This window comes from Oryza brachyantha, chromosome 6 (assembly GCF_000231095.2).
Source record: "Oryza brachyantha chromosome 6, ObraRS2, whole genome shotgun sequence".
NCBI classification, from domain to species: Eukaryota; Viridiplantae; Streptophyta; class Magnoliopsida; order Poales; family Poaceae; genus Oryza; species Oryza brachyantha.
Window position 1 is genome coordinate 8,741,588 of NC_023168.2, and position 144,179 is coordinate 8,885,766.

At 44.4% G+C, this 144,179-nt stretch overlaps 5 protein-coding genes, 1 long non-coding RNA gene and 2 other non-coding genes across 16 annotated transcripts; 2 read left to right on the top strand and 6 right to left on the bottom strand.

The window, feature by feature from the left end:
* The first annotated feature begins 17,399 nt into the window (after positions 1–17,399).
* LOC121054830 lies at positions 17,400–17,538 on the top strand. Its single transcript, XR_005812114.1, has one exon. It is a non-coding gene; the product is annotated as a small nucleolar RNA Z247 (small nucleolar RNA).
* An 8,626-nt stretch (positions 17,539–26,164) lies between these two features.
* LOC121054690 (protein MIZU-KUSSEI 1-like) lies at positions 26,165–27,463 on the bottom strand. Its single transcript, XM_040524942.1, has 2 exons — positions 26,881–27,463; positions 26,165–26,766 (listed from the first exon to the last, which is right to left on the bottom strand). The coding sequence occupies exons 1-2, from the start codon at positions 27,461–27,463 to the stop codon at positions 26,456–26,458; spliced, it is 894 nt and encodes a 297-aa protein (XP_040380876.1). The 3' UTR covers positions 26,165–26,455.
* Positions 27,464–31,648: 4,185 nt separating this feature from the next.
* Positions 31,649–61,431, bottom strand: LOC102710709 (zinc finger CCHC domain-containing protein 8 homolog). 4 transcript variants are annotated; one of them, XM_040524902.1, is made up of 9 exons: positions 61,395–61,431; positions 57,689–58,246; positions 57,401–57,476; positions 57,159–57,234; positions 56,398–56,481; positions 35,785–35,906; positions 33,531–33,771; positions 32,873–32,936; positions 31,649–32,691 (listed from the first exon to the last, which is right to left on the bottom strand). In XM_040524902.1, the coding sequence occupies exons 2-9, from the start codon at positions 58,155–58,157 to the stop codon at positions 32,183–32,185; spliced, it is 1,641 nt and encodes a 546-aa protein (XP_040380836.1). In that variant the 5' UTR covers positions 58,158–58,246; positions 61,395–61,431; the 3' UTR covers positions 31,649–32,182. The 4 variants fall into 4 exon arrangements, with proteins under 4 accessions (XP_040380836.1, XP_040380833.1, XP_040380834.1 ...); XM_040524899.1 differs by having other exon boundaries at positions 31,650–32,691; positions 33,531–33,774; XM_040524900.1 differs by lacking the exon at positions 61,395–61,431 and adding an exon at positions 60,699–60,749 and having other exon boundaries at positions 32,183–32,691; positions 33,531–33,774.
* Positions 61,432–72,219: 10,788 nt separating this feature from the next.
* Positions 72,220–76,874, bottom strand: LOC102703501. Of its 3 annotated transcripts, XR_005812054.1 has the most exons (5): positions 76,420–76,874; positions 75,285–75,387; positions 75,099–75,190; positions 73,880–74,436; positions 72,220–73,195 (listed from the first exon to the last, which is right to left on the bottom strand). It is a non-coding gene; the product is annotated as an uncharacterized LOC102703501 (long non-coding RNA). The 3 variants fall into 3 exon arrangements; XR_005812053.1 differs by having other exon boundaries at positions 75,285–76,874; XR_005812055.1 differs by having other exon boundaries at positions 73,880–73,964; positions 75,285–76,859.
* Positions 76,875–80,671: 3,797 nt separating this feature from the next.
* LOC102702667 lies at positions 80,672–84,691 on the bottom strand. 4 transcript variants are annotated; one of them, XM_006656045.3, is made up of 7 exons: positions 84,555–84,691; positions 82,214–83,051; positions 82,031–82,132; positions 81,645–81,704; positions 81,503–81,586; positions 81,076–81,123; positions 80,672–80,978 (listed from the first exon to the last, which is right to left on the bottom strand). In XM_006656045.3, the coding sequence occupies exons 2-7, from the start codon at positions 82,959–82,961 to the stop codon at positions 80,938–80,940; spliced, it is 1,083 nt and encodes a 360-aa protein (XP_006656108.1). In that variant the 5' UTR covers positions 82,962–83,051; positions 84,555–84,691; the 3' UTR covers positions 80,672–80,937. The 4 variants fall into 4 exon arrangements, with proteins under 4 accessions (XP_006656108.1, XP_006656107.1, XP_006656106.1 ...); XM_006656044.3 differs by having other exon boundaries at positions 81,503–81,577; positions 82,031–83,051; XM_006656043.3 differs by having other exon boundaries at positions 82,031–83,051.
* Positions 84,692–87,497: 2,806 nt separating this feature from the next.
* Positions 87,498–97,091, bottom strand: LOC102710417 (protein DETOXIFICATION 16-like). Its single transcript, XM_006656922.3, has 8 exons — positions 96,807–97,091; positions 90,134–90,678; positions 89,895–89,981; positions 89,739–89,795; positions 89,421–89,659; positions 88,199–88,317; positions 87,990–88,076; positions 87,498–87,886 (listed from the first exon to the last, which is right to left on the bottom strand). Exons 1-8 carry the CDS (start codon positions 97,080–97,082, stop codon positions 87,827–87,829), a joined length of 1,470 nt encoding a protein of 489 aa, XP_006656985.3. The 5' UTR covers positions 97,083–97,091; the 3' UTR covers positions 87,498–87,826.
* Positions 97,092–97,418: 327 nt separating this feature from the next.
* Positions 97,419–109,297, bottom strand: LOC121054691 (protein DETOXIFICATION 16-like). Its single transcript, XM_040524943.1, has 3 exons — positions 108,973–109,297; positions 98,385–98,486; positions 97,419–97,430 (listed from the first exon to the last, which is right to left on the bottom strand). Exons 1-3 carry the CDS (start codon positions 109,225–109,227, stop codon positions 97,419–97,421), a joined length of 369 nt encoding a protein of 122 aa, XP_040380877.1. The 5' UTR covers positions 109,228–109,297.
* Positions 109,298–130,481: 21,184 nt separating this feature from the next.
* TRNAC-GCA lies at positions 130,482–130,552 on the top strand. The gene has a single exon. It is a non-coding gene; the product is annotated as a tRNA-Cys (tRNA).
* Positions 130,553–144,179: the final 13,627 nt, after the last annotated feature.

Sequence of the window (144,179 nt, forward strand, 5' to 3'; positions counted from 1 at the left end):
GGTTATGTAATCAACATTGTCTTTTTGTGTACCCTGGCTGGTCCTGGACAGGGATTCAATACACAATTAAGTTCAGAAATTCGTGTGAGTAATTTCTGGGCGTGACAAGTTGGTATCAGAGCCTCCTTTGACCGTAGGATCAGCCCAATGGAAACCCTAAGAGCCCTCTGCTTTTCATGTTTGTGCATAGTTTGCGAAAGTGGGAGTGTTTGGAAAATGGGTTAGTGCTTTTCAAAAGCGTGAGTGATTTAAAAAGACAAAACCCCTTTTGTTGAAAAGCGTGAGTAAATCGATTTACGGGTAAAACTTTATTTACTTTTTTTTTCTTTTATGATTTATTTATCTTGAAATAAAATTTTGCATCTATTGATTCCAAATCCTTGTGCTCTTTAGATGGCTGACCACCCCTCGTACCATCGTGGAAACGGAATGGCTGGATTCGTGGCAGAGTTGGCAAGAGTCTCATTCACCGCAGGATACCCCTATGAGCCGGAGTACACCACGATCCATCCTCTTGAAGGCGAGTTTCCCCACCGAGTAAGATTGGAGCTACATGGAATCCCCGGTTTCCTCCCTAACTTGGAAGCAGAAGGAGCTGGAGGTTCGCATGAGCATGCCTGCCAGGAAGCTGCCTACAGTCTGATGACAACGCTCAGGGCCAGGCATGACCTGACGTTTCGGCATTCGGCTTATCGGTATCACCCTGGTCGTGGATCCAATTCCATGGTCAGTAGGTTTCGGTCTGCCCGAAGTGAGCAAGACCCTACCTTCGGTAGGATGTGCACGGTGCTGCAGGGCCTCGACCAGATGCATCACGACCTCCACGAAGCGTCCAAGGCTCTAAACGACGCCAAGCTCACTCAGATCGCTCGTCTGCAAGATGAGGTCGACCGCTTGAAGAAGGAGAATGCCAGGCTCAAAGGACTCCCAGAGCCCGAAGGTGCAAGGTGTCGCACGACGGCAAGGAAGCGAACCCGTGGACCGCCCAGAGTTCAGTCCTACCCCGGTGCCCCGGATGGATCAGGACCCCTGATGCAGATAGTGCCAACCTCTCCGACCCCAGTGCCCGAGGAAGGTGTCTCCCCGTTCAACGCAACAAGGAACCGCAACAGGGTCGTCACGGTCTCGAGCAGCAGCGAGTCCGCTTCTGGTGAAGATGAAGATGGCCTCCCCAGCAACTCAAGAAGCCGCTCTGAAGACGAGGAAGAAGATCCGTCCCCTGTCGTCGATCGTCGCTCTCCTTCCGTGCCCTAGACGCCGCCCTTAGCTTCGTTTTAGTCGTTGTGTGCTAGTTTTGGTGTGTTAGGTTTGCTTCGCTTGGGGCTAGTGGTGAACCATAGCAGTAGTGGGGTTATGGTTGTGCCGCCAGGAGTTGTGTGGTTTTTAAGTGTGTTTCTTAAGCAAGACAATTACAGTTCACTAATTAAATAAAGCCCCTGTTTGCTTAGTCGTTTCTTTTTCTTCTTTCTCTTTCTGTCCTCCCGCCCCGCAGATGGTGAACACCCGCCACGGCAACCGCGACACCGACCAGTCCAGCACCGGAGGACCGCCCCCGCCGCCCCCGCCGCCCCCACCAGAGAACCCGTCGCTTGCCCAGGTTCTTGCTAACCAGACGCAGATGCTCTCTTGGATGATGCAGCAGATGCAACAGCAACAGCAGCAACACCAACAACTGCTACAACAGCTTCTAAATCAAAGTCAGAATAACCAGCAACAGCAGGGACCACCCCCAGTGCAGTCCAAGTTGCCGGAGTTCCTCCGCGTCCGTCCCCCAACTTTCTCAAGCACCACCAACCCCATGGAGGCAAGTGATTGGCTCCATGCTATCGAGAAGAAGCTCAACTTATTGCAGTGCACTGACCAAGAGAAGGTTTCCTTCGCCGCACATCAACTGATGGGTCCCGCCTCCGCTTGGTGGGATAATTTCCTGGCTACCCGCACTGCTACCACAGAAGTGACTTGGGCGGAGTTCTGTCTTAACTTCCGCAAGGCCCATATCCCTGACGGGATAGTCACCCAGAAGAAGCGTGAGTTCCGCGCTCTGCAGCAAGGTACCAAGACAGTGACAGAGTACCTTCATGAGTTCAATCGCCTAGCGCGATACGCTCCCGAGGATGTCCGCACCGACGCCGAAAGGCAAGAAAAGTTCCTCGGAGGCTTGGATGATGAACTGAAGAAGCAGTTGCTTTCGGGCGACTATGCTGATTTTGAGAAACTAGTGGACAAGGCCATCCGTCAAGAGGACCAGCACCTCCAGATGGACAAGAAGAGGAAGGCTTCGCAGTTCAGGTCTAACCAGCCGCCTCCTCAGAAGCCCCGATTCCACACCGGTCCCTATCCTCAGAATCAACAACACGGGCAATCAACCTTCATTGTCCGCCAACATCGTCCTTACAACCCCAACAACTTCTCCAGTGCTTCGTCCCAGCGTGCTCCACCTCAACGCGCTCTTCCTGCCCTAGCTCCCCGGCAACAGAATGCTCCTCCACCGACAGCTCAACCTCCTCCAGCCAGGAAGGATGCGGGTGCAAAGCCTGGGGTGTGCTACAACTGTGGCGACCCAGGTCACTTTGCTGACAAGTGCCCGAAGCCGAAGCGCAGTGGGCAAAGGTTTGTGCAAGCTCGCGTGAATCACGTCACCGCCGAAGAAGCACAGGCTGCGCCAGAAGTAATACTGGGTACGTTTCCTGTCAACTCCGTACCTGCTACAATACTTTTTGATTCTGGTGCTACACACTCTTTTATTTCAAGGAAGTTTGTGGGAATGCTTGGGTTAAAAAGGGAAAAGTTAAGAGATCCGATGCGGGTTAACACTCCAGGGCATAGTATGTTTTCGGACCTTTATAGCCCTGTTGTGCCCATAGAAATCCAAGGGACACCCTTTCTAGCCAATCTCATCCTTCTCGAATCTAAAGACCTAGATGTCATTTTGGGAATGGACTGGCTTACCAAGCATCAAGGAGTGATTGATTGTGCCAAGCGTACAGTCACCTTGACCAGTGAAGAAGGTAAAGTGGTGACTTATCAGTCGCTGGAGTCAGTGTCAACCAGGACTTGTTTGAATCAGATGGAAGCCGAAGAGCAGCCCTCGGAAAAAGACAAAGACCCAAAGAAGTTGGAAGACATACCAGTGGTTTGTGAGTATCCGGAGGTGTTTCCAGATGATCTCACAACGATGCCGCCAGAAAGAGAGATCGAGTTCCGTATCGACTTGGTACCCGGAACCGCACCGATCTATAAGAGACCCTACAGGATGGCCGCCAATGAGATGGCAGAAGTGAAGAAGCAAGTGGATGAACAGCTTCAGAAAGGTTACATCCGCCCGAGTACCTCGCCTTGGGGTGCCCCGGTTATTTTTGTTGAGAAGAAGGACAAAACTAAGAGAATGTGTGTGGACTATCGTGCTTTGAACGATGTCACTATCAAGAATAAGTATCCTCTGCCAAGGATTGATGACCTATTTGATCAGTTGAAGGGAGCCAGAGTTTTCTCCAAGATCGATTTGAGATCAGGGTATCACCAGTTGAGAATTCGGGAAGAAGATATCCCTAAGACGGCATTCATTACTCGCTATGGCTTGTATGAGTGTACGGTAATGTCGTTTGGACTTACCAATGCCCCGGCATTCTTCATGAATCTCATGAATAAGGTGTTCATGGAATACCTGGATAAGTTTGTGGTTGTCTTCATCGACGACATTCTTGTCTACTCCAAGTCAGAAGAAGAGCACGAGCAACATTTGCGGATTGTGCTAGAAAAGCTAAGGGAACACCAGTTGTACGCCAAGTTCAGCAAGTGTGATTTTTGGCTGCATGAAGTGAAGTTCCTTGGCCATGTGATCAATGCCCAAGGTGTAGCCGTAGACCCCAGTAATGTGGAGTCAGTGATCAAGTGGACCCCGCCTAAGACGGTTTCCCAAATCAGGAGTTTCTTAGGACTTGCGGGCTATTACCGCCGGTTCATTGAGAATTTCTCAAAGATAGCCAAGCCAATGACACAGTTGTTGAAAAAGGAAGAGAAGTTCAAGTGGTCAAGAGAGTGCGATAGGAGTTTTGAAGAGCTCAAGCAAAGGTTGGTTTCGGCACCCGTGTTGGTTTTGCCGGATCAAACGAAGGACTTCCAGGTTTACTGTGACGCATCCAGATCAGGACTGGGATGTGTGCTAATGCAAGAAGGAAAGGTGGTTGCTTACGCCTCTCGTCAGTTGAGACCACATGAGGGTAACTACCCGACTCACGACTTGGAATTAGCAGCTGTGGTGCATGCCCTAAAGATTTGGCGACACTACTTGATCGGTAACAAGTGTGAAGTGTATACGGATCATAAGAGTTTAAAGTATATCTTTACACAACCGGATTTGAATCTCCGTCAGCGAAGATGGTTGGAATTGATCAAGGATTATGATCTAAGTATCCACTACCATCCAGGCAAAGCGAATGTAGTTGCAGATGCCTTGAGCCGGAAGAATTACTGCAACGCTGCGATGTCAACAGAAGTTTGTGAGCAGTTGCAACAGGAGTTTGAACGACTAAATTTGGGTTTAGTCGACGAAGGTTTTGTGGCAGCCCTAGAAGCGCAGCCCACTTTGGTGGATCAAGTACGCCAATCCCAAGCAAATGATCCGGAGATAGCCGAACTAAAGAAAAATATGCGAGTTGGTAAGGCTCGAGATTTTTCAGAAGATGAACATGGAACAATCTGGATGGGAAACAGGTTGTGCGTACCAGATAACAAGGAGTTGAAGGAGTTGATACTCCAAGAAGCTCATCAAACCCAGTACTCTATTCACCCCGGGAGTACTAAGATGTATCAGGACCTCAAAGAAAAGTTTTGGTGGGTTAGTATGAAGAGAGAGATTGCAGAATACGTCGCCTTGTGCGATGTTTGTCAACGAGTCAAAGCAGAACACCAAAGGCCAGCAGGACTATTGCAACCTCTCCAGATTCCAGAATGGAAATGGGAAGAAATCGGGATGGATTTCATCACTGGTTTACCAAGGACTGCTGCTGGTCATGACTCGATTTGGGTAATTGTTGATCGATTGACAAAGGTCGCTCATTTCATACCAGTTCACACTACCTACTCAGGGAAAAGATTAGCCGAGATTTACTTGGCTAGGATCATGTGTCTACATGGAGTACCGAAGAAGATCGTTTCTGACCGTGGGAGTCAGTTTACTTCAAAGTTTTGGCAGAAGCTACAGGAAGAATTGGGAACCCGACTGAACTTCAGTACGGCTTATCATCCCCAGACAGATGGTCAGACAGAGAGGGTAAATCAGATTCTTGAAGATATGCTCAGAGCTTGCGCTCTCGACTTTGGTGGAACTTGGGATAAGAATCTACCGTATGCAGAGTTCTCATACAACAACAGTTATCAAGCCAGTCTGCAGATGGCACCTTTTGAAGCATTGTATGGGCGAAAGTGTCGTACACCCCTCTTCTGGGATCAAACAGGAGAACGTCAAGTTTTTGGGACTGAAGTTTTAAGCCAAGCGGAAGAAAAGGTCAGAATAATCCGTGAAAGGTTGAAAACGGCCCAAACCAGACAGAAGAGTTATGCGGATAATCGTCGAAGGGACTTAGCCTTCGAAGCAGGAGACTATGTGTACCTCCGCGTCACACCTTTGCGAGGAGCGCACCGGTTTCAGACCAAAGGAAAATTGGCACCACGTTTCGTGGGACCATACCGGATAGTGGAACGCAGGGGAGAGGTTGCGTATCAGTTGGAACTCCCCGCTAACATGGCCGGAATCCATGACGTGTTCCATGTGTCGCAGCTCAAGAAGTGTCTCCGTGTGCCTGAGGAACAGGCCAACTCCGAGCACATCGATCTGCAGGAAGATCTAACTTATGTGGAGAAGCCAGCACGGATTCTAGAAACCAGTGAAAGGAAAACTCGGAACCGTGTGATCAGATTCTGCAGGGTTCAGTGGAGTCACCACTCAGAAGAAGAAGCAACATGGGAAAGAGAAGATGAGCTCAAGGCCGCCCATCCGCACCTCTTCGCCAGTGCCTCCGAATCTCGGGGTCGAGATTCCGTTTAAGGGGGGTAGGTTTGTCACACCCGGAGTTTCGTCCTAAGCCTAAGTCGTAAAAAGAAATCCGTAAATAACAATTGGCTTAATTAACTCAGGAAAAATCCCTCTAAAAGGATTAATTCACTTAAATCGAGGCTCGCAAATCGACTAACAGGATTTAAATTCAAATTGCAGAAGTATAAAATTTGGCCAAACAAATTAATTTAAAACTCGGCAAAAGTGGGGTTTTCCTTTTTCCCTCCTTTTTCCTTTCTTTTTCCCTTCCTTCTCAAATTGGGCGGAAGTCCAATTTTCCTCCCTCTCTCTTTTTCCTTTTTCTTTCTCTTTTTCTTTTCCTTCCCGGGCCGGCCCAGCCGAGCCGGCCCATCCTCCTCCTCGGCCGGCCCAGCCGACCGGCCTCCCTCCGCCCGCCACCGCGCGCTCCGCCTGGGCCGCCGCTCGGCCCAGCTAGCCGCTCGCCCGCGCCGCGAGTCCGCGTCGCCTCCCTCCTCTCTCCCGCGCCACTGACAGGTGGGGCCCACCCGTCAGTGACTGTTCCGCGCCCGCGCCCGCGACGCGCCGCGTCCGAGCCGAACTCCGCCGCCGCGCCGCAACCACCGCCGCCGCATCTGCCGCCGCCGGGACCGCGTCGTCGCCGACTCGGTCTCCAACCTCCGCCCGCCCTAGCCGGTCGCCGCCACCCTATAAATCCCGAGTCGCCGCGCGCCGTCGCTCGCTTTCCATCGTCGCTCGAGTCGCCGCCGCGCTGCCGCCGTTCGTCGCCACCGCGCAATCTCGTCGCCCGTCGCCGGTCGTCGCCGCTCTGTTGCGTCACCACCTCCGTCCCTCTGTCGTCGACTTGTTGCCGCTCTCGCCGTCACCAGGGAGCCTCCTCGGCGCCGCGCGTTCCCTCGTCGCCCGGCCGCCGCCGCGTCTCGCCCGTCGCTGCCGCCGATCGATCTCCACCGCCACCACCGATCTCCCGCACCCGCCCGCGTCGCCACCTTCGCCTCGGTCTCGCCGACCCGTCCGCGCCCTCGCCGTCGCCGGTGAGCCACCGCACCCTCCTCCCCTCTTTCTCCCCCTTTCCGGCCGACCGCCGCCGAGTCGCGTGCCGTCGCCGGACGAGGCCGAAGCCCGCCGCTCCCGTCGGTCACCGTGGTCGTCGTCGCCTCCGCGTCGCCGACGTCTGGCCGCCGTCTCTTGCGCCCGCGCGTGCCGCGCTGCCGCCGCTCGCCAGCCGCCGTCTCTTGCGCCCGTGCGTCGCCGCCCCGGCCGTCGTTGCCGTCGCGCCGTCACCGCTCGCCGGTCGTCGCCGTCGCCGTCGCCGTGCGCCGCCGCCGCCGCGTCGCCCGCCGCTCCCGCCGGTCGCCGCCGTCCGCCGAGCCGCGCGTTCGGTCCCCAGCTCTCTGTTCCCTCTCGCTGACGAGTGGGTCCCACTCGTCAGTCACTCCCCGCGCCCGCTCTCTCTCTCTCCTCCCGGGTCCCGCATGTCAGTCTCTCCCTTCCCCCTCTCTCTCACCGACAGGTGGTCCCCACCTGTCAGCCGTCAGCTTCCTCTCTCCTCGCTGACGTCAGCAGCCCCATTAATTGCGCAATAATTGATTTAGGACTTTTCTGTTTAGTTAAAAAACCGAGAAAACTTCTAAAATTCATAAGTAATTCATCTAGTCTCCGTTTAGGTCCATTCAAATTTCATTAAATTCATAAAATTATCAAGAATCCATTAAAAATAGTTTCTTTTGCTGTTTCAGTAGAGTTTGTGCCTGTTTTATTTATTTTTGTGCTTTGTCGCTTAGATTCGGACCCCGCCGAAGAGCCGGTTTACTTCGAGATCGTCGCCGAAGTTGCCCAAGGGCCAGAGCAAGGCAAGTGACACTCATCCTTGAACATATTGAACCCATTATTGCAAATTCCCCGCTTTATTATTTCAAATATGCATTGTTTTAATTAAAGTACTTACTTTATGCTATTTTCGGGTAAACCTTATTATTATGCCGTTGTTTATCCAACTTTGTTCATTGCTGGACCAGGGGTAACTTGATTAGAGTCAGGCCTAGGTTAATGCTTAGCCATGCTTAGAACAAGTAGCTCATGGGATCACATTTAATTGTGCTTAGTTCTGAATAGCCGAGATAATGATTCACTACCCGGTTCGGGTTAATGTCAACTAAAATATTGATAATGGTGGGCTGTGGGTGCATGGTTTTGAGAGTCGCACCCATGGCGATTAAGGACCGGTTCACGGGAAACCCTGGAAGTCGATAAGTGCTAACCACATGCCGAAATGGGTAAGGTGGGATTTGGAGCATGACTTCGAACTATTTGACGTACCCAGGCAAGGGTAGGCGTGATGGAGTATGGACGGGCAATCGTGGTGTAACGAAAGCTTCTCCTGCTTCCGGATCTACCGAGGCGCAAGAGGGGACTGCCCGACTTGGTGTAAAGGAGGGGGTGAAACCTGAAGTGTGGTACGATTAAATAGGGAGGGTTGTGTAACGGGTCCTATCACGGTCTCCTTTCCGGTATGCCGTGGTGGTATGTCGGCGCACGTTCAAGTGTAGTGGAGTCGTGTCTTGTGGGTACAGTAGTACACCTCTGATCAGAGTATAAACTATTCGAATAGCCGTGCCCACGGTTACGGGCGAACTCCCAGCTTCACTGTGATTAGTGAACCCTAATAACTTGAGTAAAATCTGTTGTCACTTGGGACTACTGCAGCGTGGGGTAACGTTGAGTAGTGGTTGGGCCTGTTGCAACGTGGTGTAACGTTGGACAGTGTTGTGGTATTTTACAACTGCTTATTTTATTTATGCTTTACTGTATTTTAATTACCTTTATTTCTTTCAGTCTCTGTTATTTATTTAAATTGCTGCTTTGTCGCAACTAACCCGAGCCTGTCCTTGTTAATCCCATTGCATCATTTGTTTCCCCCTTGTCCGTGTTACTTGTTGAGTACGGTGGTTTGTACTCAGCCTTGCTTACCTTTCCCAACCCAGAGCTAGAAGCAGAGTCCGATGGAGGTGCCTCTCAGGAGTGAGCTGTTCCGCCGTCGAAGTGTTGCCTGTGGACTAGAGCCGTACCCGCTGGAGCTAGTCTGCCCCTTTGTTTTTCTTTCCGCTGCATTTCCGCTAGAATAAGTGTTTTTTTTTCAGTTGTTTATAAGAACGATGGTTATGTAATCAACATTGTCTTTTTGTGTACCCTGGCTGGTCCTGGACAGGGATTCAATACACAATTAAGTTCAGAAATTCGTGTGAGTAATTTCTGGGCGTGACAATTCTAAAAGATGGCATGAAGTGTTATCTGAAGCATTATGGGCTCATCGAATATCGAAGCATGTTGCTACAAAGGTAACGCCTTATGAATTAGTATATGGGCAAGAGGCCATTTTGCCTGTTGAGGTGAATCTGGACGCTCTTAGATTGGCCAAGTAAAATAATTTGTCTGCCGTAGACTATCATAACTTAATGATGGATAGAATAGATGAGGTCAGTGATGAAAGACTAAAAGCTCTACATGAGATTGAGAAAGATAAAGTGAGAGTAGCTAAAGCTTACAATAAGAGGGTGAAAGAAAAATCATTCCAAATTGGAAACCTAGTATGGAAAACAATTTTGCCTATTGGGTCAAAGGACAATAAATTTGGGAAATGGTCTCCAAATTGGGAGGGGCCATATAGAATTACAGAGGTTGTCCCTGGGAATTCTTATTTTGTGCAAAATTTATAGGGACATAGGCTACCTAGAGCCCTTAATGGGAGGTACTTGAAAAGGTACTATCCAAGTGTTTGGCAAGATGCTTGAGAGAATTGTACTATGGCTGATGCTTGATTCTTATCACCTTAAAGAATTATAGTTTGGCCGGTGTTCATTTGTCATCATCCTAACAAGTTTGTCATTTATGGTTGGTGTAATGATCATAGTTGTTCTGGGCAAGAGTATATTTTTCAGACGATAAATTTTACTGAAAAACAGGGGGGCATGTGTTGACATCAAAAATTGACAGCCGATGATTTTAATTCGGTTATTTAATTTAGACAGAGCCTAGTTGAATATTAAATTGATAGCCAATGATTTTAATTCGGTTATTTGATTTGGACAAAGCCTAACTACATATTTTTGTCTTGTATTTAATTAAATTCAGTTCGTGGGTGGCTAACCATGGTATCTATGAGTTTATCTAAGATTAATATTTATGCAAAAGGATATATGGTCACATATACTAGATGAGGTGCAGAGTTCGGAGTTTGAAAGGTGAATCTCCTCCAATATTTTTTATAAAGAAGAAGCTCAAGAACAAGTGCACATGGTGATGTTGGAGTGGAAGGAGACCCTCGCATGCCACGTTTTATTTTTCCTATTTAACTTTTTTTGCGTAGATCAATAATGTATAATTCTTAATATAATCAATGATGTATAATTTTTAATATAATTAATATGAGACCAAGCCAAAGACCAGGCACTCTATATATATGGGTTGAGACCGATTGGAAAGACAATCACAATCAATCGATGCATAATTTCATCGTGTTTCCTTTTATTGTTGCATTTTCCTTCTCTTCGTTTTTCTCGTTGTTATCTGCTACCGGCGGCGGCAGCGCCAGCATTGTTCTGGCTGGCTAGTGCAGCGCTGCAGAGCAAGCTGCGTCGTGAGCGTGTGACTGCATCGCGTGCGCGTGGCCGCATGACACAGGCAAGCAGCGGTTGTGCCTGGCGTCATCAGGAACACAAAAAACATTTGTTGGTTTGCTGTCCGTGGTTGCTGTGCTGTGCGATCACAAAGAAATGATCTGTGTCCCTAGGATAAATTTTGTTGGCAACACCTTCCTCCAAAGAAACAGTTCTTAGCACATCCATGTACTTGCATGCCATCTAAATAATCATAAACAAATATAAAAAAATGGACAAGATAGATTAATATGAGTCATATCACTCCATAAACATGCAAGTTTTAATTCAACTTTACAAGTTGTAGAAAAAAACAAATAAAACTGAAACTAACTATATGTATATTCATAATTGGTTTTGTTATTTTTGCTACAACTTGTAGAAGATGAATTTAAACTTGCATGTTGGTGGAGTGATATAACTCAGATTAAACTATCTTGTTAAATTTTTTCCATATTTTTTAATTACTATTTAGATGGCATACAAGCAACAAGTGTATATACACCCGTATGCTAAAAAACTGTTTTCCCTCTCTCCCTAAATGTTTGATGCCACTGATTTTTTTATACACGTTTGACTATTCATGTTATTCAAATTTTTTTGTCAAATATATAAAACTATATATATATGCATAAAAGTATACTTAATAGTAAATAAAATGATATAAAAAATTAATATTTGTATAATTTTTTTAATAAGATGAATAGTCAAATGTGTACAAAACAGTCAACAGTAGTTTTTAAGTAGGTAAAGATTAAATATAGATTTATCCATATATTTTGGAATAAAACACGAAGTATTATCTTGTTTATAAGGCACAGTAAGACCACTTTATTTGCGATTTCCCGCTAAATGCAAATTTCTTCTCACAATAAGCTTATATGCATCCCACCCCCAACGCCCATGATCGTAAATGCATTCAGGTGAGTTAGTAAATGCATCTTTCCATTCTAAACCAGACCAATGTGACAATATAAATACATTATCTGAAGTAGTAAATATATCCCGGCACGACCCTAATTGTAGCAATAACCATGGTAGAGCTCTAGGAACTAATCATCATAAATTCATAATCTACATATCTGAGTTTGAATTTCAGCTTCAGCTTATATAAGAATTTTATCCACATAGATATATCAAGTAAACACGCAGCCAAACCAGAGCAGTAAATCACTACTCTATCACCTTCAAAATTTTCTTTTTTTTTTTTTTGAGGCAGAGCTTAGATGGCATGAAACAGAGCCCACATGTCATAATGGGCCAAGAGCCCATTATTGTAGGAATGAGCCGACGGCTATTGTCCCAGAATCCCAGTTTCAAGACGGTCCACAAGAAGTAGGTCAAGAGTGTGAATGTAGGATCAAATTAATTCGGCAGTGAACGAAGGCCAAAAGGATTTGGAAATTAATTTGCTTATATTTTGGCTTATTATAAAAATAAACGAAATGACATATTTATAAATAAAAATTAATTTATAAATAAAACTTTTATATACATGTTATTAGCGATCTAAAAGCTAAGGCTAAGAAATAAACTACAATAAATAAACCCTAAAATTAACTCTAAATTTAAGGTTAAAAATTTAAATTTTAGCTTATAAATTATAAGCATAAGAAAATAGGCGAGGAGAAATTTCAGCTCGATCTAGCACGTCTTTTTTCTAGAATACGTACGTACGTACGTACGTGTATGAGGGTATGACCGGGCATCGAGTCCAAATTTCGCCAGGTAGAATAATAACGGTGCTAACATGCATGATCAGTTGATCCCCGAGATGTTAGCTAGTAGAATATCTTTGGCTAAAAACAACAGAACTAATAATGTTCTCATAAAAACAGGAGAAGAATAACAGAGCTGGTGAATCCTCTACTTTTTTATATTTAAAGTAATTGACTTTTGAGTACTGTTCATCTTATTCGAAATGCAGCGGTCACTAGTTCCGGACCGTCCGGACTCAGGGGCCAGACCGTCCGGTCAGGGCTCTCGGATTGGGCTAAGACCTCTGGCCGAACCGTCTGGCTATGAACACTGAACCATCCGGTTAGAAAAATAAGAGACTTTTAAGTCTTTCTTTCTTGGTGAAGTTCCTGTGAACGTGCAGTATGGGTGAGAGAAAGATGAACTCAAGAAGATAACACAAACAACAGGAACCAAGAAACACACAAAGATGGACACGAGAAATTTTTACCCGAAATTCGGATGTTTCGGTCCTACTCTCCGTTGAGGCGCTCCACAGAGCGGGATCCCTCTCGATCTTTTTTCTCTCTTGGCTTCCTCCCACAAGAACAACTCGGGTCTCCGGATTCACCCCTAGGTGCTAGCTAGCCCCTGATCGAACACCAAGGTCAAGATCAAGGTGCCTCGCCTAGCCCTAGGTTGCAATCCGCTCTACCCAACAGCCTTCTATGAAGAAGCACAAGAATCAACTAAAAAACTTACCTATTTTTCTTGCAGAGGTTAGGCACCAACCTTCACAAACTTAATCCCGTGTTATCCACAAAGCTTGGATGCTCACGGACGACGTCTATCCATCCAAGAGCATGAACTCCTAGAGCAATAGGTCTCCATGTCTTCACATGCATCCATTGTTCGCTCAAGATCACTCAACAAATCTCATGATCACTCCAGAACACTCATGATCACTTACTAATCCCTATTCTCACAACCTATAATTAATCCTTGCCTTAATCCTTCTAGGAAGTGTTAGGATTAGTGGGAGAGGCTTGGTAGGGACTAGAACACACCTAGGAACCCTAGAGTTTAAACTGGAAGCCTCACCAACGGCTAGAATCCCGAGGTGACTTATATAGGATTGTCAAACGTCAGCTAGTCATTAGATAAAGTTATATGGGCCGGACTGTCCAGGCCCAGGAGCTAGACTGTCTGGCCAACACTTGCACTCTGGCTGCAGCCTGGGGCTGGACTGTCTGGTCTAGGCTCTTTGGAAAAATACTCAAATAAGCCTCTACTACTCATCAGTCATCACTCACTCCTGGATGCATCACTCTTGGATGCGTGTAGTGACTTGGTGACCTTCTCTTAATAGTACGGATTGTCCTACGACTCAAAACGAAAAACAAAAAACGCCTTCGATCGTCTTGATTCTGTTCGCTTTTCGCCTTTTGGATTACTTCTCGCTTTAATCAAATTTGCACATTCCGTGCATGAGTCAAACTTGTCTAACTTCGGATGGTATGTCTACTAAATAGTATGTACTATTTCTCAAAAAATCCGATGGTGTTTCAGAAAATATTCCATTATTTATTAAAAAGTGTTTCAACTATAAAAATAATGGAACACAATTTAATCATATTTTAAAAAAAATCGCTGCATATTATAAATCATTGAGTTTTAGCCCTTGAAACGTTTTTAATAGATTTTATCCATCAAAGACAAAGTAAGAAACATCATCAAAATAGTCACTGCAACATTTTGATTTGACACAATATAATTAAACGTCAAAATATATTGATTGAAGTATCAAAAAAAATAAAGAAATCATTCTAGGTCTGCTCCCTCCTTTCCAATTGCTTCGAAACAACATCAATACTCAGTGGAACATCCCAATCCAATCTAAAATAACATCAAACCACATAGGCCGAAACATCGAAATAACTCATGGGACTTCACTTAGTGTGTTCACGTTAAGTAGGCACGGTGCCATCGATGGCAGTGCCGTGCCAGGCAATTAGATAAATACAACGGCACGATTAGATCGTAAATCGAACAATTGATTTATTAGGAGAACAAATGTCCTAAACTTTGTAATGTAGTAGAGAGAAGATATAGTAGCCAGTAGGCAGCCATTGCATGTAAGAGAGAGGGATGGGTCCATGTACGAGAGAGGGAGATGGAATAGGGGTGGCAACGGGGTAGGTCAGGGCCAAGTTGGCCAAAAACGGCCCCGTCCCCGTCCCCGACTTCCTCCCTGGCCGTGGCCGCGAAAGTCGGAATCGGGGCTAAATCACCCCCATCACCAACCCCGGCGGGGACCCAACCACGAATGGGGCCCCATGAGAAGATGGTGGCGGCAACCGGCTGATGGCGAGGAGGCGTGTGGCCGACGCGGCGACCGGGCGGAGTCGACGACGAGGGCAGCCGGGCGGCGAGACGATGAGGCCGGCCAGGGCGAAGTCGATGAGGCCGGTCGGGCGTCGCGACGATGAGGCCAGCCGGGCGGCGCGACGGCGGTGACCGGCGGAGACGAGGACGGTCAGCCGGTGTGGTGGTGCTATGTGGGAGGTGGGGGCAGTCGGTGGCCGTGGGGGGTGGGGGGACAGGTAATTAGCCAGTTAGGGAGTTAGGGTTTGCCTTTTATAATCCCATGTGAGTGGGCCTGTTGGGCTTTTTTTTTTGCCACGGACTGATTTTTGAAGGACCTAATAAACACTTCAGGTCCCCGCGGGTTCCCCTCGTGTGAACTCTGATCCATGTCCCCGCTGATGTTAATTACCGGGGGCCGTCCCCGCTCCTCCGCAGGGGGAAAATCCTCCCCGACCCCAGTCGCGCGGGGAAATTGCCACGCCTAAGGCCTTTTTCGGTTAGTTGGGATCTAATCCCCAATAGGAATCTATCCCGGGGGGATTGGGTGAACCCTTCCCGTGTCACTCAATCTCTGTGGAGTTTGTATCCCTAACTTTCCCATAATCTCTTCCATAAAAACATCTGTTTATTTTGGCAGAGATTTATAGAAAAGTAGCAGGTTAGGATTTTACACATTATCACACAAGATGACGAGATTTTTTCCACACCACCGATGGAGACGATTAATTCCTCGGTCAAGACAATGGAAAAATCTCGGGATGGACCGGGCTAGATCTCCGACTAGTCTTAACCGAACAACGATTTTTTTTTAGCCGGGATTTATTCCACGGGGGAGAAATCCATGGGGTTATGGCCCAATCCCTCCTAATCCCCCTCTAACCGAACAAGGTATAAGGTCTAAGAGGGAGTAGGATGCGCATGTGCATGAGCATGAAAAGCACAATGCCTAGCTACTATACAGTGGAAGCAGGAGCAAGGAGCAAGGACAAAGTTTGGGATACTATATATCTCACGGACGTTAAGCTGCCTCTAAAACCCTAATTGCCACTCTGTCCATTAGGGACGCCGGAAGGGACTCCCAGACGGTTTCGACGTCATTTCAGGACAAAGTTTGTTTAAAGGAAAGCCGATGTTGCACCATCAATCACGTAATAGCGGTGACAGTCATCATCAAGCTAGTGGGGTCGTCTCATGGTGTGAGATAGCTATCTACCACATCATCGACAAGGCAACAAGTTAATTAATTAGAGGGCATGTATACTCATCTGATCTAGGACGGTGCGTGCTAACGGCTACATCTTATTCATCCGGTCAGTGATCATCAAACTAAAGTTCACATTAGATTGAATTAAGGTGATCATGTATGTATTGGGGTAAGACCGGGAAATGATTTTAATCCATCGAGTGGGATATCCTCCTGTTTTTTATATCATTTAAAGAGTTATACAAATTTAATTGGAAGGATAGATTAATATATGATACTCCCTCCGTTTCATAATATAGGACGTTTTAGCCATACTTAGATTCATCTCTTAGTCCATGTACAGTGTTTGTATACGTATCTACATTCATCGGTATCTATATGAATTTCCTGAAGTCTTACATTATAAAACAAAGGTAGTATATCACTATCACTGCACAAACATAAATATCCAAATTAACTTCTATATGTAATAAAAAGAAATTAAAATTTAATTACTATACGCATACGCAAAATTATATTTGTATGTGTGTTTTGCAACTCGTAGAAGTTAATTTATATGTTTGTTTAGCGATATAGGAGTGTCATACATTAATTTGTCTTATTAAAAATTTACCTTTATAGCTATTTAGATAGCACTTGAGAAATTAATGAGCGGAGGTATCCTTCGATGATTTAAAAGAATTCCCCCCGATATAATTGTTAGATAATCAAGGCCCATTGGGCTGTATATGTGTATACGGTAGTATACGGTTAGCTGGCTAAGGTTAAGCTTCTGTTCTTCTTGATTAGGTGCTTATCTTAGTAAACAACCATGTAACAACTAAAGAGTTTTTAGCTTGTATTTGTTTTATCTGTACGCCACGCCGGTGGGCTTTTCCCGGCTCTATATAAACACGTAAGCGTGCACGAGCCAAAGTGCTACGTTTCCTTTCATGGTATCAGAGCTTGCTTCCTCCACAAAAATTTCTCTAGCCAGATGGCATCTGCTTCCTCCTCGGCTGCGCCTAGCCTCAATGGGCAGCCGGTCTCAGAGAAGCTCACAAAATCCAATTATGTTCTGTGGAAGGCGCAGGTGCTAGCTGCACTCCGCGGCGCTCAGATGGCTGGCTTCCTCGACGGAACAACGCCTGCACCAAGCTCCGTGATCACCATCACGAAGGATGATGGCAAGACGACGGAAAAGGTGCCGAACCCGGTGCTTTCTCAATGGACTGCGCAGGAGCAGCAGGTACTCAGCTACCTGCAGTCGTCGCTGTCTCGGGAGATCCTCACTCAAGTGGCGACCCTCCCTTCCGCGGCGGAGGTCTGGACAGCAATCGAAGAACTCTTCGCTGGACAGTCACGCGCGCGCGTGATCAACACCAGAATGGCGCTGTCATCCACCGTCAAGGGCAGTCAAACGGTGGCCCAATACTTTGGTAAGATGAAATCACTTGCCGACGAGATGGCATCTGCAGGCAAGCCCCTGGACGACGAGGACCTGGTATCATATGTGCTGGCAGGTCTCGACTTCGACTACAATCCGGTAGTCTCTTCTGTGGCCGGGCGCTCCGATCCAATCACTCCGAGTGAGATGTACGCCTTGCTGGTTGGCTTTGAGAATCGCCTCGAGCTCCTTCAGAACACGTCGCAATCTTCAGCCAATACCATGTCACGTGGTGGAGGACGTGGCGGTGGTAACAGCAACCGCGATGGACGGGGGCGTGGCAACGTCAATAGACGTGGAGGGCGTGGCGGTCGCGACGACGGCAAGCCAAAGCCCACATGCCAACTGTGTGGCAAGCTAGGTCACGTTGTGGCCAAATGCTGGAAGAGGTTTGATACCTCGTTTACAGGCGAGGAAAAGATCGTCAACTCTGCATCAACAAACTCCTAGGCATCGACACCAACTGCTATATCGATACTGGTGCCACTGATCACATCACCGGCGAACTGGAGAAGCTGACAATCAAGGACAAGTACAACGGCAATGATCAAGTCCACACCGCCAGTGGAGCAGGTATGGACATTAGTCATGTTGGTCATGCTGCAATACGTACCCCTGATCGTCATCTTTTATTGAAAAATATTCTCCATGTTCCTAAATCTTGCAAAAGTCTTGTCTCGGCTCATCGTTTTAATAGAGATAATCGGACTTTCATGAAACTTCACCCTTGGTTCTTTTTGATTAAGGATCAGGTCACGAAGACACCTCTGTTGCGCGGTAGGTGTAAGCAAGGGCTCTATTCCTTGCCCACAGATGCTCCATCCCCGTCGCACAAGCAAGCTTTCAGTGCCACCAAGCCCTCTTTGTCCCGGTGGCATAGTCATTTAGGACACCCGTCTTTTTCTATTGTTAATCGAGTTCTTAGTCAAAATAAATTGCCTGTAACTAGAGATGTCAGTCCTGAATCTGTTTGTGATGCCTGTCAGATGGGAAAAAGTCACCAATTACCATATCCCAAATCTGTTAGTGTATCCTCTGCACCTCTAGATCTTATTTTTTCAGATGTTTGGAGGCCTGCCTCTAGCTCTGTTGGCAATAAATTCTATTATGTTAGCTTTATTGATGACTACAGTAAGCATACTTGGGTATACTTGCTCAAACACAAATCCGAAGTTTTTCAAAAATTTTGTGATTTTCAGAATCTTGTTGAGCGATTGCTAAATTCCAAGATAAAAGCTATGCAAACCGACTAGGAGGTGAATATCAACGCCTTAATTCCTTTTTTCAACGCATTGGTATCGAACATCATGTTGCTTGTCCCTATGCCCACCAACAAAATGGTTCTGCGGAACAAAAATATCACCACATTGTTGAAGTTGGTCTTTCTCTTCTTGCACATGCGTCCATGCCACTCAAGTTTTGGGACAAGGCATTTACAACTGCAGCATATCTTATTAATCGAACTCCTAGCAAAGTTATTTCCTTTGAGACTCCTTTGCTACGATTATTTAATTTGCCTCCTGATTACTCCTTGCTTCGCACTTTTGGTTGTGCCTGTTGGCCCAACCTCCGGCCTTATAATCTTCGTAAACTTGAGTTTCGTTCAAAACAATGTGTTTTTCTAGGCTATAGCACATTTCACAGAGGGTTCAAATGCGTGGATGTCTCAGCCGGGCGTGTTTACATCTCACGAGATGTAGTTTTCAATGAATCTGTTTTTCCCTTCGCACATCTCCATGCCAACGCCGGTGCTCGCCGCCGCAATGAAGTGCTCCTGCTGCCATCTCATCTTCTTCCATCATCGTTCGAGTCAGGGGGAGAAATTGCTAATGATCAACCGCTGATTAATGCTCCTAACCACACTAACGCATCTGATGAGGTTGCAGGACCAGATTGTTCCAGGGACACCACCGAGCACCATCAATTTGTATCAGCTGACGCGTGGGCTAACAGGAGGGAGCCGCCCGGCGAACAGCGCATGCAGCAACAGCAGACCGACGACGACGTGTCGCATCATGATGGTGCGCCTAGTGGCGGCCCCGGTCGCATGCAACAGCAAACAAATGACGTGCATGTTGATGCATCCGAATGCAACATGCATGGGAACAGCCCATCCTCCGAAACGGACGTGCATGGTGGTGGGTCCAGCTCTGAAGCTCCTGAATCCATTCTGCATGGCGGTGAGCCCGGCTCTCATGAGTCTACCTCTGCATCACCCATACCCAGCGAAGACAATTCGACCTCTTCTGCGCAAGCCGAAGCTGAGGTTCCTGGACCAGTCACATGCGCACGGCGAGGAATCCATCTCCCCAAGAAATACACCGATGGAATAATCAGGTATGCATGTCTCACGGAAACAGGAAAGCCAGAAAATCTCCAAGAAGCACTAAGTCATACTAGTTGGAAAGTAGCCATGGATAAAGAATTTGATGCTTTAATATCTAATAAGACTTGGCATCTAGTTCCACTGGTTAAAGGGAAAAATGTGATTAACTGTAAATGGGTATATAAAATTAAAAAAAAGGCGGATGACACAATTGATAGATATAAAGCCAGGCTAGTGGCTAAAGGGTTTAAACAACGTTATGGCATTGATTATGAAGATACCTTTAGCCCTGTAGTCAAGGCAGCCACTATCAGACTTGTTTTGTCTTTAGCTGTGTCACAGGGATGGTCGTTGAGGCAGCTGGATGTGCAGAACGCCTTCTTATATGGATATCTTGAAGAAGAGGTCTATATGAAACAGCCACTTGGATATGAACAAAAAGGGAAGACAGAATATCTATGTAAGTTGGACAAAGCCTTATATGGTTTAAAATAGACACCTAGAGCCCGGTATGCTAGGCTAAGTAAAAAGTTAATGGAGCTTGGATTTATGTCCTCGAAAGCTGACACTTCCCTGTTTTGCTATAACAAGAATGGTGTAACAATGTTCCTACTAGTTTATGTTGATGATATTATTATGGCTAGTTCCTCTTCTCAAGCAGTATCAATTTTACTGAAAGGGCTAGAGAAAGATTTTGCCTTGAAAGATCTTGGTGATCTTCATTACTTTCTTGGCATAGAAGTCAAGAGAATAGGAGATGGATTGTTGCTCTCTCAACAAAGGTATGCCAGTGAAATATTGAAGCGTGTGGGTATGAGTATGTGTAAGACTGTAAGTACACCTCTCTCTATAAATGAAAAATTGTCAGCCAATGAAGGAGAAGCCCTTGGAATGAATGATTCAACTCAATATAGAAGTACAGTAGGAGCACTAGTATCTAACACTGACTCGTCCTGATATATCTTTCTCTATTAACAAAGTATGTCAATATTTGCACACTCCTACTATAGCTCACTGGTCAGCAGTGAAACGTATATTGAGATATATAAAGGGCAGTATTAGTTTGGGGCTGACAATTAGAAAGTCATCTAGTAACACTGTGAGTGCCTTTTCTGATGCAGATTGGGCAGGTTGGGGTTTTGCTATGTTCTTTGGCTCTAATCTTATATCTTGGAGTGCCAGAAAACAAGCTACTGTCTCTAGATCCAGCACAGAAGCTAAGTACAAGTCAGTAGCGAATGCAACAGCTGAGGTTATGTGGGTAAGAAAGTTGCTAGAGGAACTGAAGATACCACATCCTCAACCATCAGTACTGTGGTGTGATAATATTGGAGCTACTTATTTTCAGTTAATCCTGTCTTTCATGCTAGGACTAAACACATTGAAGTAGACTATCATTTTGTTAGAGAACATGTAGCAGCTAAACAACTGGAAATTCGCTTCATATCCTCACAGGATCAGGTGGCAGATGGATTTACGAAACCTTTGCCGGTCAGACAATTGATTATGTTTCGGCACAATCTCAATCTTGGAGACTTGAGATTGAGGGGGTGTTAGATAATCAAGGCCCATTGGGCTGTATATGTGTATACGGTAGTATACGGTTAGCTGGCTAAGGTTAAGCTTCTGTTCTTCTTGATTAGGTGCTTATCTTAGTAAACAACCATGTAACAACTAAAGAGTTTTTAGCTTGTATTTGTTTTATCTGTACGCCACGCCGGTGGGTTTTTCCCGGCTCTATATAAACACGTAAGCGTGCCCGAGCCAAAGTGTTACGTTTCCTTTCAAATCAGACCCTCACAGATATTAGGTCGAACTCTAATTATCTACAGTAGATTCGATGCAACTTAAGCTATGTGTAATTGTGCTTTGTCGGTTTATGCTTACGTATCGTACGTATTATTGCGTCTTGTGCTTAATAGCTGGAACTTCGAAGAAATGGCGTTGAGGTTGAACGTATATTCCTTCCGCATCCAGTGTGTACTGCAAAGTACTAATCTTTTGACCGTTCTCACTAAGTACTCTCTATACTACTACCCATAATCTTTTGGAGATAGTAGAATTATTGTTTTTTTTTTCCAAACAGGAGGACTTTGGGCACATGACTGACAAAGACTGAAAAGGGCTGTACGTGCAGCCCTGCTGATAGAGTCTGCTACGTCTTTCATCTTTCTGACAATTGCCTTTAACCATAAGTCCATGTATGCAAAAAAAAAAAACCAATTACTGATTTGCTTGACTTAATTACCTTAACCAAGATTTTGTCTCTCAGTGGCCCAACAACCTCAGAATTGCCCATGACTTGCATGAGAATATGCATGTGGGCCATGTAGACCCTCCCCAAGCACACCAACTACCCCTTCAAGACTTGGTATCCTCTAGGTGTAGCTTTGGTCCACTTGCTGCTTGCTTTGGCCCAACTAACAAGAGAATAAAGACTGAAGTGGCCAGAAAAAAAAAGTTTGGAAAAAGAGTGGGGGAAAGTCTAACTTTGATTCTTATAAAAACCCTAATGATGGAGAATAAATATATTGGTTAGGGTTATTAAGATGTTGAGATGATCACCTTTCTGATGTGCACAATATTTACAAAAGGGGAGCAATAATTAATTCAGGGCAGCATACACTTATAACTTTATAATAAGAATTGTAATAACCAAAGAAAGAGATTATACTATTACGCAGAAAATGAATTGTATACACCCTTAGTTTAGTGTTTCCTGCAAATAAATTCTGATTGGCATAGTTATGTATATAGTTAAGGCTAGGAAAAATCGCCAGCTCAAAATTTGTAAACAAAGATAATAAGTCAATCCATAAAACATGAAAAATCCATAAGTAAAACAACTTAAATTCCGCACAAAAGATTGGCGTTTAGCATCATGAAACAAGGGAAATTTAATTGAACCATCGACGTTAACTGTACGAGTTGGACTTCCTGATATATATATATATATATATATATATATATATATACAGAATGAGTATATTCCACATGAGTAAAATACCACACACTTGCTAAAAGATGTCTAGATTTTCATGGCATCTATCTATCTATCTATCTATCTATCTATATATATATATATATATATATATACACCACAGATTTGACGTAATAATATGAAATTTAATTAAGATGTCACACAAGAAATCTTACTTGCAATCCAAAATCAATAGGGTCATGCATCTTTTGGGTTTTCAAAAGAGAAGGGCAAATGAAATAATTTATGAATAAATCTTTTATATATGTGACATATCAATCTAAAAGCCAAAGCTAAAAAATAAACTACAATAAAAAGAACCTCAAAATAAACTCTAAATTTAAGGTTGAAAGTTCAAGATTTGGCTTATAAGCATAAACTAAATCCAAAATATGGAGGTGAATATACATTCTTATATACCTCCAGTTTGCATTTTTTGCGCAATTTTGATAACAATAATTTGATGTATATTGGAAGAGAAAAGATGTTCTTAAAACAAAACGCACAATGTTTTCATGTTAATCATGACCAATTTAGAAATGAGAATTGAATAGTTAATGTAAAAGTGGTTTGCCTTAGGTTATCAGTACAGCAGTCATGAATATTGTTTCAGATCAGGAGGATTTGCATTATTCAGTGTACCGACGAACAACATCCTGATATGCCTAGCTATTAAAAGGTGAAACATATCGATGTGCCTATCTAAGTAGCTTTATTATCAGAATTAAGTACTAGCAACATAAAGAGTAAAGAGAAATGATTAGTTAGCTTTAATTAAAAGTGAATAGTATATGTGTGAAGGAACCTCAAAGGCAAACTTAAAAATCCTGAATTTCAATACTCCTTTTGTAGTTCATATCCCTCTTTTTTTTTCTATAGAAACATCGAATAGCCAACTAATGCATATATACATAATCAAAGTAAAGCATATAGGGATATTTTCTAAAAATACACTCCTATATATCTCGTGAAAACATGAAAACTATTTCAGTTTGTTGAAAACAATGAATAACATGAAATTAAACAATGAATTAAAATTCAGCACAATTAAACCTTCATTTTCACGGGCACTATTCAGTGTTACGATAGGACATCCTCTCGTAGGGTGCAGCAACAAAATATGACTGTAGGTATAAATCTACCATTGCTTGATCTTCAACAGCACCTTTTTTTGAAAGTAAAACAGTATTTTTAAATCAGGTTTGGTGCAATTAATATTTCAAGAGAATGCACTGCAACTTGTCCCATGCCGTCATACGTTACCTCTGGGAGGAAGGGGTGATTGTTTGACTTTTTTTAGAGAAAACCAAATGATATATTTGCAGGTAAAAATAATTTATAAATAAAAATTTTTATATGTGTGTTTTTAGCGATCTACAAACTCATTGAGAAAAATTAACTATGATAAAAAAACCAAAATATACTCCAAATTTAAGTTTGAAAAAACAAATTTTGGCTTATAAGCATAAATAAAAAAATTGAGACTGGAGATTTGAAATTCAGCATCCTCTTTGTCAACGGATGGATGCATGGTAGTGATGATCCAATTTACATCATCGGTAAATGTGTGTGTTCTTTTAATCTGTTAAGCGTACGTGACCTTATTATATGCATATACTTCAAATAATATTAAGAAAATTCTACAAAAGATTTTAAGAAGATATTTAGTATCATCGAAATTGACCTATATATATATTGAGGAGAAAAATTAACAAATCTGAAGACTACAAAAGGTACAGATATAATAAAAAATACATTGGATTTGTCATGTTTTCTCCATTTATAGATTAAATTAGAAATTAATTACATGGTTTTGAAGTGATACGTAACATAATAATTAATAGGAAGTGTTTATATTGTAGGCGCCTGAAATTTGTAAATTTTGAGTCAATTTTCTTATTCATCCGATGAAAATCCAATTAATTGTTAATATAATTTCCCTATTACCCATTTAAGTAAATTAGTCCCTTCTTTCTTAGACAAAATTAAGGTTGCACACTAAATTAGTCTAATGTAAACATGAAATAAACTTTGAATTCATTAAAAGTTACAAAATTTACATGCAAAAATATTTAAACTTAGATAAACATAATAAAACATAGATAAAAAAGTAAAACTATATATAACAAAAAATATATTTAAAATGAACTAAAATTAAACCTTAATCGGTCTACAATTTTAGGCTTTGCAAAGTGCAATTTTAGGTGAAAAAAATTATAAATCATGATCCTGAGATCTAGCAAATACTCATTTAGTAATATACAACACAATTGACTTTTTGGCACTATTTAATCATTTGTATTATTCAATTTTTATGTAAATTTGCATAAACGTAAGTTATAATCAAAATACATTTAATAAAAATTCCAATAACAACAAAATAAATTATAATTGTGTATATTTTCAATAACATGAATGATCAAAGGCTAACCAAAAAATGTCTTCTATTAAAATACGGAGGGAGTACATAATTTATAGCGTCATCTGTTTTTACATTCATCTAGGTATATTACACTTCACTATAATAATGTGCTGCATTTAGAATAGTAGAAATGTATATCCAATAGTGATGAGAAGAATGGGACCCATGTATCGGTGGCCGTAACCAACCCTACCATTATGGAAGATTAGAAGATGAACCATGTGGACATGGTCCGATTAGTAGATGTGGACTAGTGATAAGGAGTTACTCCTAACTTAGTACTTCCTCCGTCCCAAAATAAACCAATTTTTCATATTTTACCTATAATGTTTAACTCTTCGTCTTATTTGAATTTTTTACGATTAATATTTTTGTTTTTTATTAGATGATAAATTGGGAATAGTACTTTACGTGCATCTAATTTATTTTTAAAAAAAATTAATTTTTTTTCAAATAAGATGGATAGTCAAACGCTGGACATGCAAACCTAAAGTTTGCCTACGTGCGTCTAATTTTTTTAAAAAAAAATTTTATTTTTTTCAAATAAGATGGATAGTCAAACGCTGAACATGCAAATCTAAAGTTTGCCTTATTCTGGAATGGAGTGAGTAGGATAGCATAGGATTAGTATTGTTCTTCTAGAGCTATGATTTGTATCGTTTGACTTAAGAAGTCATATACAACTTAAGGAACATCTATCCATGTAACTCAGAGAGGCACATGTACGAAAATTCTAAGAGAACAGTCTCCTTGTTGGAATATTTGACAATTACATAATTTGTCCTTATCAGAGTATAGTTTATCGTTTGAGCAGAGCATATTTTAGTGTATACCTTACTAACGTTCAATATAGCCCTTAAGTTATTTTAGAAGCCATTTAATATGAATCCTTATGGGCTGGAGTAACCCTATTCGATTGGAAGTAGGCTTGCTAGCTTCCTACTTTTAATTTTTGTCTCGAGCTAGTTGTGTCTTACATATGCGGATTCTTACATATATATGCCAATATATTAGTAAAGTGAGAGTAAAAATGTAATCAAGAACAGTAGCTAGTTTATAGCTACATTTGCATCACACAATCAAGCCACCGGCCGGCTATATATTTCACCACATAATTAACGAAATAAAAGACCAAATTAACTTGAACAACGTATATAATTATAAACCCATGCAGATATATATAGGACCACGCATGCATGCATAAACATAGCAACGTACAGATTCCTATATATAGCTATGGCACGTTTTCTAGCTAGCTTCGTACCAACGTGCTGACATCACACACACTTCACGCTTGCGTCACCGTCGTCATCTTCCTCTAGCCCTAGACGCCATGGATGGATGGATGGATGGATGGATGGATGTCAAACTCTGAGGAGGTAGATGCTGAGCTCGGGGCCGGCGTTGCCGTCGGGGCTGACCATGTAGAACGCCTCCGAGTCCCTCGACCCCACCACCCGCTCGAACCTGGCCCTCATGTACATCATGTCCCCCTCGCCGCCGACGCCGCCGCCGTCCGGGAGCACGCCAGCGCCGACGGAGACCGGCTCGACGGCGCGCAGCACGCGCCACTCCTCGGCGCCGCAGTCCCCCCGCACCGCGTACCCGCACTTGCGCCCGTTGCAGTAGGCCCGCCACGTCGTCTCCTCCAGTAGCGCCGCCCGCCGCTTCTCGCCTGCACGCGAGCCGCCGCCATGGCCGGCCGGGGTGGTGGCTGTGGTGAGTGGATGGATGCAGAGACGGGAGGATCGATGTGAGGGAACACGAAAGCAGACAAGCGTAGACGAACCTGGGTGCGGCGGCGCCTTCTCGCACTCGAGCGCGAGGCGGACGAGGCCGGAGGCCATCTCCCTGACGAGGGCGCCGGTGGAGTAGCCGGCGAGCTCGAGCATCATCGCCGGCGTGGCGCGCGGGTCGGTCTGCAGAGCGAGGTGCACGCGGCCCCGGAGCCTGCCGAAGATGGTGCCGGTGAGCACCCGCGCCGACCCGGCAGCACCCCCGCGCCCGCGCCGCGCGCGCGCCAGCACGGACAGGACCGCCGCCCTCAGCCGCGCCAGCGCCTCCCCTCTCTTCCTAGGCGACGGGCCCACGGACGGCGTCGACAGGTACGGCGTCGACACGAAGAAGAAGTCCTCCTCGCCCTCCATCTCCTCCCCGTCGACGACGTCGCCGCCGTAGTCAGCTCCCATCTGCGCCGCCGCCGCCGCCGCGAGCGGCTGTCGGCCGTGCCGCGCTCTGCTGTTCCAGCCCCGCTTCCCGAATAGCCACTGGAGGCCACCTCCTCCGCGCGCGGCGGCGGCGGCGTTAACGGGGCTCTTGGCGGAGGAGGGGAGAGGCGAGGGCGAGGGCGAGGGAGAGAAGTGCCTTGCCATGGCGGCGTCGCTCATGCATGCATGGGAGTCCACGATTATATGCAAGTGAAGGTGAAGCAGCGGCTGGCTTAGCTGGGTAGGTAGCAGCTTTGGCACAACAATCTCGCTTAAGCTTTAGCTAGTTATAGCTGGGTGCTTTTGGCAGGCAGAGTTTGGGACGCCGGCCGGCTTGCATAAATACTAATGTCTCCGTCCCAATATGTCATTTCTACAGCGCAATGGTTTGTAGCCCAGTGGTTACAAGGGTCTTAGTAGTATCTGAGTTCTTGTATTTGACTTCTTGTTATTGCGAATATTCCAGAATTCTAACGGCTTTGTGTGCTTTTAGGGGTCGACGCCGCATGAATGCATTCTTAGAGAAAAGCGTGCGTTGTGAGCGTCTGATTTATACTATGTTCTAAAAAAATATCATTTCTAAATAGTTTAGTAGGGATTAAAGTTAAAAAGAAAATATTTCGATGTTTTATAGTGTGTTCTTAAAAAAATGTTATTTCTAAATTGTTTAGTAGGGATTAAAGTTAAAAAGAAAATATTTTGATGCATTATACTGTGTTCTCAAAAAAAATTGTCATTTCTAAATTATTTAGCAGGGATTAAAGTTAAAAAGAAAATATTTCAATGCTCGTTGTTAAATGAGAAATAGATAGAGGTGGAGCGTACCTAGGATAAAATGTAGGTACAAAATGAACGAATTTTAATAGAAAACGATTGATGAAATAAGCAATCCAAATATTATAAGCGTTTATATTTTAAAACGGATCAAGTACTCTCTTAGTCCATGCTCCAATAAAAAACTAAAAAAATGTTTTAGAGCTCAAAACAGAAGCTATGAAAACTGGTGGAATCTAATCGTTGAAGAAAAGAAATTAGATGAAAAAAATTGATGGTAGAAGCTTACGATTGGTTAGACAGATGATATATATGTTTAAGTTATTATATTTTTAACACAAACTTAAATGATACAAGTTATTCACCCTCATTTTTCGCTTTTTTCCTTAAAAGCCAAATTTTAAATCTTTAATTTAGAGTTGATTTTGAGTTTTTCTATCATAGTTTAATTTTTTAGCCTTCGTTTTTATATCGCTAAGACCATCTTATATAAAATTTTTATCTATAAAATATTTTTTATTTATAAATATGCTCGAAAAAACTAAAAATCATACTATTGTATTCCCATTATATTTGATATGAAGAGAGGCAGGAGAAAGAATATGCAGGCACAGAGCAGAGGGGAGGTGAGAGAGAGATGATGGTGATGGGTGGTGGTGGGCGGAGCAGGCAGACCAACATCTACCAAATGGACCAAATTAATCAGAAATTATTCCTTCTAGCAAGAATGGGTGCAAGCAAAAGGCAAAACATAATTAAGGCGGGGTGTTGACGATACAAGCCAAAATGATTATCTGACCTTGTTTGTTTTCTAACTGTTTTTCGAGAGAAGAGGAGGAGACAGGGCATTGGCATTGGCATTAGGAGGAGAGACGAGTGACGTGCGTGCGACACTGACAGTGTTTTTACTGCTCCTCTTTAAAACGTAAGATGTTTAATTTTTTTTTAATATTTGATCATTTGTTTTATTTAAAAATATGGAAATATTATTTATTTTGCTTATGACTTCTTTTATTATTAAAATAACTTACGACTTGTCATTTTTTATATTTGTACTAAATTTTTGAATAAAACGAATAGTCAATCGTTGTAACCGAAAAAGTTAAACATCTTATATTATGAAACGGAGGTAGTATATCAAATGCAAGCACAGATTCGTGTCACGCGCGCGTAGACGTTTGTTCGCAATGGCGGGACCAATATCTCAAAAAAGGAAAATCGTAGATAGAGAATACATTTGTGTTATTAAGCTTTTTTAAAATTATAATAATTTTAGTGTAAATTTAAAGCCATTTAGAAGCAAAGCCACTACTCGGCTCCTCCAAGACACTAGCGGATACAGGATCCGAAAGCCGGAGCATAGGGCTGGCTACCTTCTTGTTTTTCTAGCTCATCTCTTCTTCCTTCTCTCTCCCTCTCCTCTATTTTTTATGAGAGGATCCAACATATAGGGGGCTTTCAATCACATATTTTTCAAATACTATAAACAACCAGTGTAATGGTAAAACTGGCTTTCATGTAATAAGTCCTTATCGGTGGAGTACGGGTCCTATGTCAAAGCAAAATGTACTCGGTCGACGTTATATCCTCTGAACTGTGTACACGTGTAAATTAATTAATTAACCACGTAAGTAAACATCCCATCACAACGAAGGGTCGATGCTGCTGCATGCTGAAAGCGATAAGAGTTAATATCATGATAACAATAATAAGGTTTCGTCAATATCGTGTCCCAGAAGATGCACGCAGAGTGGAATTCCGTTCTGTTCTACGTGTTTAATTTTTTTTTAATGTCGTCAATAGTGTGGCGCCAATGGATTATGGATCCATTTCTGAGATCATCCAGAAATGAGATTAGCAGATGACCATGGCTGGATGCCACCTAATGTATGAGCGATGCTGCAACGTATTTTAAAATTAGAGTACTAGTCATGATTAATCACCCATGGCATTATATATATTTAGACAGCATTGCATGAGTATATATGGATCAATAATTATTGTCTCATCATGCATGAAAAGTACGCATGATTGCTACATATCAGCATCATTTATTTTATTTTTGTTCCCCCTTTTTTTTAGTAAAGTCATATCTCGCAGTCTCACATTGCAGAACCAGCCGGCTGTAGGAAGAAACTTTGCTGTACCAATACCTTATATCAACTAAATTAAAACTAGTAGATGCAAAGGATAGTCAATAAATAAGTACAGTAGAATATGTCACTATAAAGAGTGGTATTATACCAGTAGTTGTATTAGAATAATTAATGGCACTCTCATTAATATATACCCTTTACCATACTGCTTACTATGAGGATCTTCAAAATTGAATTAGATAACTGTTGCAACTAAGCTGCCAACATATGCATGTTATTAAGATTAGTGGAAGGCAAAGGAATGGCCGCATAATATATATACAAGTTGATGCTTCAGTTTGATTTTAACACAGAGAAATGGTCAGAGAAAACCCCAAGAAAAAAAAAACTCGAAGTTCATCCCAACTTGCAACATCTTATATCGATTGTTCTTGGTCTAATCCATGATGCAAGCTTAGTAAGACAAAGAGAGAATCACCACTTTATAGTACGTAGTTGATTCCAATCGTAGCACATTATCAGCTCCATCTTGTTTCTGCTTATATTTGTAAACTAAATTTTGAGTTTTTAATTTAAATTTAGAGTAGACTTTGAAAAAAATTTCATCATAGTTTATTTTACAACTTTGATTTTTAGATCACTAAAAATTTATATATAAAAGTTTTATTTATAAATTAATTTTTATTTATAAATATATCGTTTGTTTTTTCCTAAATAAGCCAAACCATCAACCCCATATATACTTCAAGTATCTTTCTGTCTATGTTGCCAAAGAACACAGCAACGTGGTCCTATTGTGTATTTTAGCAATAAAGTCATTGTTGCCTCTAGTCATCAAGATCAAGAAAGACCAAGATGTTTGGACCTTTGGCTTTGGGTGTATACATAGTTTCCTTGCCATCTTAGCTATTGTATTGAAGTAGAAAAATACAGAGTACACCATTGGTGAGTTAAACTTTTCATTGATTTGATTTGAAAGTATTCCTCTTGGATTCCACACGGTTTCTTTTTTTTTCCCCTATATATACAACAAGATGATCAAAGCATCTCGAATTCTCCACGGTTTCTATGGTTTGATGTGGATTTCAAGTTTGCCACAGGTTCTACGCAGTGGTTTTGCGTGGTTTGCAAAATGATATATATTTTTTCTACAAACAGTAGCACATATTATAATAGAAGCATATCCTAGTTTGTGTTCACTAAATTAGGTCACATGGAAGGCACAGCACAAACAACTCCAGCAACCCGGACCATGGAAAACCAATGCCAACTTTTAACCCTCTGCAGAATGTGCCACTGGAGATAACACCATCACGCATCAAAAGACAAAATTCCGGCCATACGCCGCAGGTTTTACAGTCTGTCGTGGTTGCCATCATCATCATCATATATGCATGGCCTGCAAAAGAAGCAAAGCTGGGGGAAAAAAAAGGCAGAGCAAAACAGAGGAAAGAGGAGGCAGGACAAAAGCCTAGCTTCTCAGTGTAGCAGCAGCATGCATATAGGCACATAGGCAGGGCATGAATGAACATGCCTGATCCAAGGAAAGGAAAGCATGCAGCAGACATCAAGCAAAAGGCAGGCTGTTGGCAGGTTTTGGCTCCAGAATTTGCCGTGCTTTGTGCCTTTCATTTCATATGGACGGACAGCTTGCATTTCGGGCGAAAGATAAAGGAGATCTAGAGAACAGTCGCCATCTTCCCATCTGTCCCCCCTAGACCCTCGAGTCACTCCTTTACTTTCGTAGCTTTCTTTGGAAACAATAGTTTTACAATATTACACATTTGTTATGCACAAATGAAGTAATAAGTCTGTCTCAGAAAAGAAGTATGCTACCATGAGGTAAAAATGTTTGTATTCTACAGTTTCATCAGCAATAAGGGGCTACAGAGCACAGAGAAGCAGAAGAGATGTAGAGTAGTCATCTGAAGCCATGAGGCGGCAGCTTCCAAACAGCTGGCAGATATCAGATTGTTCAGCAGTTGATATGGTACAGATCAGCTACATGTTTTGCTCACCTCCTGTGGTGGTGGTGCCTATCATACCTGTCCCTGGAGTGTTGCGATGACGTCTCCGAGCTTGGGCTGTAGTGGCTTGAGTATTGTCGGCTTGAATATGCAGTCGGCGTCCAGGCACCATCATCAGTTGGCAAATTTTCATATCCCGAAGAGCTTCTCCGTCCTCTATCTGGGTAAGACCTTCCATGACTGGGGCTTGCTGGTCCATAGTCATAGGAGTGATATCTCGATGAATACCGATCAGCACCAGGAGGGTCTCTATCACGTTTTCTCAAATCTGAGGAATGAAGACGCCCTGAGTACTGAGGGGGTGTGCTGTCCCAGAGCCAATGGTCACCATTCTCTGGAACAGGGCCATTTATTCCAGGGAATTCCACCGTCTCCCTTTTCCGAGGCGAGAATGCTTCGCCTTGATCTGGAAGCTCTCCCTCCTCATATTCTTCTGTTATGTCCTCATCTCCAAATATGGTGATACCAGAGGGTTTGTCCTCTTCATCAACCACTTCTAAAAATCACAATGACAGAAAAAACACTCAGAAAACCAAGATATTAAGGGGGCAGAGGGACAGAGGAAGCCACGTATAAGCATAGACAGCATCAAGTTTCTTAAACATACACAAAGAAAAACTGTAAGAATGAGTTCTCTGCTGGGATGCTTGGGCAAAAAATTGTCAAGTTGACCTTACCAAGGTAACCTGGAGGATAACCCAGTTCACGCATTCTGTGCAGCCACGGAGGTGGATCATTTTCCTGCAAGATTTATGAAAACCAGAGAAAATTTTAGGAAGCTAAATAATAAAAGCACAGGCGTCATTTGTTTGGAGAACCTTCAGCATTCAAAATGACAGGCTAACATATCGAATTCTAAAGAACCATCCTGTCTATGTAATCACTTTTTTGCAGGCTAATATAATCACTTAACCCTCAGTAAAAATGTCATTGCACAACTGGTACACCAATGGCGGCTGAGTTAAATATTACCATTTTTCCCAGCAGCTTACTACAGAACAACTTGCAGCTTAAGAATGGTCATAGAATAACTGTATCGAACATGGAAATTCATAGCAGAAGAATTTAACTTTCAAAAATGATCAACAGAACCACTAGATATGAAACTTGGATTGACACATATTGCTATTTAATGAACTAATGGTTTTCAGTTCATGAATATCCTTTATTATATCATTAACTTAAACAAGCACAAAGCCAAATTGTTAGGCCTTTAAACTCATTTGTCTCAACTTATCTGAAGATTGATATGCTGGAAAACAATATAACAAACTAGAAGGCCATCCAAAACCAATAAAATCCAAGCATTAACTGTTATAAGAAATCATAAATTACCCTGATACCCAAGCATTCTCTCGTCTCAGGTCCAAGAACTCCTGGTCTCAGATCATCAAATTTCCCAGGAGTTTTCACATAGTAACGATTTTGTCCACGATTAACATTAGATATGTTCCTTTTCAAATTGTGTTGCTTGCGTGCATTGTTAATTGCAGCATTGTCACGAGGCTTAGGGCATTCCTTCAGAGCATGACTATAAGACCCACAGTTGAAACAGCGAGAATCATCTTTATCTGCTCTGCTGTTAAAAAAAAAGAACTTCAAGTGAGAATCCATGTCAAACTATTATTGTGACACAAGGATAGATCACCGCAAGGTGAGTGCCAAATGTGAAGTAACTATGAGTCTGAGCAATGCTCACAAGGAAAAAAAATGCTAGACAGAGTTCATGTCCTGACAAAGAAAAAAGTGAAGTAAAAACACATTATAATGATGGATAAAAACTATTGATAAAAAAATACATGCAGGGAGACAAGATTTCAACTCCCAACTCATTTCATTTTCCAGATAGTAGAGCATGAATAATTTATTTGCATGAAAGCCCATATTATCCGTGAACATTTGTGCAACGTTAGTTTTGCTTCATAAGCATCAGGTCCGCCAACTGAAGAATGTCGTAGAGTCTGTCCATCGTCTACAGAGCACCCTCAAGCTATCAGTAATACTGGTCATATCATCTAAGGGTGCCTATGGGCAGAAATGAGGAAGTTGGTAGGAAAGCATGTTAGAAATGGAGCCTCTGACAGAGAGCTCATTGCATAGGGAGGAGTTCAAACAGGAATTCATGCCAGGCTGCTCGCACCGAACGAAGTCACAACATCTGTAATTTGAGCAATGGCATTTGAAGATTCAAAGCCAAAAGACAAATGATGCTGATACAAAAAATCAAGAATACCAAAGCTCATAGCCAACATATCCTCAGGGCCCTGCCAATGCGAGAGTGCGAAACAGGTGCAACTTCTATGGCCATATCCATCACAGTGCAGATGGGCAGCAACATCATCAAATGCAAGCACAGATTGGTAGCAGAGCAATGGTGGTGAAGAAAGGAGGGAAGAGCAACGGTGGTGAAGAAAGGAGGGAAATGGGATGCCAGGTGGGTCCATCTAATACAAGAAAATTGCTATTCACGTGTCCATGGTTAGACAACAGTACATTAAATCTGAACTCGAATAGCCAAACAAAAACCATAGATTTTAATAAAGCAAAATATCTTCCTTAAAACATGCATTCATCAGAATATACCAACACAAGGATTATATTGATGATTGACATGCTGTAGCATATATAAAGAAATCAATTCCTGATCATACAAATAAAAAATAAAATAATTTGTACCACAGAAGGAAATATTCAAAACCATAAAAGAATTTTTGACATGATTAGACAGACAGGTATTGGAAGACCATTTTTCTTTATGATCATTAATTCTATCAGGTAAGTATAGACAAGTATCTATACCACTTTAAAAGACAATGGCGATGACAGTAAATTTGCCACCACCAACCCCATCAATGACCTACGGGCCCTCATATGTACTCAAAAGTAGGAGTTCAAGGAGAGTAGTAGCAGCAGCATCACATGTCAAACTGTAAGATTTAATTTAGGATAAATTTAAGAGTTTTTGTTGTCAACTTCAATTTTCCAACCTTTTTTCATGATTATTAAGAAGATAAGTGAAAAAAATATAAATACAGTTAATTATTAAAAATCAAAGTTCAAAACTGCTGTATTGATGCAGTGATATTAATTCTGTCCACGTAAACATGTAATAAAATATGATCTCTTTTTAACCCCATAACAAAGTAAAGGCGTTCTGCTAGTGTCAGGAACAGTGAACAAGGATAATAGAGGAAAATTTACTGACCAACTGCAGTTCACATAAAGATCTTTCAGATGCGGGTTCACAAACTGTACAACTGTACAATTCTACAGGTCATGAAACAGTAAGAACCAACATGGCAGCATTTAGACACCATTTAAGAACAAATTATCAAATTACTCACATTTACTACTAGTACAATTGTAAGAGCTAACAGGATCAAATATATTATTAAACCATCCGGTAATGCTGTACTCATTTTGGATTCTAGTGAGCTGGATATTTACAATTTTAGTACTATTTCACCATTACAACTCCAAAGGGATTCTTTCAACTAAATGAACTTAGCAATTGTTGAAATAAATAAGTGTTGTAATCGTAAACATCGCCTAACAGAACTATAGATAAAGCAGTTAGAATAACTTCTACCTTTTAGTATTTGATGGATCACCCAAAGGAGTTGAGCCCAATGTGAACTCTCGATCATATAGTGGGACCGAATCATCATCCAGAGGAACACTTTCTTTTGCTTGGTTATCCACCCAAAATGACTTCTCACAACAAGGGAAACAAAGCAAATTGTTGAATTATTCAATTTCACTTAAGAAACACTAGCATAAAAATATATGTAAATTACACAATCCATTATTTAACCATGTTATCTCAGTACTAAACAATGAAAAACATCTTAGCCTAAAGTAATATGCAGAAATACTCCTCTGCCTGGTATTGAGGTTGAGAGATGCAAATTAAACCACATGAAGAGTTGACGGGAGAAATCTAGATTTTTTTTTCTTTACTTTCAAAAACAAAAGGACAAAGCCATACTCGAACCGAGATAGTTATTCCATAGCATGTGCAGATCTAAAATGACCAGAGATTGTGATAACCGAATATGGTAAATATTCACATATATGCAGATCCCTTCTCATGCCTTCAGCGTTTACAATAAATTATTGAATTTTAGTGTCAACCAGGTTAGGCAAAGTTTATAACTACAACAACATACATGAATAACATACTAGTCTACATGTGTAGCTTAGGAGAGATACGCTGAGACATGGAACTGACAATAAAAAAGCAATACATAAAAGGGTAATTACCACCTACATTTGAATGAAACAAGGAGAGTATCAGATAGATCAAGACCGTATAGACCTATGAAATTAACAAATATGATCACCAGAAGCAAACTAGAGTGTTTGATTGTTTGTGTAACAGATAACTAGATAAGTACGCATCTTATATTATAGATTATTGTTAAGTTATTTGAACTTCGTATGGAATTAAGATGAATTGCACCATCTGATTTACAATAAACAAGTCTTATATCAACAAGTGAATCTGGTAAGGAACTGAGGATTATAATTTAGCAAGCACATTTTAATGAACACTTAAAAATTGTGTATTATATCAACCATTAGTGTACAAAAGATTGCTTGCACTGAGATTTAACATTGCTAGATTTGCATTAAAAATAAATTCACAATACTCTTTTCACAATGTAGAGCTATTTTCTTGAGATTTTCATTTCACAATTCAAGTAAATTGGTGAAATCAAGTGTAGTTGCAATATTTTCATCCCCTACTACCCCTGCTTCAATGTGCACAAGAGGTTGACTAACGGAAACATTTAATTGGGATATATACTCTCCAAATTTGTTTTTTAGATTTGATGACACAGCATTCCTGGGCTTATATTGCAACATGCAAATGGTGGGAGTAAATCACTTGAATGCTACAATAAAATTTAAGAGTCATTGAGTAAATTTCTGAGAACTCCAGGTTTTGGCGCATCAGTAACACAAAATCCAAGTTATTGTGGTTTGTTTCAAGGACCACTATGTTTTGGGGCGAGATCAGTGTTGTCAAGCGTACGACTAATCGCAACTAGTTGTATGATTAATTGTAAGTCGGTCAGGGGCATGACCGACCAGAGAAGCAAGCCATTCGACTTTGTTGACCAGATCAAGACTCGCATCGACTAGGTGGCACTGAACCTGCCCTAGTCAAACAACCTGTTGCACAGTGGAGGTGTGGGCCTTGGAGCACTAATCACATGACATGGGACACCCATTAGGGAGGAATACTATACCAGCAGAGAGGAGCAACCCGAGACAGCTGCCAGGAGCAAAGCAGCCGTAACTGTAGTCAGGACTTGGAAGGCAGGACATCTGCCAGTCAGCAGCCTATGTCCTCGACTCCTCATTCCCGACACCGGTGCTCTTCCCTCCTCTTCTCTTTCCCCTCTTTCTCTCCACAGATCACCATAGGCAGTTGCCGAGGCTGAACCCATCAGCAACCTCCCATCCCTTGGCAGTAGCAGGAGACAGGTTGAGCAGAAGCATAATAAAGAGTTGGCAGGGTTGCCAATGGCCTTCTTTCCGCATCTTGTCATGTGGGGCCGCCATTATAGGCGCCGATCAGGGGCCCAAGATAGGGCGTGAGTTTAGGAAAGCTAGATTCAGGGAGTTGGTTTCCTTAGTTAGTTAGTTTATTTCCTTAGATATTCAGGGAGTTTGTTTCCTTAGTTAGTTAGTCTATTTCCTTAGTTATTTGGGCTGCATGCCTATATATAAGATGTAATCGATACTCTTGAGGATTAAGCAAGAAATAATACTTTTACTCCCTCCCCTTTCATCATCGGGCAGCCGGGCAAAAACCCCGACGCTGCTACCGGCCGAGGCCACAAGTTACGTAGCCGAGGTCCCACCGTCTTGGGCATCGACGCCCTTGACAACTTGGTATCACGTTCCAGCCGATCCGCTTCAACTCCACCGCCGCCGCCCACTACGTGCCACCGCCTCCGCCCACTACGCCGTCGCCGCCTCCGCCCACTACGCCGCCGCCGCCGCCCACTGCGCCGCCGTCGCCCACTTTTCCCCTATCCTCTCCATCGCCGTCCGTCTCATCACCACTGGCGGACCCGACGTCGGCTGACCTCGCGGACCTCATCACCAAGTTAACCGCGACCGTCGAGAACCTACATGCCAAGATCACGATGCTCGAGCAACGCACCACCGACTCTTCATCATCCGCTCCACGAGGACAGCACTCGGGCGAACACCATCATGACCAGCCACCGCGTTTCCAGAAGATGGACTTTCCCAAGTTTGATGGCAAATCCGATCCCCTAGCGTTCATCAATCGGTGTGAATCCTACTTCCACCAACAACGCATTGCCGAGGAGGAAAAGGTATGGATGGCTTCCTACAACCTCGAGGCAGGCGCCCAGCTATGGTACATGCAGATCCAGCGAGACGAAGGCACACCGTCGTGGCGGTTCTTCACCGAACTCCTCAACACCCGCTTCGGGCCACCTCTATGCTCCAACCCGCTTGGTGAACTTGTAGCATGCCGGCGCACGGGTTCAATCATCGAGTACCAAGACTGGTTTGAAGCTCTGCTGCCCCGCGCCGGTACACACAGAAGCCCAGAAAGTACAGCTCTTCACCGCCGGTCTGCAGCCGCTCCTCAGCCTCGACGTCGAGATCCACAACCCGCAGACCCTCGCCCTCGCCATGAGTCTCGCTCGCAAGTTGGAACTGCACGATCAGTGCACGAGGGCCTCCGCGTCCCAGCCTCGCCACCAGCACAAGGGCCTCCTACCGACGCCCCCGCCACGCCCGCCTTACCTGCGCCCACTCCACCGGTCGCGTCCCAGCATGCCCAGCAACGCTCGAGGGGCGTCAAGTCCGGCGCCTCTCCCAGGCCGAGATGGAGGAACGCCGCCGCCTGGGCCTCTACTTCAACTGCAACGAAAAATTCGGCCGCGGACACAATCGTGTTTGCCAACGCATCTTCCTCCTTGACTTGGCATGCGAGGATGACGAGGAGGATCCCGTGGCAGACGCACCCACTACTGACGAACCGCACATCTCGGTCCATGCCATCACCGGCATCCGCACCAGTGAGACGATGCAGGTCTCCATCAACTTAGAAGGTGTCTCCCTCCTCGCCCTCCTGGACTCCGGCTCCACCCACAACTTTGTAGCGGAGGAGGCGGCCACCCGCACCTCGCTGCAGCTCCGGTCCGAGAAGCCCCTGCAGGTTACGGTGGCCAATGGCGACCACGTCCCATGCCCGGGCATGTACTACGACGCGCCGTTCAACATCAACAGCGAGTCGTTCACCGCGGACTTCTTCGCCTTGCCACTCGCTGGCTATGATGTGGTCCTAGGCACGCAGTGGCTTGCGTCCCTAGGGCCCATCCTCTGGGACTTCGGTGCCCTCACCATGTCTTTCTGGCGCGAGGACCACCAGGTGTGCTGGCACGGCCAGGCCGGCCTGCCCAGTCCAGCCATCCGGGCATGCACCGGCTCCGACCTTCTACCGGCTCTCCTGGACGAGTTCGCCTCGGACTTTGCTGAGCCCAAGGGCATGCCACCTCCGCGCTCCCGCGACCACGGCATCACGCTTCTCCCAGGGTCAACACCGGTGGCGGTCCGCCCCTACCATTACCCCGCCGCGCACAAGGACGAGCTGGAACGACAGTGGGCCGCGATGCTAGAACACAACATTATTCGTTGGAGCTCCTCGGCCTTCTCCTCACCCGTACTGCTCGTGCGGAAGGCAGATGGCAGCTGGCGCTTTTGTGTGGACTATCGCGCATTGAACGCCCTCAGTCAAGGACTCGTACCGAATTCCCGTGGTTGACGAGCTCCACAGCGCCCGCTTCTTCACCAAGCTAGATCTTCGCCCGGGCTATCATCAAGTCCGGATGCGACCCGAAGATGTTCACAAGACTGCTTTCCGCACACACGACGGCCTCCACGAGTTCCTGGTGATGCCGTTCGGTTTGTGCAACGCCCCGGCAACATTCTAGGCGCTCATGAACGACATCCTACGGCCGTTCCTCCAGCGGTTCGTCCTCATCTTCTTCGACGACATCCTAATCTACAGCACCACGTGGACTGATCACCTACGTCACGTCTGCGCCGTCCTCGACGTTCTACACCAGCACCGCCTCTTCGTCAAGCGATCCAACTGCGAGTTCGGTGCCAACTCCGTTTCCTACCTCGGCCACATCATCTCCGCGTCGGCCGTCGCCATGGACCCGACCAAGGTACAGGCCAGTCGCGGACTGGCCGGTCCCGCGGTCGGCACGCGGTGGCGGCTTCCTCGGCCTCGCCGGCTACTACCGCAAGTTCGTTAAGGAGTTCGGCTCGATAGCCGCGCCCCTCACCGCCCTTCTGCGCAAGGAGGGTTTCTCCTAGTCCGACGAGGCCGCGGCGGCATTCATGGCACTCAAGACCGCCGTCACTACGGCGCCCGTTCTCGCGCTACCCGACTTTGCCCAGCCCTTCGTTGTGGAGTGTGATGCTTCTACACATGGGTTCGGCGTCGTTCTCTTGCAAGGGCAACAACCGATGGCCTTCTTCAGCCGACCGGTCGCACCACGCCACAGATCGTTGGCGGCCTACGAGCGCGAACATATTGGCCTCGTTCTCGCTGTCCGTCATTGGAGACCATACCTATGGGGCCGTCGTTTCCTGGTACGCACTGATCATTTCAGTCTCAAATTTTTGCTCGACCAGCACCTGGCTACCATTCCGCAGCACCACTGGGTGGGCAAACTTCTCGGGTTCGACTTCTCGGTCGAGTATAAGGCGAGCGCCACCAACACTATGGCCGACGCCCTGTCCCGCCGTGACACCGAGGGGCCTGTCGTCCTCGCCATCTTCGGGCCACGCTGACTTCATCGACCGGCTACGCTACGCCAACTCCACCGACCCGACCTTGGTGGCGCTCGGTGAATCGATCGCAACAGGTCAACGCGCCGCACCATGGTCCATCATCGATGTCACACCCGGAGTTTCGTCCTAAGCCTAAGTCGTAAAAAGAAATCCGTAAATAACAATTGGCTTAATTAACTCAGGAAAAATCCCTCTAAAAGGATTAATTCACTTAAATCGAGGCTCGCAAATCGACTAACAGGATTTAAATTCAAATTGCAGAAGTATAAAATTTGGCCAAACAAATTAATTTAAAACTCGGCAAAAGTGGGGTTTTCCTTTTTCCCTCCTTTTTCCTTTCTTTTTCCCTTCCTTCTCAAATTGGGCGGAAGTCCAATTTTCCTCCCTCTCTCTTTTTCCTTTTTCTTTCTCTTTTTCTTTTCCTTCCCGGGCCGGCCCAGCCGAGCCGGCCCATCCTCCTCCTCGGCCGGCCCAGCCGACCGGCCTCCCTCCGCCCGCCACCGCGCGCTCCGCCTGGGCCGCCGCTCGGCCCAGCTAGCCGCTCGCCCGCGCCGCGAGTCCGCGTCGCCTCCCTCCTCTCTCCCGCGCCACTGACAGGTGGGGCCCACCCGTCAGTGACTGTTCCGCGCCCGCGCCCGCGACGCGCCGCGTCCGAGCCGAACTCCGCCGCCGCGCCGCAACCACCGCCGCCGCATCTGCCGCCGCCGGGACCGCGTCGTCGCCGACTCGGTCTCCAACCTCCGCCCGCCCTAGCCGGTCGCCGCCACCCTATAAATCCCGAGTCGCCGCGCGCCGTCGCTCGCTTTCCATCGTCGCTCGAGTCGCCGCCGCGCTGCCGCCGTTCGTCGCCACCGCGCAATCTCGTCGCCCGTCGCCGGTCGTCGCCGCTCTGTTGCGTCACCACCTCCGTCCCTCTGTCGTCGACTTGTTGCCGCTCTCGCCGTCACCAGGGAGCCTCCTCGGCGCCGCGCGTTCCCTCGTCGCCCGGCCGCCGCCGCGTCTCGCCCGTCGCTGCCGCCGATCGATCTCCACCGCCACCACCGATCTCCCGCACCCGCCCGCGTCGCCACCTTCGCCTCGGTCTCGCCGACCCGTCCGCGCCCTCGCCGTCGCCGGTGAGCCACCGCACCCTCCTCCCCTCTTTCTCCCCCTTTCCGGCCGACCGCCGCCGAGTCGCGTGCCGTCGCCGGACGAGGCCGAAGCCCGCCGCTCCCGTCGGTCACCGTGGTCGTCGTCGCCTCCGCGTCGCCGACGTCTGGCCGCCGTCTCTTGCGCCCGCGCGTGCCGCGCTGCCGCCGCTCGCCAGCCGCCGTCTCTTGCGCCCGTGCGTCGCCGCCCCGGCCGTCGTTGCCGTCGCGCCGTCACCGCTCGCCGGTCGTCGCCGTCGCCGTCGCCGTGCGCCGCCGCCGCCGCGTCGCCCGCCGCTCCCGCCGGTCGCCGCCGTCCGCCGAGCCGCGCGTTCGGTCCCCAGCTCTCTGTTCCCTCTCGCTGACGAGTGGGTCCCACTCGTCAGTCACTCCCCGCGCCCGCTCTCTCTCTCTCCTCCCGGGTCCCGCATGTCAGTCTCTCCCTTCCCCCTCTCTCTCACCGACAGGTGGTCCCCACCTGTCAGCCGTCAGCTTCCTCTCTCCTCGCTGACGTCAGCAGCCCCATTAATTGCGCAATAATTGATTTAGGACTTTTCTGTTTAGTTAAAAAACCGAGAAAACTTCTAAAATTCATAAGTAATTCATCTAGTCTCCGTTTAGGTCCATTCAAATTTCATTAAATTCATAAAATTATCAAGAATCCATTAAAAATAGTTTCTTTTGCTGTTTCAGTAGAGTTTGTGCCTGTTTTATTTATTTTTGTGCTTTGTCGCTTAGATTCGGACCCCGCCGAAGAGCCGGTTTACTTCGAGATCGTCGCCGAAGTTGCCCAAGGGCCAGAGCAAGGCAAGTGACACTCATCCTTGAACATATTGAACCCATTATTGCAAATTCCCCGCTTTATTATTTCAAATATGCATTGTTTTAATTAAAGTACTTACTTTATGCTATTTTCGGGTAAACCTTATTATTATGCCGTTGTTTATCCAACTTTGTTCATTGCTGGACCAGGGGTAACTTGATTAGAGTCAGGCCTAGGTTAATGCTTAGCCATGCTTAGAACAAGTAGCTCATGGGATCACATTTAATTGTGCTTAGTTCTGAATAGCCGAGATAATGATTCACTACCCGGTTCGGGTTAATGTCAACTAAAATATTGATAATGGTGGGCTGTGGGTGCATGGTTTTGAGAGTCGCACCCATGGCGATTAAGGACCGGTTCACGGGAAACCCTGGAAGTCGATAAGTGCTAACCACATGCCGAAATGGGTAAGGTGGGATTTGGAGCATGACTTCGAACTATTTGACGTACCCAGGCAAGGGTAGGCGTGATGGAGTATGGACGGGCAATCGTGGTGTAACGAAAGCTTCTCCTGCTTCCGGATCTACCGAGGCGCAAGAGGGGACTGCCCGACTTGGTGTAAAGGAGGGGGTGAAACCTGAAGTGTGGTACGATTAAATAGGGAGGGTTGTGTAACGGGTCCTATCACGGTCTCCTTTCCGGTATGCCGTGGTGGTATGTCGGCGCACGTTCAAGTGTAGTGGAGTCGTGTCTTGTGGGTACAGTAGTACACCTCTGATCAGAGTATAAACTATTCGAATAGCCGTGCCCACGGTTACGGGCGAACTCCCAGCTTCACTGTGATTAGTGAACCCTAATAACTTGAGTAAAATCTGTTGTCACTTGGGACTACTGCAGCGTGGGGTAACGTTGAGTAGTGGTTGGGCCTGTTGCAACGTGGTGTAACGTTGGACAGTGTTGTGGTATTTTACAACTGCTTATTTTATTTATGCTTTACTGTATTTTAATTACCTTTATTTCTTTCAGTCTCTGTTATTTATTTAAATTGCTGCTTTGTCGCAACTAACCCGAGCCTGTCCTTGTTAATCCCATTGCATCATTTGTTTCCCCCTTGTCCGTGTTACTTGTTGAGTACGGTGGTTTGTACTCAGCCTTGCTTACCTTTCCCAACCCAGAGCTAGAAGCAGAGTCCGATGGAGGTGCCTCTCAGGAGTGAGCTGTTCCGCCGTCGAAGTGTTGCCTGTGGACTAGAGCCGTACCCGCTGGAGCTAGTCTGCCCCTTTGTTTTTCTTTCCGCTGCATTTCCGCTAGAATAAGTGTATTTTTTCAGTTGTTTATAAGAACGATGGTTATGTAATCAACATTGTCTTTTTGTGTACCCTGGCTGGTCCTGGACAGGGATTCAATACACAATTAAGTTCAGAAATTCGTGTGAGTAATTTCTGGGCGTGACAAGTTGGTATCAGAGCCGACCCTCGCGGTTTCACGGGCGCGTGTGGGCGCAGGGGCGCGGGCATGTTGCGCATGGCGCGTGGGCCCTGCGGGGACACGGCATGGCACATGGGCCGGACCTGGACACACGGACGTGGCCAAGAGGGGAACGTTCCTGGTTGTTTGCCCAAGTGTGGGTATGTTGGACCGACGGGGACGTCGGGTCCTTTGAGGGTGGGTGTATGTAACATCCCAGCCCAAGGCTTAATAGGATTTGATAGATACTCATACCAACAAGTTGCAACTTCTTTTCCGGAAGCTTATCTCGAGAGAACTTCAAGGTTAAGTGTGCTTGGCCTGGAGCAATCTTGTGATGGGTGACCGACCGGGAAGTCATTTCTCGGGTGCGCATGAGTGAGGACAAAGTGCGCAGAAAAGACATGTGTGTTGGTTGTGTGAGGGAAGTCTTGATGTCCTAGAGCACAGGCCCGACCTAGGGGGGTTCCTAGGGTTGGGGCGTGATAGAATGGTATCAGAGCCTCCTTTGACCGTAGGATCAGCCCAATGGAAACCCTAAGAGCCCTCTGCTTTTCATGTTTGTGCATAGTTTGCGAAAGTGGGAGTGTTTTTCAAAAGCGTGAGTGATTTAAAAAGACAAAACCCCTTTTGTTGAAAAGCGTGAGTAAATCGATTTACGGGTAAAACTTTATTTACTTTTTTTTTCTTTTATGATTTATTTATCTTGAAATAAAATTTTGCATCTATTGATTCCAAATCCTTGTGCTCTTTAGATGGCTGACCACCCCTTGTACCATCGTGGAAACGGAATGGCTGGATTCGTGGCAGAGTTGGCAAGAGTCTCATTCACCGCAGGATACCCCTATGAGCCGGAGTACACCACGATCCATCCTCTTGAAGGCGAGTTTCCCCACCGAGTAAGATTGGAGCTACATGGAATCCCCGGTTTCCTCCCTAACTTGGAAGCAGAAGGAGCTGGAGGTTCGCATGAGCATGCCTGCCAGGAAGCTGCCTACAGTCTGATGACAACGCTCAGGGCCAGGCATGACCTGACGTTTCGGCATTCGGCTTATCGGTATCACCCTGGTCGTGGATCCAATTCCATGGTCAGTAGGTTTCGGTCTGCCCGAAGTGAGCAAGACCCTACCTTCGGTAGGATGTGCACGGTGCTGCAGGGCCTCGACCAGATGCATCACGACCTCCACGAAGCGTCCAAGGCTCTAAACGACGCCAAGCTCACTCAGATCGCTCGTCTGCAAGATGAGGTCGACCGCTTGAAGAAGGAGAATGCCAGGCTCAAAGGACTCCCAGAGCCCGAAGGTGCAAGGTGTCGCACGACGGCAAGGAAGCGAACCCGTGGACCGCCCAGAGTTCAGTCCTACCCCGGTGCCCCGGATGGATCAGGACCCCTGATGCAGATAGTGCCAACCTCTCCGACCCCAGTGCCCGAGGAAGGTGTCTCCCCGTTCAACGCAACAAGGAACCGCAACAGGGTCGTCACGGTCTCGAGCAGCAGCGAGTCCGCTTCTGGTGAAGATGAAGATGGCCTCCCCAGCAACTCAAGAAGCCGCTCTGAAGACGAGGAAGAAGATCCGTCCCCTGTCGTCGATCGTCGCTCTCCTTCCGTGCCCTAGACGCCGCCCTTAGCTTCGTTTTAGTCGTTGTGTGCTAGTTTTGGTGTGTTAGGTTTGCTTCGCTTGGGGCTAGTGGTGAACCATAGCAGTAGTGGGGTTATGGTTGTGCCGCCAGGAGTTGTGTGGTTTTTAAGTGTGTTTCTTAAGCAAGACAATTACAGTTCACTAATTAAATAAAGCCCCTGTTTGCTTAGTCGTTTCTTTTTCTTCTTTCTCTTTCTGTCCTCCCGCCCCGCAGATGGTGAACACCCGCCACGGCAACCGCGACACCGACCAGTCCAGCACCGGAGGACCGCCCCCGCCGCCCCCGCCGCCCCCACCAGAGAACCCGTCGCTTGCCCAGGTTCTTGCTAACCAGACGCAGATGCTCTCTTGGATGATGCAGCAGATGCAACAGCAACAGCAGCAACACCAACAACTGCTACAACAGCTTCTAAATCAAAGTCAGAATAACCAGCAACAGCAGGGACCACCCCCAGTGCAGTCCAAGTTGCCGGAGTTCCTCCGCGTCCGTCCCCCAACTTTCTCAAGCACCACCAACCCCATGGAGGCAAGTGATTGGCTCCATGCTATCGAGAAGAAGCTCAACTTATTGCAGTGCACTGACCAAGAGAAGGTTTCCTTCGCCGCACATCAACTGATGGGTCCCGCCTCCGCTTGGTGGGATAATTTCCTGGCTACCCGCACTGCTACCACAGAAGTGACTTGGGCGGAGTTCTGTCTTAACTTCCGCAAGGCCCATATCCCTGACGGGATAGTCACCCAGAAGAAGCGTGAGTTCCGCGCTCTGCAGCAAGGTACCAAGACAGTGACAGAGTACCTTCATGAGTTCAATCGCCTAGCGCGATACGCTCCCGAGGATGTCCGCACCGACGCCGAAAGGCAAGAAAAGTTCCTCGGAGGCTTGGATGATGAACTGAAGAAGCAGTTGCTTTCGGGCGACTATGCTGATTTTGAGAAACTAGTGGACAAGGCCATCCGTCAAGAGGACCAGCACCTCCAGATGGACAAGAAGAGGAAGGCTTCGCAGTTCAGGTCTAACCAGCCGCCTCCTCAGAAGCCCCGATTCCACACCGGTCCCTATCCTCAGAATCAACAACACGGGCAATCAACCTTCATTGTCCGCCAACATCGTCCTTACAACCCCAACAACTTCTCCAGTGCTTCGTCCCAGCGTGCTCCACCTCAACGCGCTCTTCCTGCCCTAGCTCCCCGGCAACAGAATGCTCCTCCACCGACAGCTCAACCTCCTCCAGCCAGGAAGGATGCGGGTGCAAAGCCTGGGGTGTGCTACAACTGTGGCGACCCAGGTCACTTTGCTGACAAGTGCCCGAAGCCGAAGCGCAGTGGGCAAAGGTTTGTGCAAGCTCGCGTGAATCACGTCACCGCCGAAGAAGCACAGGCTGCGCCAGAAGTAATACTGGGTACGTTTCCTGTCAACTCCGTACCTGCTACAATACTTTTTGATTCTGGTGCTACACACTCTTTTATTTCAAGGAAGTTTGTGGGAATGCTTGGGTTAAAAAGGGAAAAGTTAAGAGATCCGATGCGGGTTAACACTCCAGGGCATAGTATGTTTTCGGACCTTTATAGCCCTGTTGTGCCCATAGAAATCCAAGGGACACCCTTTCTAGCCAATCTCATCCTTCTCGAATCTAAAGACCTAGATGTCATTTTGGGAATGGACTGGCTTACCAAGCATCAAGGAGTGATTGATTGTGCCAAGCGTACAGTCACCTTGACCAGTGAAGAAGGTAAAGTGGTGACTTATCAGTCGCTGGAGTCAGTGTCAACCAGGACTTGTTTGAATCAGATGGAAGCCGAAGAGCAGCCCTCGGAAAAAGACAAAGACCCAAAGAAGTTGGAAGACATACCAGTGGTTTGTGAGTATCCGGAGGTGTTTCCAGATGATCTCACAACGATGCCGCCAGAAAGAGAGATCGAGTTCCGTATCGACTTGGTACCCGGAACCGCACCGATCTATAAGAGACCCTACAGGATGGCCGCCAATGAGATGGCAGAAGTGAAGAAGCAAGTGGATGAACAGCTTCAGAAAGGTTACATCCGCCCGAGTACCTCGCCTTGGGGTGCCCCGGTTATTTTTGTTGAGAAGAAGGACAAAACTAAGAGAATGTGTGTGGACTATCGTGCTTTGAACGATGTCACTATCAAGAATAAGTATCCTCTGCCAAGGATTGATGACCTATTTGATCAGTTGAAGGGAGCCAGAGTTTTCTCCAAGATCGATTTGAGATCAGGGTATCACCAGTTGAGAATTCGGGAAGAAGATATCCCTAAGACGGCATTCATTACTCGCTATGGCTTGTATGAGTGTACGGTAATGTCGTTTGGACTTACCAATGCCCCGGCATTCTTCATGAATCTCATGAATAAGGTGTTCATGGAATACCTGGATAAGTTTGTGGTTGTCTTCATCGACGACATTCTTGTCTACTCCAAGTCAGAAGAAGAGCACGAGCAACATTTGCGGATTGTGCTAGAAAAGCTAAGGGAACACCAGTTGTACGCCAAGTTCAGCAAGTGTGATTTTTGGCTGCATGAAGTGAAGTTCCTTGGCCATGTGATCAATGCCCAAGGTGTAGCCGTAGACCCCAGTAATGTGGAGTCAGTGATCAAGTGGACCCCGCCTAAGACGGTTTCCCAAATCAGGAGTTTCTTAGGACTTGCGGGCTATTACCGCCGGTTCATTGAGAATTTCTCAAAGATAGCCAAGCCAATGACACAGTTGTTGAAAAAGGAAGAGAAGTTCAAGTGGTCAAGAGAGTGCGATAGGAGTTTTGAAGAGCTCAAGCAAAGGTTGGTTTCGGCACCCGTGTTGGTTTTGCCGGATCAAACGAAGGACTTCCAGGTTTACTGTGACGCATCCAGATCAGGACTGGGATGTGTGCTAATGCAAGAAGGAAAGGTGGTTGCTTACGCCTCTCGTCAGTTGAGACCACATGAGGGTAACTACCCGACTCACGACTTGGAATTAGCAGCTGTGGTGCATGCCCTAAAGATTTGGCGACACTACTTGATCGGTAACAAGTGTGAAGTGTATACGGATCATAAGAGTTTAAAGTATATCTTTACACAACCGGATTTGAATCTCCGTCAGCGAAGATGGTTGGAATTGATCAAGGATTATGATCTAAGTATCCACTACCATCCAGGCAAAGCGAATGTAGTTGCAGATGCCTTGAGCCGGAAGAATTACTGCAACGCTGCGATGTCAACAGAAGTTTGTGAGCAGTTGCAACAGGAGTTTGAACGACTAAATTTGGGTTTAGTCGACGAAGGTTTTGTGGCAGCCCTAGAAGCGCAGCCCACTTTGGTGGATCAAGTACGCCAATCCCAAGCAAATGATCCGGAGATAGCCGAACTAAAGAAAAATATGCGAGTTGGTAAGGCTCGAGATTTTTCAGAAGATGAACATGGAACAATCTGGATGGGAAACAGGTTGTGCGTACCAGATAACAAGGAGTTGAAGGAGTTGATACTCCAAGAAGCTCATCAAACCCAGTACTCTATTCACCCCGGGAGTACTAAGATGTATCAGGACCTCAAAGAAAAGTTTTGGTGGGTTAGTATGAAGAGAGAGATTGCAGAATACGTCGCCTTGTGCGATGTTTGTCAACGAGTCAAAGCAGAACACCAAAGGCCAGCAGGACTATTGCAACCTCTCCAGATTCCAGAATGGAAATGGGAAGAAATCGGGATGGATTTCATCACTGGTTTACCAAGGACTGCTGCTGGTCATGACTCGATTTGGGTAATTGTTGATCGATTGACAAAGGTCGCTCATTTCATACCAGTTCACACTACCTACTCAGGGAAAAGATTAGCCGAGATTTACTTGGCTAGGATCATGTGTCTACATGGAGTACCGAAGAAGATCGTTTCTGACCGTGGGAGTCAGTTTACTTCAAAGTTTTGGCAGAAGCTACAGGAAGAATTGGGAACCCGACTGAACTTCAGTACGGCTTATCATCCCCAGACAGATGGTCAGACAGAGAGGGTAAATCAGATTCTTGAAGATATGCTCAGAGCTTGCGCTCTCGACTTTGGTGGAACTTGGGATAAGAATCTACCGTATGCAGAGTTCTCATACAACAACAGTTATCAAGCCAGTCTGCAGATGGCACCTTTTGAAGCATTGTATGGGCGAAAGTGTCGTACACCCCTCTTCTGGGATCAAACAGGAGAACGTCAAGTTTTTGGGACTGAAGTTTTAAGCCAAGCGGAAGAAAAGGTCAGAATAATCCGTGAAAGGTTGAAAACGGCCCAAACCAGACAGAAGAGTTATGCGGATAATCGTCGAAGGGACTTAGCCTTCGAAGCAGGAGACTATGTGTACCTCCGCGTCACACCTTTGCGAGGAGCGCACCGGTTTCAGACCAAAGGAAAATTGGCACCACGTTTCGTGGGACCATACCGGATAGTGGAACGCAGGGGAGAGGTTGCGTATCAGTTGGAACTCCCCGCTAACATGGCCGGAATCCATGACGTGTTCCATGTGTCGCAGCTCAAGAAGTGTCTCCGTGTGCCTGAGGAACAGGCCAACTCCGAGCACATCGATCTGCAGGAAGATCTAACTTATGTGGAGAAGCCAGCACGGATTCTAGAAACCAGTGAAAGGAAAACTCGGAACCGTGTGATCAGATTCTGCAGGGTTCAGTGGAGTCACCACTCAGAAGAAGAAGCAACATGGGAAAGAGAAGATGAGCTCAAGGCCGCCCATCCGCACCTCTTCGCCAGTGCCTCCGAATCTCGGGGTCGAGATTCCGTTTAAGGGGGGTAGGTTTGTCACACCCGGAGTTTCGTCCTAAGCCTAAGTCGTAAAAAGAAATCCGTAAATAACAATTGGCTTAATTAACTCAGGAAAAATCCCTCTAAAAGGATTAATTCACTTAAATCGAGGCTCGCAAATCGACTAACAGGATTTAAATTCAAATTGCAGAAGTATAAAATTTGGCCAAACAAATTAATTTAAAACTCGGCAAAAGTGGGGTTTTCCTTTTTCCCTCCTTTTTCCTTTCTTTTTCCCTTCCTTCTCAAATTGGGCGGAAGTCCAATTTTCCTCCCTCTCTCTTTTTCCTTTTTCTTTCTCTTTTTCTTTTCCTTCCCGGGCCGGCCCAGCCGAGCCGGCCCATCCTCCTCCTCGGCCGGCCCAGCCGACCGGCCTCCCTCCGCCCGCCACCGCGCGCTCCGCCTGGGCCGCCGCTCGGCCCAGCTAGCCGCTCGCCCGCGCCGCGAGTCCGCGTCGCCTCCCTCCTCTCTCCCGCGCCACTGACAGGTGGGGCCCACCCGTCAGTGACTGTTCCGCGCCCGCGCCCGCGACGCGCCGCGTCCGAGCCGAACTCCGCCGCCGCGCCGCAACCACCGCCGCCGCATCTGCCGCCGCCGGGACCGCGTCGTCGCCGACTCGGTCTCCAACCTCCGCCCGCCCTAGCCGGTCGCCGCCACCCTATAAATCCCGAGTCGCCGCGCGCCGTCGCTCGCTTTCCATCGTCGCTCGAGTCGCCGCCGCGCTGCCGCCGTTCGTCGCCACCGCGCAATCTCGTCGCCCGTCGCCGGTCGTCGCCGCTCTGTTGCGTCACCACCTCCGTCCCTCTGTCGTCGACTTGTTGCCGCTCTCGCCGTCACCAGGGAGCCTCCTCGGCGCCGCGCGTTCCCTCGTCGCCCGGCCGCCGCCGCGTCTCGCCCGTCGCTGCCGCCGATCGATCTCCACCGCCACCACCGATCTCCCGCACCCGCCCGCGTCGCCACCTTCGCCTCGGTCTCGCCGACCCGTCCGCGCCCTCGCCGTCGCCGGTGAGCCACCGCACCCTCCTCCCCTCTTTCTCCCCCTTTCCGGCCGACCGCCGCCGAGTCGCGTGCCGTCGCCGGACGAGGCCGAAGCCCGCCGCTCCCGTCGGTCACCGTGGTCGTCGTCGCCTCCGCGTCGCCGACGTCTGGCCGCCGTCTCTTGCGCCCGCGCGTGCCGCGCTGCCGCCGCTCGCCAGCCGCCGTCTCTTGCGCCCGTGCGTCGCCGCCCCGGCCGTCGTTGCCGTCGCGCCGTCACCGCTCGCCGGTCGTCGCCGTCGCCGTCGCCGTGCGCCGCCGCCGCCGCGTCGCCCGCCGCTCCCGCCGGTCGCCGCCGTCCGCCGAGCCGCGCGTTCGGTCCCCAGCTCTCTGTTCCCTCTCGCTGACGAGTGGGTCCCACTCGTCAGTCACTCCCCGCGCCCGCTCTCTCTCTCTCCTCCCGGGTCCCGCATGTCAGTCTCTCCCTTCCCCCTCTCTCTCACCGACAGGTGGTCCCCACCTGTCAGCCGTCAGCTTCCTCTCTCCTCGCTGACGTCAGCAGCCCCATTAATTGCGCAATAATTGATTTAGGACTTTTCTGTTTAGTTAAAAAACCGAGAAAACTTCTAAAATTCATAAGTAATTCATCTAGTCTCCGTTTAGGTCCATTCAAATTTCATTAAATTCATAAAATTATCAAGAATCCATTAAAAATAGTTTCTTTTGCTGTTTCAGTAGAGTTTGTGCCTGTTTTATTTATTTTTGTGCTTTGTCGCTTAGATTCGGACCCCGCCGAAGAGCCGGTTTACTTCGAGATCGTCGCCGAAGTTGCCCAAGGGCCAGAGCAAGGCAAGTGACACTCATCCTTGAACATATTGAACCCATTATTGCAAATTCCCCGCTTTATTATTTCAAATATGCATTGTTTTAATTAAAGTACTTACTTTATGCTATTTTCGGGTAAACCTTATTATTATGCCGTTGTTTATCCAACTTTGTTCATTGCTGGACCAGGGGTAACTTGATTAGAGTCAGGCCTAGGTTAATGCTTAGCCATGCTTAGAACAAGTAGCTCATGGGATCACATTTAATTGTGCTTAGTTCTGAATAGCCGAGATAATGATTCACTACCCGGTTCGGGTTAATGTCAACTAAAATATTGATAATGGTGGGCTGTGGGTGCATGGTTTTGAGAGTCGCACCCATGGCGATTAAGGACCGGTTCACGGGAAACCCTGGAAGTCGATAAGTGCTAACCACATGCCGAAATGGGTAAGGTGGGATTTGGAGCATGACTTCGAACTATTTGACGTACCCAGGCAAGGGTAGGCGTGATGGAGTATGGACGGGCAATCGTGGTGTAACGAAAGCTTCTCCTGCTTCCGGATCTACCGAGGCGCAAGAGGGGACTGCCCGACTTGGTGTAAAGGAGGGGGTGAAACCTGAAGTGTGGTACGATTAAATAGGGAGGGTTGTGTAACGGGTCCTATCACGGTCTCCTTTCCGGTATGCCGTGGTGGTATGTCGGCGCACGTTCAAGTGTAGTGGAGTCGTGTCTTGTGGGTACAGTAGTACACCTCTGATCAGAGTATAAACTATTCGAATAGCCGTGCCCACGGTTACGGGCGAACTCCCAGCTTCACTGTGATTAGTGAACCCTAATAACTTGAGTAAAATCTGTTGTCACTTGGGACTACTGCAGCGTGGGGTAACGTTGAGTAGTGGTTGGGCCTGTTGCAACGTGGTGTAACGTTGGACAGTGTTGTGGTATTTTACAACTGCTTATTTTATTTATGCTTTACTGTATTTTAATTACCTTTATTTCTTTCAGTCTCTGTTATTTATTTAAATTGCTGCTTTGTCGCAACTAACCCGAGCCTGTCCTTGTTAATCCCATTGCATCATTTGTTTCCCCCTTGTCCGTGTTACTTGTTGAGTACGGTGGTTTGTACTCAGCCTTGCTTACCTTTCCCAACCCAGAGCTAGAAGCAGAGTCCGATGGAGGTGCCTCTCAGGAGTGAGCTGTTCCGCCGTCGAAGTGTTGCCTGTGGACTAGAGCCGTACCCGCTGGAGCTAGTCTGCCCCTTTGTTTTTCTTTCCGCTGCATTTCCGCTAGAATAAGTGTATTTTTTCAGTTGTTTATAAGAACGATGGTTATGTAATCAACATTGTCTTTTTGTGTACCCTGGCTGGTCCTGGACAGGGATTCAATACACAATTAAGTTCAGAAATTCGTGTGAGTAATTTCTGGGCGTGACAATCGACGGCCTCGTGGCGTTCGCTGGCCGCCTGTACGTCCCTGCGGCGTCGCCCCTCCTTCACGAGCTAATCACCGCCGTCCATGAGGATGGTCACAAGGGTGTGCAACGCACTCTACACAGGGTGCGTCGTGATTTCCATTTGCCCCAACTCCGCCGGGCTGTCCAGGACTTCATTCGCGCCTGCGCCACCTGTTAACAGTACAAGTCTGAGCACTTGCACCCGACCAGACTACTGCTGCCTCTTCCAGTTCCCTCGGTGGTTTGGGCGGACGTCGAGCTAGATTTCATCGAGGCACTTCCACGCATTGGTGGCAAATCCATCATCCTTACGGTGGTGGATCGCTTCAGTAAATATTGTCACTTCATTCCCCTCGCACACCCGTACACGGCAGAGTCCATGGCCCAGGCATTCTTCGCTGAGATCGTGCGCCTCCATGGCGTGCCCCAGTCCATGGTCTTGGACCGGGACCCAACCTTCACCTCCATCTTCTGGCAGGAGCTCATGCGGCTCACGGGCACCAAACTGCACATGACGACCACGTTCCATCCCCAGTCAGATGGACATACGGAGGCGGCCAACAAGGTGATCGTCATGTACCTCCGCTGCCTCACTGGTGATCGCCCTCGACAATGGCTGCGCTGGCTACCTTGGGCGGAGTACGTCTACAACACGGCATTCCAGACTACCCTGCACACTCCATTCCGAATCGTCTACGGTCGTGACCCGCCTTCCATTCGCTCCTATGAACCTGGCGAAACGAGGGTTGCGGCGGTCGCCAAGAACATGGAGGAGCGGGATGAATTCCTTGCCGATATTCATTATCGCCTGGAGCAGGCCTAGTCTGTGTACAAGCGCCACTAGATAAGAACCACAGGGAACTTCGCTTCGCCGTTGGTGATTAGGTGTAGCTCCGCCTTCGACAACGCGCCGCGGCTTCCCTTCAGGCTCCAACCTCGGGCAAACTCAAGCCCCGCTTCTACGGACCGTACCGCATCGCTGCTGTCGTCAACGACGTCGCCTACCGCCTCGAGTTGCCACCCCGGGCCCGGCTACATGACGTCTTCCACGTCGTCGGCCTTCTGAAGCGGTTCATCGGCACACCGCCAGACGCACCCCCGGCGCTTCCACCGATCCACCACGGTGCTGCTGTTCCAGAGCCAGAGCATGTCACTCGTTCGCACTTGGCCCGTGGTGTCCGCCAACTTCTGGTCCACTGGAAAGGTGAACCGGCTGCCTCTGCTACATGGGAAGACGCTGAAAGCTTCATGGATCGATATCCACACTTCCAGCTCGAGGACGAGCTGCTCGTCGAGGGGGGAGAGATGTCATGTGGGGCCGCCATTATAGGCGCCGATCAGGGGCCCAAGATAGGGCGTGAGTTTAGGAAAGCTAGATTCAGGGAGTTGGTTTCCTTAGTTAGTTAGTTTATTTCCTTAGATATTCAGGGAGTTTGTTTCCTTAGTTAGTTAGTCTATTTCCTTAGTTATTTGGGCTGTGTGCCTATATATAAGATGCAATCGGTACTCTTGAGGATTAAGCAAGAAATAATACTTTTACTCCCTCCCCTTTCATCATCGGGCAGCCGGGCAAAAACCCCGACGCCGCTACCGACTGAGGCCACGAGTTACGTAGCCGAGGTCCCGCCGTCTTGGGCATCGACGCCCTTGACACATCTGCTCCCTCGTTTTTCATGATCTCCTCACTTCTAGACTAGTCAGCTCTTCGACTAGTCGTGACTAGTCCACAAGTTGGTGTGGGTGGGAGGGGGTTGACTTGACTTGACTTTACAACTTAACCATGGGGGAAATGTTTTAGAAAACCAATATTTTTGTAGAATACTTCCATCATTATATGTGTTATTTTGGTATATATTTATATTAATAGTCTTGAAATACTCATCCCTACAATTTATTCTACCTCTTTCTTCTATCTCCCATTGTACAATTGTAAAAACACAATGTAAAAGCCCACTAGCAACATGTCAACTGTTTACGTAGGTGCAAAAATGCCCATACTAGCCAAATGAAGATGTATGCTTCTACCTGAGTTCTTTTGAAACATTTTGCACCAAAATATGGGATTCATTAAAAAGAATCACAATACCTGGGGTACTGCGTTAAGGATGCTCAAAACCCCAGAATTTTGTAAAATTTACTCATAGTAATAAGATGTACAAGACTGAAAATGTGCAAAAACATATCTTTTTTTTCATCACTGAGGGTGATAAAATAAAGACAGAAACAGAGAATGAATCAGTGAAGTAAGTCTTCAAATGAATGATACCTATGCATTGGTTGGTTTAGTTTAACTAAAAGTTGAACACTTACCACAGCACAGGATTTCTCTGAACCAACATGTAATGCTGGATAATAAGTCTCTTCACCATATTCCAAATCCTCTTCCCCAAATTTCTGCATTTCCATGAGAAAAAGAAAAGATAAATATAAAGAAAGGAATACGTTTAGCTTAATAATTTTCAGTTTTCAGTCATAACTGCCTTTTAATACATATAAATTAAAATATATGCTCCATAAGTACTCCCTCCATTTCATATTATAAGTCACTTTGGGTTTGCCTAAAGTCAAACCTCTTCATGTTTGACCAAGTTTATAGAAAAATATAGAAATATTTCCAATATAAAATAAATATGCTATAAAATAATAGTAGATTTAATGAAACAAATTTGGTGTTGTGGATGATAGTATATTTTTCAATAAATTTGGTCAAACTTGAAGATATTTGACTTAGGACAAAGCTAAAGTGATTTATAACATGAAACGGAGGGAGTAATAATCTCCTTACATTTGCTATCAGAAGAAAAACAAATTATAGCATAACAAAGCATTCAGAAAAAGCAAAAGAAACCTCAAACAGAAGAGTTCTCAATTGATATAACAAGAAAGATGCAAATATATTTAGGAACTGAACTAATTATGTTTACATTCCTTCCCTTCTCTAAAAAAAAATTAATTCCTTTTTGTTAATCTCAACTCAATTTCTCAGTAGCATTGACAGATATGCTGGCACAAAAACAAAATTAATAGGAAGCAACCATACATCAGGAAGTCATAATTCTGTAGAATAGTACCATCAATGTATTTTGCTTTCTGGTTTGCCATTCAGACCATTGTTGCATTAATTCCATAAGCTTTCTTTTGCTCTCCCTGGAATATTGAGAAAATTCACATTAACAGTTAAATTAGCCTCCTAACAAAAATTAAAGTAGCTAAGCAGATGCAAAAGGATTTCATAAGGATAAAAAATGAGAGCTATAAAATACAATTTTAATTCCTGCAAATTATTGAGAAAAAAAATCAGTTTGAGTTTAACCTTGTCAAGTTGCTGTAAATCACACGAACTGAAGGCTCAGTTGATTCAATTCGGGCTCTTTTAACTCCTCTAATGGCTAGACACACCATGTCAAGGAATAAACAGATTGAAACAACCTGATTGGTAGCAACAATGTTTTTGTCTTGGCAGTAACAAGACTACTTAGCTCTTCTGATGTTAAGTACAATTCAGAAGATTCATGGAAGAATGGACATCCAGATAACACAAGCTTGCTTGAGGGAGTACATTATAAGATAGAAATGAGAAAGAATTCATATAAGAGGATACGGCTTTCATCGACCAAGATATTTTTCGATGCATGACTGCCATTCTCAAGCCCATTAGCTTTATCTAGTTCAACTGAAACACCATGTAGACCCTGTACATCTGCTAGACTGGTCCCAGACTGGATAGAAGCATTTAAATGCTGATGTTTTACGACAACTATATCATCATCTGACAGGTCCATGTCTTCCACTTGACCTTCTTCAAGATCTATAATCACATCTGAAGCCTTGGTACTACCCATAGTAATAGGGTTCCCATCCACTTGATCTCGTTCTTCTTCAAGATCTATGATCCTCTCCGAAGCCTTGGTGTTATCCAAGGTGCTAGGCTCCCCTTCTAGTTGACATTCTGATACCGATGGGACACCTCCATTCACATTGAGGGGCATATTCTGAAGGCTGGTCCCTTCTTCATCTTTCGTATCAGTCTCACAAGGTTCCCCAAGACTGATGAATTCTTCTGAAGCCATCGTTTCTAGGAACAATTACACTCAGTATTCAAATACGACATCCAGGCATCAACAGATACATCCCTTTCCTTCAATTATGATATCGCAATCTGCCAAGAAGAAGAAGAATCAAGCCTCAGAAAATGAGACTTCTCCACATACATACAAAATCAGGTAAGAGAAGAACATGTAGAAAAGTAAAAGAAGGCATCAACTTCACTTCCAACTAAACTATGTCACAGAAGACAGAACAAATATCAAGCTAACAAGCAAATCCAGTAAAATAAGCTGATGTGAAGAAAAAGTCTCATCAAATCCTCATCTAACTGAATGGCTTGAAGTATCAGGGAGTACTAAAATCAAAAGTTCAAAACACAGTTGGAACAATGCAAGAGCCGATTCACAATTCCATGCCAACAGAAGAATTAGCCTGAATGAAACTCCTGTCTACCCCCAATGTCAACCCAGTTGAGGGTAGGGGAGGCGAGTTCCTTATCACAGCATCAGTAGGATGACCTGGGTGCTCCCCAGCAGCACATGTGAACAGAGGTCTCAATGGTGACACCAGAGTCATCTAGAAAAGGGACAGGGTATGTGCAAATGTGGGTCAGAACTAGCAAGGAGAGCCTCCTCGTGTTGATTTTCTTCCCTCCATTATTTTCAATTTTCATCTTCTGTTCAACATAAATCATGATGAATTATTAGAAGAGCACCAGCTATGTTGTAGTTTTGTACTTCAATATATTTCAGTTTTTATATGCAATGCACATGATTACTTGGAAATAAAATGTCAACCAAAATAGAACTGAACACAGAGTACTCTACTGGACAGTGAAAACTTAGTTCAATATTTTGGAGCTTCAGATGGACCTTAAAAGGAACTCAACTAAATCTTAGCTTTCAACAACTCCGCCAAATTGTGAATTTTCAAATTATAGTGACAAAAAACACCAATGAAAACAGAAGAAGCCTATTTATTCAAAATACAACCTTGAACTATAAAAATTCTTCTTTCGTTGCAGTGTGTAGTGGGTAATGATCCATAAATCTCTTATTCACATGCATTAACAATAGTTTTTTTTTACTAGAATATCCTGTCTAGATCTCACCAGATGCTTCTACCCAGACTAGATTGGGGTCATGAAAGCTCTTGGAGTAGGCTTCATTATTCAATTCCACCTGCTAAGGGGAATGGCCACGGACGCAAGTGTGGTGTGGTAGTGTGACTACATGTGGTCTAACTCCCATTATCCAGTGTTACCGGGACTCGGACTCAGGAGTCAGAGTCCGACTTGGACTCGGGTGTCCAACTCAGCAAACTCCAAAAAATAGGATTCAGGGACTCATCTAATCTATGTAATCTTTATTGATTAAAAAATAAGAAAAACTGGCATTGATCTAATACTGGATGAGGATCATCAAGGGCTGGACTAATATGAAAGAAATTAATTAAATGAAGAACTTTTTGTAAAGTCCAAGGACTAAACTGAAAGATGACTGCAGATATTTATCTGCCTTCCTCATCAGCCATCCCCATAACCACCGCATCCAGCCCATCCTAAATTGCATCAATGTCGTCACTCATTCCTCTGTTGCCTGCTCCACTATGATGAGTCACTAGTTCCTCCACCTCTGCTCCATGCCAACGGCGAACCCCCTGCCCCTGGCCACCACCTTCATCCCTTCAGCTCCTCCCTCTTCCCCTGCTGCTGCAAGTCCTGCCACTTCTCATCCTCCGACGGTGCTGACCATCGGGATGGTGGATCCAGCAGCACTCCTCCAGTGGCACTGGTTCCCTTCCCTGCTGCCGCCCCCTCCCTCTTTCACCCTCGCTCTGCTTTGGACTCACACCAGTGGTGCCAGATGCACTTCATCCCATGTCTGCCCCGCGTTGATGCACGTCGACACACCAAAAAATATGGGACTCGTGAGTCCCAGTAACACTGCCATTATCAAACAGTCAGCAGCCAACATTCCCATTGGAATATGGGGAATACTAACAATGAGTTTCCAACTAGCACATATAGATAAGCAATGCCATCATGGGTACACACAACACATTGTAATTTTCAAAAGATGTCAGTTGCAAAACACTTTTGAATGCACCACCTTTTTTCAGCTTTTAGTTGGTGACATGCAAAGTAAGTTTGCTACTCATATAAGGTCAAAACACAATACATCTCTGTTTGCTACAGCTACCACACCATAATATGCAGCCCCAACTCCCTCCAGTTTCAAGGTTGGCACTGCTCCACATTGAAGTTGGAGCTGGCTGGGGAGATTTGACAAAAAGTTGGCTCCAACCATGGTTTTCTGAGGATTGAAGAGTGAAATAAAAATTTAAAATAGCATGATGGATATTGGTACTGTTACTAATTATTCAAGTAAAAATTAAATCCTACAGGGTAATATCTTGTGTTTTTTCTCCTTGTAATTTTTTTAAGTCCGGAAAATTTCACAAATAAGATGTGTACAGTTTGACTTATTTTGTGCCAACCTTTTATCTCCATGTGTGTAACATAAGATTCTTGCTAATGTTTTTTTTTTCCAAAATATACATACCATGGCACAAACCATCCAAGATTGATGAGGCCTGAGTAAGCTGAAACTCCATGTAACAAAGATTTATGGTCACAAGTGTTGTCCCATCTCGCATATGCAAGCAATTACACATTAATTCAATAGCAATAGCGGGAAAATAAACATTGATTAATGGCAACATCACCCAAAATTGGTACATTGACCTAGTACATGCATACATGAACCAGAATTATATGCCCGGATTTGCATATAAATATCAAATATGGCCAAATAGAGCGTATTGGCATGTGTTCAAATCATACTGGGCCCGAAATTGCAAAACAAGTTAGCCAATCTTCAATGCTCAAATTTGTTTAGATATGGGTGAGCCAAGATCATGTTAATAGCGCAGAAACCCTTGCTGAGCTCATATCGCAACAGTATACAAAAGTATGGTAAAAATCAAGCAAACCGTCAGCCAGAGCAACAAAGAACACTAAGGAAGGGGGTATCACTATCAGCAGCGGATCTAACCGTGGGGGCATCGGGTTTCAAACTTAAAAGCTTTTTTGGGGAACAAAAATACTGGTATTGGTATTAAGATCAACGCAAATTAAGAGAGGAAGTTCCACATCTGGAGGAGAACCCTATCTAGGGTTCACGGCGCAAATTCCAGAAGAGCCGCAAAAGAAAGGCGCGTGGATAGAGAGAGATGAGAAAGAGGATGTGGAGGCTCACCGGCGAGGACAGGACGACGGCAGGCGGCGCGAGGCGGCGCGAGGCGAGGCGAGGCGAGGAGGAGGAGACGAGCCGGGAAGCGAGACCGAGGAGAGCAACGCCGACGCCGAGGGGGAGGAGACAACGGGAGCGAGAGGCAGCAAGCTCAGGTAAGCAAGCGAGGGGGAAGGGGGTGTTGGCTCCCTTGGCTCGCTCACGTGCGAAGTGGGCCCGGCCTATGCGTGGTTTGGCCTATTTATTTATTTTGAGAAAATTTTATGTATGTCACTAAAATTATATTTATTTTTTTCTTTTTTACGTGTCACTATGGTTAATTTTTTCATCCAACAACTTATTTTGCTTACGCTCCTTTTATGCCACTACATACCAAATGATCCGAAATATAAAATTGAAAATTGATATTTTCAAATAAAATTTGAAATTAAGATAGAAAAATTGAAAATTGATATTCAAACGTTTAATACTTCAAATGTGTGACCGTATGTCACACTCAGAGTTTTACCCCAGCTAAAACTCAATAAAATAACGCATTAAAAATAATTTATTTAATTAAAGTTCAAGAGAAAACCCAGTGTAAATTTAATTTAACTAATTGGAAGCTTTTTTGATATTCGAAAATGTCCCGAAAGCATTTTAAATGATTAACAGGACTTAAATTTAAATTTCAAGGAATAAAATTTGCTCAAATAAACATAATAAAAATCGGCAAAGTTGGAGGCAATTTTCTTTTTCTTCTCCTTCCTTTTTCTTTTCTTTTTCCCTCCTTTCTTTCTTTTTCTTCCTTTTTCATTTTATCTTTTGGCTGATTTCCCCTCTGCCTCTCCCGTACGATCTCCTCCTCTCCCCCATGTGCATGCGTCCCTCCCTCTCCAAGCCGTGCAGCACCAACTCCCTCCCCACGGCCAAACAACCAGCCCCGTCTCTATCTCCAACTAAAAAATCAATTCCAATAAATTAGGACTCTAATTTTTATCCCTTTCAAATATTATCTATTTCAGAGATGGATAACAAGATTTATCTCTAGCTCTCCCCTATAAATACCCCCTACACCCTTGCCTCTTTTCCCCGTCTCCCTCTCCCGTGCACCTCCTGTCCAGCAGCAGTGCAGCCGTCCGCCGGTTTCCTTCCCTCGATCTTCAGGTTCGCATATATTTTATTCTCGCGAATCAATCTAAATTCATCTGCTGTTTAATTGTTTAGGTTTTCTAGCCGAACAGCGAGTAACAGCAGCAATTCGTCGCTAATCTCTCCACCAAATCCCAGGTTCGTATATGTTTTACTCATGCGAATCAATCTATCTTTGATCTACCTTGTAATTGCTTAGAATTTCTAATCTAATTAGCTAGCTTGAGATTGATCTACAGTATGAAATTCAATTTCGTACATAGATTGGTCCTACGTTAAAGTTGTTTAGTTTCCGGTTTAGCGAGTCGTTAAATCTTAATTTAATGGGTCGTTAAATCCCACCGTGGTTCCGCTAACAGCGCACATGTTCACGTTTTGGGTCTGATTCGTCGTACGAATATATGATTCGTGCACGTTTCGATTCTGCCGTGCGTATGCGCGTTCTGTTCGCAATTTCCCGAGCCGCGGCCCAACCCGCGCTCGAAGTCCCCATCGCCTCTCTCGGCCCACTCCTCCTTTTCCCTCTCCTCTCGGCCAGCAGGCCACCGACCCAGCCAGCCGGCCCGCTCCCTCCCCGCCGGCCTGCCTCCTTCCCTCCCCCCGTTTTCTCTCTCCCTCCCGCGCTGGGCCGGCCCAACCGACGCCCAATCGGCCTCCTCTCTCACCCTGGAGTCCATCCTGCCTCCCTCCTCCCTCCTCGGGACACCGACAGGTGGGCCCCACCTGTCGGGGTCATCCCCAAGCTTCAGCCGGCGCCCGCGCCTAGCTACGCACCGGCATCCGCGGACGCCGCCACTCTCCTCTGTTGCGCAGTGCTGCCGCTGCCTTGTTGCATGCGCACGCACCCGCCTCACTGTCACGACCGTGCGCCGTTGTGTCCTAGGAGCTCTCCCGCTTACCTCTCGCCGTGCAATGCCGTCGGGCACCGCCCGTGCCATTGCGCCGCACTTGCGCCGTTGTCGCGCCTCGCCTCCCACGCTCGTGCCGCAAAGCCACGCCTGTGTCACCGACGCGTCCGCCGGTCGCACCATCGCCGTGCGCCGCCGCTCCGATCGCGCCCGCCGCTTGGCCGCCAAGCTACGTCGCCGCTTCGCCAGGGCCGCCGCCTTGTGCACCGTCGCTCTGCACCGCGCGCCTGCCTCGCTGTCGTGCCAGCGTCGCTGTGCGCTTGCCGAGCTGCCTCGTCGCCTCTGTCTCCGCCGTGCCGGCGTAACCACCCCCTTTCCCACACGTCGTGCCGCCTTGCCCACTGCACCCACATGCTCACCACGCGTGCCGGCGTCCTCGCCTCCGCATCCGCCCACTGCTTGGCCTTGCGGCTGGATGCTTATTGTGCGCCCGCGCCATCGCTCTGCCAGTTTGCGCCGTGTCGGTCACCCTCCACCCGCTGCCCCGGACGTGTTCCGCCACGCTCGCGCCATCAGCCTCGATGCCGCAGCAGCCATGATCCGCTGCCACTTGCCTCCTCCCCGTCGACACCTCGCCGAGTTGCGCCGTCGCCTCGCCTCTTTGCACCCGCGGCTGATCCGCGCCAGCGCCTCTGCGTTGTGCCGCGCCGTCGCGCCCGTCGCACCGCGTCACCGACTTACCTCGCCACGCTGCCACATTACCCAGTCGAGCTGCGCCACTGCCCGTCGTGTGCCGCGTTCACCTTTGCGCTGCCGCACCACTTGCCGGCCAGAACCACCACTGCTTCCCCGTGTTGGCCCAACGGCCGTGCCGCTTCTCCCGCCGCATGCAACCGCCCACGCCGATTTTCCTAGCCCTGCCGCCAACAACCTCCCCGCCCTACGCGCCCGTCGCCACCTCTCCGTTCCCTTGTAAAAATCCTCTCCTCAGCCTCCGCTGCTCCCCTTTGCCCGCTCAAGCCGTTGCCACCCGATTCCGCCGCACGCCGCCACACCGAGCCGCGCAACCCCGACGCCACCTCTGCCTCCTCCACGTCGACCCGCTGCCGCCGTTCTCGTCGCCGGTGAGTCCTCTCCCCTTCCTCCTCCCTCTCTCCCTCGACGCTCGCCGTCGCATCGTGCCGAGCCACCCGACATCGTGTCATCATGCCGCCACACCTAGCCGCCGCGCCACTACCCTCTGTCGCCGCTGCCTTGCGCCGCCATCCCGCCATCGGCATCGCCTTGCCACGCCGTCGCGTGTCGTTGTCTCCTCCACTGGTAAGCTCCCCTTCCCGTCCCCTCCTCAGCCACGCGCCGCCGCCTAGGCCGCCGCCCGCGCACCGCCGTCCAGGCTGCCGCCTCTCCTTTGCTTTGCCGCTGTCGGTCCGCGCGCCGCGCACGCGCGTGTCATCAGCCTCGCCACCGTCGGGCCCACGCCTCGCTTTGCCGCATCGCCCGCGTCGTTGCGTCATCGCGCCGCTGCCGCGCGCGCACGCACGTGTAGCCGCCGCTGTTTGCCTCCGCCGCCACCTAGTATCGACGTCTCGCGCCGTCATGCCACCGCCGCCGCGGCCAAGCGTCTCCGCTCACCGCCGTGTGTTGCCCGCCGGTGCTGCTTGCCACTTGGCGCCATCGGCCGTCGGTCGCCGACCGCCACCGCTCGCCGGAGCTCGCTGGCGCCGGCGCTCGTCGTCGCCGATGCCGGCTGCCGCTCACCGTCGCCCGCTCCCCTATGTTCGCCCGGGCGACCCCCTCCCTCCTCTGCTCTCTTTCAATGACCGGTGGGGGCCCACTCGTCGGTCACCACCTCTCTTGGGACCGTGGGCCCCACCTGTCTGTCCCTGGCTTCACCGACATGTGGGCCCCGCCTGACATTCCTTCCTCTCCGTTCTCTCTCTGTCACCGCCAAGGGGGCTCGGACCGTTAGCCGCCTCTCTCTCCTCACTGACGTCATTCCTCCAATTATTGTGCAATAAATGCATTAAGGTTTTCTGTTTAATTTAAAAACACAGTTAATCTTATAAAATTCATAACTAATTCATGTAGTCCCCATTTAGGCTCATTCAAGTCTCATTAAATCCAGAAAAATATTAAGAATCTATTAAAAAATTTTCTTTCTCTGTTTCTGTAGTTTTATAGCCTGTTTTGCTTGTTTTACCTTGTTTGTCGTAGGTTTTGACCCCGTTGAAGCGCCGTTCGTTCTCAAAGTCGTCGCCGAAGTTCCTCGTGGGTCAGAGCAAGACAAGTGGCACCCTTCTTTGATCATATTGAACCTATGATTATAAAATCCCTCGCTTTTACATTCAAACATGCATTGTTTTATGCAAATTTAATTTACTTTATTTATTTATTGGGCTTTTACCTTTATTTATACCCGTTGATTCCCAAATATTATTATTGTCATCCCAGGGTTAATTTAACTAGAAATAGGCTTAGTTAATGCTTAGCCCTGCTTAGTTCAACTAGCCTACCAATTATCATTTAATTACTGCTAAACTTGATAGACCCTTAATGGTTGTGATCATTATTAATCTCCTGATGTGGATTAAATTCAACTAAAATATTGCTTATGGTGGGCTGGGAGTGCATGGTTTTGAGAGTCGCACCCATGGCAATTAAGAACCGGTTCTCAGGAAACCCTGGAAGTCTTACCCGTACTAACCACAAGCCGAAATGGGTAAGGTGGGATTTGAAGCATGGCTTCGAACTATTTGACGTACCAAGGCAAGGGTAGGCGTGATGGAGTATGGACATGGAATCGTGGTGTAACGAAAGCCTCTGCTGCTTCCGGATCTACTAAGGCACAAAAGGGGACTGCCCGACGGTGTAAAGGAGGGGGTGAAACCTGAAGTACGGTGCGATTAAATAGGGAGGGTTATATGACGGGTACTATCACAGTTTCCTTTCCGTGGTATCGTGATGATACACCGGCGCACGTTCAAGTGTAGTGGAGCTGTGTCTTATGGGTAGAGTTGTACACCTCTGTAGAGTAAAACTGTTCGAATAGCCGTGCCCGCGGTTATGGGCGAACTTACAGAATCATTGGGATTAGTAAACCTTTTATTAACTTGATGAACTTAGGACTGGTTTGACCTTGTCAACGTGGTGTAACGTTGGCAGTGGTTTGGTCTGTCGCAACGTGGTATAACGTTGGACAGAGGGTTGACCTTGTCGCTACGTGGTGTAACGTTCGACAGTGGTTTGAGCCTGTCGCAACGTGGTGTAACGTTGGACAGTGGATGCTTATTTTAAATGTTTAGTTTACTTTTATTTCAGTCTATTTTATCTACTGTTTTGCTAAATTACTGCCGCTTTGTGCAATTTAACCTTAGCCTATCCTTGTATCCTATTGCATTTATTATTCTTCCTCTCTTGGGTGTTATTTGTTGAGTACGGTGGTTTGTACTCAGCCTTGCTTAATTTTTCCTCCACCAGAGAAATTACCAGAGCAAGTGCTAGAGCCTGAGTCAGAAGTCAGAAGAAGGTTGTTTTGAAGGTTGAAATGAGGTTCAGTCCGCCGTCGAGAATGCCTGTGGTGTGGAGTCGTCATCGCCAGCTGTAGCTGAAGATTAGATGGTTTTAGGTTCTCTTTTTTCCATTGTATTTTGATAGATAATTGTTTTTATTTATTTTTAAGTCGTGGAACTGTGGCATTAATTTATCATAGTGTACTCGGGCTGATTTCTAAACCGAGATTAATGCATGCTATTGTTTAGAAATTGGTGTGAATTTTTGGGCGTGACACCGTACACGTCCAAAAATTGTTGGGAACTAGACGAGCCTAGCTCATATGTTGCGTACTTTTGATGGCGTGGCATTCCGTGGGTCTGAAATGTTTCTTTTTTTTTTCCACTTTTCTTCCTTCTCTGCGCTCTCCTCGATTTCTTGTCCATTCTCTGGTGGGCTGGGCGTCGGTCTCCGAGGTCGCCATGACGGCGCGCGAGGGGGCGTGTCTCGCGCACCTCGGCCCGAGTCTTTGCCAGGGATCAAATTTATTATTTATCAAAGTGTTTGCGAGCAAGTATAGCCAACTACTAGTTCTAATTCCAATTTATCTATAGTCAATTCAATAGCCAATTCATATAATATAACTACTAGTTCTAATTCCAATTTATCTATAGTCAATTCAATAGCCAATTCATATAATAGTTAGCTACAAAATATTAGTATATGGTTCCACATGTCATATACACACTCTGTCTTGGAGTACATGTGCACCTGACTATAAATTAATAGTCCGCCTTTTTTCTCTCTCTCCTTTTATCTTTTTAAAATATACTGATAGCTGGCTTATAGCCTGCTATTCTACCTGCTCCAAGGAGCGCCTTAATTTCTCTGAATTCTAGATGTAGCACTAAACTGAAACTAAACACTGAATTCACTGCTAGAGCACGAAGAGGCATAAAGCTTTCGAGACGATGGAAGGATGCCCAATGGCTAGCAACGCGAGCCTCCTACATTCTGTTCAAACTACGTCTCGTTTTTCTTCTCATTCCATCGTGGAACAAGCGAACGAGGCAACGATGGATTTTTGATATATATGGAGTGAACAGCTAGCATGTTATCGTGTTAGGACATGTACAACAGTTTACTATCTATTTGATCTAACATGTTAGATATAGACAAGTTTCTACAATAAGCCATCTATTTATTTAGCTGTCTACAAACTATTCAAGTTATCATATAAATGGTGATCAAGTGTACATTTATTAGGAGCGAATATTATAGGATTTTCTAACGGCTTTGTGCTTTTAGGGGTAGGCACCGTCCCCGCTGATCAGGCTTTGAAGATGCTCATAGGAGTAGGATTTACGTGCGTGCGTTCTTAGAAGAGAGTGTACGTGCGGTGTGAACGTCTGCGATGTAGTGTGTTCTCTCAAAAAAAATTATCATATAAATGATGATCAAGTGTACATTTGTTAGCTAAAGAAGATGTGTACGACGGACGATGGCCGTCTACTACTTCTTAGAACACGGACCTCCACTGTCGTCTTAGGAGACGACGGCTACCTTCTTCTGGCCTCTTTATTAAAGACTATCCACATCAGCAATCGCTTGCATGCCTGCATAAATACATCAGGTGTTTCTCGGATGTACGTGCCCCGATGAGAAATCAAAATATCAAATTAATTCAGAATGTATTGGAAGCAACAAAGCAGCAGCTGAAGAGAGAGCTATCTGCGTGAGGGACGTCACTGCGCTGTCGGCCTCATCGGGTGACCTCCTCCTCCTCGCCTCCGCCGGGCCGGGAGCCTTCTCCACAGTCGAACTCGCGAGCCCTCCAAAAAAAATCATGGGTCATCTGATCCTGGAGTCGGCGCAGGCGAAGGCGTTGGCGTCACTGCAGGCGGAGCATCCGGCACGGAGCCAACGCCAACGGCGCCGACGACGAAGAGATTGCTGGAGACATTCCTGCGGAGCTCATCGGCTAGCTGCCTGAGGTTGGCCTGGTAGGTGTTGTCCGCCGTGTAGCTGCCGTTGCTGCCACATATCTGCTACGGCTGAGCGGATGCCAGCGGCAGCGCAAGCACGAGCGTCGCATGGAGGAGCAACGGCAGGCCATGGAGTGAGCTGCCGCGCATGGCGTCGTCGGAGAAGAGAGCTACTAGCTCGAATAGAGAAGGCTCATAAAGAGAGAAAAGATGAAAAAAAATCAAGCCGCTGACACATGGGGCCCACCACACGTCACGTTAGCGAAGCCGGTCAAAAATAAGGTCAACACTGCCTGAGAACTTTCAAACAGTTTATGTAAGTTTAGGGATATATATTTTTTATTTTGAGATTAAGAGATCTCAAATAGATTCAACATTAAGTTCAGATACCTTAACTTTATTTTTATTTAGTAGAAAGTAAAAGAAAAAAAGAACGGGTTATGAGTCACCATAAAAACGAGAGAATTTGTGTATATGATATATACTATATTTATTAATTGTATTATTATTGAAATTTTATAATTTTAACACAAATTTATTATGTAGCACAACACATATGAACTGATTATTTGGTTGTGTTCTTTTAATTGATGAAAGATTATCTAATTTTTATAATTAGTATAAATGATAAAATTAACTACTATGAAATTTAAAATCATGCTAAAAGGTGAGATGATAAACCTCTATGTAGAAATATTTCACAAAAAAAAAGAAACATAGCAACCCAAAAAAACTAGCAATATACACGCGCTAACGCTACGGTGTCATTTTCATTCATATATTATTTAATTTTGTTAGTTAAACAATTTTTTTTAAAAATAGATCTAATTGCACCTTAGCTCGATTCAAGTCCATATACTACCTCCGTCCCTAAATGTTTGACGCCGTTAACTTTTTAATGCATGTTTGACCATTCGTCTTATTTTAAAAAATATATATTTACTAATTATTTTTATATTATTTTATTTATTGTTAAGTATACTTTTATGGATATATATAACTTTACATATTTTATTAAAAAAATTGAATAAGACGAATGGTCAAATATGTCTAAAAAAGTCAACAGCGTCAAATATTAAGGGACGAAGAGAGTATCAAACATACATGTGCTAACGTATGGTGATATTTAATAATAAAAATCAAAGGATTAAATAAAGTTTATATTTCAGACATTGCACAATTTTATTTGTAAATAGTCATATTCAACCAAATAAATTTCATAGTCATATGTATACCATCCACCGTGATATTAAGGCGTAATAGCATGTATATACTAAAGATATGCTAAATAGAAATATTTTTGAAGACACGCGCAACGGTTTTTAATACAATACAATTAAGATCTATCTTCTAATTCATATAAAATAAAGTATTTAGAAAAATTTGTGCAATCTCAGTGAATAACTTTCTTTTATAACAATCTAACAGGAATAAAAAAGATCTTATATACAATTAGTCATAAATCATGTGTGTATGTATATATAGCATAATTATAGGACTTATATACTGTATAAATTTGTATTTTATAGAAAGTTCTAATATATATAAAGATTTTGTCTATGCATGACATATACAAAGTTTTTAATACAACTTTATATTTTATCAAAAGTTTCTAATATATTTTATCACTGTAGGGTAGATTAGATGATACATGCACATATATATTAAATAAATAATTTAATTTAGACCTAAATAAGTTGTTTATTTATTTTATGAATGACTTCTGATATTGTATATTTGCAACAAAATTTGAAAAATACAAACGGTCAACCATGGGTACAAAATTAACGGCGCCTACAAAAATCAGACGAGTAGTATGAACACTACTATATCAAAAAATAGCTACCCTAATTATCTATGAGTCAATCTGAACACACATATTTATAATTTAAATAATATATGTACATATATATTACAAAATTTATTTTATACTTATTTATTTTTTATTTCACACCTCATACGTGTTGATATATACATATAAAAAACAACGAGTTAGTATTAAAAAAACCACCGTGTGAAAAATATCTCTCGTTATTTAATAGTGTCAACTCGAATGTACATATAAATATTAGATAATATATATATACAAATAAATGATACATTATTTAATTAATATCCGATCCACTTTTATTTAACGTTGTTGATTTAGGGGTCTAAGGTTGACCATTCGTATTGATATATATACATATAAAAAATTATGTATTTATGAATTTGATTTATTATTAGTAAATGGACTATAAGAATGGTGTATAATATTCTATGTTTGCATAAAACCTTTAAAAAAGACGAATTATTAGATTAAGATTTGACCGAGATATGACATGGTAGTATTTGTAATACTCACTCTGGCCTTTTTATGACATGTTAAATTTTAGATCTATATTTGACTGAGATTTAATACATTAAATTTGATATAGGGAGGATAGATGGAAAGTGCACGTGATCTTGGGAGCCAGTAATAGAAGAAGAGTAGATGGAACGTGTACTCTCTGATTTGGTGCAAATAATTTCAGTCATTGGATTTGTCCAATGAATAAATCAAGTTTGTGCACTATAGGATAGATGATAAATAATCCAGTAGAAAAGAATCCAGCCCTTATTTGCGTATTCTTTTTCTTCACATTCTTCATTACTTTTGATAGTAATGCTAGGTCCACCCAGTAACTATTGTACCATGATACTCGCAACTAGCTCGTATACTATCGTGTCCAGAAATTTACATCTATGAATAATAGTATGCATTCAATCTTAATTCAGGACTAGCCTGAGTACATACTATAACAATTCAGATCCACCATCTTAATTAAAAAAAGTAAAATAAACAGTCTTAAAAACGAAACGAGGATGATATATAATGCAGCTTTTCAAAAAAGTGACGGCATGCCCCACGAGCAACACTTAAGCATAGCAACTCCCCTGATCTTCATGCGACTCCTCATTAGGCGCAACTTTGACTTCTAAGGAAAGGAAGCAAGGTTGAGTACAACTACGCAGCTTCGGTGAATTATTAAATTTTGACTGTACATCCAGTTAATTAAATTTGACCCGACGGAATAAGAAAACACGTATTCGTGGCATTGTGGGTAAATTAATTAAACAATTTCTTTTGGTTAATTAAGTTACGACTAAATCAACACAATTTCATGTTACTAGTAATGTGCCCGTGCTAACGCTACGGTATCGACTATATTAATCGTTAAATTTATTATCAAATAAAATACAATCAAGCTTAAAACCGATCCAAGTTATATATTAAATATTATAATGTAAAGTACAAATAGTATGATATATATATATATATATATATATATATATAGATATATATATCATGTTATCATCAAATAAAATATTTTTATATTGTAAACAAAATACATCCACATAGAAAAATAATATAATGTTATAGCATTAAAATATCATGTTACATATACTACAAGCTACATAAAAAAGATTAAAACATAAGCATATACTACAAGCTACATTGCTCAAACCAAAAACCTTGACTGCGTCTCTCAGAAATACCCATTGGAAGAACTGCACCAGACCAGAGCAATCAGTTATGAGCCTTCTGCGCTTCTTTCCAGTATAAATTTTAGCAGACACCTCTTCCTCTTCAGATGACTTGACTTCTTTCTCCTTTTGCTTTCTATATTGGTTGAAAGACCGTTTGTCTTGGATCTATCAGCAGATTTGGCAGTGCTTGCACCTTTTTGATTTGATTCACTGGATTTAGCTTCTTCCTTTGAATCCTTGTGTTTGCTGCCAGTATCATCTCCGGTTTTGAATTCAAATTTGGAAGACAAATTCATCGCAGTTTTCAAGGTTATCACGTGATAATCACGCTACCACAGGGGATCAGCTTCAATGGGTGAAACGGTTTAGTGAACCCTGACTTAATAAATAAAAAGGGCGTGTACATGACAATATCTAAAAATACATTGCGAATGCCAAAAAAATACACTAAGGTCAGCAAACCTAATTATACATTCAAAAATGAAACGTGTTAGTAATTTGACTGACCGTGTCCTTTCCAGGAGCATCAGCACTGTCGGCGACTCCAGCATCTAAAACATCTTCGAACACCAAAATTTATAAATGCTTGAGGAAGTTGTCGTCATACTATTTATTTATTGGAATACTATATGTGAATCTCAAGTTGCACATCAAGAATAGGGAAACAAAACTGTAGGTTGAATTTTCAAAACACCTTCATTCCTTCTTCAACATCAACAGTAGTCTCGAAAGATGAAGACTCAATTGAAAGGACACCGTCAGGACCAACTTTGTCAATAGCATCAGCAATCATAGATCCAATAAGTTCATCATTGCCACTTGCCAGCAGAGATAGAGGCAACGGCTGTAACACAAAACAAGATCAAAATTAGAAACCTATTATCTTCTGAATTTTCATTTGTTTCAAATATGACCAGCCTTGTTATCTCAACACTAAGTTTCTTTCCTCATTCCAACAAATTATTTTAACAAATTCCTGAGACTTGAGTGAAAGCTGTGATAAAATGGAGCAACTGCGGATACAGCAAATCAAAATGAAAATTACAAGGTGTTGGTGTCAGCTTAAACATCTAGAAAACCAGTCAAAAGGGTTTTTGGCACATGCATGTCTAGGCTGAAGAACGATTAAATGCATTATACAGTCATGCATATTAAGCATGAAATATAAAGAGCTCTAACACATGAATTTTAAACGATATGGAATTTGTAGGCAAAAATAGTTTTTATAAACAAAATATTCACCTAAGAAACCTTATTCTACTCCCAATTTTAGCTCAAAGAATTTTTGGATCTAGAGATACCACGAGTAAAGAATTCTTGGAGCTCAACTAAACAAACTCATAAATGGAAGAAAAGTATAAATCTAGAAATGTAAGGTCTGCAAAATGCAATCAGAACAAAAAAAAAAAGGAATGAAAGACCGGAAATACTGAATTGCAACTGAAGGAATACACCTTAACTGAAATAAGGTTTTATCCTGGAAAAACTCTGAATATTTAAAAAAACATAGACGCTTAAGAAAACATACAAGCTTGTACGTGGAAGGCTTCCAGCCTTGACTTCAATAATGCAGCTGTGTCATCTTTCCCTTGAATTAATGGTTCTCCAGTCACCTTGGTGATAAGACAAAGCAATCATGGAGAAGCAGTGCACAGAATATTACCAATTATACAAATTATACCAAACAAATTTACATGATATCAGCACAGATATTTTCGATATGAACCCTTTGCTAAAGAAAAAAATATGCTTGGAAGCAATGGAAACAATATACAATCTCCTGCTACAAAAACATGTCAATAGATCTACTTACGGACACTTAAGCAGGCAGAATTGCCCGTAAAGGAAGCAAAAGTGTGTCATGCAAATACTGCCTAGCATATCTTGACAAAAAAGAAGTGCATCTAACTTTCATACAGAAACAAAATTAACAAGAACAAAATATCTATAATCAAACTTAATAAAAAGTGGCAAGAAGATATCCAATGAAACTTTTTAATTTTGAAACAAGCAGAGTACTACAACAATAAAAAGGGAAATTATGGTAAAGGCGCATGGTGCAATCAATCAATATATGAACCAAATCTAGTAGAAGTAATGAAAATGATACGAATCGTCGGGGGCGGCGGTGGAGGTGGGGGCGCGGGCGGCGCCGTCACGGTGGAGGGGTGAGGGCAGTCAGGAGCGGAGGTGGTGGCGCGCTGGAGGGCAGCGGAGGCGAGGGCGCGTCGTCATGGGCAGCGGCGGCGGAGGCGGGAACGCATCGTTGGGGGTGGTGTGGGCGGAGGCAGCGCAGTGGAGGGCGGCGGTGGAGGTGGGAGCGCGACATAAAAAAAATTGGACACCACAATAAAAAAATATAGGTACAAATTTAGTTAAATTATGATAGAATATAGAAATAATGTATTACAACATCGGTAATCGGCTAATTTAAAAGTTTTAAATATTTAAATACTACTACCTCCGTCCCTAAATATTTGATGCCATTGACTTTTTTATGCATGTTTGACCATTCGTCTTATTCAAAAAAATTACATAATTATTAATTATTTTTGTATCATTTCATTTATTGTTAAGTATACTTTTATGCATATATATAGCTTTATATATTTTATAAAAAAATTTGAATAAGACGAATAGTCAAACGTGTATACAAAAGTCAACGACGTCAAACATTTAGGGACGGAGGAAGTACAACATATACAACATAGATAGTTCAAGTATAAAAGATGTTACACATGGGTTACCTTTTCAAGCTCCTCAAGTACAGCTTTCGCCACATCATTCTTTTGCTCAAAAATATCATCAAGATTCATTCTTGGAACTATGGATCGGACCACTAATTTTCAACCAAAAAAAAGTGGTTAGGCTTTTGAGTCAATAATTTGCTATGAGCAACTGTTGAATTGCCCAACAAATATTAATAATTTTACCATCAAAGACGTAGGCCTGAATTTGCTGCTAGGGATTCTGCAGCTCATAGAATGCATCATCAGCATGTTCCTTAACAACTCGATATTGGATAGTGCAGATAAGCTGAACAAAGACATAATCCAGCAAGGGAAGTTCACTTCATCAAATGTTTCACCAAGTAAAGACACAACCAAGTAATATCAGTAAGGAAAAAATTATTCCTCGAACACAAAGTTAGAAACATATTATTAATTGGGTTGCAATGGCTGACTTGCCAAAGCAGACCGCAAAGAAAAAGGGGAAAAGAAAATTCTGCAAAATATCACTGCTTAAATTACTTTGAACACCAACAACCATCCACTAACCAGTTTACAAAGTTGCAGTGATTCACTTCTTCACCCAGCGTGAGATCGTTTTGTTTTCGAAAACACACCAAAATTTGTCTTTGTATTAAGATTGAGGGTTTTGTACCAGCACACTTGCAGAAAGTATGTACATGAAGGACAAAAGAAAGGAACTGAAAAAAAACAATAGAATACCAAGGCAATATCTCGCTAATGATTGTGTGACTATGACCAAGCCGTTCTTCCTTAGATTGGCTTGTCTCATGCTAAAGCGAGCTTCCTCCACTGCAGTGCCGGCCACCTCCTTCCAGGTTTTGTGGAGGCCATTGAAGACCTTGCTGTTCCTTTTCTTCCAAATCGGCCATCCAACCAGGATGACAATGGTGTCCAATCCTCCTATATGCGCTTGGTTAATCAAATTCCTACTGTTAAACCGCCAAGCAAGGAATGATTGCACGTTCGCACCCAACAATAAATCGTTAATAGGGTCGTATGGACATTTGTCGAAAGCGTCACCAGACACAGCGAAATATGCCCAATTAATAGTCTAATTACTTTATTCCACCGCTGTTACTTCTACCAGTAATCATTTTTCAAACAAGAAAAACTAACATAATTAGCATCCTGATAAGATGAATCTAGCAAAGGGAAACTGATTGGACCCATGTGTTGAACCAAATACTCTCCCCACCAGGCTCAGATAGGGAATTACGAAAATTTCCACGGGCTAGCTAGTACTGCAAACAAATAATCAAGCAAGTAGAATAGGGAATTAGGAATTGAAATTGCAATATTTAACGGTCTTACTCACAGTATATATACAGACAAGTAGGCAGGCCAGGGTGCCGAGCGGAGGTTGGCAGCCAGTGACGGGCAGGGCGGCAGGCGGCCATGGCAGGTGGGGCGGAGCCGCGGGCACCGGGCGGCAGGGATCAGGACCGCGCTAGCGCGGGGATGGCGCCACTGTGCGTCTGCGCCATGATAGGCCGGGACGCCGGGCAGGGGGGCCGTGTGGCGGTCGGTGGGCGAGGCCGCCAAGGGCCGCCGGGATCCGGGGCAGGCCGCAGACGGGATGAGGCAGCGAGGGCCGACGGGTTCACGGGGCATCGCCAGACAACGACTGCCCGGCTGAAAGCGTGGCAGCGTCGGCCGTGCGAGTGGCGACGGGAAGAACGGGCGGGCATCGGTGTCATGCGTCCACACGAGGGGGGGAGGGAAGCGGCGCAGGCGGTGGAGGGGCGGCGGCGCGGTGGAGGCAGGGAGGGCGGACGGGGCAGACGGGGGGCAGAGGCGGCGCGGTGGAGGCGGGGAGGGCGGACGGGATAGACGGGGGCCGAAGGCAGCGCGGGCGGCGTGGAGGGCGGGGACGACGGCGATTGAGGGAGGCGGCGACCGCGGTGACGACGATAGAGGGAGGCGGCGGTGCGGTGGGAGGCGGCGCGGGCAGCGTGGAGGCGACGGCCACGGCGACGACGATGGAGGCGGGCGGCGCAGGCGGTGGAGGAGCGGCGGGGAGGACCCCGTGTAGAGGATGAGGCGGCGGCGACACAGAGGAGGATGCGGCGGGAGGGAGCGAAGTGGCGGCGGCTAGGGTTTGGGAGGCGGGCAGGTGGAGGAAGTGCGCACGCGAGACAGGAGGGAGGCCATTGGATCCGGCACAGATAGATTCTGTCCGTTGGATCTGTCCAATGAGTAAATGAGTAAATAAGTAAAATCTCTTGGTGAACTATAGGGTAGAATCAATTTAGGAAACGATTTATTGGCTTAGGGAAAAACTCTAGATGTTACAAATCTACCCCTAAATAGAATCTCGTTCTCGAGATTGATCCATACTAGCAAACAGGTTAGGATGCACAACCTTCAACTCATCTTCTCTCCCAACATGCTTTTTCCTCTGAATGGTGACTCTGCTGAACTTTGTAGAAACAGGTTACACTGTACCTTGTATTTCTCTCACTTGTTTTGAAAATCCGAATCGGCTTCTCCACATAGGTCAAATCCTCTTGCAATCCGATCTATTATGGGCCGACTTCTTCCGTTGGTACTCAGAAACACTTCTTCAACAACGAAACATGAAAAACATCATATACTCCAGCCAAATTGGGAGGCAAGTCCAACTAAGAGGCAACTTTTCTCTTCATCCCAAAATCGTGTATGGACCCACGAAACGAGGTGCCAATTTTCCCTTGGTTTGAAAACGGTGTACTCCATGAAACAGTGTGACTTGAAGGTACACGTAGTTTCCTTCCTCAAAACTTAGCTGTATTTGATGATTGTCTGACTAACACTTCTATCTTGACTAGGCTGTCTTCAACCGATCACGGATGATCTTGACTTTATCCCTTGCTTCCTTCAAAACATCGGTCTAGAGCACTTGTCTTTCACCTGTCTGATCCCAAAACAGAGGGGTACGACACTTACGTCCATACAAAGCTTCAAACGGTGTCATCCACAAACTGGCTTGATAAGTTGTACTGAAATTCAAACGATTGACTTTTGTCCCACATTCCTCCAAAATCGAGTGCATATGCTCTCAACATGTCTTTCAAAATTTGATTGACTCTTTCTATCTGTCCATCCATCCAGGATGATAAGTCGTACTGAAATTCAAACGAGTTCCCATCTCTTTTTGTAGTCTTTGCCAAAACTTTGAGGTGAATTGACTTCCATGATCCGAAACAATCCTCTTGGAAACGCCATGCAAACACTATTCGGCCCATATACAACTCTGCTAACTGCTAACTTCTTCCCACAATAGATAGTATGCACAGGTGTGGAGTGTGCAACCTTGGTAAGATGATCCATGGTTACCCAAATGGAATCATGTCCATTACGTCATTGGCAACTAGTATGAAGTCCATGTCAATCTCTTCCCACTTCCACTCTGGAATATTCAGTGGTTGTAGCAATCTCGCAGGTCTCTAATGCTTAGCATTCACTCACTGGTAGACATGGAACAAAGCTACAAACTCTGCTATTTCTCTTTTTATATTAACCCACCAAAACTTCTATTTTGGGTCTTGGTACATCTTGCTACTGCCCGGATGAATTGAATACTGAGTTCTGTGAGGTTCACTCAAAATTAGCTCTTTCAATTCCTTGTTATCTAGCACATAGCCTTTCTTTCATCCAGACTACACATTTCTCACCTTCGGTGAAATCTCTGGTTTTGCTCGCTCGCATATTCTTTCTCAACTCATGGATTTCTGGATCCTTTGCTTGAGCTTCACGAACTTGATCATACAAAGTTGGCTTTGCTTCCAAAGCTACTACAAAACCTGGACCAACCACTTTCAACTTTAGTTGCTCTAACTCTCAATGTAGTTCTTCACACAAGTCCTCGACCAACACTGTCATGCAATGACTCTTCCGACTAAGGGCATCTGTAACCACATTAGCCTTGCCAGGGTGATAATGTATTCCAATAACATCATAATCTTTGATTAGCTCCAACCATCTTCGTTGTTTGAGGTTCAAATCTGGCTGGGTGAAGATATACTACAAACTCTTATGATCCATGTATATCTCATAATGGTTACTGATTAAGTAATGCCACCAAATCTTCAAAGCATGCACTACTGCTGCTAACTCCAAATCATGCTTAGGATAGTTGCCTTTATGTGGATGGAGTTGACGAGAAGCATAAGCAACCACTTTGCCTTCTTGCATCAACACACATCCCAAACCTTCCCTCAATGCATCACAATACACCTAAAAATCTTTCTTTGGATCCGACTGAATCAATATTAGGGCAGAAATCTTTTGAGCTCTTGAAAACTGTGCTCACACCCTGCCAGACTTTGGGCCGAATATGCGCAAACTCGGCCTTTCGGCCGAAAACAACGAAACAACCGAACGGGTTGCCGACTTTAACTGAAAATTTAAATGATTTTTATCAAGTAATTATGAACCCGTCTCTTATAAAATTTCAACTTTATATCAAGTTAATCGAATTTGACACGATAAAATATGAAAACATGTATTCGTGACCTTTTGGGTGAATTAAATAAATAATTTCTTTGGTTAATTAACTACTAACTAAACCAACATGTTTTCTTGTAATTAAATTGAGGAAATTGATTTACTGGCTTAGGGAAAAACTCGAGATGTTACATATACCACCCATTATAGTATGTTAATAGGGAGAGATTGAATTCATGTTACTTGTTGATGGTCTGGATCGGTAGTAATATATGAGGTGACTAACGAGGTGCAAAGATCGATGGTTAGATTAGCTTTAGCATCAACACCCCTTCCCCTAGCCCAACCCATCACAGGCAATGCCTCGTACAACCCAAATAGAATGTTGCTACATGGCTATCCAAGCTAAATTTTAGCAATTTTATTAAAAATTTAAGCTTCAACAGACTTGCCAACCGAATGACCAAACCATTCGACTAGCCAAATTGTCCCTCCCACTTGCCAAATTCGGCCATCCAAAATTATCTTGCCAATTGTAGGCCCATGCATGGGCCCACACATTGTATTTCTCTACTAATCTAGAGTTTTAAACGGAGATGCCATGCATGGGCTCACACATTGTCTCTCTACTAATTTAGAGTTTTAAATAGAGATGTTGTTGGAGTGTGTAATCAATATGGAGAGGAATCTTTTTGGCTAGTTAACCAAATAGATAAATGGAGAGCTAAAGATTAAGATACTGTTGGAGATGCTCTTAGGTGATCATGCGCAAAGATGCATTAGTAGTGCACTAGTGCTAGATCCTGCTATAATTGGTACACTTTATCATCCCATGCAAGTGAGATCAGCATGCATCAGCCATAATCCTATGTATATATAAAAAAAAGATCCACATGTGCATCTTGATAATCTTGGACTATGGCATAATAGATTTCAATTGACCTAATAGTAACTTCTGCCAGATTTTGCATTACCAGATGAACATTTCAGTAATGGTAAACAAGCCGACGAAACATAATCTTCTGGTTTAGCTAATGTTTGACAATAACAGCTTGCCTCATGTTTGACCATGAGAGTTAATTATCATAAGGTATATTTATGAGATCCATTGTAAAATGCTTTTGATCTAGATATCTCATGTCTACTTTGTGCTAAGTATTGATTAATTTTTTTCTATGGATTTACATCATCATTAAATGGCTGAAGTATACTTAAACGGAAGAAACAAAAACTAGAGAAAGCTAAGTATCCTTAAAAGACAAACAAAAACGAAAGGAATGGGCCTACGCCTTTAGCATCCAGCCATTTCTTGCAAGACTTGGCAGAAACAATCTGGACTGCAAGCTTTCACCAAACAATAGGAATCATGTTGTCTTTCTCAACCTCTGGCTTCATTTGCAGTCAACCTTCATTTCATGTTCACATGATGAATATCATCTGGAATTTGGTCTTCAGTGTAATAGCAGCTTGTTAGTTCTTGCAGTAAAGTCTTTCAACAATTAGAACAAAATAATAATAAATGTTCCCTAGAGGTGCAGACAGTTACCTTCTGGATCATGTGCTGCGTTTGAAGCCTCTACCTGAGGTGCAGTTCCTGAAATCCAACAAAAGAAGGGGGGTTTATGTTAGCAACACAATCTAGCATATGTATGGCACACTACAAAGTAGTGCCAGCAAATCTCAATGGTCACACACAAAGAAAAGGGTTTATGTTAGGAACATAGATGTAGCTTATGTATAGCAGCACACAAAAAAGTACTACCAGGAAATCAATGGTTACTAGTAAATCAAAGCACGCTGTTACACGGAAATTTGTGCAGTCAAAAGATTATAGAAATTTCTAGTTCATTGACTTCTTTGGACGCATAAACAAACCTATTCATTATCATAACACTTGCGCATAGAATCAAATCCTTTAACGTTACGGTAGGTGGCAATAAAAACATTAAAAGTAGAGTGTATCATATTTTTACCTCCTGAGGCTTCTGACTTTGAGTCATCAACTCCTTTGGAAATGTCTCTCTGTGGGTCCAACTGCTCAGCTTTTTCTGTGTTTTCTAAATATTTATATGAGGGTAAATATTAAGACTGTCGAATAATGGACCTATGTATTACCTGGCAGACCCATCAGCGTTTGTTGCTTGCTATTTGTAGCATTAGGCTGCTCTTTGGGACCTAAAGATACACCTCCATTTAGTGATTGTTCTCAATAGTAAATACGTCATTGAGGGCAGAAGGGGCATATATTCTGTTGTGCAGAAGCTGAATTTGGTCTGCCCGAAAATAAAATAACTGAATGTACTTGTGTGTGTCGTGTGACACATATATCGAGCATATAACAACTAAATGTTATCCAAAGATTCCTTTACAGCATTCATTACTGGAATATTAAACAGAAACCTTTCCCCTATAATAACAACCAAAATGTGACCTTTATTTCAATCCAGAGGTAAAAAAAAATATTCAAATTAGATAAAAATACATTCCTCAAGTGAGCATACCTGATGACTCTTCAGTGTGCTTTGAAGATTCCGACACTTTGTGAATCTCATTGACAGTTTTCCCTCCAGTGACTTCCTTGCATGATGCCAATACAGGTTGACCTGATTGCATCACAGCAGATATCGGTTGTGGGTTCAGAACTTCAGTACCCTGATCAGAGGAAGCTTTTGATTCAGAATTACCAAGTGAAACTGAGATAGGGGTTGCTGCAACAGCCCCAGAACCCATGTAAGGTCTTGGAATGGAAGGGACCATATGCTTAGCAACAGATTTCTCAACAGGCTTCCTCATCTGTAGAGGCTTTGCAAATGTAACATCCTCCAAGGGGACTGGAATAGGACCAGCAGCTTGCTTGTAAATAGTAGATGGCTTCTTTTGGACTTGACTTGGTTGAAGCATAGGGAGATCTGGAGCAAGATCATCCTTCGGTGTTATTGGGCGGAGGCTATTTTCATCTGGAATCCAACCTTTGAGAACCTGATTGTCCTTCACTTTCACCGTAATCAGAGAAAACCCAGGAAATTTCTTGGACATCTTGCCAACAAAATACTTGCCAACAATATCATCTTTGACAGAGTTACCTTGCAAGAAAGCACTACTATAATTGGTGGCTTGGCTGAGAGAAGCCTTAACCAGATTAGCAGAATTTCTATTGGATCTATTAGCTGGGCCTTGCTTTGTAGGCAAGGCATGAATTGTGCCTATATTAGGGCCAACATTACCACCTGATGTATTGTTCCTCTGTATCCCATCTTGAGTGCTGTAAAGAGGCAGGGCACTCTGAATGGGCTGTACACTATGTGGTAGTTCATGCACACCATACTCATACTTTCGTGGACGACCGCGCTTACGTTTAGCACCAGAGCTTGATGTCTGCTCCATGGATAGTGGTTCATTAGGTGTAACAACTTTATTCTCTTCAGAAGTCATCTTTGGTATCAACTTTTTGTGGCCGAACCATGGAACGATGAGAATACCCCGTAAATGTGGATTCACCTTCAGTTGATGAGTTTTTTCCCCCTGAACATGCAAAGTGAGCACAATGAGCAACCTCAACAACAAATGGATGACAAAATATGACCAGTAATCACAAGAAGATTAGAAGATAATAGAGCAAATCGACAATCAGTAAGACAGAAGCCTACTTTCCATATCTGCGAAGAATGCAATTAAATAAGTCTGATAAGTATGTAACTAAAAAGAAAGCTCTCATGGAACTATTTTCAAAAGAAACATGGAACAGTTTGCTTTGCAATCAATAATGTAAATGAAGTACCCATACAGTCATTTCTAGGGGGTGAAAACCATATGTTTCCACACACACACTCAACCAACATACATATACACATAATATAACTCATAGTTTATTTAATACAATGGCATATTTACATATAGTCATTGAACATTGTACTAAAAATTCATATGAAATAATAAAATAGCAGCATGCATGGAGCCTATTGAAGTTTACATATTTCCAAAATCCTGCTTATGCCATCCATAAAAATGACAACTAGCACAGTGGTTGGTGGCATGTCTTTCTGACCAACAGGTTGGTTATTCGAATACCCTAGCCTGGATCTATTTTTGTGAATAGAAGTGGGCTGATCAGTTGGGTCATGTCTTGGTTGCTGTGGTGGCCCTCTACTTGGCATTGATCATGGGCCTCTAGGCGTTGCAGTAGTGGGCTTCCACTTGGTGCAGTATATGGTAATTACCGATTTCCCCAGAATGATAGTTTCTGAAACAATGTGGCAAACTGAGAAAACGGCTGGTAGAACAACAAAACCATTTCAACCACCTTTTCTAGACGGCTCTTACTGTTTCTGTCAGCATTAGGGGCAGATGCAGCAGGAGGGCAAGGCAATCACCCCCTACTTCTAGACCCACTGGTTCACCCGTAGTGACAGGTAACAAGGTTGCAACGCGTGCATGCAAGGCAGTTCTGGTGTGCATGTTGCCTGGTTGAGCTTAACCGCTTAGGCATTGTTGCCTCAGCTGTGTCTGTGAGGAATGAAGCCAACTTGTGTTCAGTTTAAATATTTCATCTATCATTCATTGCCTTTTCTTTTCACCTTCAATTTTCTAATTTACTATTATACAACCATGTTGTACCACTCTAGATTCATCCCTAGTTATGATAGTATTAGCACACAAATAGCTAATTAAGCCTATTTACCGGTTATTAGATGCGCTATACATTGCCGAAATAGTTTCTTAAAAAATGGCATGACTTGGTTTGTTTATATCCAATTCATGTATAATTTTGGATCAAGAATTTGGTTGTGTTTCCCCTAAATTTTAATCCTGTGTCTCGGCACTGACCGTTTCTAATTCCTACCGACAGAATCCAATCCATCGCAAACGGTACCAAAAATTTTTTTAAAAAAAACGCAGCAACATTTAGCAGATATATGAAGGGCACATGCTCCTCTAATCCACACAAATCAAATGAGATGAAAAAAAAACTCCCCGGAGGAGGGAGGAGAAGAAACTGGAGGGGAGAAAAGGAAGACGATGCCCAACCTTGCGATGGGCCGGCGCCGAGGGAGGGAGGGAGGGACAGCTGGGTGATCACGCCGGCGGGCGAGGAGGGCCGAACGCCCAGCCAGCGCGGAGCAAACCCTAGTTGTTTGGCTGTGTGGGTGGGCGGGCGGAGGGGATCGAGGAGGGAGCTGGACGGAGAGGAGAGCGATGATCCTGAGATATAGGGAGGGGGAGGAAGCGCATCGAGCGCCGTGTACATGGGCCTGGGCCGTGCGCAAAGGCATCATTGGGCTAGTGAGTGGCCGTCCGATGCTAACACATGGGCTCCCTGGTATTCTTCTCTTGTTGCTGCAGCGCCATTCACATTTCACAAGGCTCACCCAAACCAACTTAAGTTGGGTTCTTTTAAAAAAAAATTAATTTTTTCTCGGTTTTTAGTTTTTGCGCGCATGTTCTTTAATGGTTAAACGGCGTGTCTTTTAGAAAAAAAGCTTCAACATGGAAGTTTATCGTCTTACCTGTTCAGAAGAGATTGTTAAATTAGTAGTAATTAACTTCATTGTCTATATTAAATATATATTACAAAATTTAGAAAATATTTTATCTTTCGATAATAAAGAACATAGCCTATGGCGTGGCTAGCTGGCCCATCATAGAACAATGCTGCCTCCTCCTTTGCTGTCTTAGCGTGACCCCCTCAATCTGATGTCCTAGGCCTTGTACAACAGTAGAAAAACAATAGTCTATATATCCCCTGTCAGTTAATTATTCTATGTGACATCGTTAACTAAAAAGAAAGTTGGTCGCCGTCTCTTTATTTGTCTACTACTTGCACACATGTTCCCAAGATATATGCAATCTGCTTTATAGAAAAACTTCATGCATTGGTTGGTTACGTGCAAAAAATATTAAACATGAAAAATAATGTATTAAATACAGTAGAGACAACTAAATAGGTAACTTATTGTCCAACTTATCGATTTATGAGTCTATTTATGTCAAATGGACAACACATGTTACATGCCCTTATGCGACATGTCGATCACAACTAGAGCTCTTCCATGTTATCGGTAATCCTTTGTTTCCCAAGCAATATTTGATACCTGGTGAACACTTGTCATCAAGATGTTTAATTCGATCTATATTTACTCTCTTTATCATCTGTTAGCAAAACGGGAACGGAGTGTTGCTGGGTTGGCTCATGTAGCAGTCGGGTTCAATCCTAGGTGATCACAAAAATCCGGCTGTCCCATCAGTAGTTGTGTTCATCGAGTGGATATAGAGTTTGGATCCTATCTTATTTCAAAAAATGCAGGCAAAAAATTTTTTGTACCCTCTAAATTCTAATACTCTGTACTGAATTAGAGGCAAGAAGAATTCGTGACATATGGTATTTTAAGTATCTCAGAAAATAAAGTGTGTTTTGAATTGCTAGGATTTGGGAAGATTTATTACTATCCTGAAGAATTTATCTCGGTCGTTTTGAAGAACTGTATCCTTTCTAAAAGGATTTACCAGTTGGATATGTATAACATTTGTGTACTGATTCTCCTCACATAAATATTCCCAACTTATCAGAAGCTTCAAAACAGAAATCTAAACCATTTAAAATTCAAAAGCTGAGACCACCGAAATCATTAGAATTGCTACCTGCTCCTTTGCTGCAGACCATTAATTGTTGCCTATTGATTTTCAAGATCACCAAAGGTATGAATGAACTCAGCACAGTGTGATTTACCTCTCTATTTTAATTTTGATTCCTGAAAACTCCTGGCTTAGAGCATCTTCAACAGTCTCTCTAAATTTAACTTTCCAAATGTCTATTTGACTAACTCTCCATTTTATTTGTCAAGTCAAATTTGTTTTTACTCCAACAGCCTCTCCATCCATCCTCTCTAATTTGAGTCTATGATAGTAGGACCCACGTGTCAGCCTCTATACCTATTCTTTTTTCTCTCCCTCAACCTCTTTCTCTCCATCCAGCAAACGGGATCTCGGTGCTTTATCTCTGGCTAGCAACCACGAGCACACACAAAAGCAACGCATCACCAGCAAGCACGAGCTAGCACACGGTGGCCGGAGAACGGACTAGTGGACTGATCGATCGACCTCACCAATCGACCGGCGAGTCAAGGTAAAGCTGACCACGTGGGGAGCATCGTCGACCAGTCCCCCGACCGCCCGTCGTCACGGCAAAGCCCAACATGCGAGCGGGCACAGAAGCGAGCGCCGGGGTAAGTCGGCGCGGTTGCAGCTGCTCCTGGTCGCCCGGGTGGGGTCGCTTCTCCGGCGAGGCACGGGCGACGAGCTCCTCCTGCTTGCTGGCCCACGACGCGATGCTCATCTTGCCCATCTGCATCCCGAGGACGGCGATCTCACGACGCGTCCTGATCTGCAGCTCCCGCTCCGACGACGACGATAAGGCGGTGGCGTTGCTGCATCCCCTTGGGCTCCACTGAACCGAGTAGAGCGGACGTCGGCGGGGCGGCGGCGGTGGTCGCCGGCGGCGGGCTGGGGCCGCGGCGGTGCGCGCGCTAACGGACGAGAGTCGAGGACCTGGCGGCCGGACTTCGACGGCGGCGGCGGGGGCGACTGCCTCGCTACCACGAGACGGCGGCGCCGGTGTAGAAGCCGACTGGAGAGGGGAGCGGCGGTGACGTGGCCGGATCTGGACGGCGGCGATGGCGTCCTTGCCGGACGGCGGCGGGAAGAGGCGGTTCGCAAGACGGTGGCGGGGGCGGCCGATCCGAGCGCCGCCGACCTTGAGCGTCGTTGCCTCGCTCGGGCGTGGAGAGTGATGCCGATGCAGTACGCTCGGCTAGGGTGAGGAGGGATGGAGGGGTAGACTGTGGGCCCCGCACGGATGGTAAGTCAGTTTGGCTGGCCAAATTTAGCAAGATTAAAGGCTGGTTTGGCCAGCCAGATGGCTAAAGCCATCTGGTCTGTTGGAGTGCTCATTAAAATGGTCAAATTTTAGTTTGGAGAGTCTACTAGACATACTGTTGGAGATGCGTTTGACAAATTTGAGGAGTTGATATATTTACATACGTAGCAATATGCACAAGCAGCTTAAGCTGTCGGATCTGCTTACTAAATTTTACCATCTCACCTAGAGAAACATGATCAACATTGCTTCTCTATAACAACTCAGTCCATTTCATATTTTCAGATATTTTTTTTGTTCTGCCTAGCTTCATCTTATATATACGTATCCAGTTCATTCGAACCGGAGCACCAAGACATATGATAATATGGAACAATAAAAATGTGCTACTATCTTATCACATATGCAACTATGACCTCCATAAAATTTACGTTGCGTCTGAAGGAGGAGGAGGAGAACTGGAGACCCTGTCCTTTGCATTTGCAACCTGTTAAGTCCAAAACCTGTATTACACTCTTGACTCATGAACTAAAATAACGGCGACAACATATTATCTATCAAAAAAAAAAAAGAAGCATGCATGCTTTCACCTCTTTATCCCAATTTGTGCATAGCGTGATCGCCATGAGTAGCACGACTTGCACCAAGATGCCACAGAGGATGCCAAGCCAGAGGCCCTGCAAATTAAATTCACAGCATCATGCAGCCACTAATTAACCACTAACAAAAGGGGATTTATTTTCTAACAATCCAGATAATTAAGCAAAAGATCATTAAGGAGTAGATAATAATTAAGCACCATTCCGCCGACATGTAAGACGAAAGCTATGACGTAAGCCAAAGGAATGCCGACAGCATAGTAGGCTCCAAGGTTGACACAAGCTCCAAATTTCTGCCATCCGCAGCCTCTAGCCACACCTACACAAATACATTGTCAGAACACACGTTATCTTCCGGTAACACGAGAATAAAACTTTTATATATGTGTTTATAGTCAGGGGTGGTATCGGGCGTAGGGCAGTTTGGGCGGGAGCATTATTATTTAGTTAAAACTTAATCAAAAGATTTATATTTCATTTTTGAGTCCTAATCTTAGTAAATTTTTGCTTCCGCCTCTGTTTATAGTGATCTAAAAGCAATGAGTGAAAAATAAACTATAATAAAAACACTTTAAAATCAACTCTAAATTAAGATTAAAAATTTAAATTTTGGCCTATAAACATAGCGTACAAGCGAAAAGATGTGACTGCTTATATTTTTTCTTATAAGTATAATTCAACAATAGTTATATTAGCTCAATTTGTAATCCCTACCAAGGATGACTCACATATGTCGAAATCGGATTGACAAAAGTTGACTCCCTCTGTTTTGGATTACAAGAGATTTTGATTTTATTTTTAAGTCAAACTTCGTGAAGTTTATAGAGAAACATAACAACATTTTTTATACACAACATATACACTATAAAAATATATTCCAACCGTTCTATATTATAAGATACTTTAGCCATACCTATATCCATTCATGGATCAATAAATATGTTTTATATGTATGCAGATCCATTAGCATCCATATGATTTTAGTAAGGGCTAGAACACCTTATAATTAACGTGAAATGGATGTAATTTAGTGTTTTAGATGTGGTTGTATTTTTTTTCTAAAAACTAGATCAAACTTAAGAATGTTTGACTTGAAAAAATTCAAATGTCTTACCATCTAATACCTCTGTTCGAAAATAACGCGCTGACATTTTTAGATCATTTAGCGGAGGCTAATTTTAAAAACAAAAGACTATAACATCTGTCAATAAATACAAGAATATATATGTTGGGGGGGGGGGGGTGGGGGTGGGGCGGGTGTGTGGGTGCGGATAAAATAGAAAATATTTTGGACATAAAGTTAACACGTCAAATAGTATGGTGAATACACTTTGAAACAAGATTCAAATGCAGATAGATACGCCTATATTCTGGAACGTAACGGAGGGAGTATAAAACAGAGGGGAGTACTAAGTGGTGCACCTGAAAGGACACATTGTATCCCGTCAAAGAAACTGGCGACCGAGATGAGGAGCATAATCTTGGCCACATATCTGACAACCTCCTCCTCGTTGCTGTAGGCACGGCCCCAGACGTAGCGCACGCAGACCAGCACTAGCCCTACCACCAACCCCTCGGAGACGGCCATGAACACGGCGACCCGCACCGCCTGCCGCGCCGCGTGCGGCCGCCCCGCGCCGAGCTCGTTGGACACACGGGTGCTGCGTCATGGATCCATCGATCGGTCATGATGAACAATATTATGATGCAGGCAAAGGCCAGTATATATATTATACGTACCTTATGACACAGCTGAGGCCGAAGGGGATCATCCACACCAAGGCGGCAGTGTTGAAGCTGTCGAATTAATTAACAATGTTTCAGAGATCGAGTTCAGTTCAGGCAGGACTTGCTTTTGTATCGTTAAAAGTTGTGGAAGTACGTTGTAATTGTCACCTGATCGATATCGCGGACGTCTCCAGCTTTGGGTTGGGAAGACGGCCTGAGAGGAGAACGATGACCTCGAATGACCACATCTCCAAGCTGTGCAGTGCCGTCCGTCAGTCATCGCCATGTGGTCACACATCATGAGTTGCATGCAGTTCACAACACGAGAGAGCAGATAAAAATTTTCAGGGAAAGCGATGTTTCAAACTTTGAGAAACATATCAAATTTTCAACAGAAAATTACGTACGAGACCATGAGAGCAGAAGGGATGGCGAGCCTGAAGAAGGCGAGCGCGTCGCGGAGGGCCTCCGCCGAGAACCCCGTCCACGTCTTCTTGCACGAGGTCGACACCCTCACGTAGACGGCCAGGATGGCCACGTTGATCCAGCCGGAGACGCCGTTGCTCAGGGCGGCGCCCCTGCTGCCCATGCCGGCGACGTAGACGAGCAGCCAGCAGGCGAGCAGGTGGCACAGCGCCGCCGCGCCGGAGCTCGCCATCACCGGGAGCGCGACGTTCTGCGCCTGCAGGAACCGGACGTGGCACTGCAGCGGGCCGTAGGCGAACAGCGCCGGGATCATACACCGCGCGTAGGCGCCGGCCTCCGCGGCGATGTCGGCGTCCTGCCCGAGCGCGAGGAGGATGTCGCCGGTGTAGAACCAGACGACGGCGAGCGGGACGCTGACGACGGTGAGCAGCAGCACGGCGCGCTGCGCGTAGATGCCGACGAGACGGTGCTGCTCGGCTCCGAACGCTTGGCCGCACAGAGTGTCCAACGCGCTTGACATTCCAAGCTGACCAAATTAACAAGCCACGTTCAATTAAATTTTCAAAATATAGTATAGTATAAAGGCAGATGGTAATAACGTGCATATACAAAATTTATGCTCGGTGAAATATGTCGAAGAAGAAGCAAATAAAAAAAATGATTCGAAATATCAAGTTTTGAACTAGTGACCAGAGAAACTACTTGTATGCCTATCGTCAGAGCAAAAGTGAAAAAAAAAATGGAACTAGTGACCAGAGAAACTATACTTATTATTGGCTGAGTTATGGCGCCCAAAGATAGGATGTGCAGTCTGTCAGGGAAAGTTGTTATTTTTACATCTTAAGTGATGTGTAATACGGAATATATTTTATATGGTAGCTAAATACTCATACAAAGTTTATATGTATATCAGTTTGTAGTTTTTTACCCAGCAAACACACCCGTTTAAATTCAATCTGTATAAGTTAAAAGAATCTAACTATATATGTGAATAGTGCTCGAACTACTAAATGATTATAATTTGTAGATCAAGTTCGAAGTTGATTCTTCTAGGATGATAGCTGAGTAGAGTATCAATGTTGTAAATTATTTTACAGTTTTTTTATGACTATATATACGCAGAGGCGGAACCACAAAATTCCTAGACCTAGGACTCAATGATTGATATATATATTTTTGAATAAATTTTAACTAAATTTAAGTATTTTTCTAATGTATTTTTTCAACCAGGCATGAGGCTCGCGCCCAAGGTGCCCCACGCCTGGTTCCGCCCCTATATATAGGATTGACATATTTTGTGAGGTTAGAGATGTCCTTTAAGGGATATAAACCAGCCTTTTATTAGCTCTATTCGTGGATCTATAATGCGTTGCGTTGGTAATTCATGCCAGTATCATATATAAACATAAGTATTTATCCATAATAAGACCTCCTCATCAAACTAGCAATTTATTTTTGTCAATAATTAAGTATGAAAATATAGAGAAAATTAGGCCCCCACATCGTAGTGGCCTTGTTGGAATGGGCCAAAACCTTGGCCCATTAAGCAAGAGTCTAGGTTCATTCACATCCTTTGACCACAAAAATAAAAGTGTAATGTCATACAACTTTGTATACATCTAGTATGGAAATACAAAATTTTGAAAAACATGTGGAATTCATATTGAAGTGGCCACCTCCCCATCTTTCTCCCTCTTTCATCTCTCTCCTCTTTACCTTCTTCACCTTCCTCTCTTCACCCAATCATCTCTCTTCTCTCCTTGTGGACATCACCGATAAGATCGATTTGCACCACTCGCCCTGCCACCACTTTGGCTGATAAGCTCTCCAGCATGTTTGGGAGCTCAATGAACGGTGATCTGCGAGTCCTGTTTTAGCTCGGGCTCACTTGCACATGGACGCTAAGGGCGATGGCTAGTGAACCCCTCTCGACCTCAATGGTTCTTGTGGTTGTCACCATATGTGGCATCCTCATGACACCTGTGGTGGACACCAAGTAGTGTGTCCCAAGCGGCAGAGACGATATTTAACACATCGACAACATCATCCAGATCCTGACAGAGGAAAGGCGGAATAGCCGATTGAGTCGGTGAAGAAGCGGAATCTGGCCGAATCTCGGCTGAGGCGGCAGGTCACTGAAGCCATCACTAGGATGGAGGCTGAGAGAGTTAGCAGTAGAGTGGGTGGAGACCGGAGAGGAGGGCTATGGGCCGGGCCATGATCTCTTTAGGGTCCTCGTCCCCATAGCACGGTCTCCCAACCCTCCATCGTCAGCTGCTTCTCTCCGACATTAGCTTTGAGCACGATGGTCACCCATCCATCTCCCCATCCCTTAGTGTCCTTCCATCGCTAGTGTTGCGCTGGAAACCACCTTCCTTAGAGGGGATAACCGGATTGGTGCAGATGGGAAGAGATGAGAGTGGGTAGAGGAAGAACAGGATATTATGTCACATGTGGCTTCTGAAGTCCCAGGGAGATAACCTACAGGGGGGTGAATAGGTGTCCTGAAAATTCTTTTAAATCACAGCAGTTAGTAAGGGCCGGACCGTCCGGTCGGCACTCTGGGTTGGGCTGAGAGCTCTGGCCGGACCGTCCTGGTTAGAACACCGGACCGTCCGATCAGTGAAAAATACAAACTTGATAGTTTGCTTTTTCGGTGATGTTCCTAGGAACGTGATGTGATCGCGTGCGGAATAAAACAGTAGAAAGATCGCAGGAACAAACAGAATATAGAAATCTCAAGAACAAAGACACGAGAGATTTATCCCGAAGTTCGGATCTTTCGATCCTACTCTCCGTTGAGGCGCTCCTACGAGCGGGATCTCTCTCGATCCTTTTCCTCTCTTGGCTTCCTCCCACAAGGCCAACACAGGTCTCCGAATTCACACCTAAGGACTAGCAACCCCTTCGATCGACCACCAAGGTCAAGATCAAGGCGGTTTGCCCAGCCCTAGGTTGCAATCCGCTCTACCCTGCAGCCTTCTATGAGAAAGCACAAGAAACCACTATTAATCTTACATATTTCCTTACGGAGGTTAGGCAACAACCTTCACAAACTTGCTCCCGGGCGATCAACAAGAATCGAAGACTCGCAGGCGACGCTTATCCTTCTAGGAGATCAATCTCCAAGAGTAATAGGCCACCTTGACTCCACATGCATCCATCAACGCCCGAGAATGAACACTCTATCACTCACTAACCTAAGCACTCTCCCTAAGACATGATCTAACGATTAATCTCTCTAGGAAGTGTTTTGGGTTAGTGGGGAGGCTTGAGCGGTGCTAAACGTGCCCTAGCAACCAGTGAATTCGAACAGAAAGCCTCACTAACAGCTAGATCTCAAGGGGGCCTTATATAGGCTGGCAGACGTCACTTAGCCGTTGGAAAAGAAACCTAATCAGACTGTCCGGCTAGGGGGTCGGACCGTCCGGCTGACACTTAGCTCACTCACTCAGAGCAGGGGCCCGGACCAAGGTCCGGACCGTCCTGCCACCGGACTATCCGGCTAGGGGCCGGACCGTCCACACACTCGACTTGAGCAGGGACCGGACCAAGGACCGGACCGTCTTGTCATCGGGCCAAGGGGCTGGACCAAGGATCAGACCGTCCTGTCACCGGACAAAGGGCCGGACCAAGCAGGGGCCGGACCAAGGACCGGATCATCCTGTCACCGGACCAAGGGCCAGACCAAGCAGGGGCCGGACCAAGAACTGGACCGTCCTGTCACCGGACCAAGGACCGAACCGTCCTGTCCTTGCTTCAGCTTCAGGAAAAACAAAATAGGCTACAACTGGACCTAAACTTACTCCACTCAGCTTAGGCCTACTCCAGGATGCATGCAGAGATTTCAGTGACCCCTCTTAGTAGTACGGAGTTCCTACGACTAAAAAAAAAAATAAAATACGCCTTCGAGCGCCTTTGTCTTCGTAGAGCCATCGCTTCAGGTCACACATGCTCTAAGTTTGATCGAGTAATCCTTCAATCAAAATGACCTCTCATCTTCTGTGCAATCACAACTCATTAGTGTACACATGCTTGGCTAGCATTGTCATTAATCATCCAAAACTTCGTTTAGGAGCTAGAAGCACTTTGAGCTTCTACTATTTACTTTTTTTTCTTGCTGATTATAGGCGCCAACAGATACTACATGTGACAAAGACTTAGTCAACATGCGACGTGAACACCACGTATAATAAAACCACTATCGATTTATGTTGGTTAGATACTTAAGTGATACTCTGCATTCGGTTTTATGGTTGAAGCACCCAAATAAAATTTGACACATAGCGAGGGATGTGGATTGGACTATTCCCTTCACAATTTTACATGTACAGGTTGGCCTGTGCACTTAAAGCATACATTTTAAAGCTCACACCAAGCCTATGACAACGGTGACATATTAGAATGATACGATGACCATAAATGAATAGGTTAGTATTTATGTAATATACATTTTTTTAGTTAAAGGGTAAATATTTTTCTAGCACCATATTAAGATAAAAATTGGAAGAGCCATGGTGACTCACGATAAACGGTGGTGATAGCCTATATGTCTTTATAATTGAAAATACAATCAACATGTATCAAGCCACAAATCCAAAACGAAGAGCCTTCGCGAAAAGACATATAGCCTAGCGGTTACAGAGACCTTATTAGCATTTAAGGTCCTGGGTTTGACTCATCGTCAGAGCGAATTTTCCAGGATTCTAACGGCTTTGTGCTTTCAGTGGTAGGCGACGTATCCATCGATAGTGAGGTGCTTGTGGTGACTTCGTCAGGTCCAGGATATGCCGACAGGCTTCAGAGGTGCTCATAGAGATAAGGTTTGCGTGCGTGCGTTCTTAGGGGAGAGTGTGTGTGCGTTGTGAGGTGCTCATAGACGTAAGGTTTTTATGCGTGCGTTCTTAGGGGAGAGTTTGCGTGCGTTGTGGTGACTTCATCAGGTCCAGGATATACCGACTGACTTCGGAGGTGCTCATAGAAGTAGAGTTTTGCGTGCGTGCGTTTTTAGTGAAGAGTGTGCATGCATTGTTAGCGTATGTATTTTAAAAAAGAACTAAGAGCTTTCCATGCTTCCTGGCAAGCCATCAGCGCGTAGCCCGTGCTAACAATCACTGCCTTTGATTTTTCTTACTTGACACCCTCAAATTTTTGGACGATTGGATATATATTTGATTATTCGGCTTACTGACAAAAATAAATAATTGTTAATTGTTTTTTAATTAGATTTACATTAAATGTACTTAAAGTGTGATTATTATGTTTTATATCTGCAAAAAATTTAAATAGGATAAATGGTTAAACGAAGATCCAGAAGTGAGTGATGTTAAATAAAAAACCGGACGATGCCTTGGTATGCATTGAACATTTAATTATCTCACATTTAGCTCATTAATGCTGCTTTTGTTCTTAGGATGATTTCTAAAGTGTCGCTACAACGTGCACTGTAGTTTGCCACCATATGTATCACTTTTGCTTTTATTTAAAAAATATATCACCCCCTGTGCTCAGCTTAGTTTGGCAAAAAAAAAACAAAAATCATAGTGCGAGAAGTATAAATTCCTTGGCAAAAACTATATATGCAACTTTAGTGGGATATATGCTTGATGGTACAGAAAGGTTCTATCACAGCCGATTAGCAGGCAAGAAAACATGCAGATATGACAACTAAATGATTTATGATATTGGACCATCAATGATCTTCCCCTCTTTTTAGTGAAAAGACCTCCCTATGGGCCAAAGGAGTGAAGAGTGTTGCACAAAAAAATAAATAACAAAATCAGAGATCGATGTGCGCATGACACAGATAGCATTGGCAGCAAACGCTTTCTACTGAGAAATAATTGAACACAAGTAACGGTTGTTCTCTCCTGTCAATCTTATAATTAGATCAAAAGTTTATTTAGCAACACGCGCGTATGTATTAATTAATTGGTCAAGGTCTTTCCGTATCTGGAGAGAAATGTCGCCGGTCACTACCAGCAAAGAGGTTATATTGATCGATATATGAAGAAAAACAACTGTGTGTGTATATATATAGAATTACTTAGTATGAGATTAATTATTATCATGATAATTAGACGTGTGTCCAGACAGCGATATGATGCTCTCCAATTTCAACAGGAAATTAACAATTTTCTCCTAACGGTAGTTATTCTTGGATAGTACCTACGTTGTACTAGAGTTAACAATAGTTGCACACTTACGGCTGCGTTTGTTTAGGGTGAGACGGTGGGTTAGTTATCCGGCATGAGAAAAATAGTAATAGATTAGTATATGATTAATTAGCTATCAATTATTAAAAAATATAAAATAGATTAATATGATTTTTTAAAACAACTTTTCTATAGAAAATTTTGTAAAAAATACACCGTTTAAATGGTTAGTGAGATATATACTCGTCGTTTCGCTCGTGCTTATACTTATAACCCAAAATTTAAGATTTTAGCTTTAAATTTAAATTTAATCTCGACACATTCTTATCACAGTTTATTCTTATCCTTAACTTTTAGATTATTAAAAATACTTTTATTCACAAATTATTATACATATGCAAATATACCATTTTATTTTTTACCTATAAAAAGTTAAACAATCATCCACCTTTACGTGGCAGGACGAAAAACACGGGCGCGCGCGCACGCACGTACGTACCAGGAGGCTGAGGCCGGTGACGGTGGCGAAGGAGTTGGCCATGGAGGCGCCGGCGAGGGGGAGCTCGCCGAGGTGCCCCACGTACATGATGGAGATCATCTGGATGACGTAGCGCAGAAGCGCGCCGGCGACGATCGGCCCGGCCAGACGCAGCTGCCTCTTCACCTCCTCGCGGAGCGGCGGCGCCACCACCACCGGCACCGAGCTGGCCTGATCGTCATCTCCGGCGACGGCGACGGCGGGGGGTTCCTCAGCGCTCGCATTCTCGACCTCCATGCCAACTAATTAAGCTTGCAAGTGCTGTCTCACTACCTGTCGTTAGCTCTTTATATATATGTATCTACCGCTGAACTGCTCCCTCTATTTTATAATACAAGTCGATTTGTTTTAAATTAACTTTTTAAAGTTTAAACAATTATACATAAAAAATACTTATTCATAACTAAATATATATTTGTAGTATATTTATTTTACGTTAATAATACTGTTATGTTTTTTCTATAAAATAAACAAGACTTAAAAATGTCACTCGGAACATAAAACATAGTATTTTATATTTTATATTATAGTATAGCATATATATATATATATATATATACGGTTAGTTGCAACTTACGGGCTGCTCTGTGAGTAATCATCTCTAAATTTTGATTTATATGGCTCACTAGATTCTGCACCCAAAATTTTTTCATTTTTGGAGATTTTTAAGTACTTTTTTGAGACTTTTAAAAGTGATACATAACACATTGATTATTTTATTAATATAGTATAGTCACTTTTAAAAATCTCAAAAAAATACTTAAAAATCTCAAAAATAGAAAATTTTTACGTGCTAAAAGATTTTGATACGAAGAATCTAGTGAGCCATATAAATCGAAATTTAGAGGTGATTTGATATGTTTTTTACCCCGACTCACGGCGTAGCCATGAGTTACAACTCATCGTGTATATATATATATATATAGACACACACTAGCGATGCATTGAACATTTGTTAGTGTTACGAGAAACGAGATACTATGTTGCGTTCTCTGAATTGATGAAAGATAAAACATATTTAATTTTTATAGTTATTTAATAGTATAAATAATGAAGTTAACTAGTACAAAATAAAAAATATAATCTTGATAAACTTTAATAAAAAATTCATAAAAAATATAATGTTTAGAAGTTTTAGAAGCATACGTGTAAAACCGAGAATTAATACCGTGGAAAAGAATGGAGGCCATACATATTCGAATGGTAGGGATGTTTTGAGATATTTCATCCCTTCCAAAAATAAGTTTATTTTTTTAATTTTTTTATATAATGTTTAACTCTTCGTCTTGTTTAAAATTTTTTTATGATTAATATTTTATTGTTATTAGATGATAAAATATGAATAGTATTTTATGTGTGAGTAATTTTTTAAAGTTTTTTTTAATAAATTTTCCAAATACAACGGATAATCAATCATTAGTTGTAGAAACCGAAAAATAATTTTTTTTTGGACGCAGGACCATTAACCCACTGTGTATGATGAATGGTCAACCGAAGTCGTACGAAAGTTTGCTGAATTGCTGTTAAGCCGCGTAGTACTTTCTGTGTGAGGCCTTCGGTAGGAGCAGCAGCCTCTTGGGTCTTGGCCCACGGGTCATGGCAGTCCGTGCACTGTACAGACCAGGCTAGCCGTGCACTCACCTAAAAGCACGAATTTTTGAATTTTTATTTATTAAATAATTTACAAATTTAATTTTGTATTTTAAAAAATCATAAACTAACCTAATACCGCCCTCTAGGAGAGCGGAAAAGTGATGTGGCAAACGACCATTCGGTCGCGAGGGACGGACAGAAACGGCGCAAAGCGAAATTTATATTTAGACCCTTGCTGGGCCTAAATGCAAATTTTGCCGTGTCGGCCGGGAATTTTGCGATTGAACCGGGAAATTTTTGAGAGACATTTTTAGAAATAATGAGATATTTAGAAATTTGCATATAGGGGATGCTTGTTTAGCTTTTTTAGGAAAAAGAATCAAATGACATATTTAGAAATAAAAATAATTCTAAATAAAACTTTTATATACATGTTTTTAGTGACCTGAATACCCAGGCTAAAAAATAAACTATAGTGAAAAAACTCAAAGTCAGCTCCAAATTTAAGTAGAAGCGAAAAGATGACGCTAATAGTTTATTTCACCAATTTTTTTCATCTTAGTGTAAAGTAATTGTTGTGAAATATTCACATACTTTTTTCGCAATTATAAATATCGTTGCTCAATAATCTTTATTCCATTTCATATATGCCATACAAGTTAAATTGATTGAACATAATGAATACAACGTATATGGGTAATAACCTTTAGATTACACTAGATGAGATTTTAAGAAAAAACAGAACTGGCTAATACTCCTATATACCTAAGTCACGTTCGTGTACTCCCACTAAATAGGGCACGCACGTACATACGTACCTACAACCGGCCCAACCCAACAACAGTAGCTTCATCTATATTTATATTATATACTAAAATATATATTAAACATCCTCCGAAACACTCATAGGCTATCCTATCGCACTAAAAAAAAATAGAAAATTTGTGTAAACTATGACAAAAAAATAAATTAACTATCTAATTAACCAATGGTATTTAAGTTAAACTAATAAATTAGAGAGACCACCATGTGACGCACTAATAAATTAGAGAGAGAGAGAGTCATGTACATACCCCTGCTTATGAACGTCACAACCCTCCGATAAGTCAAGAAAATCGTGTGAATTGCAAAACAAAGCATCACCTCACAATCTGCATAACTGTATTTGCTTAATATTGTCATCTGTACGGATATGACCATACGTGTAGGGATGACAAATTCCTTGTTTGCGCAGGGGACTGCCACTATGGGGCTAGGGACGGGAAAGTTTTTTCCCACGGGGTGGGGAGGGGGAGGGGGCATATTTCCCGTCCCCAACCCTGACCGGGGCCCATTACCTTGGCGTGGAGGAAGGTCAGTAGGCAATGCACTGCTACTTCATAGGGTCGAGTGGCAAGAATAGGGTACCGGCGACAAGGATCAGGTCAGGCATCCCTTAATGAAGATGAGGTCAAGCGGCTGATAGGGAAGTTGGGCCTCGGCGATCGACATTGAGGAGGGGGTCGGGGGCCTGGGTCGAGAATGGGGTTTGGGTTGGAGTGGAGGATGGGTCCTGGTGGCCGGTGTCGAGGAAGGGGCTGTGTGGCCAACATCCCGGATGGGGATCCAACGGCTGGGTGTCGGTTTCAATGACTCTGGGATTGAGTGGCCCCCTGACGGTGTAGTAATTGGAGAAGAGATGGAGGATGGAGTAAATTAGGACTTAAGTTTATATATATTCTCTAGCAATTGGACCATTAGCCTTATTAAGCTTCAAATATAGTATTTTTTTAGATCTCTAACATAGACTTCATGTCTCTGAGGATGGCATTCCATCACTTTTCCCGCCCGGTAAATTTTCAAGTCCCCGTCCCCGCTCCCCCTGCGGGGAGGGATGAAATCTCCCCAGTCACTACCCCCCGTAGGGCCGGGAAGATCCCAGCCCCAGCGAGGAATCTACCAACCCTACTTAATCCAATTGAGATACCAATCCAAATCTCAGCAAGCTAACAAGAATACCCAATTCAGTAAAATGCACTCCCTCTGATATTCTAGCTGACATCGTTAGCTTTTGTATCTTCATTTAATTATTTATCTTATTCAAATTTTTCAAGGAAATATGCAAAACGATAAGTCATGCTTAAAGCACCATTAGTGATAAAGCTAATCGTAACAAAGTAATTAATAGTTATGCAATTTTTTTAATAAAATGAATGGTCCAAAGTAGATTCAAAAGTCAAATTTGTCAAATAAAAAGAATCGGAGGGAGTAACACGACATCTAACGAGGCAAGAAGTATATAATCCTCCTAAAATTCCATGGACACTTCGCATGAAGAACTTCACAGCAAAAATCACAATCCCAGGAACGTCTGTATTAATGTTCATCGATACCGTCCGCTACAGTTATGTGAGTGTCTGTAACGGTTATATACTAATAATGTATTAACCATCCTTCGAACACGCTCATAGGCACCCTAATTAAGAAATTAGAGAAATGTTATAAATTCCGAGAAAAGAAATAAAGCATCTAATTAAACATTGGGTTTTAATTAATCCTGGAGTACTCACATAGGCCATCATATGGCTGTAATCAATTGAGAGTTGTCAACAAAAACATCTCTCACTCCCATTAATAAAAATATTCACGTACAAAGGTACGTATCAATGGCCCAACCCTCCAATAAGTCATGAATATCGTGTGAATTGCAAAACAAAGCATCTAAGTGTCAATCAAATTATAAAATCATGTACCTGTGCTCCCATAAAAGATATCTAGTACATGCGTATGTACGACCAGACCGACACTCTAATGGTAGTTTCATCCACAATTACATTATACTAGAGGGCACTTGCGCACGGAACCTGTCGTGCTGTCAGGCTAGGCAACCCACGATCTCTTGCCACATCTCAGTTTTTTTGAAAAAAAGAACCTTTACTCTATGTCGGCCCTAAATTTATAGGGTGACTATTAGTCTCAGAACTTAATGGTTAAGATGAAGAAGAAGATGATTTATCTAGGTTCAGGCTCTCGGTTGGGCGAGATGATATCCTAATCCTGCTTGGCGATGGTCTTCAATATGCGTAGAAACGTCCCCTGGTGGGGTGCCCCCTACCCCCTTATATAGTAGGGGTAGGACTTACAGATATGGTAGAGTCCTAATCCGATAGGACTAAGATCTATCCTAATTCGGTTATGACTCAGATTTGGAATACACAACATGCAATTTGGTAGTACCAAACTCCTAGTCGATACCATACAGATATAATCTCCATCCTATTCAGTACCCCTTTGACCGTACGTACTCATGTGATCTACGGATACCCCTAGTACAGGTATCCCACAGCAGCCCCCGGAGTCGTCCATAGCAGCGCAAATCATCCGTATAGATTGTTGATCATCATACGTATCTTCACATAGTATGCTTGACATTATCGGAGTGCTTTCTGAGCGCTCCCCGAGTGTTTCCTAAGTAACCCCGAGTACTCTGTTGTCAAACCCAGAGTTTTGTCCCAAGCCTAAGTTCGTAAAAGAAATCCGTAAATAACAATTGGTTTAATTAACTCAGGAAAAATCCCTCTAAAAGAACTTAATTTAATTAAATCGAGGTTCGCAAATCAATTAACTGGATTTAAACTCAAATTGCAGAAGTATAAAATTTGGCCATACATATTAATTTAAAACTCGGCAAAAGTGGGGCTTTCCTTTTTTCCTCCTTTTTCCTTCTTTTTCCTCCTCTCCCTTTTTTTTCCTTTTCCTTTTTCCCTTTTCCTTCCCGGGCCGGCCAGCCGAGCCGGCCCACCTCTCCCTCTAGGCCGGCCCAGCCGAGCCGGCCTCGCCCGCGCGCGCCTCCTCCCCCCCTGGGCCGCCGCTCGGCCCAGCTCGCCCGCGAAGTCCGCCGCCGCCTCCCTCCTCCTTTGCGCTGCTGACAGGCGGGGCCCACCTGTCAGCGACCGCGCCTGTGCCCGCGCCACGTCGCCGCCGCGTCGCAACTCCCAGCTTCATTGTGATTAGTACACCTCTGATCAGAGTATAATCTATTCGAATAGCCGTGCCCACGGTTACGGGCGAACTCCCAGCTTCATTGTGATTAGTGAACCTTTAATAACTTGAGTAAACTGGTTTTTTACTTGGGACTACTGCAACGTGGTGTAACGTTGAGTAGTGGTTGGGCCTGTTGCAACGTGGTGTAACGTTGGGCAGTGTTGTGGTATTTTACAACTGTTATTTACTTGTCCTTTACTGTATTCAATTACCTTTATTCATTTTAATCTTCGTTATTTGTTTAACCGCTGCTTTACTGCAACCAACCCTAGCCTGCCCTTGATAATCCTTATGCATCATTTATTACCCTCTTTTCCGTGTTACTTGTTGAGTACGGTGGTTTGTACTCAGCCTTGCTTAAGTTCCCCCTTCAGAGTTAGAAGTTGAGTCTGGTGGAGAAGACTCTCAGGAGTGAGCTGGTCTACCGTCGAAGCTTTGCTTGTGGACTGGAGCCGTACCCGCTGGAGCTAGTCTACCTTTCTTTCCGCTGCATTTTCGTTAGATTAAGTGTTATTTTCAGTTGTTTCTAAGAACGATGGTTATGTAATCAACATTGTCTTTTTGTGTACCCTGGCTGGTCCTGGACAGGGATTTTAATACACAATTAAGTTCAGAAATTCGTGTGAGGAATTTCTGGGCGTGACATCTGTGATGATTGTAGAGGATATGGAGGGCTCTGAATGAAAGAGAGAAATAGGTGCATCGGAGATGCACCCATTAGGTGTAGCCCCGGACTCTATACTTAAATGCGCAACAATTAAACATAGTCTTCCCGAGACTATTTAAAAGCATAGGTGCATTAAAGATGCACCTAATAGGTGTAGCCCCCGACTTTATACTTAAATGTGTAACAATTAAACATAGAGTCATCTATGGACTGTTATCCAAAAGACGTTCTCAAAGTTTCGAGTTTTCTCGACTCAAGCAGCATCATAATAAATGCTTTCGGACCCGAGTGGTACCCAGCTCTAGTTGCTCTCTCTGAGCGTTTTGTACCTGAATGGTTTGGAGATGATTTTTGTGCCGTGTCTCCCCAGACACATATTTCAAATTATGTTCTACCTGTGGGGTAGGTTATGCAAAATCACTTAACGGTTACAACCGAGTAGTTAGTACCGAGCATATTTGAGTTTACTCAGAGTTTAGGCATAGGCTAAAAAGCAAGTGCCATGGGCGATATTGACCGATGCTAGTAAAAGTCCAGCCATGGGCCCACAATATAGGCGTACCGTCGATTCCTGAGTCATGAAGGAGATTGCGAAATTCATGTTAAGGTTTGGCACAACATAAAATTAGTAACACTCCTAAAAAATGGCATGGTATCAATTGTGCCAGCATCGAAAATTTCTGCCCGCTTCGCCCGGGAGGGAACACAGCGACACTTAACCCACTAACGGAAAGTTTCTAGCTGTTGGGCCCACCAGTGGCTCATTTTATCCGCCAGTTGTACCGTGGCTCTACATCTTCTTCTCCACCGCCACTACCTCAATTTCCCCTTTCATCACACTGTTGCCCTCACTACTCCGACGATCTCCCAGCGCACGAATCCTCAGCTCTGAGCCCCCGAGTTCGCCATCAGTGATCCTCACAGACTCCCATCTTCAGTCCCTCTCACCAGACAGCACCATTCATGGCGGCTTCGGCAAATTCGGGGAAGGCGTTGCCGCTGTCCTCCTGGTATGCCTCATCGAGCTCAGACCAGAACCTCGCTGGGATGACGACCGCCGGGCTGATCCCAAGGAAAGAGCTGCTAGGCTATCACAGCGCCCAAGGTGAGCCTTTCCCTAACCCCGACTCCAGAGATAGTCGTTTTTGAACCTTTCTTTGAACAGGGTTTCGGGCTTCCTGTGTCTTCCTTTTTCCGGGGTTTGATCGATTTCTATGGAATCGAACTCCACCACCTGAACCCTAATTCCATCTTGCAAATCACGGTGTTCGTTTACATCTGCAAGACCATTCTTGGCATTGCCCCTCACTTCAACCTCTTTTGCCACCTTTTCACCGTTAAGCCGCAACCTAATCGGTACAAACCATTAGTTGTCCGCGGCGCCGGTGTTCAGCTCTGTGAGGGGAGCAAGAAGGCTTGTTTCACCTTGCCCATGAAAACCTCCCTCAAAGGTTGGCATATGGCCTGATTTTATTGCACGAATCTAGCCAATTCGCTCCCTCCTTTTGTTGGCCACGCCCCAGTAGCACAAGATTCCTGGTCTTCGCTACCCTTCGCCGATGAGATGCCGCAGGTCAATTCCTTGCTCAACTTGATTGAGAACTTGAAGTCCGTGGGTCTCACCGGCGTCTGGGCGACTTGACACTTTATTCACCGACGGATCCAACCTCTTAAGGATAGGGTCCATTTCATGTTCGACTACACCGGGAGCGATGACCTGACTATAGAGGTTGCCGAGGTACTGTTAGCCGCAGCGAGGGCCCGAGCCAACCGCCTGTTTGCACCGAACACCATGATCCCGGCTGATGCCTTGGGTTTCCTGAAGCCATACCATGTTGGGAATGCTCCTCCAACGGTAAGTCCTCAAGAACACATCTTGATCATCAGTCTGCTAAATGACATTTTAATCTTTGTTAATTATCGGCCTTTGTGTTGACTCAGGATCAGCACCAATATCTCTCCTATCCCCCAAACCGGGCTTCACCCGAGCTCTAGAGGGCGGCAGGAGCGTTGTCTGATGAGCCCTCCGCGAATTAGAGGTTGGCCTTCGACCTTGACGCTGAGGTTCCCAGCGTCCTAGAAGACACCAATGCACCCAGCCCAACAAGGTCACCAAGTCCTCCGCTTTGAAGCGCCTAAGGAAGCCTGTTTATAGGTAGGGGTCCTTTTATAGAGTACTTTAATCATGTAATCATCCTAACACCGTTCCTCATTAACCCAGGAGGTCAAGTGATATCGACCCGGCCAGCCCAACCGGCTCTGAGGTCGTGCAGCCCCCAGCTCCCACCTTGGCGGTGATCCCTGCGATGAGCGGCACGGCTAGGGCGGTGTCAACCACTCCTGGACTGGTGCATCGCGCTATTCCAATCGAGGGAGTGGTCACCGGCCAGCCGACCGACATCAGCAATGCCTATGCCCCGAGTACAGGGAACTCCCCACTCGGGTCCTCGGGAGTGGCTAACCTGAAGTCGCCTGCGACTGGTGCCACTTCGGAGGCTGTTCATCCTGGAGCGCCCGACCCGGTGGTCGGGGCCAAACTCAGGTGAGCATTCTTCGCTTTCTTCGCAATTCTGTCGATGTCTCGACTGATACCTTTTTTTGGCTCAGCTGCTCCACATCGTCGTGCCCTTCCCAAGCACCCTTGCAAATTACTTGGGTAAAGGAGGGTTGGACCGATGGGATCACCCACGACCAGTCGGACGACGTACGGGACATAGTGTAGATCGAGAGCCACATTGAACACTCGATTCAAGCTTATGAAGGTATGCCTCTCATGCTCTAACTCTATCTCCGTACGAGTCTAATGACTCATTCTTCGTTTGCAGGCTATCGAGGCTCGCTCAGCGGCCAAGTCAGAGGCACTATGCTCGGAACTTGATGGTTAAGATGAAGAAGACGACGATTGATGTTGGTAATAAACTTATAGGGTGGCTATTAGTCTTGGAACTTGACGGTTAAGAAGAAGAAGACGATTTACCTAGGTTCAGGCTCTCGGCTAGGCGAGATAATTCCCTAATCCTGCTTGGCGATAGTCTTCAATATGCATGGAACCATCCCCTGGTAGGGTACCCCGTACCCCTTATATAGTGGAGGTAGGACTTACAGATATGGTAGAGTCCTAATCTGATAAGACTAAAATCTATCCTAATTTGGTTATGACTTAGATCTGGAATACACGGTATGCAATCCGATAGTTATCAAACTCCTAGACCATACAGATATAATCAGTACCCTATTGACCGTACGTATTCATGTGGTCTACGGATACCCCAGTACACTTTATTTTTTTTAATAGATTAATCCTACTTACATAATATGAATTAAGACATACTGTTTCCATTCTTTTTTCATATGGCACCTTTGACTTTTAAATTTATGTTTTATTATTCATCTGATTAAAATTTTAATACGTACATTCATGTTCGTATAATAATTAATCATATTAATAAAATAATTAATAATTAAATATTTTTTAGGAAATAAATGATTAAAAGGTAAACGCAGAAATCAATGACGTCGTATTAAAAAAATAATGGAGTAGTAAAATAGGAAGTAAGAACGACGACAGCATATAATTAAACGCATGACATGCAGCCAAAGCACGTGCCCTCTGTCTGTGCATGCAAAGGGTGCGCACGCATGTTGGCTCGCATGTACTTTGTTTAGTCACGGCAAGCAAGCAGCAGTTCGCTCGGCTAATCGCACGGGGCGACGCGTCGGCATGCGTGGATGGCCACGCCAGCGGAAATCGCAGAGACCTCGATCAAATCCCAGTAGGTTTAAAAGTACTGTAACACACTTCACCATCTTCCCTTCTTTGTTCCACTGTAATCAATTGTATCTCTGATGGACTATTTTCCACCTTGGTGAATGTGCCCCTTTCTGTGTCGTCCTGGCTCTTCACCTTGGTGACTGTGTCCTCTTCCATGTCATTTTGGTCCTCTACCTAGGTGACTACATCCCTCTCTGATGGACAGTCCTTCACCTTGGTGATCACGTTCTTCCGTGTCGTCCTGGTCCTCTGCCTTAATGATTACGTCCCCTTCTGCCTTTTGTGACATCCTTTATCTCTCCTCTATTGTCTTGCAGAGATTTCTGTCAGAGGATGCAAGATGTATGCTTATCGTTGTGGGTAAAGCGACATCGTGTCATTTTCATGTCGATGTAGATCATCGATGGTGTTATTTCAATACATGTTGTTGGCAGACATGGGGACTCGGTGAAGACATCGGTCCTTGATGCAGTGTTTTCTTGTTGGTTGATTGATGTCGCCGCTCCTTAGCTCTTGATGCTAGGATTTAGGGTTTTGTAGCTAGAAGAAACTAATATATAAAAATACAATATAATTTATAGATGATTTAGGTGGCTAAACAGAAATTAATCTAATGCTAAGCTATGGATAATTTACCGTAGCTAATCAATGCAACACTCTAGAGAGATTTATGGAGAAATCATCTCCCCAGGTGGCACGAATGAAAGCTATTGCAACTAAAGATCAATAACATTGGTCTGAAGCTATGATACTATAGGAAAAGTATTGAATAGAGAAAGAAATACTATAATCTGTTGCGTATATACAGAGTATATAGGAGATAGAAACTTGGACTACAAAATAAATATTTTTATCTAAAATTTTATGAAAAATCTCTAAATATTCTATTAGACTCTGTTATCTCTGAGTGTATATATATATATCTCTAACATAGGGGAAGACTGTAAGCTTTGAGAAAAAAGAAAAACGTCTTACTCTTGGCTTTTACTTGAACCTGGCCGCTCTTAGACCGTCAGGTGACACGCGATGTTCCGAGAAAATTAGAGAAAATTCTCTATGTTCAGAGAAAAAAAAATGTCCATCATCCTCGCTAGTAATTGTATTCTGAAATAGCCCACCAACAGCCCTGTACTTATCGTCATGCACACCTGCCTTCATCATTTTCTCCTCGCCAGCAGTACGCATTTCTACTTCCTAATTAGGCCCATAATACGTGTGTTTCTAGTTTAAATTTGTGGCAGAAAGATTAACTTGTCATTACATGGATACTCAGAAAGTAGTTTTTTTTAGATAATGGATAGAGTACGTAGTACATGTTAATGCTTGATATTTATTAATGTCGCATGCATCGATCCAATGTGTGGCAGTAGGAGACGACGTGAAATGTCTGTATGTGTTTACAACTTTACATGTAGGAGACGTCGTGTTTGAATCGTGCTGCACCATCTCAGTAGAAAGCAATCTAATTAATTTGTTTGGACTACATGCATCGACGCTATTTCACCCATGTCGTAGTGCTAGCTGCTAATTCCACTTCAGGGATTTTATAGCATCGACAGATATATATAAACAATATACGTATATACATCAATATATAAATCCAGATATAATTAAATTATTATATAATATGAAACTGGAGCACTAGTTAATTCAGTCAAGCTGGGTAGCTAGATAGGAAGAATGCGGCGGCGCAATCAAGTCTTGTTTAAGGGTTACATTATAATTTGGTGCAAGAGTGTGAATAATTCTCTCCTTGCACCCCTACTTTATTTGTGTATGTGTATTCTAAATGTTAGATAAGTCCACAGCAAAGTATATATGATCGAGTAGTTGTAGTGGCAAACATAACTTGCAGACAGTGACGGTTTCCAATTTCCACAGGCAACTGCAGAGTAGTTATTGTTGGACGGTTGCGCTGAAACAATTGATGCAATCATAATATGGTCTACAGCGACGTGCATATCTATATATCAATGGATTGGTGTAGCTAGTGATCAATCATCATGAGCAAAATCAATGGCGATATATACGTGGACGAATAAAATTCATCAAACGTACGTACAAAAACGTACCAGGACGCTGAAGCCGGTGACGGTGGCGAAGGAGATGGCCATGGAGGCGCCGGCGAGGGGGAGCTCGCCGAGGTGCCCGACGAACATGATGGAGATCATCTGGATGACGTACCGCAGAAGCGCGCCGGCGACGATCGGCCCGGCCAGACGCAGCTGCCTCTTCGCTTCCTCCCGCAGCAGCACCGGCACCGAGCTGGCCGCCTGACCATAGCCATCGTCGTCTCCGGCGACGGCGGGGGCTTCCTCCTCCTTCATCACTATGCCAAGAGCCAGCGCGCGCGCGAGAATGAGCTGAGCGCGTGTGCGTTTTTTGTGCGTAGATAGAATCGGTTGCACGCGGCAACAGCAGAGAGAGACAGAGAGAGGGATATGGATGTGTCCCGCCGCTTCGTGGAGTGGGATTTGAGTCGACTGTTGCGTCAGCGCGCAGTAGCTAGCTGGCCCGGTGTCACTCCCAGGTGTAGACGACGAGAATAGACGCCAAAGGTTCAGCTCGGCTAGGGCAGGATAACTCTTTTTTCTATTTGACATATACAGTACACGGACCATTAAATGTATTGTCTATTTAATTGTCTATACTATATTTAATATATTATTTTTTAATGTTTTATATTAGTTGCACGAAGACCAATACATTAGGTTTTTCTATGCAGTCTATGAGCACGTGCTAAGTAGCACATGAATGAATGAGCCACCAAATTTTTCTTAAGTTAATCATGTCACATAGACGACATTGTCTCGTTGCTCTAATACCCTTAAGATCATAGCTTTCCGAGTAACATTACTACAAATAGGTCATTCTCTAGCGGTCATAATATATAGGTTCCACTCGAGGATGAGCTGGCCACCAGCAACCATTTCCTCTTACGGTCACGCACCCGTCATGAACACTGATCTTCTCTAGCAGGTCACGTCACCCAACAACCAGACAAGATCAGCTAATCGACAGATATGTCCCACCGATAGGGAAGATTTGTCCGGTCACCAGGAAAGATGCGACCAGTTGACAGAGACGATTTGTCATAGCACATCATTCCAAAAATTGTCAATCTATGTTCCAAATTAAAGCATATACATCCAACATCCACCAAATCATAGGCATAAATTTACAAATAAACTACAAAAGAAGGTATGAGGAGAAGGATCTAACCTTTAGATACAAAAATCAAACCTAAGATTTCAAGTTGAAAACTTCACCCACTACTAGAAAACTCATTTTTGGCGATGTAGGGGTTTGATTTTCACAGGCGGGCATGTCCTTCGGAGCTAAAACACCATCTGCAAAAATTATACCTGGCCTAGAGGGGGCGGTCCGCCTAACAAGATGGATCTTTGCAGGTGGACCATATAAACGTCGCCTGTAAAGATCGATCTTCGCAGGCGGTAGGCGTCGTGCGCCTGATAAAATCTATTTTCACAGGCACCTCTTGTATGGGCCGCCTGCAAAGATGCCCCTATTTATGTTGGAATTGACCAAAAATTTTACTCAACATTTTGCATATTAGTTTTTACTATTTTTTATGTGCAATTACCATGTGTAGGGTACAATGTACAATTTTTTATATGTTGTTAAAGGTTTTTTAAAAAGAGGTTTAAAAATTTAGTACCAAATTTTCATGTGAACCTACCATTGTATGGAAATTTTTTAAAAAATTAAAAGTAATAATATTAAGGTTTCTATATTTGTACGTAAAATTAATATTTTTAATAACTACTGTATACATTTTCAAATTTCAAAAATGAACAAAAAATTTTCAAAATAAATACATTCACATCTGTAACAATTTTCGCAGGCGGACGGGCCGTTTGCGAAGATGGTGTTGACGCTGAAAATAACAATCAACGGTCACACACGTATGCCTGAGAATCAATCTTAGACTATTCCAGTCCAGGGCCTAATTCTTAGAAATACCGGGCGTGTCAGTCAGTTTGATCCTATAACTAATAAGATATAGCATGGAAAAAAGTTAACCCCAAAATCGCTATCGACTAATAGCCAATACTGCTCCAGGACCCTAGCTGATAGACTAGACGATCGGCTTTACAGGAATTTCCGTGATAACAGTTATAAATATGCCTAATCGGCTAAGTCATAAGCAGGATAAATACTAAATAAGCCAACTAACAAATTAATTTTAAAAGATCGGACCCAACCGAGACAGTCTTAAGATTAATCGGCCGATTGGACCGCTCCAACATTTATCATCCGCTAAATTGTTAGCCGATATAAGACTAAACATGAAATTTGTACAGTAAAGTGGAATGCTATACTAATTATTCGCATAAAACAATAACACCCGGCGACATGCGTGCCCATTTCAGACCTAGAAGATCGAACTCAATCGAGATAGTACAGATTTAAACATGACCACGCATAACATCAGATAAGTATTATAGCATACGAATAATGAGATAACAAAGCAGCGTAATCCACCAACCGATCTACTAAACTCAACTGATCGGACAAACTTCTATGGATAGATTACACCAAACATACATAGGTCAGACCTAATCGAGATAGTATGCAGTTCAGCATAATATAATGATAGAAACATAAAGATCGATAAGTTTAACCAACCAATCGGCAGACTACTTAAGATAATACTGACTAAAACTCCAGCAATAAGCCTCTACGAACCCCCGATTCAACTCGACAACACAAATCTAATAAACCATATTGATTGGACCGAACCGAGACACAATCAGGCTGACGAGAACAATGCTATCGGATCGAAAGATGGAACTCGTAGAAACTTGAACGAGTGCTAATACTACTTCTAATCAACGTAGATCAAAAGTAATAACAGAACTCAACCCTCCGATCAACCAAATAGAAGATCAGATTTTACAGAGACAGTTCTGTCTTAGTTGATTGACGGGTTTTGACAAACTAGAACTTACATTGCGAAGCTGACAAACCCCGCACCGAAAGCTCAAGCAAGTCGAAGGTTTAAGACGATGCGCCAAGTTAGATTGATCTGAAGATATCTTATAAGGACCCCGGGCACTTCTATTTATAGCCCCGGAAAATAACTAATCAGATAAGAATCCGCTACCAACTAACTTTACATTATTCAGACTCTAATTAAATAACAGAATCCTAAATAAACTTCAAGATAAAATCCTACTTAATTTACACGGACTCACAGTTAAACACCGAACCCAACTTTAGGCTCTGGGCCCAACCGGACTTTCATTCTTGCCTGACTCGAACTCTATCGGCTGCAATCCCTTTGCCTTCAGCTTCCTACCTCCAGCCGATTCGAGCTTTCTCATTCGATTCGGTCCTTCACCGTGTTTTAATCAATAACGCTCGTTTGCCAAAATCTGACGTTAACAGATGGTTATGCTGTGTAGGGGTTACATTTTCACAGGCGGCCCGTCCGCCTGCAAAGATAGTAACAAGGTTTTCGCAGGCTGGCGGTCCGCCTGCAAAGATCTTATTCGCAGGCAGTCTGTCCGCCTAAGAAAACCTTTTCCTCTAAATAAGCGCCCGCCCGCTACCCCAAAATTTATAAGTCCTAGGCTCGAACCCTACATTTTTGGCGCCGTGAGGCTGCCAAATTTTTTCGTCGCCGCTCGCCTACGCCGCCCTCTGATCTCCGCAGCCACGCTTCGACGTCCGACCGCCGCCGCCTGCCCATCCACCGCGTCGCCGGCCTGCACCGCCGCCGTCGCACCCCATCTGCCGGCCTCCACCGCCGCCGACGCCGCCCCATGCGCTCATTTCTGATCGAAACTCAAGCGGTGGCCGTTTGAAACTTTTTTCTTTTTGTCGCCTTTTGGGTTCAAATGGATCAGAGTTACATGTTCTTCGAGGTGATGGTTCAAGATGGAGGGCTTCTTGTTTTGTTCATTTTTTCTTTCAATGGGCAGTCATCTTCATCTTAGTTGCATGTCTCTTGATCTTCCTGTGTGCTGGCGTGGAGCACACCAACTGTTTGTTGAAATGCCTGTGTGTGTGAGCCATGCTCCAAAGTGCAATTTATACTCCTTTTCCTTCATCATATGGCTAAGTAAATCACCTAAGCTATGTTTGTTTAAGTTGCTTTTGGCATGCTTCCCAGCAGGCTGATGCTTATCTATATTCTTCATTACGTATATTTATTTACTAGTTTTCTAGTTTCCTTGCAGGTTGATGAGTTAACTGATGAATTTGATGCAAGGAGAAGCACAGGGCATCTTTGTGCATCTACTGCTGCAAACTTCAAGCAGGTAACTTTCTATTGCAATTTTGTGGGGTGGGGGTGGGTGGGGAGGAATTCAATTCTTCTATTACTGGAATTCACACTAGTCTAAACATTAATGAATGTTTTGAACGATCTTTGGTCTCTTGATCATGACAATTCCCAGATACTTGATGCAACCATTGATGGTAGTAGGCAACCTTCAGAGTTGTCAAGGATCTCAGTGAAGCTAAATGGACTTGAGCTACCAACTTATGCTCTGAATGATATATTGGTGTCGCATCCTTGTCCACCAAGTATATCACGATTCTCATTTAGGTATACTACCTTCAATTCTTTGCAAATTGTGTTGTTTCAATTTTTTAGTCAATTCTGACATATTATCATCTTAAGAAGAGAAGCAGCACTGGAGAGAGCTCACATTTAATTAACTGTAGGTGTGGTCTCAGGGTCGCAACATCTACTCGATCTACTACTGCTATGCTATCAACAGGAGGATTCGTAACAATGTACTAGATGGCGTATTTGAAGTACAATGTATAAAAATATTGTAATATATATATTTTGGCAACACTTTTCAGCTATGCCTTATATGTAAATTTCTCCGTTCCAAATGCTTGATAATCTTCCAATATATCTACATAAACATCTACCTACAAGAATTTCTATTAACGGGCAAATTATTATTAGATTTATGGGCAAATTATAATTATATTTTAAAAATTTCTACCTATCTTCGCAGGCGGATTTTCTATTTTTTTACACGCGGCGGTTTCCTATTTTCATAAGCAGACATGACTAGCCAACGCCTGCCTGTGAAAAGTATCTTCACAGGCGAGCGGCCTGCCCGCCTGTGAAGATCGGATATCTTCGTAGTCGTTTACTTACAGGCGGACGGCCTCCCCACCTGCGAAGACCTTTTTGGACCACCTGCTATAATGATTTTCCCAGTACTGACCCTTGTAATTTGGATGCCAAGCGACAGAATACCTTGGACTATCGGAATAGCCTGAGGTTGAAGAAGGATTTATGTACCACCATTTTTTGTAGTGGCCCCCTTAATTAAGAACTTACCAGGGAAAAGTTGTTTTCACTGGAAACTTCTTTAGAGCCCCACTAGGGAAGAGTTAGGGGCTGTTTGTTTGGAGGGACTAATCCATAAGTCCCTCCACTTTAATCCCTTTTAGCCCCTAAAATACCAAACATGAGGGACTAAAAGGGACTAAAACTATTTAGGTCCATAAGTCCCCATAGGAGGTGCTAAAAGAGACTAAAGGCCTATAGTACACCTACTCTACTACTCTAGATCTATAGCTATGTGTGTGCTGTGTACTATTGAGTAGGTCATTTAATAAGATTTTAGTTCCTTTTAGTCCCTCCAAACAAATAAGGTAGGACTAAAAGGAACTTATGTTTTAGTCCTAGGACTAATTTTTAGTCTTAGAACTTATGAAAACAAACACTACCTTAGCATGTTAACTGGTAGATCATGTTACCTAGCCGTAGTGAAGATTGATCATCGTTGGTGGGCCATGGCCTTAAACCGTGAGGCATATACAGCCTGCTAGAGAGATGAGGAATGAGCGGTGTTTGGAAAAATCACTTAAGTAGCAGTGAGAATAGATAGATGAAGCACAATACTATTTGTGTGCTTACTTTTATATAAAAAAAAATCAGCTAACTGCTAGAGGCATGGTGATAGTTTTATCTTTTATATGTTCTCTCCTAGTCAAATGATGTGGACAAGGGTTCCCGATCTTTCAAAAAGTTTTGATAAACAATCGATTCGGTGGAGTCGTGACACAAGTCGATCCGGCTTCTAAACAACTAGGCTCTTGAGCCCCGCAATCGCAACGGCACGTCTCCTCTGGTTATCAACCATGTCAAAACCCGATTAACATTGCCGAGAAGACTAATCCCTGGTTATGAACCAAAGAGCACAAACAAGAATAAGGTATGAAAGTCAAACTCATTTAAATTCAATCTTGACACATCTTTATATGACACACATCTCACATGCTTAGTAAATTATTGAAAAGAAATGTTTATATGTATATCTAGGAGTTTTATGTACGGCCACGACACTTTATTGCTCCAGATTTGGTATAGGTGAAGCCCTCAACAAGTGTTAATTTGCCCTTGACATATCTTGGTCTACCAATGGGTACAAAGAGACCAAGGGTCATTGACTTTGATCCTTTGGTTGATAAAGTTGAAAGAAGGCTCAATTCAAGTTCAACTTTTCTATCTTATGGGGGAAGACTAACACTGGTGAATTCTATCCTATCTGCCATTTCGACTTATTACATGTGTTCTCACCACCTCCCAACAACAGTGATTGAGGCAATTGATAGGGCACGAAGGAATTGTAAACCAAAAGATAAAGGTGATAGAGAGGAAATGATTTAAGTTCTAACAAAAAATCCCTAGCGGCATGGTATAAGGTTTGTAAACCAAAAGATAAAGGTGGTATGGGGGTGATAAACCTTAGACTGCAGAATAAAACACTACTTCTAAAACATTTTGTAAAATTTTGTCAAGGTGCAGACCTACCTTGGGAAAAATTAATCTGGTCTTCATATCATAATAACGGTTCTTTCTGGTGAAGAGATATTATTGGACTTTCTGACTATTTTCGTGGGACAGCAAATTGCACAGCCACCTTGGGCACCTCAACTCTTTTTTGGGATGATCTATGGAATGGAAAAATCTGAAGTGTTAGTTACCAAAATTTATGCAGCCATGCTTTCGACAGAGCTATTTCCTTGGCAAGCATCCACTCTCAACCGTTTGAAGATAGTTTCAAGTTACCGTTAACTTATGAGGCCTACATGGAATTTATGCAGCTCAAAGGAGAATTGGATAATCTATCTTTGAATGCTCAAAATGGAGATGCCTGGACCTTCATATGAGGGAAAAAGATTTACACTGCCAGAGCGTTTTATAAGCTAGCTGAACTTCGCTGCATTGCAACCCCCAAGGCCTTTTCATTGGATTTGGAAAACTAAATGTATCATGAAGATTAAAGTCTTTAGCTGGCTGTTGTTCTGGGATAGACTGAATACAAGAGACATGTTGGATAGAAGACAATGTACCCCTCCGAATGCTGATTTAACATTTGTCTTATGCGCCCAGGGGCAGAGAGAGACCAGGCTTTACTTGTTTTTTGACTGCCCGTTTAGCAGAAGGTGTTGGAACAAACTTGGTATCTCTTGGAACACTTCCCTTGAGTTCTTCCGGATGATAGTTTCTATCAAGACTGAGATTCAGAAGAAAGGTCCACATGAAAATTGTGTTCATTGCTAGTTGGCATATTTGGAAGCAAAGGAATGGAAAAACCTTCAGAAGTTCTAATCCGTCTTTCCAAGAATGGTCGTGCTCATTCAAGACAGAGATTCTTCTACATATGTGTAGAATGAATGAAACACTAAAAACTTTTGTTTCTGATTGGTTGCCATCCTTGTAATTTTTCCTCGAAGGCTTAAGCCTTATGTAATATATATACTGCTGGGGCGGGGTGGCAACGGCGCCGCGGCAGCGATGACGCCGGAGCGGTCGGCGGCGACGACGGGGTCGGCCACTGCAACGGTTGAGAGGGAGAGAGGAAGAGGAGAACGGGGTGCTCACCAGCGGGGGAGGTTGACGACGACGTCGGTGAGGGGGAGGCGGTGGTGGTGGCGCGGCTACCCGGCGAGGGGCAGCGCAGGCGGCAAGATCGTATGTGGCGAGTAGGCGGCGGCACGATGGGGTGCGGAAGGGGACAGTGGCGACGGCAGCGGGATATAAATAGGGGGTGGCCAGTTTGGGCGGGTGGCGTGTCACACCCAGGAATTCCTCACACGAATTTCTGAACTTAATTGTGTATTAAAATCCTTGTCCAGGACTAGCCAGGGTACGCAAAAAGACAATGTTGATTACATAACCATCGTTCTTAGAAACAACTGAAAATAACATTTAATCTAACGAAAATGTAGCGGAAAAGAATAACGCAGACTAGCTCCAGCAGACACGGCTCCAGTCCACAGGCAACACTTCGACGCCGGAACAGCTCACTCCTGGGAGTCACCTCCATCAGATTCAACTTCTAGCTTTGAAGGGGGAAATTATGCAAGGCTAAGTACAAACCACCGTACTCAACAAGTAGCATGGAATAGGAGTAATAAATGATGTAAAGGATCACAAGGAATAGGGTATGGTTAGTTGCAATAAAGCGATATTTAAATAAATAACAAAGGTTAAGCAGAACGGTAATAATTAAGTAAATAACATTTGTAAAGTACCGACAACACTGTCCAACGTTACACCACGTTGCAACAGGCCCAACGACTACCCAACGTTACACCATGTTGCGGTAGAACCAAGTAAAAGCTAGTTTACTCAAGTCATTAAAGGTTCGACTAATCACAGTGAATCTGGCAGCTCGTTCTTAACCGTGGGCACGACTATTCGAATAGGTTTACTCTGATCAGAGGTGTACTACTATACCCACAAGACATAGTCCCACTACACTTGAATTTGCGCCGACATACCACTATGGCATACCGGAAAAGGAAACTATGATAGAATCCGTCGCATAACCCTCCCTATTCAATCGCACAACACTTCAGGTTTCGCCCCCTCCTTTACACCAAGTCAGGGCAACCCTCTCTTCTGCCTAGGCAAATACGGAAGCAACATAGGCCATCGTTACACCATGACTTCCATCATAACTCCATCATGCTCACCTTGCTTGGGTACGTCGAATAGTTTGCAATTACACTTCAAAACCCACCGTTGTTCCATTCTGGCTTGTGGTTAGTACGGAAATAAGTTCCAGTGTTTCCTGCAAACCGGTTCTTAATTGTCATAGGTGTGACTCTCAAAACCATGCACCCACGACCCACCATTATCAATATTTTAGTTGGCATTAACCCTCATCGGGTATTAAATGATCATCATCAACTATTCAGAACTAGTAATGATTAACGTGTGATCCCATGAGCTACTTGTTCTAAGCACGGCTAAGCTTAAACCTAGGCCTAATATCTATCCAGATTACCCCTGGTACCACATGAATAGAGATGGATAAACAACGGTATAATAATAGGTAACCCGTAAAATAAATACAATAAATTCTTTAATTGAAACAATGCATGATTGAATAAATAAGCAGATATTTTGCAATAATAGGCTCAATATAATCAAAGATGAATGCCACTTGCCTTGTTCTAGTCCCTGGGGTACCTCAGCGACGATTTCGAAGTAAACCGGCTCGTCGACTGGCTCCGAATCTAAGCAACAAAGCACAAAAATAAATGAAACAGGCACAAACTCTACTGAAACTGCACAATAAAGTATTTTTAATGCATTCTTGGCAATTTTATGAATTTAATGAAATTTGAATGGACTTAAACAGAGACCAGATGAATTAGTTATGAATTTTAGAAGTTTTCTAGGTTTTTAGACTAAACAGAAAGTCCTAAATACATTTATTGCCCAATAAAGGAGGCTGCTGACGTCAGCGAGAAGAGAGGAGGGATGGCTGATAGGTGGGGCCATCTATCGGTGAGAGGAGGGGACAATGAGGGGCTGACTGAGGGGGCCCACGAGGAGGGGAGAAGGGAGGGAGAGGAGAAAGAGGCCGACGGGTGGGGTCCACTTGTTGGTCGAGAAAAACAGAGGAGGGGGTGGAGAGGAAGTCGGTAGGCTGCAAGCGCCCGACGATGGTGGCAGTGCCTGGTGCTGAGGCGGCGGCGGTGCACGGCGGCCGGGCGATGAAACACGGCGAAGGGAGAGGCGACACGGTGGGTTTGTCGGCACGGGGAGGCAACGATGGCGCGCAGGTGTGGGGACGATGACGATGTACGGTGGAGGAAGGCGAGGACGGCTGGCAGCGACGGTGCGGCGATCGCGTGGCGACGGTAGCACCAGGCAGAGGCGTGGCAACGGCGGGACGACCACGCTCGGCGGCCGGCCACGACAAGGGTGACCCGATGGTGGCGTGGAGGGGAGGAAGAGGAGGGGACAGGGGACGCGGGTACTCACTGCCGGGGTGATGGCAGCGGTGAGTTGGCATGGCGGTGAGACACACGATGATGGCCGGCGGCGAGAGTGGCAGGTTGCGGACGACGAGATCGATCGGCGGCTAGGGGCGGCGATGGTGGCGGCGGGGGAGGAAAGGTGGCGGCTACGCACGGGTGCGCGGGTTTTATAGTGGCAGGTGGCCGGCTAGGGTGGGGACACCCGTTGGAGTCCGTATCGGCCGCGGGCGAGGGAGGCGGCGGCAAACGTAGCAGCGACAACATCCTGCTCAGACGAGACGGCGGTGTAGGCTCGGTTCGGCCGGGGAGGGAGGCGACGGAAACTTCTTGGCGGGCGGCGCAACCGAGCGGGCTGGCCGGCTGGGCCGAGGCGTCCAGCTTAGCCGAGGGAGGGAGGCACGCTAGGCCGGGGCGACCGGCGGCCCAAGCGCGGGGGGAGGGAGGAGCGGCGGGAGGAGGGGAGACGGTCTGAGAGAGAGGGAGGAAGGAGGGAGGCCGGACCGGCTCGGCTGGGCCGGCCTGGGGAGGGAAAGGAAAAAGAAGGAAAAGAAAGGGAGGAAAAAAGAAAGAAAAACCTCACTTTTGCCGTGTTTTAGCTTAATTTTTGGAGCAAACTTTTATACTCTATAATTTGAGTTTAAATCCCGTTAATGATTTGTGGACTTCGATTTACTTAAATTAATTCTTTTTAGAGGGGTTTTTCCTGAGTTAATTAAGCCACTTGTTTCTTAACAATTTTTTTCTTGCGATTTTAGGCTTAGGATGAAACTCAGGGTGTGACATGGCGGTTAGGAGTCCGTGGTGCACATGCCGCGTGGCATGCGGCAGCGGCGGAGAGACTGGCTCAAGTCGCTCGGCTACGACGGCGCGCTGGGCTCGGTCGATCCAGAGAGAGGGAGGAGGAGGGAGGAGAGGTGGACTTCGGCAACACGGGCTAGCGGGCCGAGCGGCGCGCATGTGGGGCTGGCGGGGCCGAGGTGGTCTGGCCGGGAGGAGGAGAGTGCGCGGGCGCGGAATGTCACGCCTAGAAATTTACACCAAATTTCTGAACAACAGCATGTATTAAATCTCGGTCCAGGCATCAGCCCGAGTACACACTATGACAAATCAATACACAGTTCCACGACTTAAAAACAAATAAAAACAATTATCTATCGAAATGCAGCGGAAAAGGAAAACAAGACTACACTATCTAATCTTCAGCTTCAGCTGGCGATGACGGCTCCACACCACAGGCATTCTCGACGGCGGACTGAACCTCACTTCTACCTTGGGAACAACCTTCTTCTGACTTCTGACTGAAACTCTGGCACTTGCTCTGGTGGGGAAAAATTAAGCAAGGTTAAGTACAAACCACCGTACTCAACAAGTAACACCCAAGAGAGGAAAAATAATGAATGCAATAGGGTATCAAGGGATAGGCTAAGGTTAAATTGCACAAGGCTGCAGTAATTTAGCAAAACAGTAGATAAGATAGACTGAAATAAAAGTAAAGTAAACATTTAAAATAAACATCCACTGTTCAACGTTACACCACGTTGCAACAGGCCCAAACCACTGTCCAGCGTTACACCACACTGCAACGGGGTCAACCCTCTGTCCAACATTAAACCACGTTGCGACAGACCAAAACCACTGCCAACATTACACCACGTTGCACAGGGTCAAACCAGTTCCAAGATTGATCAGGTTATTAATGGTTCAACTAATCCCAGTGAATCTGTCGGTTTGCCCAATAACCGCGGACACGGCTATTCGAATAGTTTTACTCTGCAGAGGTGTAGAACTTTACCCACAAGACATGGCTCCCAAGCATGTTACCATGCCCCAACGTATCACCACGATACCTCAGTACGGAAACCATGATAAGACCTTTCACCTAACTCTCCCTAGACAATCGCACCGCACTTCAGGTTTCACCCCCTCCTTTACACCAAGTCGGGCAGACCCCTCTTGTGCCTTGGTGAATCCGGAAGCAGCAGAGGCTTTTCTTACATCACGATTGCCCGTCCATACTCTATCACGCTCACCCTTGCCTTGGTACGTGGGACAAGCTAGATTACGAGTCTCACCTTGCCCATTCTGGCTTGTGGTTAGTACGTGTAAGACTTTCAGGGTTTCCTGAGAACCGGTCCTTAATTGCCATGGGCACGACTCTCAAAACCATGCACCCACAGCCCACCATAAGCAATATTTTAGTTGTCATTAATCCACATCGGGGGAATGGGTAATGATCACAACCATTAAAGGTATATCAAAGTCTAATCAATAAGAATTAGTGAGCTAGTTGAACTAAGCATGGGCTAAGCATTGTCTAACCCTAAGTCTAGTCAAATTAATCTTGGGATGACAATAATAATAAATGGGGATCAACGGGTATAAAGGTAATTGCCCGATAGATAAGTAAAGTAAATCGATTTCATAAAACAATGCATGTTTGAATGTAAAGCGAGGAATTTTATAAACATAGGTTCAATATGATCAAAGAAGGGTGCCACTTGCCTTGCTTAGACCCACGAGGAACTTCAACGACGACTTCGGGAATGGACGGCGCTGCGACGGGGAAAAACCTACGACAAACAAGGCAAAACAAACAAAACAGGCTAAAAAACTACTGAAACAGAGAAAGAAACTATTTTTAATGGATTCTTGGCATTTTTCTGGATTTAATGAAACTTGAATGGACCTAAACGGAGACTAGATGAATTAACTGTGAATTTTAGAACATTAACTGTGTTTTAAACTAAACAGGAAACCTTAATGATTTATTGCGCAATTAATCAGAGGCATGACGTCAGCACCGAGGAGAGAGGAAAGCTGACAGCCGGGACCCACATGGCGGTGAGAGAGAGAGGGAGAGGGGAGGCTGACCGGCTGACGAGTGGGGCCCGCTCATCAGTGGCCCAGAACAGGGGAGGACGGGGCGGCCTCGGCCGAACAGAGGGAGAGGCGGCGCCGACTGGGCAGGCGGCGGAGGGCGGCGATCGGCGGACGGCGGCGCGGACAAGCGGGCGGCGACGGGCGGCGGTGATCCGGCGGACGGCGATGCGAGAACCGGCGGAGGCGCTGAGAGCGGCGGCGCCAAAGGAGGACGGTGGCAGCTCGGGGAGAGTGACGGCAGTGACGCGATGTCACACCCGGAGTTTCGTCCTAAGCCTAAATTGTAAAAAGAAATTCGTAAGTAACAATTGCCTTAATTAACTCAGGAAAAATCCCTCTAAAAGGAATTAATTCAACTAAATCGAGGCTCGCAAATCGACTAACTGGATTTAAATTTAAATTGCAGAGGTATAAAATTTGGCCAAACAAATTAATTTAAAACTCGGCAAAAGTGGGGTTTTCCTTTTTCCCTCCTTTTTCCTTTCTTTTTCCCTTCTCAAATTGGGCCGAAGTCCAATTTTCCTCCCTCTCTCTTTTTCCTTTTCTTTTTCTTTTTCTTTTTCTTCCCGGGCCGGCCCAGCCGAGCCGGCCCACTCCTCCTCGGCCAGCCTAGCCGCGCCGGCCGCTCCCCTCAGCCCGCCAGCGCCCGCGCCGCCTGGGCCGCCGCTCGGCCCAGCTCGCCGCGTCGCCCGCGCCGCGAGTCCGTGCCGCCTCCCTCCTCTCTCACGCGCCACTGACAGGTGGGGCCCACCTGTCAGTGACCGTTTCGCCTGCCCACGCCCGCGCCGCGCCGGCCGAGTCCGAGTCCACCGCCGCGCCGCAACGGCCGCCGCCGCAACGGCCGCCGCCAAGACCGTGTTGTCGCCGACTCGGTCTCCAACCTCCGTCCGCCCTAGCCGGTGCCGCCACCCTATAAATCCCGAGCCGCCGCGCCGTCGCTCACTTTCCGCCGTCCACTCGAGTCGCCGCCGCGCTGCTGCCTCTCGCCGCCGCCGCGCAACTTCGCCATCGGACGCCTTCGCCGCTGTCCAGCCGCGTCATCACCTCCGCGTCGCTGTCGCCGACCAGTCGCCGTCCTCGTCGTCGCCGGTGAACGTCCCCGCGCCGTGCATTCCTCCGTCGCGTCGTCGCCGTCGCGCCCGGTCGCCTCGCCGCCGCCGATCGATCTCCGCCGCCACCGCCGATCTCCCACACCCGCCCGCGTCGCCACCTCCGCCTCGGTCTCGCCGACCCGCCCGCGCCCTCGCCGCCGCCGGTGAGCACTTGCATCCTCCTCCCCTCTTTCTCCCCCTTTCTGGCCGACCGCCGCCGAGTCGCGTGCCGTCGCCGGACGAGACCGAAGCTCGCCGCTCCCGCCGGCCGCCGTGGTCGTCGTCGCCTCCGCGTCGCCGACGTCTGGCCGCCGTTGCTTGCGCCCGCGCGTGCCGCGCCGTCACCGCTCGCCAGTCGCCGTCGCCGCTGTTCTGCCGGGTTGCGCCCGTGCGTAGCCGCCTCGGTCGTCGTCGCCGTCGCGCCGTCGCCGTCGCGCCGCCGTCGCCGTGCGCCGCCGCCGCCGCGTCGCCCGCAGCTCCCGCCGGTCGCCGCCGTCCGCCCGAGCCGCGCGCCTTGCTCTCTGTTCCTCTCTCGCTGACGAGTGGGTCCCACCCGTCAGTCGTCCCGGCGCCCGCCTCCTCTCTCTCTCCTCCCCGGGCCCGCGTGTCAGTCTCTCCCTCTCCTCTTCTCTCACTGACAGGTGGTCCCCGCCTGTCAGCCGTCAGTTTCCTCTCTCCTCGCTGACGTCAGCAGCCCCATTAATTGCGCAATAATTGATTTAGGACTTTTCTGTTTAGCTAAAAAACCCAGAAAACTTCTAAAATTCATAAGTAATTCATCTAGTCTCCGTTTAGGCCCATTCAAATTTCATTAAATTCATAAAATTATCAAAAATCCATTAAAAATAGTTTCTTTTACTGTTTCAGTAGAGTTTTTGCCTGTTTTATTTATTTTTGTGCTTTGTCACTTAGATTCGGACCCCGCCGAAGAGCCGGTTTACTTCGAGATCGTCGCCGAAGTTCCCCAAGGGCCAGATCAAGGCAAGTGACACTCATCCTTGAACATATTGAACCCATTATTGCAAATTCCCCGCTTTATTACTTCAAATATGCACTGTTTTAATTAAAGTATTTACTTTATGTTATTTTCGGGTAAACCTTATTATTATGCCGTTGTTTATCCAACTTTATTCATTGCTGGACCAGGGGTAACTTGATTAGAGTCAGGCCTAGGTTAATGCTTAGCCATGCTTAGAACAAATAGCTCATGGGATCACATTTAATTATGCTTAGTTCTGAATAGCCGAGATAATGATTCACTACCCGGTTCGGGTTAATGTCAACTAAAATATTGATAATGGTGGGCTGTGGGTGCATGGTTTTGAGAGTCGCACCCATGGTAATTAAGGACCGGTTCACGGGAAACCCTGGAAGTAAATAAGTGCTAACCACATGCCGAAATGGGTAAGGTGGGATTTTGAGCATGACTTCGAACTATTTGACGTACCCAGGCAAGGGTAGGCGTGATGGAGTATGGACGGGCAATCGTGGTGTAACGAAAGCTTCTCCTGCTTCCGGATCTACCAAGGCACAAGAGGGGACTGCCCGACTTAGTGTAAAGGAGGGGGTGAAACCTGAAATGTGGTGCGATTAAATAGGGAGGGTTGTGTAACGGGTCCTATCACGGTCTCCTTTCCGGTATGCCGTGGTGGTATGTCGGCGCACGTTCAAGTGTAGTGGAGTCGTGTCTTGTGGGTACAGTAGTACACCTCTGATTGGAGTATAAACTATTCGAATAGCCGTGCCCACGGTTAAGGGCAAACTCCCAGCTTCACTGTGATTAGTGAACGGTAATAACTTGAATAAATTGGTTATCACTCGGGACTACTGCAACGTGGTGTAACGTTGAGTAGTGGTTGGGCCTGTTGCAACGTGGTGTAACGTTGGACAGTGTTGTGGTACTTTACAACTGCTGTTTATTTATGTTTTACTGTACTTAATCACCTTTGTTCTTTAAGCTCTGTTATTTATTTAAACTGCCGCTTTATTGCAACTAACCCTAGCCTGTCCCTGTTAATCCTTATGCATCATTTATTTCCCCCTTGTCCGTGTTACTTGTTGAGTACGGTGGTTTGTACTCAGCCTTGCTTAACTTTCCCAACCCAGAGCTAGAAGCAGAGTCCGATGGAGGTGCCTCTCAGGAGTGAGCTGTTCCGCCGTCGAAGTGTTGCCTGTGGACTAGAGCCGTACCCGCTGGAGCTAGTCTACCCCTTTGTTTTTCTTTCCGCTGCATTTCCGCTAGAATAAGTGTATTTTTCAGTTGTTTCTAAGAACGATGGTTATGTAATCAGCATTGTCTTTGTGTGTACCCTGGCTGGTCCTGGACAGGGAATTAATACACAATTAAGTTCAGAAATTCGTGTGAGGAATTTCTGGGCGTGACACGCGATGAGCGCGGCGGCGCTCCGACGGTGGCGGGGTCGCGTCGGTGACAGCAAGGCGAAGGTGGCGGCTGGTGGACAGGCGACGGAGACAGCCGAAGCGCGCAAGAATGCGGCGGCGACGTCGGCTCCGGCGGCCACGGGCGGAGTGGAAAAGAGAGGGAGGGGGAGGACGGCGACAGCTTACCGGCGGTGGGGACGGCGGCGGCAAGTCGGCGAGGCTTGTGCACACGCGGTGATGGCCGGCGGTGAGTGAGAGCGGCGGTGGTAGAGACCGAACGCGGCGGACGGCGACGACGACGCGGAGCGGCGGCGACGCGGCACGGCACGCGCGGAAGGCGGCGGTGCAAGCCGCCACATGGCGGTGCGAGTGGGCAAGACGATGGTGGCGGGCGCTTGTGGCGGCGGCAAGCGTGGCCGGAGAGAGGAGGGAGGAGCGGCGCGACAGCGGTGATGTTGTCGCGGTGGTGGCATGGAAAGGGCGGGGGTGGTTAGCCACGGTGGCACGCGGATGGCTGCCGGTGGTTGCGGGGCGGCTGTTGCGATGCGCGGACGCGGAGGAGGCGGTTGGAGACAGTGTCGCACACGCGTGCAAAGAAGGCGGCGGCAAATGCGGCGGCGGCGGCGACGTGGCGCGGAAAGCGCGGGCGTGGCCGTTGCGGACACGGGCGAAGCGAGGCGATGCGGAGCGCGAATGCGGGCGCGACCGAGCGACGAGGCAGAGGCGAGGCTCGGCGTCTCGGCGAGGCGGTGCGGCTCGACGGGTGCGGCCGGCCCGGCGAGCAGCTGGCGGCGGCAGTGCGGTGGCACGGCACAGCGCGGCCAGCGGTGGGCGAGAGCGGCGACACGGCAAGGGCGAGGCAGCGGGGCAGCGGCCGACGGCAGCCACGGCGAGGCGGCGGCTGGTGTCTCGGCGCGACATCTCGACGCGAGGGAGAGGCGGGCACCGGAGGATGAAGACGGCTCCAAAGACGGCGTGGTCATGTTGGCGATCGTGAGGCGAGGGAGACGGCACCGGGACGGACGGTGGCGACGTCCAGAGCGCGCGAGGGCACGGCGGCGGCACTGGCTCGGCGTCCACGGGCGGAGGGTGGCTGGCAGGTGCAAACCGGTAGCGCGACGGCGCGGGTGCGTGATCGGCGTCCAGCGGCAAGGCCGAGCGGCGGGCGAATGCAGAGGCAAGGACGCTGGCACGCGCGGCGAGCGCGCGGACGCAGCGGGCGACGCGGCGCGACGCGGCGCAGCGGCATGCTGGCGAGACGGAGGAGAGCGGTGGCGCGCGACTGGGGAGCGGCGCAACACGGACGGCGTGACGGCTAGGCGGCTCGACGCGACGGACGGCGGCACGACGTCACGGCCAAGGCACGGCCAGCGCGGGGACGGCGCGAGCGGGTGCAGCCGGAGGAGGTAGACGGGCCCGACAGGTTGGGCCCACCTATCAGTGTCCTAGAAGAGGGAGAGGGAGGCGAAGAGGACTTGGGTGCAGGTTGGGCCACGACTCGAAAAATTGCGAACAGAACGCGGCGTCACACGACAGAACCGAAACGTGCAAGAATTAGAGAATCGTACGATGAATCGGATCCGGAACACAAAACCGTGCACTGTTAGCGGAAAAACGACAAGATTGAACGACCCGCTAAATCAAGATTTAACGACTGGCTAAACTGAACTAAACGATTTAACGTAAAATCAATCTATGTGTACGAAATTAGACTTCGCACGGTAGATCAATCTCACGCTAGCAAATTAGATTAGAAAACCTAAGCAATTACACGGTAGATTAACGATAGATTGATTTGCATGAATAAAACGTATGCAAACCTGAGGTTTGGTGGACAGATCAGCGACGGATTGCAGTTGTTCCTCGTTGTTAGGCTAGAAAACCTGAACAATTAAACGGTAGATTAATTTAGATTGACTCGCAAGAATAAAATACATGCGAACCTGAAATTTGGTGGAGAGAGACCAGCCGGCGACATGCTGCAAACAAGGATGCAGCAGGGCTGCTAGCGGCTTGCTGCGCAGCTGCTGTGATAGGGGCGGCACAGCTGTAGCGGAGGCGGAAGAGGCGACTGGAGATGCACGGGAGAGGGAGACGGGGAAAAGAGGCCAGGCTGTAGGGGGTATTTATAGGGGGAGCTAGAGATAAATCTAGTTACCCATCTCCTATTAAAAAGGAATAGATAAGGTTTCAAAGGGATAAGAAATTGAATTCTAATTGATAGGAATTAATTTTCTAGGTGGAGATAGAGATGAGGCTGCATGGCTTGGAGAGGAGGAGGAGAGGATCGTACGGTCCAGGGGGGAGGAGGAGTTGGGCCAAGGGAGAGAAAAAGGAAAAGAGAAAAAGAAAAAGGGAAAAAGGGAAAAAAAGAGAAGGGAAAAAGAAAAGAAAAAGGAAGGAGGGAAAAAAAGAAATTGCCCTCCAATTTTGCCGATTTTTATTAAGTTTATTAGACCAAATTTTCTTGACTGCAATTCAAATATAAATCCTGTTAATCATTTAAAATGTTTTCGGGACATTTTACAATATCCGAAAAGCTTCCAATTAATTAAATTAATTTATACACTGCTTTTCTCCTGAACTTTAATTAAACAAATTATTTTTAGTGCATTATTTAATTAATTCTTGGCTTGGGTAAAACTCAGGGCGTGACACGGAAGGAGGAGGAGAGATGGGTCGCACTCGGCTGGGCCGGCCAGAGAGGAGGGAGGGGAAGGGGAGGAAGGAAAAAGGATAAGGAGAGGAGGGAATTGAGCTGCGGCCCAATTTGGAAAAGAAACGAAAGGAGAAAAAGGGAGGAAAAAGAGAGAAAAAAAGAAAAAAATGTCGCTTTTATCCAGGTTTTGAATTAATCTTTGGAGCGAAATTTTATACTCTGTAATTTGAATTTAAATCTAGTTAATGATTCACGAACTTCGATTTAATTAAACTAATTTCTTTTGAGGGGTTTTTCCTGAGTTAATTAAACCAATTATTAATTAACAATTTTCTTTTACGATTTTAGGCTTAGGATAGAACTCCGGGTGTGACAACTACTATCTACCCATGGTTATAAATTTGTATGCCTGGGGTCAATGTTAATCCTCTACTTCTCATAATATAGATCAATTAATTTCGGCGCATCGCTATCCTCTTCACCGAGGTTTCAACATCGGTGGAACTTGGCACCTGACGTAGGGCTGCATCGTCTTGAACTCTGGTGGAGGGGTAAGTCCTACGTTCTGCAGGCCACGATAATCATATCAGCTAGATTAGAACTGTCTCTATTCAGTCCGGTCTTCTAATTGTTTTGCGCGATTGCTAGTTATCGTATCAGTTTAAACTTGAGTTACTTCTGTATCTTGGGTTGATCTGAGTTATCGTGTTAATTTTAGGTTGAGTTACTTATGTATCTTGGGTTGATCTGATCGACCACTTTGGATAATTTACGTTGATTTAATATTTGCTATTTGACATCTTCAATCTCGTACTGTCTCTGTTCGATCCGATCTATTAGATTGCGTTTATCAAATAGCTTGTTTATATCATGTTGATATATCTTGTTTATTGTTTTATTGGAGTACCAGCCGATAAGTTATCAGTCATCGGCTCATCGGCTTGATAGCAATCTAGATCTATTTAGTATCTATCATAACATTGCTAGACGTAATCTTGAACTGTCTCGGTTTGGTCTGATCTTTTATCATTATTCATAGCAATCTAGACTAGATATTTTATAAATCTTGATTGTTTGTCAGTCGTTTATAGGCGATGATCCTTTGCCGATCTACATGCTTATCATATTTAGATCAATAGAGTAGCCGATTGTCTTACTGCATTATTTTTATACCAATCGACTTAATTATTTAGATTGGTAATTATTTTATGTTGCATCGGCTTAGGAGGATCCCATGCTAGTTGGTTTTAGCCGATTGTAGCAATTGATTCATTTCTTAACTAAGTACTTGAGTTTAAATGTATTGGATTCTCAGCCGATCCAAGCTTTCAACAGCCGATCGATCATCCTATCGGCTAAATATAGTTACATCAACGTCCGATCGGCTAATTTAGCCGATCGGCTTATTTTATTGTTTATCTTGTCAGTTGCAGGATCAAACTGACTAGCACGCCCACGTATTCTAAGATTTAGGTCGTGCACTAGAATGGAATGTTCTTAGAAGTGACTCCCAGGTTTTCGTGTGTGACACGTTATCAGGTCAACTTTTGGCGTCAACACAATTATATCTTTAAAATAATATACTGGATGATTATATTTTAATGAAAAAATATATATATAAGGTGGATTCACTGTATTTTGGTTATACTGCCTTTGTTCCAAAATATAATAACTTTTAGGTTGTTTAGCATAAACTAACGAGGTATCAAATAATTTATTTAAGTCATTTCAGTGGTTAACTTTTTTGGAATTGTGAATTGATTAGATTCCCTGTCAAAGCATTTGATTTCACTTTGAAAATAATTGGAATTATTAAAATCATGAAAATAAGCGTAGAAGTACTTATCGTGTTATGCAAAAATTTAAATTATAGAAATACTTTTATCCCCTGGTATTAGTTTCCTTCAATGGAATGGGACCGAGAGCTGCAACACCGCACATTTAAGATAACTCATTATTATTGGATCGAAACAGAAGACTAAGATTCATCGCTACGTTAACCCAATGCTATTCGCAGTGTTTATTTAATACTCCCACTGTCAAAAAAAAATCAATTCTCCAGTTTCCGTGTCCAGGACCATTCGTCTTATTTGAAAAATTTTCAGGAAATTAGAAAAAAATAGTCACACGTAAAATACGCAACCCCATGGTTATGAGCCTTGTCAGCTACCAAACAGTTCTATCCTGTTAAACTAAAGAGCGGGGAACTAGTGGATAAAAGGGGGTTGAATACGCCCCTCTACCATATCTATACAAATAGAATAGTCCATTTATACAGAATGGTAAAGAGGGCGGCATGGCCAAGCGGTAAGGCAGGGGACTGCAAATCCTTTATCCCCAGTTCAAATCTGGGTGCCGCCTGATCAATAAAATACTTAGGCTTATAGTACTGATCCAACTCGACAAATGCGTACCCCGCATAAGTTGGGGCAAGAGAATAACTAGGCCCGGCGATGCCTGTGCCCACAAGAAATCTCGGAGCCACCCATTAATCGTTATGGAACTCTGTGCAAAGTTTCCCCCTGTGATATGAGTTACCACCCCTTGATCACTTATAGTACCCCAAACATCCGACTGCATTTTCCAACTCAAATGGAAAATGACTACCGAAATGGAATTGTACATCCAGAATAGACCTAAGAAAACATGATCCCAGGCGGATACTTGACATGTTCCCCCTCGCCCGATCACCAGATTGTTTCTTATTTCCGTATATCTGGCAAGTAGCAACATATGTCAATTTCATGTCTGCTACAGCCTCGAGTTGAGAGGACAAAGATCTTTGGCTTTTCTTCTCCTCCTAAAGAGCACACCATAAAATAATGCAAGAAGACCCAGGAGTAAATAGTAGAGTGGGCTCGGGATTCACTAAGACAGAAATAAAACATTGGGTCGAACTCTTCTTTGGTGTTAAGGTAGTAGCTGTGAGGAGCACGTATGCAGAGAGGAAATTACAGTTTAATAAAAAAGCCTAAAAAGTTTCAACTTTACAGCAATATCAATCAACTAAAAGCTCTATGTAGCAATCCTTACAATGGGGTTGGGTAAGAGTTTTGGTATGCTGGGGGATATTCTTATTTCAGAACCTGATATGCATCTTGCGTTTGTGGGGTCCGAGAGTGGTTGAATAAGTATTGCGTGTGGAAAGAAGTAGACGAAAATGATTTTGGATTCAAAATAGGCGCATTCGACTAAGTCGTACTTTGAACCTGGAGGAGATCCATAAGAACCAAGTCGTGGAGAAGATAGCATCAAACTGGAGATAATAAACCTAACTCTCCGTGCTTTAATCGAGAATGGATACAGGGTCGTCGAGCGAAACCTTTATTAGGCACTTGATGATCAAAATTGGAAGGGAGCAATGGATTCAGAGAATGCATGATTTATCATCTAATAAAAACAAAAATATCAATCGCAAAAAAATTTTAAATAAGATAAATAGTTAAAAATTATAGATAAAAAATAAAAAATTAATTTATTTTAGAACGGAGCAGTATTCTCCTTATATAAATAGTGACCTTAGAGTAACCGGATCCTTCTGAAACAAGAAACACCACGAACATATTCACATTGATTTGGACTGATGTAACAGCAGCCAGCCAAACCCATCGCATTTTGGAGCTTGATTGGACCAAACCACACCAACCATCCCAGTGCTCCATATCTCCCGCATTATAGTCCATCCACTATATTTGTTTTGTATCCCTAGTTATTCTCGGATTTTTGGTTATTCTTAGATTTTTTTTCTCTATTTTCATGTGCACATCTTTAAACCGTTAAAAGGTACTTTTCTTACAAAAAAAATCTTTATAAAAATTCATGTCTTCGATCCATCTGTATAAATTCCCTCTGCCTCGAGAGCTCGGCATCATCAGATCCAACGACACCACGATTTCCTCCTCCGTGGTAAGCACACGACCCTCCTTTTTAACTCCGGTCAAACTTAGACTCCATAAGTTAGGTGGTGTTTAGATTAAGAAAATTTTTGAAAGAAATGTCACATCAAATGTTTAACCAGATGTCGGAAGGGTTTTCGGACACGAATAAAAAAGCGAATTTCACGGGTAGCCTAGAAACCGCGAGACGAATCTTTTGAGCCTAATTAATCCATCGTTAGCACATGTTGGTACTGTAGCACTTATAGCTAATCATGGGCTAATTAGGCTCAAAATATTCGTCTCAAAAATTCTTCCATAACTATGCAATTAGTTTTTTGGTTCATCTATATTTAATGTTTGATTTAGGTGTCAAAAATTCGATGTGATGTTTTTGGAAAAAAAAATTAGGAACTAAGGTGTTTAGTATTTAGATTGAGAAAATTTTTGGAAGAAATATCACATCAAATGTTTGACCAGATGTCGGAAGGGGTTTCGGACACGAATGAAAAAACGAATTTCATGGCTAGCCTAGAAACCACGAGACGAATCTTTTGAGCCTAATTAATCCGTCGTTAGCACATGTTGGTTACTGTAGCACTTATGGCTAATCATGGGATAATTAGGCTCAAAAGATTCGTCTCAAAATTTTTTCCATAACTATGTAATTAGTTTTTTGGCTCATCTATATTTAATGTTTGATTTAGATGTCTAAAAATTCAATGTGATGTTTTTGGAAAAAAATTTTAGGAAGTAAACAAGGCCAAGTCTTTAGGTCTGCTTCACTCCTGGTTTTCATGCTTCGTCGCTGCCTCAACAGTCACTCCTGTCTTTGGTTATAGTCAGCTTTCATAACCCAAGAATGTCATCACACTGGTACCAAAAGCTATCTATTAGGAGTCTTGCTTCCGGTTTTTCAAGCTGATTGATTTATGTTCTTGATCGATTTTTTTCATTTCTTGTCGGAATCGGAACTAGCTTTGGGAACTACGTACGGCTGGCTTCTGGTTTTTCGGTGGATTGAGGCCGCTTTTGTTTAGAGTGTGGTAAGTTAACTTATCCCGACACAAAAAACGTAGTAATAGATTAGTATATTATTAATTATTAAAAAATATAAAATAGATTAATATGATTTTTTAAAACAACTTTTCTATAGAAAATTTTTGTAAAAATACAACGTTTAACAGTTCGAAAAGCGTGCGCGTGAAAAACGAGAGGGATAAGTTAACTTATAGTCGGAAGAACGCGGCCTGATTCATGTTCTTGATCATTTTTTTTCAGTCCCTAACATAATTGGTTTTGTGTTTGGCAACTAGGGCTGGAGACGTCCTACGGAAGCGCGGTGTACGTACAACAAGAAACCGAAAGAAGCATGGTGGCCTTGTAAAGTTTTTTTCAAAAACATCCCATCGAGTTTTTGACACACATTTAAAATATTACACATAATTTAATTACAAAATAAAATTTAGATTCCACCTATTAACCGCGAGACGAATCTTTTGAGTCTAATTAATCCATCATTAGCACATATTATTTACTGTAATACTTCTGGTTAATCACGTCCTAATTAGGCTTAAAAGATCCGTCTTACGATTTTTTCCTATAACTGTGTAATTAGTTTTAGTGTTTATGTAATTTAGTGTTTTATTTAGATGTCCAAATATTCGATGTGATGTTTTTGGAAAAAAAATTAGGACTAAACAGGGCTAAGAGATGGACGACGAAAGGAGAACTCGTAGGGAGTATCGGTTAATTGGACGACAGAGCTACCCACGGCGGTGCGGTATCTCTTTCAATTCAGCCACTTTAACGAATGCTTTGATTTTTTTTCCCCATCGGCGACGGGAAAAAGGGGTTACCTTTGCAAAGCTAGGTGATCTTTCCGCTGGATTACGCGGTTGCAGCAGGCAAAGTAAAGCTAAGCTAGCAGTGCCCAGCATTACTTTGCCTCGCAGAGTCACATTATATCCAAAGTACTGTAGATAGATAACAGTATCTTCTCAGATGATTGCATATGTACTATGATTGCTGCAGCCCAATTTCGCATAATCATTCATTTAGATAATACTTATGGTCTCGTCTTTCGCCTCTGTTTATTTTTATAAGATAATATTTAAATTTTTAATCTTAAATTTAGAGTTGATTTTGTGATGTTTATCATAGTTTTTTTCATGTCTTTCTTGTATATAAAAATTTTATTCATAAGTTGTTACTTCCTCCGTTTGCTTACATATTTGATCATTTGTCTTATTCAAAAAATTATGAAAATATCATTTATTTTGCTTGTGACTTGCTTTATTATCAAAGGAACTTTACGCACAATTTATCATCTTTTATTTTTATACTAAATTTTTAAATAAGACGAATGATCAAACATTACAACCAAAAAAATCAAACATCTTACATTATAAAACGGAGACAGTAGTTGTTTAATAATATACCATTTCACCTTTTCTTTCGAAACGCCAGGATCACCACCGATCGATCAGGGTTTCCTTTTTGTTGGTTTAATTTCGTGGATGATTTGCCATGCTAAAGTTGATAATAACTGGATCTACGTTATGGAAAAGCCAGCAGCTTTCGATAGTTACGGATAGCTGCTGCAGATAGATACCACTTACAGCAATGGATGATCGAGTCAATTGTATTAACAGTGTTGGGATATGTTCATATGAGAAATAATTTATTACAAAATTAACAGTGCTGCAGATAGATCACGCCGTATGAGACATGTACATGAACTTAGTCCACCTTATCTATTTTAGGAGATGGGGATGTCCTTAAAGGGAAGATAGTTTCCTAACCAATTGAGGAATAGTGTGAGAGAAAACTCGAGAACCACACGTACGTGCTCACTCGCTTGACCTTGCTTGTGTGGTCAGCACACGTGACATGTGTGTGAATAATTCATCAAAATGGGCTTCCCATGCTTATACAAACTACAACATGGCTTTCTTTTGTATTGTTGTTGTGCTATAAATCTTACCATGTTTATCTAGACTTTGTTTTTGTAATTGTTGATTATCTAGTTTGTGTGCAGTCTGAACAGGCTACGCGTGACTTATTCGGTTAAGTTATGAGTTATAGAGATAACGCAAACGTCCTGATCAAGAGTCCTGATTTTCCTGTGAATACTGAATCATATCCTCTAAGCAACAATTGTCAAAAAAAAAACAACTAGGAGTTTGCCACCTCTTTTGTATTGCACCATTGAACATTGTCTATTCTGTCCCACTCACCGACGTGCACCGATAGATCAGGAGAGTATGTTTTCGGAACCATCACCCTTGGTGTCGTGCTTTGGCATAAGCCGGATAAGATTTTTAGGAAGCGTTATGCATGATTGCTCATTGTTTGTCCACAACGGCATGTCTTGCTTCTTCGGCTATGATGTGACATCATTATCGTGTGCTGCTATGCGAAGTTTGTACGACTATTGTTGTAAATTCTCTAATTGAGAATCGTCGGTATATTTCAATCATACTACATATATTCGATCTATTCAGATGGATTGCTTTCGTTTGTTTGTCTAGAATATATCCATATGAGATGGTTCGATTACTTCAGCTCAGGGACAGCTGTTGCAGAGGACGGCAACTACCTTCGAGAGTGACAGATCCGGTGGCCTAGGTCGAGGGGCGTTGGATCTCCTGCCCCAGTGACTCTCTTGCCACGGAGGAAGTAGAGCTCAGTGGTATGGTGTTGCATCCTCGACCCAATTCCCACGGTTGCTAGCCTGTTCAGGGTCCTTTAATTTGAAACCTGGCTAGACAACCCTCTTGGTAGTGTGAAGGGTGAATGCTCGTAATAGTGCTTTGTAAAGTGTAAAGCTAGATATCCGTATACTGTATGGTATGGGTGTATTTTCAGGGACAAGTTATTTCAGATATACGAGGTATCTCATATCTATAACACTAATAATTTCGTAAGTTTAGCGATGGATCAAACATTTTAGATTCGGTGATGTCGCGTTAACTCATAGCAAAATAGTAATACACTTATAATGAGTTCAATAGTATGGAAAGTAAAAAAATAACTCAATCCAGAAAGGTGAAATTGAATTTATACTCCATCCAAATGCTAAAATCAAATTGGAAAACACTAAACTAAACTAACTAAAAACAAACATGTCCAAGTAAATAGTATCACTAATTTTATTACATGAACCTAACATCATGGGAAATCGTTAGAAACCCTACTCCCATGGAGATTGGCAATGTATAGTTCTTTATAACCATAGAAAAAAACCGACCTTCCAAAGAATAATTCAAAATGCACAAAATATCTAGAACTCAAATCCCCCAACACAAGTTAACCAACAGTACCATGCATTTAGTTGGAGGGACTTTTTTAGAAGGGTATGTGAGTTGATAAGGGAATGGGCTATTAACTCTTTTATTTGGTTGGGGACATAGAAGTTAAAGAAAATGAGTATACCCAGCCAAATGGGCTGTCATGAAGTGTCTTAGCCCGAGCATGCCATTCTATAAATGGCCCAACCATGACACAACCCATTTTGTTGTTGGTCATGTAGTGATTGGGCTGAGGGTGCAGCACGCAAACATTGCATGGCCCAAGCACAAGCACGACCAGGCCGGCCTACCTTTTTTCCCATATATTTTTTCTATTTGCTCCATATTTTATTAATATTTCCCCTACTAAGATATTTTTTAAAAAAATCTTAATTTCTTTTTATTTTTTCTACACAAATTTTGAATTATTGGACATTTATATTGGTGAGCCATAATTGATCCTTGGGCATTTGCGATGACTTTAAAGAGGTTGGTTGACCTTTACAATTTCTTTACTTGGTACGAGTTGAAGGCAATCAAGGGTTAACATGCTAAGGATGTGTTGAAATATCTGATAAAGAAGCAAGACCAAGATGCTAAATTTTTGTTTAAGTACACAACGGATGAGGCTGGGCGTCTTAGAAATATTTTCTGGGCGGACGCTGATTCACAAATTGACTATGGTGTTTTTGGTGGAGTGGTAATGTTCGACAGCACGTATCGTGTGAACAAGTATAATCTTCCATTTATTTCTTTCGTAGGAGTTAACCACCACCGAAGTACAGTAATTTTTGGGTGCGGCATTCTTTCGAATAACCGATGGTGATCTAGCCATGGCAAAGGCTATTAGTAAGGTCATGCCTGGTGTTTACCATAGATTGTGTACTTGGCATATAGAGGAAAATATTAATCGTCGCCTTTGAAAGCTGAAACTAGATGAGTTTATAAAATTGATATATGAGCATATGGATGGGGAGGAATTTCTAAGGCATTGGGCTGAACTTAGGCCGCGTTCGTTTTAACGCTGGTAAGTTAACTTATCCCGGCACGGAGAAACGTAGTAATAGATTAGTATATGATTAATTAATTATTAATTATTTAAAAAATATGAAATAGATCAATATGATGTTTTAAAACAACTTTCCTATAGAAAAGTTTTGTAAAATAATACACGTTAGCAGTTCGGGAAGCGTGTGAGCGAAAAACGAGGGGTATGTCAACTTAGGGGGTGGGCGAACGCAGCCATAATAAGAATGGAGGCACGGGTAATGGGGATTGGATGGCTTTGATGTTCCAACTAAGAGAAAAGTGGGCCGCAACCTATACAGGTGGGAAATACTTGTTAGGTATGTGCAATAACCAACAGAGTGAATCTTTAAACTCCAGGCTTCGTAAGATTCTTGATGGAAACCTGCCACTGATGGACTTAGTTGAGCATGTAAAATTATGTATGAGACGTATGTGTAGGAAGGAGGATGAGCTAGACGCTAAAGCTTCCCATTCAATTCCTTTTACTATATTAGATGTAGATCCATTAGAGAAAGATGTTGCTCAATATATTCACACCAGTTATGTTTATGAAAATTCGAAATCAAATCAAGAAAATTCTGGAATTTAAAGTTATTGATGTGACACCACATAATAGCTCTGCATTGTATGTTGTTGGTTTGAAGGAAGATAATGAGGTTTGGGATGAAGTGAGGGTAGTCCTGCCAGTGGATTGAAGTCCACCCCTCATCCACTCCAACCCAAAGCATATCATATTATTTTACCAACCCAAACCAATCCATAAAATTATTTTCTAAACCCAATCAAGCCCAAACCGCATGCTCCTTCCACCCATACCAATCCAGCCCATAAGTTAAACCCACATGCCAACCCATGGATCCTACCCACAGCAAACCAACATCTACCCTTCACAAGTTTCTGTTCCATTAGTGAAGCAATCTCTAGTGCATGCGCGCCTGCAGTCCGCAAGGGAAATACATGCACGAACAAAACCAAATGATAAGAGAAATGTATCTTAATCTGACAGGGAAATACATTGCACAAGTTGAAGAAGGCTTTTTCAATGCCCATTACATTGCATGCCAAGAATAGTATAGGTATTACTACTACTAGCAACAACATCACCATGTGAGAAGTTACAAAACCTACCATGGGTAAATTAAAACCGCTCACAGCCTCACATATATTATAACATTATTAATACATATAAGAACCAGCAGCCAAGACCTTCATGAGTAGGGGAGGCCTAGCCATCTCGTGTGATCAGTCCACCTAAGCATCAGTGCCATCAACCCGCCTGTGATTATGTGTAGCAAACATAGATCAGCATATGGCTCATGAAAAATCATTAGGTGATTTTGATTAATGGATATCAAGTATGAAATTTAAGATGAATCATACAAGAACAATGTATGCATTATCATTGCAACAGGAGAATGAGCTACATCAATAGAAATTAGAGAAGATACCATTCATCTCTGTGGCTATCAAGATCTAAGAACAGCAACAATAATTAAGCAACAAACAAGAGAAGGAGCTACACACAGCATTTGTGGAAATAGTAATTAAGCAACAGTAATTATGCAATTGACAATAGATCATTTCACAAGAGAAGGAGCTGCACACAACATTTGTGGAAATAGTAAATGCTAGACTTAGAATTCTGCATCAATGTAATGCGTTGTGATAACCATATATCCTAAGTTTTGAACTGAGGTCCACATATCTGATGTTAAGGACACACGAGAATCAATATTTTCTATTTCCTCATGCAATTCTTGGCTCAGCCTATTGTAATATGTGTAAATCTTATCACAGATTGCTTGGCGGCCCACAAGTTTAAAGGTAGGTTGCATGGACTCCATTAACTCCACAAAGTAAGGATCCTCAATTTTTAGGAATGGTATCTCAGCATGGATGAAAAATTTGATCATCAATTCTTCACTTCTTTTAGGATCAAACACAAAGTTTTCTACAGGTTGTTTTCGAGCAGTTGCTATGAACCTTTTTCTAACTTCAGCTTCAACTAGTGGACAAGAGTCACAAATATGGTTTATAAGATGGCTGGTTCCAGATTTTCTGCTTGCTGACAATAGTAATCGACAATATTTGCACTGTGCTTTTGGGACACCATCTATCACATTAAGCTCCTGCTCAAAATGTTCCGACACCTTTGCTCTTCTACGTGTTTGTGAAGTCAATTCATGAAAAGAACTATTGTTATTTGAACTTTCTGAATTATGTGTAGACATGTTTAATAAGCCTGTGTGCGAGAAGATTAGAAAATTAATGTCCAGAGCATTAACATTAGTGACAAGTGACTATTATATTTGTAGATCATGATATTCAAGATTAAAAAATGAATGGCAAAATTATCAGTGGTATCAGACTAGCTATGATAGAATATTTGAACTACTTTACATGACTTCTGATTGGTAGTGCACTAAAATAAAAAGTATAGCCAATTAATATTTTACTAAAAATCCAAGTAAATTAGTAGTGCACTTAAACTACAGCCAATTAGTAGAACACTAAAGTAAACTACAGCCAATCTGTTGTAGCAGTAGTAGTACGACAGCAGGAGTAGTAGTAGTAGAGAGGGAACGTGAGATTGAAGAAGAAAAGCAACAAGAAACCTGTTGGCTTGCTGCTTGCTGCCGCCTCCCTTTTGCTGCCACCTACCGGCTGCCGCTTGCTGCCACCTCCTGCTTGTTGCTGCTTGCTGCTACCTGTCGCCTGGTGCGGTGGCGCCTGCTACCTCCTGCCGCTTGCGGACCCCGTCTAGTCGCCGAGAGAGAGGGAGGAAAGAGGGGGAAGACTGGATGAGCCAGAGCTCAGGGGGCAGCGACGCCGGTGAATCCAACCACTAGGAGGGAGCGAGAGAGGGAGGGCAGAGGGAGAGGGCTCACGGGGCAGCGACGGCGACATCGACTAAGCCCTAGGAGGAGGTCGGGGATTGGGGATTGGGCAGCCTCCAGGTTGTGGTCCATGGACTACATCCATGGATTGGCACACTTTGTTAGCCCGCATTCGATCCAGCTAGGCCTGCCGTTGGGTATCCTTACCCGTTCCCCATACCCACATACACATCAAACGGGTAGGGTATGGATCAAATTTTCTTTACCCATTAAAAATACAAAGGGTATGGGTATACCCACAAACTAAAAGGGTATGGGGATATTTCTGCCCGCTTTGTGCCCCATCATACCCGTCCCAAACCATGTCTTCGGCAGTAGCGGCGAACTGGTGATGGCTTCGGCGGCGGCGGCTTCGGCGGTGGTGGAGAGTGAGGCAGCGGCACAATGCCATCCTCGTCGGTGATCCTGGGTGTTGAGGAGCAACAGTGACAAGGTATTGCTTGATCTACTCCTTTGATTTCTGGAATCTTTCCCCTTCTCAAACCCTAGTAACAATCAATAGAGAAAAACCAAATCTTTCCTGTGCTCTCAGCTATGGCATGATTCTAGTTCCAGATTTATGCTTGTGGTGGAGATTGATCGAATCTTTGGTTTGATAATCCTTTGTTTCTGGTTTGCTCTTGTGGATGGGGGACAAGACAGTGAGAAAATAAAAAGATCTAGGATAGACGTTGCCATCTAATCCTTTTGTTTTGCTATAATAATTTTTTTCTTTTATTCTGTCAGATACAGACTATTAATTGGTGAGCGCTTCTATTATTGGTTCAATGCAAGACTTTAGCTATGACCATGCTGTAAATGAAAGTTCCAGTAAGTGGAAAGACCTAATATACTTGTACATCCTGTCACTTCATTACGCTCATCAATTCACGTAAGTTTAGGTGGCATGAGAGATTTTGCTGTCATGAGCTCAAGTGACACATGTGAGATTCAAAGCTCAGGTGGTAATCAAGATTTACAGAGTTTTCAGAATGAATCATCTGAAGAGCAAACCAATGATGGGTAATATTTCTTTTTCACATACTTGGAATTAATTCTTCGTGTTATTTTCATCATTCATGCTAAAAGAACTTAAAATATTTATAGCTTTGAAATAGAGTATCAATTTTATTGTAGAATATACTGATACTATACCTTTGATTCAATTCGATAGAGTTGATGGAATAATTGAGCTAGGTCGATATGCACAAAGTCATCATGCTACTAAAAAGTTAAGATCGAGAGTTTGGAAAGACTTTAAAATAGCACTAGTGGAGGGTTGTGCTAAGGCAGTTTGTATACATTGTAATTCATAGTTAGTCACTGGTAATAAGAATGGAACAAGTCATTTGAGTTATCATATACGTGTTTGTCCGGAGCTTCAAAAGTCAAAGAAAAAGAAGACCAGTACTCCAAAGGCAACACTTCCTGTTTTTGACTAGCAAAGAAGTCGTGAGGATTTTGTTCGAATGGTAGTGTGCCACAATTACTCATTCTGCATGTTGAGCACTATTACACAAGACAGTTCGTTTATAACCTAGAACCTCAATTTAAGTTAATGCATAGAACTGCTGTGAAAGAGGATGTCATTAAGTTATATAAGGAGGAAAGGGGTAAGCTATATGAAATATTGGATAAAAATCTGAGTCGAATCAGCATAACGTCTGATATGTGGACATCAACAGAAATGACTGCCTATATGAGCATGACAGCTCATTACATTGATGCTGATTGGAAGCTGCATAAAAAGATAATTGGGCTTGTGCATGTAAAAACCCCACACACAGGTGTTGCCATTGCTAAAGCAATTATGACTAGGTTGTATGAATGGAATTTGGATAGGAAACTCTTTAGCTTTGTTTTGGACAATTGCTCAGTAAATGATGTTGTGGTGCGGGAAGTACTTGCTGTCCTAGTACCTAAGAAAAGCATTGCACTTGAATGGTGATTTCTTTCACATTCGATGTGCTGCACACATATTAAACTTAATAGTTCAGGATGGTATAAAAGTCATTGCTCCAATTATGGTTAATCTTCGAGAGACAATAAATTATATCAACAAATCTACATCAAGGTTAGAAAAGTTTGAATTGATTGCCCAACAAGTCAGTGCTCTAGCCCTACCTTTAGAAACTGATTGTCCAACTAGATGGAACTCCACTTTTGACATGCTTGACACAGCCATTAAGTTTCGTGAAGCTTTTGTTCGACTGAAAGAATGTGATAGTTCTTACAAGTTTTGCCCATCAGATGAGGATTGGATACATGTTGCCAAAGTAACAGATTGCTTGAGAGTCTTTTATGAAGCAACCCTGAGAGCTTCTGGCTCAAAATTTCCTACGGCGAGTATTTACTTCAATGATTTCTGTGGAATTTATATTTTTCTGCAAGAGTGGAAGTTGAGTAATGATGCCTTTATTGCTGCAATGGCTGTGCCAATGGCAGAGAAATTTGAGAAGTATTGGGAGACTTGTAACAAGTTGTTATCCATAGCAACTATTCTCGATCCTCGTTACAAGTTAAAGTCTATTGAGTACTACTATGGACTACTTTATCCTTTTGAAAAAGAAGTGAAGGTTGAACGTATTAGGAAATGTTTTAGTGACTTATTTGATGAATATTCAAAGCAACCAACACAATCCTCATCGGTTGTTGGCACTTCAAGAAACTTTCAGGAGAGTAGTTTGAAACCGTCCTCGGTGAACTTATTTTCCACCAGATTAGGATTAGAAAAGTTTATTCAAGAGAGTAACTCAAATCAGCAGAAAAGATCAGAGTTCGATGTCTATCTGGACGACCCTCCTCACCCTGGAATAAGTGATACTGATTTTGACATCTAAAATTGGTGGAAATTGCATGGTACAAAATATCCGATTATTTCTCAAATGGCCCGTGATATCTTGAGTGTTCCTATGTCAACGGTAGCTTCTGAATCATGCTTCAGCTTGGCTAAGCAAACACTTGATGACAAGAGATGTAGCCTACTCCCTCAAACACTTGAAGCTGTGATTTGTACACAGGATTGGCTAAGGGGTTATATACCAGGTAGATATCACAAATATTATAGTGCAATACTGTTGCAATTTTGATAAACTTGCTAACTTTTTTTTTCTGAAACAGGTGATTTTGTGGAACAAATGACTGCAGGTAGTGTGTCCTGCACTCAAGAAGTGCCAGCTGTACATCAGCTTGAATGAGGATGTGATGTTGCATGTTTTCTAAAATTGTTAAGATTACAGTGAAACATATTGCTCCTGATGCTAGCCAGTCACTAATTTTGAATTGCATCTTATGATTAATAGCAGATATTGTTATGCTGCTATCATATGGCTTTGATGATGTATTATGTTTCAAACAATAGACATCTCTATCATTTTGCCTGGGCCAGTGCTCCCCATCCAATGTCATAATTTATTTTGTGTTGATATTTGGAGAAAATCAACGTTCTCTGCAGTTGCTTTGTTTTTTCACTGGAAACTTCAGTCTTTATCCCTAATATGTCCTGGTTTTTATCAGGCTAATGTGTTATTGTGCCTATTACCCAAATCTCCTTACCCATATCCATCAATTTTACCCATTCGCCAATGGGTATGGGTAATTTAGATGACAGTGGATATGGGGAGGGGATGCATGGGCATGATATACACTGGGTGTGGGCATGGGTAAGGCCAGGGATCCCCAAACCCTCCCCAACGGCAGGTTTAGATCCAGCCCAACCCGCAATTTTCAACAAACCAAACCAATCCAGTCTAAACTAAATTCTTAGCCCACTCTGACCCATCCAACACAATCCAAATAAACATCCAACCCATTTAAACCAAAAGACCCGCTCCACTACTAGGCCTAGTTGTGATGTTGCTGACCAAGATAGTGATGAACCACGCCGGCTTCTTCAGTTTGCAGTTCAAGATGATGT

Bases quoted from the DNA above. Each gene is read 5' to 3' on its own strand.
- LOC102702667 (XM_006656043.3), bottom strand. From the start codon at position 82,961: ATGACTTCTGAAGAGAATAAAGTTGTTACACCTAATGAACCACTATCC. The intron at 81,705-82,030 runs GTATGCTCACTT...GTGTATCTTTAG, and splicing joins GCACACTGAAGAGTCATCAG to GTCCCAAAGAGCAGCCTAAT. The intron at 80,979-81,075 runs GTAACTGTCTGC...ATTACACTGAAG, and splicing joins CGCAGCACATGATCCAGAAG to ACCAAATTCCAGATGATATT.
- LOC121054691 (XM_040524943.1), bottom strand. From the start codon at position 109,227: ATGAAGGAGGAGGAAGCCCCCGCCGTCGCCGGAGACGACGATGGCTAT. The intron at 98,487-108,972 runs GTACGTTTTTGT...TCGTGCTTTTAG, and splicing joins TCACCGGCTTCAGCGTCCTG to GTGAGTGCACGGCTAGCCTG.
- LOC121054690 (XM_040524942.1), bottom strand. From the start codon at position 27,463: ATGGCAAGGCACTTCTCTCCCTCGCCCTCGCCCTCGCCTCTCCCCTCC. The intron at 26,767-26,880 runs GTTCGTCTACGC...GCTCGCGTGCAG, and splicing joins GAAGGCGCCGCCGCACCCAG to GCGAGAAGCGGCGGGCGGCG.
- LOC102710709 (XM_040524899.1), bottom strand. From the start codon at position 58,157: ATGGCTTCAGAAGAATTCATCAGTCTTGGGGAACCTTGTGAGACTGAT. The intron at 57,235-57,400 runs GTTAAACTCAAA...TCAATATTCCAG, and splicing joins ATTTACAGCAACTTGACAAG to GGAGAGCAAAAGAAAGCTTA. The intron at 35,907-56,397 runs GTAAGTGTTCAA...TGTTGTGAGAAG, and splicing joins CAGAGAAATCCTGTGCTGTG to TCATTTTGGGTGGATAACCA.
- LOC102710417 (XM_006656922.3), bottom strand. From the start codon at position 97,082: ATGGAGGTCGAGAATGCGAGCGCTGAGGAACCCCCCGCCGTCGCCGTC. The intron at 89,796-89,894 runs GTGACAATTACA...TTAATTCGACAG, and splicing joins ACGTCCGCGATATCGATCAG to CTTCAACACTGCCGCCTTGG. The intron at 87,887-87,989 runs GTGAAAGCATGC...TGGACTTAACAG, and splicing joins GCACAAATTGGGATAAAGAG to GTTGCAAATGCAAAGGACAG.